The sequence below is a fragment of the Tachypleus tridentatus genome, chromosome 10, assembly GCF_004210375.1.
Source record: "Tachypleus tridentatus isolate NWPU-2018 chromosome 10, ASM421037v1, whole genome shotgun sequence".
In the NCBI taxonomy this organism is placed as follows: domain Eukaryota; kingdom Metazoa; phylum Arthropoda; class Merostomata; order Xiphosura; family Limulidae; genus Tachypleus; species Tachypleus tridentatus.
This window is the reverse complement of record NC_134834.1, coordinates 142,455,548-142,577,558: the sequence shown is the minus strand read 5'-3', so window position 1 is coordinate 142,577,558 and position 122,011 is coordinate 142,455,548. Positions and strand designations below refer to the sequence as shown.

At 33.6% G+C, this 122,011-nt stretch overlaps 4 protein-coding genes across 6 annotated transcripts; 2 read left to right on the top strand and 2 right to left on the bottom strand.

Moving 5' to 3' along the window:
• The first annotated feature begins 4,592 nt into the window (after positions 1-4,592).
• On the top strand, positions 4,593-25,606 carry LOC143228526 (uncharacterized). The gene is made up of 5 exons (XM_076459771.1): positions 4,593-4,736; positions 9,296-9,451; positions 23,832-24,015; positions 24,600-24,782; positions 25,553-25,606. Exons 1-5 carry the CDS (start codon positions 4,663-4,665, stop codon positions 25,604-25,606), a joined length of 651 nt encoding a protein of 216 aa, XP_076315886.1. The 5' UTR covers positions 4,593-4,662.
• Positions 25,607-28,631: 3,025 nt separating this feature from the next.
• On the bottom strand, positions 28,632-36,308 carry LOC143228525 (uncharacterized). The gene is made up of 2 exons (XM_076459770.1): positions 35,306-36,308; positions 28,632-28,693 (listed from the first exon to the last, which is right to left on the bottom strand). Exons 1-2 carry the CDS (start codon positions 36,306-36,308, stop codon positions 28,632-28,634), a joined length of 1,065 nt encoding a protein of 354 aa, XP_076315885.1.
• On the top strand, positions 30,641-66,573 carry LOC143230484 (uncharacterized). The gene is made up of 8 exons (XM_076464132.1): positions 30,641-30,804; positions 39,636-39,731; positions 49,935-50,397; positions 53,353-54,687; positions 56,021-56,160; positions 60,478-60,642; positions 62,923-63,029; positions 65,724-66,573. The coding sequence occupies exons 4-8, from the start codon at positions 53,385-53,387 to the stop codon at positions 65,869-65,871; spliced, it is 1,863 nt and encodes a 620-aa protein (XP_076320247.1). The 5' UTR covers positions 30,641-30,804; positions 39,636-39,731; positions 49,935-50,397; positions 53,353-53,384; the 3' UTR covers positions 65,872-66,573.
• A 4,591-nt stretch (positions 66,574-71,164) lies between these two features.
• On the bottom strand, positions 71,165-109,253 carry LOC143230483 (solute carrier family 52, riboflavin transporter, member 3-A-like). Of its 3 annotated transcripts, none has more exons than XM_076464130.1 (6): positions 108,900-109,253; positions 91,810-92,084; positions 90,230-90,709; positions 88,996-89,286; positions 76,584-76,814; positions 71,165-73,094 (listed from the first exon to the last, which is right to left on the bottom strand). In XM_076464130.1, exons 2-6 carry the CDS (start codon positions 92,038-92,040, stop codon positions 72,894-72,896), a joined length of 1,434 nt encoding a protein of 477 aa, XP_076320245.1. In that variant the 5' UTR covers positions 92,041-92,084; positions 108,900-109,253; the 3' UTR covers positions 71,165-72,893. The 3 variants fall into 3 exon arrangements, with proteins under 3 accessions (XP_076320245.1, XP_076320244.1, XP_076320246.1); XM_076464129.1 differs by lacking the exon at positions 108,900-109,253 and adding an exon at positions 96,529-97,008; XM_076464131.1 differs by lacking the exon at positions 108,900-109,253 and adding an exon at positions 96,173-96,306.
• Positions 109,254-122,011: the final 12,758 nt, after the last annotated feature.

Sequence of the window (122,011 nt, the reverse complement as noted above, 5' to 3'; positions counted from 1 at the left end):
GCGTAAGGCGTGCGACTCGTAATCCGAGGGTCGCGGGTTCGCGCTCGCGTCGCGCTAAACATGCTCGCCCTCCCAGCCGTGGGGGTGTATAATGTGACGGTCAATCCCACTATTCGTTGGTAAAAGAGTAGCCCAAGAGTTGGCGGTGGGTGGTGATGACTAGCTGCCTTCCCTGTAGTCTTACACTGCTAAATTAGGGACGGCTAGCACAGATAGCCCTCGAGTAGCTTTGTGCGAAATTCCAAAACAAACAAACAGTTATTACTTGTGACTGTTTGTAAGAGTTCTGTGAAGCTTCATTACATGTGGCTGTGGGTAAGGGTTCTGTGAAACCTCATTACACGTAACCATTTGTATGGGTTCGAAGGATATTATCTATCCATGACGTTTCGTACTAAGCCTATTCTATGTATAAATATTTTAGGGTGTATTTTTGACATATTTCTGTTCTTCTGTTCCTGTAACTTTCTATATAATGTTTTCTGTTAGTCTGTCTCTCAGTCTAACTGTTAGTTGTTCCTTTATTTTCTACTCTTCGTGTTTCTCTTCTTATTCCCCCCCCCCCCCGCTTGTACAGCGGTAAGTCTACGGATTCACAACGCTAAAATTAGGGATTCGATTCCCCCACGGTGGGCTGAGCAGATAGCCCGATGTAGTTGCTATAAGAAAACACACACACACCCTTCTTATTTATATCATTACAATTATTATTTTTCATACCTTAATGGCCCCCTTTCTCTCTATCTGTTTCTTTAAATTCTTTTTCGATCATTATGGCTGTCTTTGCTTTTATATATTTTTCACTTTTTCGTTTGTTTTCTGTCTTTCAATCTCTCCTTTTTCTTATACATTTTTTTCTGTTAATTAATCACTTCAACTTTGTCCATTTCATTATCTGTCTTTCTATATTTGTTTTCGAATGTTGTTATTTTCGTTATTCCTTTCCCCTTTTTTTTCGCTTTTTTAATCGCTCTTTCAATTTCTATATTTTTGTCCGCACTTCTCTCCGGTTTACAGAATAATCACATAAAAATTTGAATTGATTTCGATCAAAGAAGATATGCTGCGTTCCACTGAAAGTCAGTATGTGTGAGTTAGTAATTGACACGCTCGAAAGTGCGTGAAACCTTACTTTAATTAATTAACTGAACTATGCGGAAGTGCAGCTACCCTTAATGTAGAGTAGGATGTTAAATAAATCCGTAGTGTTTCAGTTAACGAACAGGTTGGTGTGCTTGCGTGGACTACAATGACTTTGTCACTACAAGTAAATGAATTGATATGAGATAAACAGACAGCGAGAGAGCATGTTCAATATTATATTTTTAACATCTGAAATACCAGCTTATATCGAGTCTTATAATGTGTCAATTAAATACATTAAGTTTTGTTAACGGTCCAGTAAACATTTGATAGTTTGGTTGGCATATGTTCGTAAGCAGTTTATAGCGAAGACAAATGTAAACTAAAACGATTCGGTATTATCTCTATGTTGGATAAAATGTGATAATTGTTTTGTTCGTAATTTTACTCACTGTGTATAGAAGTGTTAAAAATGGATTAAAGGTTTTCTGTTTACTGTAAGTCTATGTTAATCTCAACATGTGGTTTATGAGAAATATAAAATACAGGTTAAATATACTAGAAATAAACGACCTTATGACACCAAAATGATGTTTTTATTTATCTGTAAATTTAAAGTTTCGCTTTGCAGCTTCTTCAAGATTGTTCAATAAAATACAAACCGAAACTAACTTTCGTTTATTTCTAGTATTAACATATCTTTTATACACTAATATGCAACAATAGAAATTAAAAATACGTTTGTTTGCTGCTAAGCACAAAGCTACACATTATTGGACCCCGGTTTTTACCTTCATAAATCTTCAGATTTGTAGCTGAGGGGGTTAAACTAAATAAAAACCAAGAGCGTGGGTTGGAATGGGTTGAGCTATAGATTTCTGTACTAAGAAGTTGGGTTCTAAATTATGTGAAAATACAAATGTATTCTCCTTACTTTAAACTATTCGGCATGACCAGATGGTTAGGGCGCTCGTCTCGTAATAAGAGGGTCGTGGGTTCGAATCCTCGTCACACCAAACATGCTAGCCTCTTCAGCATCGGGGCATTATAATGTCACGGTCAATGTAAATATTCGTTGGTGAAAGAGTAGCCCAAGAGTTACTGGTTGGTGATGACGACTTGCTGTCTTCACTCTAGTCTTACATTAGTAACTTAGGGACGGCTAGTACAGGTAGCCCTCGTGTAGGTTTGAGGGAAACTTAAAAACAAAACAAACAAACAATACTTTAAACAATGGGCGTAACATAATAATGACAGTCAATCCCTTAACGGGAATGAAGGGAGCTGATTGTCTGCTTTCCATGTGCTTAAAAGTTCAAAATTATGGACATCGGTATGTAATCTTAGCTGCTTTGCCATAGATACAAAGTAAAAAGCTATCTTTCCGTGATGCATTGGCGCAAATATTCCGCACAAAGCCGATCGATAAAGTCACGCTGTAAAACATTAGTTGTTGGATGCACTGTAATCAGTCAACATATTGTATTTAACATTTCTAATACCTTTATAAAGTTGAATACCATATTTACCGTTTTATTTTTCAGTTTCTGGATTGTTAATTATCTTGTCCTCTGGAGGGTGACATATTCGATTACTACAAAACTTTTTCTTTACCATCTTCTACTAGAAGTACATAAACACAAATACGTTCATAACATGTTTGTGCGGTTTCATACAGTTAAAGTTTATACAAAATTACAGCTAAAATACCTTAGGAGAATGTTTACATGGGTTTAAAGCCCTATTTGTTAAATTACATGTTTAAAAAACAAAACGCTTTGTCGGATTTACTTACTCTCATCCAATCTCTAGACAAAGGTTGTTTGTTTTTGAATTTTGCGCAAAACTACACGAAGGCTATCTGCGGTCGCCGTCCTTAATTTAGCAGTGTAAGACTAGAGGAAAGGCTGCTATTCATCACCATCCACCACTAACTCTTGGGCTACTCTTTTACAAACGAATAGTGGTATTGACCGTCAGCCCCCTCGGCTGAAAGGGCGACCATGTTTGATGTGACGGAGATTCGAACCCGTGACCCTGAGATTATGAGTCAAGCGTCGTAACCACCTGGTCATATCTGGCTATCTATAGACGAAAAACATTTGAATCGTCATTTTACAAGTACGCAAGCCTTTTAAGTGATTTTATTATTATTTTGCGTTCAGTTTGGATGGAGGTTGCATAATATATACAAATGTCTGGCAAATGAAGTTGATTTTGTTTTATATATATATACACATGTATATATGTGTTTATATATGTGTGGCCTTTAAAAAAGCGTTCCTGTAGTTGTCATTAACCGACAGACTTGCTTCTGACTTGGAAACGAATGTTACTCGAAACGTTTCTTGTTTTGCTTGTTTGTAATTAAGCACAAAGCTACAAAATGGAATATCTGTGCTCTACCCACCACGTATATCGAAACCCGGATTCTAGCGTCGTAAGTCACAGAACATACCGTTTTGTCACTGACGGGAGCTCGTAACGGTGCCAGAATATTAAATTTCAACCATAGTTTTTAAAGGTGATGTATCTTATAGATATATGTATACGCTATGATATATCCTAGTAGGTTATTTCTCACCTGTGACTTCTCTAAATAGAAACATTTTCTGTTCAGACGTTCTAAAGACAATTAAGCAACTTAATAAAAAAAGAAAAGCACAGCGACCTAAAAAAAGCTACAAACGTTTAATACAACTTTAAAACAGCTTATCTCGTTCTTAAAATCTTTGTTGATTAGAATATAAAGCTAACAAACAATCTTAGCGGTAGTTTTTATTCATTGCAGAATAATCACTTCTTGAACAACGCAAGGTAAACAGTTATTATATGTTGTGTGATAATGTTGCATTGTTCATTCAAAATTAACACAAAACGTGAGTTTACAAGCTTCATTTATATAAAAAACACAGTTCTTAAGCAGGTACTTGTTGCAGTAACGCTGACTCTGGCTGGCCCGTTTAGTTATCATTTGAAGTCATTATTGGGAATGATAACTTGAGTGATATAAACTTAAATATTTTCCAAATTTCCTCTTACAGTTAAGTTGACTGATTCCAATCATTTTTAAGATTATTCTTCCAACTTAATAACTTTGTTTAAAATGAGGTGATTTTTTTTTCTGTTGGATTTTAAATATGGCTGGGAAAAAAAAAGGTTTTCTGCTAATTTGCTTCATATTTTGAGACACATAAAATTTTTTTATTATCCAGTGCTATCGAGAATTGATACGACGATTGAAAAAAATAATCAAGTCCTCCTTTATTTGACTTGATTGGCCAATTAATTATGCCTTTTTTCCAATTGAATAGACACACGTACGTACATAATTAATTAATTTCGTAACGCTAATAAATGTGTGAGGTAAAAATTCTGCTGTGTACCTAAAGCTTCATAAATAGACTCTAATCTGTAAAACGTGATCTCCACGTGTAGAAAGAACTGAGGGCGTTACCCCTTACCTAGTGAGTTTATATATATACCATAAATCTTACAGCTACATGAAGTACAGTTCTTACTTGGTGTGTCCTGTTAGAGATGTATTCCTAGTCTCTTTTCCTTGATTCTTCATTTCGCATGATGGACATTCAAACAGCGACGTACTGCCATAAACTTAAGAAAGGATTTAAAAGATCAAAATTGCTGGAAAGGTAAAGTACTCAATCAGATTTTTCTTAATAACGTAGTAGTTCATTCCTTATAGAACAATGGATCATAAGAAAGCTCATAAAGGAAGATGTGAAGTTTATTAATTTATTTGAATCAAATATTTTATGAGTAATAATTAGTATTAACTTAGAGAAAATTAAAAGTTAACTTGGCATTCAGTATGTCTAATTATATACACTTGTGTTACTTTCTATTTTATGTTTCATCATTTGGGTATCGTTAATGTTAACAGTGTTTTCGGCCATAATCTCAATAATATCGCTCCTCCCTCCCCTAGTGGTACAGCAGTATGTCTGCGGACTCACACCGCTAGAAACCGGGTTTTGATACCAGTGGTTGGCAGAGAACAGGTACCCCATTGTGCAGTTTTGTGTCAATTCCAAAGAAACCCCAACCCCCCAAAAAAAAAACAATAATATCTCTCGATATTCGGCCAGCTGAAGAGATTTAGATTAGTTCTTATTACATATACTATGTTAAAATTTTCTATAATACAATACACTTATAAAACATAAAATTTAAAAGTAATGACATTCGATACATTTAACGGTTTCGCCAATACTGCTAATCAAAATAATAATAAATGAACAAGTAATAGAGTATGCCTTACGGAGTGTCTTTACATACCTCTAATAGTACTAAATGTTTTAAAGGGAATTGAGTAACAGCAGTATGTTTTCACTTGACTGTAATACATTTTTCACAGTTTCAATGACCAAAAACATCTTTGAAAAGACATTTGCAAGTCCCAAGTAATCTTTCTTGTATTTTATGATTTAGGAACAATTTTAAATTTTATTTGATAACGTATGACCAGTTTTTAACAAAAGTACTTTACAGAATATCAGTATAAGTAACAGCATAGGATAAATTATTTGCAACAATCCCTATCATACCAAACAACCTTTCAATCGTGGGAACATTATAAATTGACGGTCAATCCCACTATTCGTTGGTAAAAGAGTAGCCCAAAAGTTGGCGGTGGGTGATAATGACTGGCCGCCTTTCCTCTAGTTTTACACTACTAAATACTTCAAATGTAATTCTTTTTTTAATATTTTAACCAATGTTTTGTCTCTGCAGTTTTCCTCAGGTTTAATGTACACAACTGTTTAATATTAGAATAGGTGTTATATTGTAACATCAAACATTTGTGTATGTTAACCCTGAGGAAGTCGCAAAGGCGAAACGTTTGTTAAAATAATGTTTTTAAATATATATCTGGAGAGTGAAAGTCGTTTTTTAAACTTTTTTTTTACCAAAAGGATTTATTCAAAGTGCTAGTCTGGCATCTTATCCAATGACCAGTTATATTTCATTCTCCAAAGCTGTAAACCATTATGTAAATGTAATTTAAAGATCAATGACGAAATAATAATAATATTAAGTTATCATAGGTTAACACATACAAGTATGTTATTGTATTAGAACAAAGATAGGAATATTCCATTGTTTGGTTTGATAAATAGTCTTTTATTTAACACTAATAACCAAAAATACTTTAGGTTTTTGGATAACATGTGACATACTGTAACAATTAATTATCCATTATTATTCAGTGAGCAAATTAGTTATCAGTTTATTTGCAATTTTATTTTCTCTTTAAAGCGTGAATTTCAGTAAAGATAATATGAGGTATACCATGCCTAATCGATTCTTTTATTCGCGACTTCCGCTGTAATAGACTAGTTTTTCTGATTTCACAGCTCAGGGCTGCTTCTATATAAAGCTTATTTTAATTATTTCCTTTGCTATTCCAAGAAGCATTAAAGAGCTGTGCGTTCAGCGAAACTACCTGCTGCATTAGAAATAAGGAACCAAATAATAAGTCAGGCCTGAATTTCACGTTTTAGTGAGGACAAAAAAAATTCTCAGTTAGAAGAATACGCTCTTTATTTGTTTCCGCTGTCACAGAATATTTCGTAATAGATTAACGTAAATTTGTTTATCATTGCTGAAATTATGAAATATTACACTGCTAGTGTACAGCCCTTCAGAAATGACAGGGCAAGTACTACCACCCCCATACCATTTCATAGCTAATTGTAATAAACAAATTGTGCGAAATCAAGCTGACCAACGAAGTAACAGAAAGCTGCTGTCGAGGGAGTTAAACGTCGGTAAGTTCTTTTGTGAGCCAATGAAAATTTAGATCATTCATGAAACGAATTCGTGGAGTGTTTGTAGAACGGTTATTGGTAAAAATCGATTATATTAACAACTTCTAATGTATACAGAAAAGCCGATGTAGCACTTAGTTTCAATGATGACTTTTAAGCCCTGTTGCTTAACACAAAAGCATAACCTAATATTGTTGTTAGTCTATATACTGAAAGTATAAAATTAAATGTATAGACAACAAACTGATTTTTTTTATTTCCTAATTTAGAGACACTGCTGATTAAAAGGTTTGTTTTAAATTTAAAAGTTGGTAATATAACAGAAAATGGCATAATTCAGAAATAATTTAAATTTAAAATGGAATCGATATTTTAACGTTCATGATAAATTTTATGCTCTAGGCTATGCGATCCCACACTACATCTTTACTCTAGTCTTATTATAATAACACTTACTACACTTATAAGGTTTTAGGGTCCTTCCTCACGGCCCCTTTACATTCCCATTACTAAAAGCATAATGGTCAGATAAATTATTGAACTATTCTATTTGGATAAATGCATTTTGTTGTTTTTTTTATATAACTTCTCCTGTTTCGAGAAATCAAGCATAACGCGATACGACATTGAGTTGTTTATAGGTTAAATTTATCAAACAAGAATATGACGTTGCATCTTACATGGCATCAATAAATCCGATGGCTCTAAAACAATGTTACCAGAAAATGGATGATAAAGTAACATACATTTAGCGTCAACACAACAACAATACTAGTTCACCATAAAAAATGACATAAATAATAATGAAATCGTCAAACCTGATTAAGATTTGATGAACGTTATAAAAATGCATAGGCCGAACGGTGGTCAGTGGATAAAGATAAAAAAAACTCCTTACAAATATTAATCAATGTGTTCATTTCTTTCTAAACTGGAAAGGCATGACTAGGTGGTTAAAACTCTCAACTTGTAATCCGAGGGTCGCGGGTTCGAATCTCCGTCACATCAAACGTGGTTGCCCTTTCAGCCATAGGGGTGTTTTAATGTTACGGTAAATCCCACTATTTGTTTGTAAAAGAGTAGCTCAAGAGTTGGCGGGGGGTGGTGATGACTAGATACCTTCCCTCTAGTCTTACACTGCTAAGTTAGGGACGGCTGGCGCAGGTAACCCACGTGTAGCTTTGCGCGAAATTGAAAACAAACCTAAACTGGAAGTATGGGGTATTGGAAAAAAAATTGTATTTAACGAGTCACATTACTTTTTGTATGAAATGTGGCTGCAAACCGCCACCTTATTTAATGCACCTTACTTGAAATTGATCAAGTGTGGATAAAGTCAGACTATTTGTGAAATATTAAAGATATGAAACAAAAGATCAATATAGGGAGTATAATACACTGGCTTCACTGTGAATATAATAAAATAAATATTCCAAAAATTAATTATTCTTATTTTCCTTCAATTTTGAGATGGGAAAAAATATATGTATTTTTAGAATTACTTAAAACAAGATAATATAGGTTAATCTATCAGGTTGTGATGAACAGTATAAGTTAAATAACCATTATATACCATTTCTATAATTGTTTAGTTTTTGAGTTGAAGTAACACAAATCTTTAAACTAGAAGAAGATTTTCAAGACAACTTCGAGACTCCAGTAACCATTAATGGGTAGGAAATTTAAGAAATGAACTTTATGCGCTTATTGTTTGTTTTTGAATTTATCTCAAAGCTACACGAGGGCTAGCTGTACTAGCCGTCCCTAATTTAGCACTGTAAGGCTAGAGAAAAGGTAGTGGTAGCTAGTCATCACCATCCACTGAGAATCTGTGGGCTTCTTTTTTACCAGTGAAAAGTGGGTTTTATCGGTACATTATAACGCCCCCACGGCTGAAAGGGCAAGCATGTTTAGTGCGACCGGGATTCCGAGTCGAGTTACTTAAACACCTAACCATGCCAGACCTTATTCGCTTATTGAAAGGAGTATATTTCATTCAGAATTATATTTTATTTTATGTTATTATTATTTTTTTTCAATTTTTTGAATGAGTTTTTGTAGTTTATACACATATATATGTCATATAAACCTTTACATATATCAAAGTACCAATAGAGCCTATGGTTATCGAAAATTATTTACGAATGATAATAAAAAATCAATTATTTTTGAATGACTAATGATAATTAAAAAATAAAGAAGCAGATTAAGTTTTTAATGTATGAAGAGACACCTGCTGCAATAGTGCGAAGGAACTTACGGTTCGTTGAACTTCGAGGTTCTATTTCTTACGTGAGGAACTTGTGTTCACTGGAGCGTTGCTATGGCTCTCGAGAAGTATTGAATTTTAGGATGCAGTTGTTTTATTTTTGTATGTATTTGTGTGATATATTTTTGATCACATTTTTTATGTGTGGTAGGTACGGACAGCGTAGTGTTGTGCGGCGGATCTTGCAAGAAGGACGAATGTCTGTTTTAGAGAAAACCAGTACGGGAGCATTAGCTTTACACTATGCCAGCTCTAAAGGGTGTTTGGAGTGCGTTAAACTTATTGTGGAGGCATGTCCAGAATTAAGGTATTGAGTTTGAATAAATCTTATATAACTTACAACTTAATAAATAAAGCACTTTTAATCAACTTTTAATTAGATATCGTGTAAAATGATCGTCATCTGACTGTTAGGATTATTAATTGGCAAGATTATTAAAAAATGTAAACTTAAGATGGGGAAATATAGATCTTCAGATATTGACAAGATTATTAAAAAATGTAAACTTAAAATGGGGAAATATAGATCTTCAGATATTGACAAGATTATTAAAAAATGTAAACTTAAAATGGGGAAATATAGATCTTCAGATATTGACAAGATTATTAAAAAATGTAAACTTAAAATGGGGAAATATAGATCTTCAGATATTGACAAGATTATTAAAAAATGTAAACTTAAAATGGGGAAACATAGATTTTCAGATATTGCGGAAGCACAATAGGTATATTAAAATGGAAAAATTGTAAAACAAACAAGTTTAAGGTTTAAGACACAGTGTTGACGTTATTTTCTCAAGCTCAAATTCCTGTTTTGACTCTCCTAAATATTACAACTTTTAGACATAGACATGGTGTATGACTCTCTATTGGGAAACAATGACAACCTTTGGATTGGCTTCATGCAGATTGGATGGCTATGTCTACTGCTCCTGATATTATTGTCATAATGTTGTCATTGATACTGATTCTACATGTATGATTTCTACGATTTATGGCGATTAACATACAACATGTTATTTATATACCCGTACAATACATATATTTATTATATTTGTATCTTATAGCTATATGGGTAGTCTATAAGTACTGGATAAGAAGGACAAGTGAACTATACTACAATGGTGCATGGACTGAATTTTGTAATTGCATGAGTTTCATACATGCATGTACATGAAATGCATATTAGCTAGTATTTGTATTTATCTGTATACATATATAAATGTAAGCTTTATACTATTTTAAGTTGTAAAACCGTACAGGTAACCATATAACGTTTTGAGTTATATAGATACATGCATCTATATTTAATGGAAATATAGTATAATTCTTATAATATAATACGATATGAATACAAATAAACATTTTAAATATTTCTTATAGTTGTTATGTTTCCTCTATCTCATTCTTTTCGCTGGCCACAGTAAGTTCAGTTATAGTTTTGCCGCAGCTGGTCATATGTCCACTTAGAGTGTTGTTTTGCAAAATCTATAGGATAACAAGTGTGAACTGATTATATTAGTACATACCTTTCCCTCCTCCCATACTGAAATAATTCGGGTCGTGAACCTTCTACGATCCTCTTTTACTGTGACGACTTTAAACTCTGGTGGGTCGTCGTTGCTGTATTCTTTATCTGAAACAAAATATTTTAAAATAAATTATACAGCTACAAAATTCCTGCCTCCGTTTCGCCTAGAATTGCAATTTTTTTAGATACTGTAAATAGAGTAACCATCCTTGAAGCTAGCTATATGGAATTTAAAAGATTTTTGTTGTGGGAGTCAGTCTAGATGTTTGTGTAACATTACCGAAATCGACTATGTAGTGGTTAAAAAAAAAAATCACACTATGATCCTGTCAGAAGCGTGGAGTTCGAAAGAGCAAAAACCATATGCTTAACAAATGATACGAAATATCAATATAGTGGTAACAGTAAGTTCATAATCGCGAGGTATATATGTCATGTCTGCTATATGAACAATAAATTAGCTCCACAGCCTGCAGACAGCTATATACGTATGAAAATAGCAGATTATGAAGCTCCATATAAACTACAGACTACATTAAAACAACTGGGTGTGAACGGTTATACAACCGTTGTTATCTGATAGATAGTCAAATAAACTTAACAGTTATCCTACGCAGAGCGCAATTATGCGTTTAGTAATATTGTCCAAGTTTTATTATAATACACACATTTACTTTTGTTATAGGTTGGCGGAACAATATTAAATATTAATAAAGATGAAAAACTGGACGATCCATATTATGAATCATTACCATGGTTCACGATGACAGTATTCAGTGAAGATTATTTTAATGATACAGTATCTGGGAAATTTATTGTGTAGAACTACTAGTGTTAATTAAATAACAAGAAATTGAAACTTAACAACGTTTACCTCTTAAAGTTGTTTAATAGCACAGATTTTGACGTAACGCCAATTTATTTCTAGAAAAAACGTATTAAACAGTTCAGTTCTGGAAAGCTAATGATGCTTAAGTATCAAACTTAATTAATTAAGCAAGAATGCAAGAAACTCTTGATGCTTAAGTGCCAAGTTTGATTAAATAACCCATCACTTGAAAAATTACTGATGCTTAAGTGCCAAGTTTGATTAAATTGCCCAACTCTTGGAAAGTTACTGATGCAAATGCCAAGTTGGATTAAATGGCCCAACTTTTGGGAGGTTACTGATGCTTAAGTGCCAAGTTTGATTAAATAACCCAACTTTAAAAATCTGTAGTTTTGAGATTACAATTATTTCAATGCACTTCAATAATAAACTTGAATGTGGTATATTTAATGTTTTCTGATTTGTAAATTATATAATCCACAAAAACATTATCTAAGATTGCAAGAGTTGAAACTTAACCCTAGTACACACACTCAAAAAAATTACGTTGCCCACACTGGGTTTTTTTTTTTTTAACCCCACCAAAAATATTAAAAAAAAATTATTTTCATATAAGCAAAGTGTAAATTTGGACAAAATATTTATTCTATACAATTTATGCATACACTCTGGGTAACTTTATGGTCATTGCAAGCCATTTTACTACATTTGATACACTTTGAAGTTTTTTTCCTTGAATCACGTGCGCATATTTGACACCATTTCCTAACGTTCTCTTCAGCAACTTTGTGTCTTTTTGGAGGGATCACTTCATTTGTATCTTCTTCAGGCAGTAATTCATCAGTAAGCAACTTCAGAAATTCACGTCTTGCTCTTTTTTGGTACTTTGATGCAAATTCTGGATGGCGCTGGCGATAGAGAAGGTAAGCATTGTATGCGGCAGCATCAAGAATGTTATAAAATAGTGCCATTGGCCACCTTCTGGTCTTTCTTTTTGTGGAAAAGAATCTAACTATTTGGTCTAGTGTATCGACTCCTCCTTTGGTGGAGTTATAGTATAATATTATTTCAGGTTTTCCTGATTCATCATCGATTGAGGGCTCGCTATGCAACGTAGATAAGAATATTCTAGAATGCTCGAGAACATTTATAGAGTGTTCTAGAATGTTCTAGAACACAAAATTTCATATCAATATATTATTTGATTGTTTACCAGAAATGTAATTGAGTTTTAAACGGGGTCAAAATGACCCCAATGTGGAAAACGTGAATTTCGACATTAGACAAGGGGTGTAATACCCCATTTGCATAAAATACATGTTAAACGTATTAGTATAGTATGTTATTAGTATAGATTAAATTAGGTACATTTTTAGGCCCGAAAGTCACACCTTTGATATTTCTATAACAACTTAAACACAAGTGGGCCCATTTTTGACCCCCACCGTGTGTATGAGGGTTAATTACAAATCCTCAAATAAATAACACGTTATTTTAGCATTCACAAAAGCAATATTTAAGAGCAAAACAGTTAAATCTCAATTAGAAATCCCCAACTGAATAACACGTTATTTTAACCGATTTTGATAAACAAACTTAACAATATTGTATCGTGCTGTTTATTATTGGTTAATAAACTAGACACTTTGTCAGTACAACAGCTTCCACGTAACGTGGAAAAAGTTATTTTTGAAAATGAAATTGGTTTTTAATTACTATTATAGAATACGTAAGTGAACTTGAAATACTGACTTGGTTCTTCTTATAATTAAATTAATTTACAGACACCGGCTGTTGTGTCCGAATTCAAACAAATTAAAAGTTGTATAAAACTATATAAATTTAGATAGTCTTTGAGTATCCTGTGCAAACAAATACAAATAAAAAGTAAAAGAGGATCCAGATTGTGTTCTTATGAAAGAGTGAAGTTTTTCATATTATGTATGAATACAGAAGGTGCACTTAATATGTGCACAGCCTGTCAATAACTAGAGAAACCCAACTACAAGTCTATCATCTTCATTACGTCATATATAAATAATCTCGACGTAAAAATACAGGCATAGCTCAGAAATAAGTACCATAAAATTCATAGCCATACTACGAATGAAAGGATCCCAGAAATCAAATCTATTTTCATGAGGTTGCGTATTTGGACAATGGGATGAGTAGAAGTCAGTTCGAAATCACCAATTCACTTCGTTGTCCATACCGAACAAGATGTCTTTTTGTAGAGCAAAGTTACATTAAACTATCTGCTATGTCCACTGCGGAGAATCAAGCTCCTCACTTTAGCATTGTAAGTTCGTAAACTTATCGTTTTCTCACCGAGGGACAATAATACGGTGACAATATTGTTATGTTTACGTCGTAAAACAACAGTTTGTATACAGCCCAGGTGCCCCAAATCACCAGACTGTGACAATATTGTTATGTTTACGTCGTAAAACAACAGTTTGTATACAGCCCAGGTGCCCCAAATCAACAGACTGTACTCTTCATGTTGTGTGGAATATGTCCTGTATCAAATGGTTGCTACAGAACAGGTTCAGGAGTGCCCCAGATCCATCAGAAGCTATCTTCAGTCATGGATTACAATAGAAGAGTGCTACTTCTCACAACAGTCATTGTTGAGTGTCGACAGTAAAAGGCATCACAAAACTCATTGTCGTTCAACAACATTACATTACATTCAGAGTGCCTTAAACTGTAACACACTCTACTAATCCTAAACAAAGTGAACGTTTAAATGTATTTTCAAGACGGCTGGTATGGACATTAAAACTTTATATTAATTAAAGTTTTAAGACCCGTATCAGCCGTCTTGAGAATACATTTAAACTTCAAGTGGGCTTCTCGTCATCACGAAAGTGAACGTTATTAATAAACAGTTACGTTTATTTAAATCAGTTTTGTTGTATTCTAAAGCATATTTTATCTTGGGATGAATTCTATGTGTCATTATATGTCTCATTATATTCGAATTATGATTTAACCTGTAGATTTTCGTAGTGTTAAAACACTTTAAACTTTGTAATACAATGAAAAACCCAAGTAACACAACAGTGTTTGAGAAGATAGTTCACAGGTGTTATAGATACCGTGGAATATGAAGTTCGTTGACGTCGTTAGCGTACTAAAGTAGCGCAGTTAGGTGAGCGTAACGAAAAGAACAAAGATCTATTCCTTTTACCGACGTGAATTACTTTTCATAAACGAGCTATTAAACTGAGGTTACAGCAAACACCTGAATAAAATCTAGGGAGCAGAAAAAGTACGTCCGAAAATCGACACGCCCTTGCATCATTTTGGTAGAACTGGAAAAGAATACATTGTAATTGTTTCAATTATTTAAGAATCTCGTGCTCGGTTGACAAATACAACTGAGAAGTACATCTACTCTATGCTTGACATCCTCGTCTTGAAAAAAGTATACTAAAGAAGAAAATAGAAATAAAGGTTAGGGTCTGAAAGCCGTGTCAAAAATGACGGGTATTTTACCACAAATTTATTCATCCAGTTAAAGATATGTATAAAATAGTTTTATGTTTGATTTCAACTTGAAATGATGTATCTTGTGGGTAATGTTCATCATGAACAGAATATTTTCTTAAAGAACACACGGCTTTTCAATAACACATGATATTAAACCTAATTCAGCAACGAATCTCAAGCAGAAGGATTTTAGTTTGAATTTCAATTAAAAGAAGAATTCGACGAGTTTCAATCAGAACAGACGTGACTGGGCATTAGTTACAACTAAGTGAAAAATGAGTTTCTGTCCTAATGCTCGACCTTTCAACCGTGGGGGCGTTATAAAGTCACGATCAATCCCATTATTCGTTGGTTAAAGAGTAGCCCAAGAGTTGGCAGTGAGTAGTGATGACTAGTTGTCTTCCCTTTAGTTTTACTTACACTGCTAAATTAGGGATGGCTAGCGCCGATAGTCTTCGTGTAGCTTTACGCGAAATTCATAAACAAAGAATCAAACCGTCATAATGAATTATAATATACATTAATTAAAACTAAGCAATAAATTTCAACTAGAGTATATTAAAGTGAAAATGAATTAAAACTAAGCGATGAGTTTGAAGGAGTATGAACTTAGAGCAAACATTATACTACAGTTTAACTCATTGAGTAAACAACATTTAGTGATTTGACTATCATTTCGAGTGTTATCTTTGTAGTTTTCAGATTTTATTGTTACTAAAGGCGCAGTAACAGCCCCCTCTGGGCCTGGCATGGCCAGGTGGTTAAGGCGCTCGACTCGTAATCTGAGGGTCGCGGGTTCGAATCCCCGTCGCACCAAACATGCTTGCCCTTTCAGCCGTGGGGGCGTTAAAATGTTACGGTCAATTTCACTATTCATTGGTAAAAGAGTAGCCCAATGGTGGTGGGTGGTAATGACTAGGTGCCTTCCCTCTAGTCTTACACTACCTGATTAGGGACAGCTAGCGCAGATAGCCCTCCAGTAGCTTTGCGCGAAACCAAACCAAACCAGCCACTTCTGATGTTTCTGGTGTTGCACTCGAACTTTGTTTTGTTTGTTTGATTTGTTTTAAATTTCACGCAAAGCTTCTGGTCAACATTTCAGTATTCGAGAGACGTTGTAGGTGTAAAGTACGCCACTACAAAAAGTTTTTTGAGACAAGCTTGAAAGCACAAAATATTTATTTTCACTTAATTAATTAATCGAAGGAAAATAATGTGTTATTTTAAGCTTTTTTTTTTGTTTATGATCTACATATTTTCTTAGTTCGATAAAGATGTTCCTAAGTGTTATAGTTGTTTTGTTTTTTCGAAAATTTATTACCGAATTTACGAATTACCATTCAGTTGTACGAGTGTCAGTTATTTAACACTTAAACAGTAACTTCAAATAAATCTCAGGACAGAAAAAAACAATAATTACTGTTCTAATTAACAACGGTATTCACATAACATTATTAGTAGAACCATGTTTTTCCTACTCTGACTGTTAAGTTTAGGTTGTGATTAGGTTTTTATTACAATAGTTCGCTTGTTTTAAGATATTGCTTCACCTTACGAAACAAAACTAAATCTGTTTTCTGTACTTTTAGTAACCTTGCGTATCTAAAGGACTGAAGATTGTGACTGATATGCTTTTAAAGACTTTTAAGCTTGTGCTTTTGTACTTAGAGAATTCGTTTCACCCCCGGTGGCTCAGCGAAAAGTCTGAGGATTTTTAGCGTTGAAAATTAATTGGGTGTTGATACCCACGGCGGGCACAGCGCAGATAACCCATTGTGAATTTTGTGTTTATTAAAAGGAAATAATACCAATACGTTGCTTTTGTTTTTGCGTAGATTATGAAGCACTAAAACCATGACGTGGAGTTTTCTCTGAAATTCAACATAACTTAACATACCTATCTAAAGTAGAGCTCCGGGAACGTTTGTATATGTTAATATAATTAATTAGCATATTTTTAGTAGCTACCTTTGTATGAATTAGCATGTTTTCAGTAATTACATTTGTGTCAGGATACGTAAACTTTCAGAAAGTACACCTGAATGAGTCAGTGTTACGAACTACACCTTATGTGAAACAAGAACCGTTCCAACACCTGCACATTATCTTGTGTGAAATACACGTAATAGTTATAGTTGAGTAAAGTCGTCAGACTTTCGCTAATTACACGTCGTGTGAAATAAGCACATTACCAACACCTACGCACTGCCTTTACTGAAATTAATACTATTAAAGTAGCTACAACTCGAGTGGAATCGTCAGACTTTCATTAATTATACGTTGTTTTGAAATAAGCACACCTTACCAACACCTACACATTGCCTTTACTGAAATTAATACTATTGAAGTAACTACACCTCGAGTGGAATCGTCAGACTTTCACTAATTGCATGTTGTGGAAAAGAAACAACATTTAAGAAACTAATTCGTGGAGAACCAACAAACTTTTATCAGGCTCGACTTTACAAATGTTAAAAGTTATCACTTTTCTTCACTGATTACATTTTTGCAGCACTGATTCAGTAGTTGCACGTCGAATCAGAACACGTTTTCGTAGCTACGTCATGTGTTTCTTTATCTTACCTGGAAAATTAACATTATATCTTGTGTGAAATTGACAACAAAAGTTTTTTGCAAAAACGGTTCGCATACTGTAACTTCTTTGATTAGTTCTTTTAAAATATGTAATTTTTGATCCAATAAAAATATATGGCATTTTGAATTACAAGAATAAGCTTTTAAACATCAAGCGGAAGTGCAAATCATAAACTTTTGCTCCCTCTATAGGAAAAAACAAAACAACAACAAAATACACTTCACATTCACTTCAATAAACATTTTTATATTGTTGTTTATTACTAAGCAGAAAGCTACATAAAGGTTTATCTGTGCTCTTCCCACCACGGATATCAAAACCCGGTTTTTAGCAGTATAAGTCCACATACATACCACTGTATCATTTTGAGGCATAACATTTTTATGACACTGCTATTTACCGTACGGTCAGTAACATCTGAGATGTGATTATTTATCAGGCATACCCTTAATTCCGATTTTGAACTTTGATAAAATTATGGACTTTTTTTTTTTTCAAAATCTTATCTGATTGTTGTGAACTATTTGAAGGAAAATGCGAACCATAAATTACTGGCTTGGTGGTTAGGACACTCAGTTCCCAATCTGTAAGTCGCGAGTTTGAATCTCATCATCGAATATTCTTGTCTTCTACTGTGTAGGCTTTATTATGTGACGGTGAAACTCGCTATTTGTTGGAATGAGAAACCCAATAGCTGAGAACAGAATGTTGAAATAAGCAACAGGACAGAAATTAAAATTAGAGACAGCTAACGCAGAGACTCCTGGAGTAACTTGCGCGAAATTTGTTACAAACGAACAAGCCAAAAATTCATAGTTTTCAATTTAGTTCTATCATTACGTGGCATCAGTGATTCTATAGCTAAATTATTTTACGTGTATAAGATATAATACACACGTGCCTTAGTGGCACAACGGAATGATTTCGGTCTCGCACCGCTAAAATCCTGGGTTACATATCCGTGGTGGGCAGAGCAGAGATAATTCTTTATGTAGTGTTGAGCATAATTCCAAATATTCAATCACACACACACACACACACACACACACATATATACAAATTCAGGTTCCACCCTTGCATATTAACAGCTTGTGAATACAAATTTTGTGTTGTAGAAAGATCTTGTGCCCCCCCCGCTAATACAGCGGTACGTCTAAGGATTTATAATGCTAAAACCAGGGGTTCGATTCTCCTCGGTGGGCTCAGCAGATAGCCTGATGTGGCTTTGCTCTAAGAAAACACACACACACACACTGTAGAAAGGTCGTCTAAGTGTGTTGGTTCACACCAAAGAAATAGGACCTGTAAATGGTTTTGTGTTACAAGGTTAGTTATTGTAAAAATGGAAGAGCAATTTTTTTAAAACGACAGTCTGTTTATTACTATTATATATAGTTTCCACTGCTTAAATCTAGTTAGTTATAATAAGACCTTCTAGACAAATAGCTTATTTTACTTTATTGATCATAGAGCGCTGTATCATAACTGAAACCATTTCTAAAATGTGAACTCTACAGGTTTCGACGTTTAACAAGTCATCTTCGAGTAAGAGTTGTTAGAAATGTTTTGTATATCTATTTTAACGTTTTGTATTTATTTATTATTTGAAGATATGGAAAATCAAAAACTGTTAATGTTATGTGTTTAGAATGGTGTAACAGATTGCTGTGAAATAAGTAAAACAGAAATAAGTAGAAATGCATTTCTAATTAGAAACAGACATGTTAACTTAAACAAAATGAATAGAAACATTTCTGTTTTAAAATTATATGTCACTGGCTGTTAGTCTTAAAACAATTTTGAAACTAAGGAATTTTCAAGTAACTGTGGACATCAAACATTTTTCAATGTAAACTTCTATCTATTTTTATATAATTTAATTTTTTTGGATTTACTGATGATTGACTAATAATGTATATTAGCTGTTTAATCTGTGACATTGTGAGATCTCTGGTTGGTTGTTTTTCTAGTGACGTAAAATGCATTTATATAACGTTTATTTTTCGGATGTAATTAGCAGTTATATACCGTTTCACAATCATACATTTGTTTCACATCACCACCAGTAAATACAAACGAGACTTATACAGTCACTGAATTTTACATTATGTCGAACACTTTAAAATATTCCTTAGTGTTTTCTACGACCTTAAGTTAATTATTTTTTACAACAAAACGTTATATAAATCAAACATACTAGTATATTACACAAAGTTTAATTGTTATGAACAACATGCCGTATTCAAAGTGTGAAACATAATGTTTTTCTTTCGTTGTTTTGGTTTTATTTTAGTTAACTAATTGAGAATTTAAAACTGACACTCTCCATAATTAGGCCTATGGGAAGAGCATTCAGAAAAAAAAAAGAGGTGAAATACTATATACTTGTTCTCATCACTACACAGTCAGTCTTAAACACTGATATATTAGTCAACAGGTGTAGACGTACCACTTTATTATTCTGAGTTTAAGCAATGTTCGAATGTCATATAAGCCAATCAGCCTGTCATGGCTAGGTGCTTAGGGCGCTCGACTCGTAATCTGAGGATTGCGGGTTCGAATCCCCGTCACACCAAACATGCTCGCCCTTCAGCCGCGGGGGCGTTATAATGTGACGTTCAATCCCACTATTCGTTGGCAAAAGAGCAGTCAAAAAGTTGCCGGTGGGTGACAATGTCTACCTACCTTTTCTATAGTCTTACATTGCTTAATTATGGACAGCTAGCGCAGATGGCCTTCGTGTAGATTTGCGCGAAATTCAAAAACAAACAAAGAAAGAAGCCAGCTCCAGCTAGAAGACAGACTAGTTTTGCTTTTTCATAAGAAAAGGAAGGTATTTTGGCAAAACGTTAACAGACTCTCTTTGTTATTTCTACTCATTGTTTTGTGATTCGAATTAAAAAAGTAATATTTATTTACTTCACAAACAGTATCACGAAATTACTGTGCATCGAATACTGCTAGTCTGAATAGTTCAATGTTGTTAGGATTCCGTATTGCCGTATTGTATATGTAAAAAATGAAACACAGCTCTGTAATTTCGTATTTTTATAGATATATGTTATAACATGAAAAACACAAGAAATCAATATGAACTTATATATAATAATTTGCAAGAGTGTACAGTATTTAAAAAAATCAATCTTTCTTGGTAAACCCATATAGGAAACGTCTCTCCAATTCAACGTAATCAATTCATAGGTAATAAGTCGAAATTCAGTTTCAAGTTGTAAATTCAAAGTTGAAATTCTTGCTAGATGTACAGTTACAAAAGTTCAGTGTTCCAATTTCATTTAGACGAAATCTTTTAGACATTTTCAAAAACGGTTTTCGATAGATCTCAAAAACCACAAGGCTTACAAAAGTTACAAAAATTAAGACAAAATCTTAACGTTACTAAATATTTAGACTCTTGAACAAAAAACTAATAATAACTGATAACAAAAACCTACAATTAATATATAGGATCAAAACTCTTTCGAGTTTGATTCAAAAATCTCTGTCTAAAATGGCCACTCAAACTAAACTAAACCAAACCAAACTTCTTAAAAACGCTTTTTTTTATCTCTTAACGGAAAGTTGAATCTTTTTACACAAAATCTCAAACGAAACCATTGCAGAGGACGTGCATGCTAAAAACCGTTAATTACGTCAGTGATCAAGCATTACACCCGCAACGTCTGACAAGTGAGGTTTTACAGAAATATTACAAAAATAAAGCACCGTAACAATATGGATTAATTTAGTCTGGGTAGTTAGATATGGGTTAATTTATCTGGGTAGTTTAATATGGATTAATTTAGTCTGAGTTATTCAATATGGATGAAGTTAGCTAGTTAGCTAGTAGATCAAACTGACCCAAAACGTCCAGCTGCTAAATAAGTGCAGAGGTACAGGAAATGTAAGATGTGGAAATTAGTTTAATGGTTTTAGTGACTGTGATGGGCATTTAATGTAATCAACCTCTAAGCACAGGGATATGTGAAGACTGTTTCTAGTCGTCTGTACATTGACACGATGTTCACTTGCGGCTAAAAACCCCTGGTTCAGTTTTGGAGAAGATAACCTTCGATTGCAGCCAGTGAATCAATTCATAACGCTTACCTTATTGAGTCTGTCTTGGTCAGAAATCTAAATAATTGTTCCGTTGGCTTGGAACCAGCTTCACGTACTTCTCATGACATTTTAACACACATATAGCTAACTCAACAGCCAACTGTGAGTGGCTAGATTTTAATTATCGAATGGTTCTCAAAATAAGTGGAATAAACAGATCTATTATTACTTTAACCACAGTTTAGGACCAATTTGAAACATCTTGTTATTTAATTAGAATTGACAACTGAAACGACCTTATGTTATACTACTATGCAAAACATAGGCTGAATTAATCATTTATAGTTTGTATCACGTAATTGATCATTGGAAGTCGGGCTTGCATTTGGTTTTTGTTTGTTTTTGAATTTCACTCAAAGTTACATGAAGGCTATCTGCGCTAGCCGTCCCTAATTTAGCAGTGCAAGACTAGATAGAAGGCAACTTTTACAACGAATATTGGGATCGATCGTCACATTATAACACCCTCACGGTGGAAAAGGCAGGCATCTTTGGTGTGACGAGGATTCGAATCCGTTACACTCAGATTACGCGTCGAGCGCTCTAACCACTTGGCCATGCCGGACTTTCCGGGCTTGCGTAAAAGTGTTTGTTTGTTTTGTTTTTGAACTTCGCACAAAGCTACTCGAGGGCTATCTGCGCTAGCCGTCCCTAATTTAGCAGTGTAAGACTAGAGGGAAGGCAGCTAGTCATCACCACCCACTCTTGGGCTACTCTTTTACCATTGAATAGTGGGATTGACCGTCACTTTATAACGCCCCCACGGCTGAAAGGGCGAGCATGTTCGGCGCGACGGGGATGCGAACCCACGACCCTAAGATTACGAGTCGCACGCCTTAACACGCTTGGCCATGCCGGGCCGCGTAAAAGTGAATTGAGATAGTGCATGATACCACAATAGGACAGTAATTTTTCAATTCTTGTTACATGTTCTGCCCGATTATTGTTTTTTGTAATATAATTAATCATTACAGACGGACTTTTGGTCAACAACTTCTCTTATTACTCCGGAAAACGTGAAAATATCATCTTGGATATAAGTGGTAGGCAGATGAGAAACTCGAAGAACAGTGTTTTTTTCAAATACTTAAACATTTACATCTTGCGTGTTAACAATATAATAATCTTTAAATTCCCCCCCCAGTGGCTCAGCGGTATGTCTGTGGACTTACAACGCTAAAAACCGGGTTTCGATACCCCTGGTGGACAGAGCACAGAGAGCCCATTGTGTAGCTTTGTGCTTATTTCAAAACAACAACAACAATTTTTAAATGTTAATTTTCTTGCTTGAGTTTCAGTAATGTTCTATATAACTGATTGTTGCCTTACGACTCAGAGCCAGAAATCGCCTATTCTTACTCTTGAAGACTTGATGCTTTCTTAAAAGTGCTAATATTTACAATCTGAACGACACCTTATGCGATACATATGCTAAACCAGTTACACCCAATACCTTCAAAGTTCTGGCCTAACCATTTCTAATTTAGAATAGCTATCCAGAAGAAGGGAAACAAGCCAGTAACATTTACCACTGAGGCAAATGACGGAATAAACTTTTACAGTTATGTCCCTCAACAGGTAAAGTGCAAGAGGTGTTCGAACCTTGGACTTTTGATTAGCAAATTAGCAATGTAACTAATAGTCACAAGTGGGTTTCTAACACTGAAAATTAAACACTAAAATTTGGCCTCTCGTTATACTTCGCTTTGCTCCAAGGTGCGTGTAGGTGACCTGAGTGATTATACCTTTCTTTGTTCCAGATCTGTTGATTTATTATTGTTGTCATGTCTATTGGCTGTATTGTGACAGAACAGTTTAGCTGAGCCAAAGTTTTAATGTTTTAGGGTTATAGGACTACATGGCTGCTCATAAAAAACTGGTGTGTACAGTATGACCAGGTTTATAAATATTGGCACGCCTTTATTTTTGAACTTTATTTTTCATTTTAGCTCCGATGAATGATGAAACGTTGGTTTAAATAGACTCACTCTTTCCTAATGTAATAATTCATTTCTCATTTCTCAATAATCGCGAAACAAAACAACAAACTTTTAAATCTATAATAAGATATGTATATTTTCTACTTTAAGTACAGTTAACTTTGAGGTTTTGTATTTTAGCGCTAACTCTCAGATGGAAAACAATGTGACTCCTGTATACTTGGCGGCACAGGAGGGACACTTGGATGTCCTCAGGTTTCTTGTACTGAAAGCTGGTGGTTCCCTCTTACTTCGAGCAAAAGATGGAATGGCTCCAATTCATGCTGCTGCCCAAATGGGGGCTCTAAAATGCGTTAGGTGGATGGTAAGAAACCTCTGAATATCACATTCCTATACAAGTTATTGGTTATAACGGAAACTTAAATTTCTAGACACATTATCGGTGGAATTGAAGAGACAACAGTCTTTTTTTTTTTGGTAAATCAGCCTTTTTTTAAAAGTCTCTCATGGCCACAGAGATTATTTAACGCTACTATTATTTTTCAATTAAAATATAATTTGTGTCGTCAGAAGTCTTCTTTTTCTCTTCAACAAACATTTATGTAAAAGGAAGTATTTCAAACAGACAAATAAAAATAGTTTGTCTTCCCCATCTCACCACTGTATATTTCACAGTAGGTTTATTTTGTTAGTTCCCCAATTTGTTGTTAAGAGTCGTTACTTCTAGAACTAAAACATATATTCATTTTGGTATATGTACTAACTTAAATAGCTTATATATTACCTGAACCAAAAATCTACTCACAGTACTAGAGTATTTTTTAAAGAAAAATAAATACTGGATAATAGTTTCTTTTCTACGTACAGTATTGGATAACGTTGAAGCTAAGTGCATGTTAAGTCAATCAGGATGACCGTTTGTTTTGTATGTGTGTGTTTACTCAACAGGTAGAGGAACAAGGAATAGACCCGAACATGCGTGATCATGACGGCGCTACTGCAACTCACTTTGCTGCCAGCAGAGGGCATTTAACTACTTTGCGATGGCTTCTAAGCCATGGCAGTATGATTTTATTGGACAAATTCGGAAAAAGCCCTGTGAACGATGCAGTCGAAAACAGTCACATGGAGGTGAGTAAAATCAAAGTCAAATATTTATATTAAGTCAGGAGTAAAAGCTCCACCTGCACTTAGAACAGTCTCACTTCCTGCAGTTATGTCAAATCAGAGGCCAACACTTACATGATAAACTGCATCTCAAAGTTTGTATTTCATGTTTTTGCATTTTTCCAAAAGTAATTGCCTGCAGTAGCATCCTTTTACATACTTTATATATAAAAAAAGAAAGCGCATCTCCTGGGTCATCTTATCACTTAACCATTTCTCAGTTCCGTATTCAAGCTCTTTCGTTAGTTAACTTTGTCAAACACAGGTTTATGCCCAACTCCACCCCTTAGCTAACTTTGTGATAAACAGTTTTACATTTATCCAAGTTCTTCTGTTAGTCAACTTCATCATATGCAGTTCTATATGTGTTCGAGGTCTTCCATTCGTTAGCTTTATCAACCAGAATTCCATCTTTATTCAAGCTCTATCATTACTTAACTTTAGAATACGTAGTTCCATATCTATCAGAATATTTCATTTCAGGGAAGTTTGTTTCTCAGTAACAGTACATTACACATTTCCAAATGAATCCAAGCCAGTCATTCCAAGACAATGTTTCTCTAGAAAACTTTTCAATACATAGTTTTGTATATCTATCCAAACCATTGTATTCTATTTCAGCTTGTTTAACGTTTCCATGTATCAGATGTGAAGCTACTTCTTTCTTTGAAAAAACGATTTTTTATGTTTTATGTCTGCTCTTTTTATCTTCCTACCTTTCTTCTCTGGCACAGGTTTTAGAAATGGGATATGCATTCTATCTTGTTGAAGCTTTAGCTACCCCTTGAAGCGAAAGAAAATATATTAAAATGATGGTCATTCAACCTATGTTATTGATACTAGTAAATCACATTCTTGGCTCAGTTATTAATCTGAAGTGAATCACAGCATTTAAAGTAATCTAAATTCTTCACAGATCTGCCTGTCGTTTGCATTTAACGTTAGTTACCGCAGATGATAACGGAAAGAAAACCCTGTATGTGGTAATTGTTTTAATGAGCAAAATGAAAATATATACATAAAGGGAAGAATATAATTTCGTACTACGAGGGCTGTTCAAAAAATACGCGGACTGACGTCATAAAACAAAATATACTTTATTTAGAAGTTACAGGTCTGGGACCCCTTCAAAGTACTCTCCTCCCCAACGCACACACTTATCCCAACGGTGTTTCCACTTGTTGAAACAGTCCTGGTACGCTTCTTTTGTAATGTCCTCCAGCTCCTTCGTCGCATTTGCCTTAATCTCGGGAATCGTCTCAAATCTTCTTCCTTTCAAGGGTCTTTCGAGTTTGGGGAACAAGAAAATATCTCAAGGAGCAAGGTCAGGTGAGTAGGGGGTGGGGAAGAACAGTGATCGAGTGTTTGGCCAAAAACTCACGAGTTCTGAGGCACAAATTTCGCAGCAACGCGGTGCATCTTTAATTTTTCGGTCAAAATCTCGTAACAAAACCCAACTGATATCCCACACTCTTCAGCAAGCTCCCTGACAGTCAGACGTCGATTTGCTTGCACCAGGGTGTTGATTTTGTCGACGTGTGGGTCGTCAGTTGACGTGGAAGGACGTCCAGGATGCTCATCATCTTCAATGGACTGTCGACCATCCTTAAAACGTTCATGCCACTTGAAACATGCCGTACGCTTCATAACAACATCACCATAAGCCGTGTTAAGCATAGCAAAAGTTTTAGTCGCAGATTTTCCAAGTTTAACACAAAATTTCACAATGAGTCGTTGCTCCTTCAGGTCATTCATTCTGAAATCCGCCAAACGAAAAAATCGCACTTCACTTAAAATCGCGTAGCTAATACACAAATGAAGATATCTACAATCGGGAAATGGCGTCGTAATCAGCTGATCTGTGCAAACCTAGCGACACCAAGCGGATTCCCCTGGAACCAACTGGAGCCGCGCAATTCAAACAGTCCGCGTATTTTTGAACAGCCCTCGTATAGTAATGGTTAAATATAGTTATTTACGTATGTCCTTTAGAATTAAATTTTAGTGTTAAAATCAACTTATAAAGGTAACATGAAAATTATATGTTATCTAGAGATTTAAATAAGTGCCCTTTTCGGGATGGTGGATGCTATATAATATATTAGATATAGACATAAAAATTAAGGAATAAATTAATTAGTTCTGAGTTTTCACCAATAAAATCTCAGAAAATGCTAAACGTATATCTTGCAAATTAGATATGGAAGTGAAAACCATACTCAATACGTTAAATATTTATAAAACGATACTTAAAACACAATCAACTATACTAACTTTTTATTCAATATTTGTGAAAGCAATTTGATAAACGTGATAAAAACTTTTCAGCAGTACAATTTCCTCCTATGTAATCCATTTAAATATACTGATGAAAAATACAAACATAAGTTTAAACAAGTTGAAATCTGTACGTAATATTATGGAAACACTGCAATGCTGTCCGTCTGTAGGAACACCATCCACTTTTGCAAAACACGCACAATATACCTTTGTAAGAGAAAATTATAAAGTATTGTCAACATGCGTAAAATGAAATATTTTGTTAAGAACTATTTACTGTTATACATAACAAAAATCATAGTTATATGGGTAGAGGAATATAATGTATTTAATTCAATGTATGCATTATATAAGCGAAAACTATAACACAGTGATCTATATCTTCCTCTGATGGTTCACTCATGAAATACATTTTTGGCCCAAACCTTTGTTAATTTTATAATAAATAAAATCGTTATTACTAAGATGGTAAACAAATACACTTAGTACTGTCAGACTGAGAAATGCATGTGATATTCAGTATCTATAATGTAATTTGTATAAAGAGATATGTTCTATGGACATCGTCAACGATTTATAAGAACCATAAACAATTTTATGTGATATCTGTAGCGAGATACATGATTCAGAATTTCACTTATCACAACGAAACCTTACCAAAACATATATCACGACAAAATATAACACCAACTTATTATAAAGAGCGTCTTTAACCTTATGTTCATTCATATTAAACACTAACTACTTGGTTCGGTTAGTCCTCATCGTATTCGAACAACTTTTGCAAGGCAATGTGTAATGTTATCAATGAGGTTATTCGAACAAATTTCACAAGGCAATGAGGCATGTTATCAATGAGGTTATTCACGTACTTCATCTTGATTTCATCTAAACTTATCACTAGAACGAACTATAACTCAGCTACAGCGGTTAGCAGGGATGTAGGGATGATGCAAATGCCATTCTTGCTATACTGTTTACAATTGTTTTTAAGGATATATATTAGTCATCCTTACAGTTACTTACGTTTTATTCAGTGTTTCAATAGGTACAGGAAAGTCGTATTTCTAAGCAAGTTCCAAATACAATGAAACTACCACTGAATTATTATTTGCCTATTTTTGGCTAGTAATTCCTGTTTCACCCTAAACTTAAAATTTATAAAGGAACACCATTTTTCTGTAATAAAGCTAACTTTAAGGGGTAATGATAACATGATTACACGAGAATTATGATTTTGTTTTAAATACTACTAATTAATAATACTTATAAAAGCGGATATTCCGTTTGAAACTATGTAACCTCAGTGAAACTGGTTGACATCATTGTTTTGGTTTTTGAGTTATCATGTAGATAAAAAGAGAAGCAGAAGAAAGAACAAGAAATTCAAACTTTTGTTCTATATCTTCAGACATTCTCAGAACTTGTCATTACAAATATGTTGTTAAAAATATTATTTAATATTGTAACATTCTGATGACCCATTGAAGAAGTATCTCATAATACCTTTTCAATGAAAAATTCGAGCTATCCCTACATAGGTAGTGCTACTGCCTGCATGATAGGTTGAGACAAGTTGAAACCTGCATGCAGTTCTATAGAAGTATAGTAACACTGTCCAACCATAAAAACACCATCTGCTTTTGTGAAACGTCTTTAACGTTTTACTTATAACACGAAACTGTAACGCTATCTGGATCGAACCCTTTAAGCATGTGTCACAACTAGTCAAGAATTACTCCAAACACTAAACATGCCATTGAAACAACTCTTGCATAAAAGTGATCGAAGATGCTTCAAGTTTTCATCAACACTCGTTTTGAGCATGATCTCGGTAACGACCGTATTCGATATCGATGTGACATGTGGAAGGTAAAGATAAGTCTCAGTGGCTTCCATAAATGATTCTGCACAGGTTGGTAGTTATGGAAATCAACTCGCAATCTTGAACGTGCTCGCCCTTTTAACCGTAAAGAGTATCATAACGTGTCGGTCAATCCCTCTATTCCTTGGTAAAAGAGTATCGTAATTTGACGGTCAATCCAACTATTGTTGGTAAAAGAGTATCATAACGTGTCGGTCAATCCAACTATTCCTTGGTAAAAGAGTATCATAATGTGACGGTCAATCCCTCTATTCCTTGGTAAAAGAGTATCCCAAGAGTCTGTGGTAGTTAGTGTTGACTAGCTGCCTTCTTTTTAGACTTTCACTGCTAAATTAAGGGCGGATAGCGCAGATGGTCTTCGTGTAGCTTTGCATGAAATTCAAAACAAACAAACAAACAATATATATTGTGGATAAAATTTATGTCTCTGTCTAGATATCTACATATATGTAAGGTTAAAGTTCATTAGTTACTTTTACATGTGAACTAAGAATGGTATGTTTCTCGATCTGAACAATGCTGGGTTTTGTATAGTATCTTGGAACACATGGTTATTACTTAACAGACCAACCACCTATTAATGTGCACTGTAAGTAATTAGTAACAAAAACGTGAAAATGATTATGTTTGAAAAACTAAGACATTAAAGAGCCCAACATATCACCAGAATAAATATGGAAACTACACGTATTATGTTTGGGTTAAAATATCAAACTACTTCATTTGTTGATAATAAAACAAACACCTTGAATAATGTGAGGCACATTTATGACAGAAAATGTGCTATAAACTATCGCACATTGATGATAATTGATGCCTGAATGTTTTTAAAGTATGCGTGTTCTTCGTTTAGCTTTGGGTGGTCTCTCAGTGGGTGGCTCAGCGGTATGTCTGCGGACTTACAACGCTAAAAACTGGGTTTCGATACCTGAAACCCAGAGCACAGATAGCCATTCTGTAGCTTTGTGCTTAATTCAAAACAACAACAACAACAGCTTTGAGTGTAAACGATTTTATTATATTTACGTCTTTCTTATAATATTTTCTGTTTATCTCCTGGCCAAGCGCGTTAAGGCGTGCGACTCGTAATCTGAGAGTCGTGGGTTCGCATCCCGGTCGCGCCAAACATGCTCGCCTTCCCAGCCGTGGGGGCGTTATAATGTACGGTCAATTCCACTATTTGTTGGTAAAAGAGTAGCCCAAGAGTTGGCGGTGGGTGGTGATGACTAGCTGCCTTTCCTCTAGTCTTACACTGCTAAATTAGGGACGGCTAGCACAGATAGCCCTCGAGTAGCTTTGTGTGAAATTCAAAAACAAACAAACAAACTGTTTATCTTCATGCTCCACCTTATCTAATCCTATCAGTTTTGAAAACCTGACAAATATTCACACTTTATAGATAATCCACTAAATTTCGGTAATTTTTATCCTATTGTAACTTATTAAATACAACAGATAGCTTTTAACACTGATAATTAAATTATATCTTAAATTATCGATTATCATAGGCATCTACATATTGATTTTATAGAGAACAACTGTGTAAGAATGAGCTTTAGTATGTTGACAAAAAACTGTGGTAATAACAGGTGTGTATTGATAACATTAATGTAGCAGCGAATTTTTGTTTGCTGACAACGACAATGTCACAAGTCACTGTGCATTAACAATAAGACCACAGTAGCAAACTGTACTAATAACGATAGTTTATTAGTAACTTTCTTATGTGCTTACATCAGTAGTACAGTTGTAAGTTTATTGCGTGGTTATAACAATAGTATAGTAATAAGTTTGTTCTGTGGTTTCAACAATGTTTCAGTGGTAAGTTTGTTCTATGATTACGACAATAGTACAGTAGTAAGTTTTTTGTGTGCTTAAAGTAGTAGTATAGTTGTAAGTTTAATGCGTGGTTATAACAATAGTATAGTAGTAAGTTTGTTCTGTTGTTACAGCAACAGTATAGCACTAAGTTTGTTCTGTGATTACAACAATATTACACTAGTGAATTTGTTCTGTGGTTACAACAATATTACAGTAGTAAGTTTGTTGTGTAGTTACAACAATAACACAGTAGTGAGTTTGTTGTGTGGTTACAACAATAGTATAATAGTACGTTTATTGTGTACTTAGAATAATATCACAGTAGTAAGTTTATTGCGTGGTTATAACAATAGTACAGTAATAAGTTTGTTCTGTGATTACAACAATATTACACTTGTGAATTTGTTCTGTGGTTACAACAATATTGCAGTAGTAAGTTTGTAGTGTAGTTACAACAATAATACAATAGTGAGTTTGTTGTGTGGCTACAACAATGGTATAGTGGTGAGTTTGTTGTGTAGTTACAATAATATTATAATAGTAAGTTTATTGTGTGCTTAGAATAATATCAAAGTAGTAAGTTTATTGCGTGGTTATAACAATAGTACAGTAATAAGTTTGTTCTGTGGTTATAACAATATTAGAGTAGTAAATTTGTTCTGTGGTTACAACATTATTACAGTGATAAGTTTGTTGTGTAGTTACAACAATAGTATAGTAGTAACTTTTTTGTGCGCTTACAGCAGTAGTATAGTAGTAAGTCTTTGTGTGGTCTCAACAAGAGAATAGCAGTAAGTTTATTGTGTGCTTGGAAGCTAATTCTTTTATTGATACCATAAATAAATGCTAGTTAAAGTAAAAGTCACTTATTCAGTTTATTTTCCGGTAAAACAGTAATAAGTTTACAGACTTATAACGCAGATAACTCAATATGGCTTTGTTCTAAAACAAGGATGTCTGACTCTGTTTGAAAAGCTTCTTTCAGTGTGAACTCATTACCCATGTTTCAGGTAGCGAAATAACATGTCTGGAAAGCTTGTAAGTTTAAACTGATTTGTGTTACTTTATTTAGATTCAGGTATGGATTATTCTCTGTTATAAGAGAAAACACAGAAACTGTAGTATTAGGCCTATTATGACTTTTAGCATTAAATTCTTCTTTTGGTTCCTTAAAGATATTCAGGAATTGGAAGAGTGTTTAATAATAATATTCCAACCATTCTATATTTCCCACATCCATTACCCATTATGTATAGGTTTAAAAAACTAACATTGAAATCATTTAGTTTGTTTAAAGTGCTAGTAGGTTAGTATGACAAACCGAAGTAGCAATGAGTTTTATTTAAGGTCGAAACCGGTTGCGACATGGAATTTTTACTTAACTAGTGTTGAAACCAGCCTCGCCAACTTGTAAGAGGAATTCATACCATTAGAATTATAACAAATGGCTTATATAAATGGTGTTTTGACTAGAACTTGTCTTTACTTTATCTACATCAGCCTGAAAATAACCGAACTGAGCGAAACGCATCTTCGCCAGTGGATATGACAAATACAGTATGGTTGGAATACCATTATCATACGCTCGTTTGATTTTTGAAAATTCGTAAAGAACTAGACATAGAATGTAGTGTTTAAAAACATTATAGGCCTAATGCTAATGCCTTATAATAATTATAAATATAAAACATGCCTCGTCGGCTTATAAAAGGTCATAAGGTTATTTTTAGGGTTAGTAGCTGAAATGATAACCGATAATTATCACACCAAGTGTAACATTTTCTTCAGAAATAATTGTGCACAGACGGTTAAAAACTTGTTAAAGGACAGGTACGAATTTAAACAATAGAACATAACATTTAGGCTTGTCGCAAAAAGAGAATTATGTAATTTTTCTAGTGTAATTTTTGATAATCGAGTTCAGATGTTAAACGTTATTTTTGTGTCGACAATAATACTTATTTTGACTGTAGTGTTCATGTTACGTATGTATCTTGGCTGAGACAGTTTAGCCAATCAAATGCTTCTTTGATTATTGCATTACCTACCTTATCTGTAAAACAATGTTTGCTATGCTCTCCTTCAGCCATGTATGTTTCGTAATGTTAACAAATATACCTATACATAGCGTTGCTACCTTATGATCCTTACGTTTAGTTTGTAACTCATTGGTCCGAGTGGATTATAAAAGGTAACGTAGTTGATCTTACACACTGTGGTGTATTTTACATACGCTGGTGATTTAAGATTATCCGGTAAGTTTTTCTATATAATATGATACATATATACACACGATGACTAAGAAAATTATTATCAAAGGTACTTGTATAACAACAAATAAGTATCTATGTTAATGTGTATATAAGCATATGGTAAACTAGTCACTTGAGATTGTTGTCTTGGATACTACTATTTAAGGCGATTTTTAAAATACAACAGATATAATATCAAACTGATAGTCATAGTTGTTTCCTGATGACCGAAAATAATATTTGTTTTTCTTCACATATACAGTACGTAAAATCGGTCTGTTTGATGACTAATTGCTAACAGTTAGTTTTACTTGTGAAGATTCTGTTTGTTTAATTTTTCCTAGGGATAGTTTTACATGTAAAGAAAATCTGTTTAATGAATGATGGATAAAAGTTAGCATTACATGTGAAGATTCTATTTAATGAATCGTTGTTAGGGGTAGTTTTACATGTAAAAAAAGATCTGTTTAGTGAATTGTTGATAAAAGTTAGAGTTATATGTATAGATTCTGTTTTATGAACCGTTGATCTATATTTATTGTTTTGTGGCTTCATATACACTATTTTTGTGTTATGGGAAAGTTGATATATTCAACTGGACGCGCTTTAGACTGAAACATATGGCAGTAATTATGAGAGTTAGGACGTTATATGGTAGAGATGTTTCACCGTATTTCTTCGGTAAAGTGTTGTGTTAGACAGAGAGCATTGAAATAAATATCCATCGACTACTATGAATGAAAACAGAAACAACTACTTGTGGGTTGTTTAAATAAGATATGCTATCCTGTTTATTTGTTGTTTCTTTCATTAATAATAATTGCTGTTAGTTACTATATCGTAATAAATTACCTTTATTTCATTATAATTTGCTGTTCATTAAAATGCTTTTAATTATAAAGATTTATTTGCATTGTTAGCCTAGAATTCGTATTTAGAATTAATCTAAATCTTCTGAGCTGACTAAACCCTATAACATATTATCTGGATCACGGCCGATAATATCGTTAATATAGAGAGTCAACGAATGAAACAGTACATTTTAATGCTCATACAAAATACGTAACAAAAATATAGTCTTTTTCTTCTTCTTCATGTGTCAAATCTGCGGCAGACATCGACGACCATGGCTTGCCAGACTTCTCTGTTGTCAATCCTCCTTATCAACTCGATGTTGCTCATTGAGTTCTTGGTGACATAGTTATTGAGGCTGTCGATATATTTAGTTCTTTGACATCCTCTGCTTTTCTTCCCTTCTATTTTTCCACATAGCATTTTTTTCTCTATCCCATTCTTCCTACAGATATGTCCTAGAAATTCCATTTGTCTCTTTCTTATAGTTTTCATGAGGGACCTTTTGTATCCTGCCAGTTCCATGACTTCCACATTTGTTTTTCTTTCAGTCCATGATATTTTTAGCATCCTTCTAAGGAACCACATTTCAGCAGCTTCTAATCTCTTCTCTGTATCTTTGTTCAGTGTCCAGCTCTCACAGCCATATAAGAGAACAGACCATACATATGATTTCAAGGTGTTAATTTTAGTGACATTTGTTATGTTCCTGTTTGTGAATATGGACTTCATTTTATAGAAAGTATCCTTGGACATTGCAATTCTTTTCTTTATTTCTGTGTCACTCTTTGCATTTGATGTTATAGTATATCCAAGATATTTGAAGCTTTCGACTTGTTTTATTCTCACGTCCTTGCCGGTTATGCTACATGTGGATGTAATTGATTGTTTTGAGATAACCATGCACTCTGTTTTCTTTGCGTTTAACTGCAAGCCTTTTTCTTCACTCTCGTCTACTGTTGTTGTGAGGAGAGTCTGTAGATTTCGTTCGGAGTCCGCAGTGAGGACTGTGTCATCAGCGTAGCGCAAGTTGTTGATATTGCATCCGCCTACTTTGACTCCCTGATGTTCACTGATGTTTCGTAGGATTATTTCGTTGTATAAGTTAAAATGATCTGGTGAAAATACACATCCCTGCCTCACCCATCTTTCAATTGGTCTATATTCACTCAATTCATTTTCAATTTTGATAGCTGCCATTTGCTGCCAGTAAAGGTTTCTAAGGATTCTTAGATCTTTAACATCGATGTTCAGGTCTGACAACATGTCGAATAGGTCATCATGTCTCACTTTGTCAAAGGCTTTAGAATAATCGATAAAACATAGATATAAATTCTTTTGTACTTCCAGTGATCTTTTCATGAGCATGTTTAGAGCGAAAATTGCATTTCTAGTGCCTTTATCGGTTATAAATCCAAACTGAGTATCAGAAATCTCTGGTCTTATCTTATTCCTCATTCTAGACATGAGCACTCTTAAAAGAACCTTGGTAAGATGACTCATTAGACTAATTATCCTGTGCTGTTCACAGTCAGTTGTTCCGGGCTTTTTCGGCAATGCAATAAAGACTGATTTTTTAAAGTCTTCCGGTATTTCACCCGTGTCATAAATAGTGTTCAGCAGTTTTGTCACTTCCTGGATTCCCACTTCTTTTAGGGCTAATAAAAGTTCAATGGGTATGTCGTCTGGACCAGCTGCTTTGCCTTTATGTATCTTCTTCATTGCATGTTCCACTTCATCAGGCATAATTGGAAGGCCTACTGTGTCTATTTCTATGTGTGGGGTTGGGCTTCCGTTGTCGTTATATATTTCCCCAGTATATTCTGACCATCTGTTAAGTATATCTTTTTTATCCATCAAGATCTCTCCATTCTTAGATTTTAAGCATCCTGTTTTTGCTGATGGAGTCTTTCCTGTCACTTCACTAATTTTCTTATGCATATATTTGCTGTCTTTTACCTTGTTATTTTCAATCTCTATACACTGGGTGTTAATCCATTCTTCCTTGGCAACATTGCATTTTTTCTTTACAAGTCTATTTATTTTTTGGTATTTTTCCTTATTATGTTTAGCTTTTCTTCTCTTCTCCATTAGATTAAGGATTTCTGGAGTAATACATTTTTTGTTTACTCTTTTTCTGGTAGTAGGAATATGTTCTTTAGCAGCTTCGTAGATGCTTTCCTTCATTTTTTGCCATTTTTCTTCAGCAGTATTCAAACTGTCACGGATATCAAATTTATTCTTCACACATACGATGTATTTCTTCTTCAGCTCTTCGTCTTCTTCTAGAAGGTTCAGTTGTAGTCTTGGTTCTTTTTTGGATTTCTTTAACTTTTTCAGTTTGACTACCATGGTTGCTACGACTGGGATGTGATCACTGCTGCATTCTGCACCTGGCATAGATTTGCATGATGTTATGGAGTTACGGTATCGTTTTTCATCAAGATAAAGTCAATTTGGTTTCTCACCCTGTCTCCAGGGCTTTTCCATGTCCAACATCTTCTTGGATGATTCTTGAACCAAGTATTCATTACAGCGATGTCATGCTCTTTGCACCAATCAACAAGTCTCTCTCCTCTTTCATTTAGCTCTCCGATTCCAAATAGTCCCACTGTTTTGTCTATTTTGTTCTTTCCAACATTTGCATTAAAGTCTCCCATAATGATCTTAATATCTTGTGATTTTAGCTGTTTCATTGCCTTTTCAATGTCTTCATAAAATCTTTCAATTTCTGTCATGACCTTGTCTGCAGTTGGAGCGTAAGTTTGAATAATGCTAATTTCAAATGGTTTTCCACTAAGTTTTAGAACAATGACTCTATCGTTGACACACCAGAAACCTTTCAGGGCCTTTGCACATTCCACATCCAATATTATGCCAACCCCTCTTTGATGGTCATCACCTCCTGAGTATAGAATCGTAAACTCATCTGATGTTATACTGCCTGCTCCTTTCCAACTCACCTCCGAAAGTTCGAGTATGTTCGTCTTCATTCTTCTCATTTCTTCTTTAATGTTCTCTAATTTACCTTTTTGCAGCATTGTTCGAACATTCCAAGTTCCAATTCTTAGTTTTTTCTGTTGCTGACAGTCGCTTGATGACGGTCTGGTGTCACCTGTTGCACATGACTTCCCCTACCGAGCGAGGAGTTTCCCGAAGTTCTGGAAACCCCATTCACGCTGTTATCTGACATATTTTTTTAGTTTGGCTTGCCATAGGTTTTTCTTTGCAAAATGGTACCTATAGTAGGTTGCAATTACTTGCTATAGGAGCAGTGTCCATACAGGACCGTTCTGCCCAGCGATTGTTCCTTAGATTGGAGTCATCTGCCTGTCCAGATTGAGTGTTGCGCCATTAATGATACTATATCAGTAAAAACAAATAAATATAGTAAACCCGTTATATTAATCAATATGTTGATTTTTTTTGGTAATGGTTAGGGTACACGTAGAATAGATCTATTTAACTAATCATTGGTAACGTTTAGGGTTACGCGTAGAATAGATCTGTTTAATTAATCATTGGTAATGTTTAGGATTATACGTAGAACAGATCTGTTTAATTGATCATTGGTAACGTTTAGGGTTACACGTAGAATAGATCTGTTTAATTAATCATTGGTAATGTTTAGGGTTACATGTAAAGTAGATGTATATGATGAAACATTGATGACAGGTTTACAAGTAAATGAAATATATTTAATGAAGAACTGGTAGCTGTTTATGGTTACAAGTAAGTTAGGTTTGTTTGATGAATCACTGGAATTGAATAGGGTTACAAGTAAATTACACGTGTTTAACCTTCTAATCCTCCGGTCGGGCAGCTGTAAAACAACGGAGTTACGATGCTAAAAATCAGAGGTTCGATTCCCCTTAGTGGACCCAGCAGTTACCCTGTACGGCACCAAACATAATTTTAAAGTTGGATGTTAGATTCAGTTTTGGAAAAAAATTAAAAGTGTCATTGGATTTTCTGTACTCACGTTATGAGAATCACCACTTAAAAGTGCTGAAGATACCAGAGGCTTCTTTCAACATTATCTATGAAGGGAACTTTTCTAATGGTAATACAATAAGTGTTGACACCGGAGTAGATATTATCTCGATTTTGTTTTGTAAGCCAGCGAGAAAGAATAATCAAAATGATTTTGAGATTAATCAGTTTAGAAAAGCAATTGGATAAAGAGGATCCAAAAATTTCATATACGTTTTAAGACATTTAATTAATTATTGTAAAAAACTATGATTATTAATATTAACATTGTTAATTTTCAGAAATCATTTTATTGTAAATTATGGAAATTTAAGTTTAATACACTATTAGTTTTCTTTTAAAAATATTTTTCAAGGAAGTTCTCATTCCAAGGAAAGAGCAATGTGACAGGATTTTTTGTAACATTTTAATTCAGGATTTTGTATTATTCGCTACAAGGAGATTTAATGTGATACCATGAGTATCGTAGTGGCATTTAATATTTTCTTGAGAATTTGGAGCACAACTGTAACATTACAAAAAAACAAAAAAACACATGAGTTGCATGAGAGTTATTGATTGGTCTGAATACTGAGTCAATAAGTTTGTTTGAAGATTCTCCGTTAATCGTTTCAGTGTTGTTCATATTTGCTTATTTGTGGTAAGCATGAGAAAATTAGCAAGTAAAATATATTTATTATGAGAAGTTATTTGTAACACTATGACTATGTCTCGTTTTAAGAAACTTCTAGAACTCAAAGTGTTTTTATTATCACTAAGTACTTTTAATTTATTCATACACTATTCCTGTTACTTGCGGCCACTTTTTTGTTATCTTCAGGCCTCTTAGGACTAAGTATCTTTATTCAAACACTCTTTATGTTATTCTCAGCCATGTTGTTTCAGGATTTCTTTGCACAGACCTTCTCTTTTGTCTTATTTTTGATATGATATTATTTACTATGAATAATTTTACAATACATATACTGCCAAACAGAGAGCTTATATTGTTAAGGAATGAGAAGTTTCGAAGAAACTATAATAATTAAAAATAGTGTATAAATAGAAAGTAAACCAAATTCAAAAACCTGAAAAATTTTGTAACATTTATAAACATACAATGATTTAGGATCAATTTTGTGATTGAAAACTATCAGGTACCTTAAAGAATAACTTTTTATTGTGTAATATAAAAACCTACTCACATACCATTTGTAAACTTGTTTTGTAACTGCGAAAGTAGAATAATAAAGTACATGTAACCTTGTTTCTGACTGCGAAATGGTTAAGAGTGAAGTATTTGTAACTTTTTTTTAACTGTAAAAGGAGACTAATGAAGTATTTGTAACATTGTTTATGACTGTGAAACGCTTAACAATGATGTACTTGTAACCTTGTTTTCAACTGTGAAAGGAGAATAATGAAGTATTTGTAACCTTGTTTTTGACTGCGAAATGGTTAATAATGAAGTATTTTAACCAAGTTGTAACTCTGAAAGGAGAATAATGAAGTATTTGTAACCCTGTTTTTGACTGTGAAACGATTAACAATGAAGTGCTTGTAATCTTGTTTTTAACTGCGAAAGAAGAATAATGAAGTATTTGTAACCTTGTTTTTGACTGCGAAAGAAGAATAATGAAGTATTTGTAACCTTGTTTTTGACCGCAAAATGGTTAATAGTGAAGTACTTGTAACTTACTTAAAACAGTCATAATTTAGAACTGCTGTTGAATAACAGTAATTATTTATTTTCAGTGTTACGCTCTTCTAAAAAAGTATGATTCAAGCTCCCAAAGATTTAATAAAACTGTAGGCTGGTGCTGTCCACAAATAGCCTCACGCCAGAGATCGGTGAGAATATTCTATCAGTTACATTAAATATAAGTTTTAGTTGCAATATTTTATTATAAAACTAACAGAAATAAAACTTGGGTAGGTAACTGAAAATCGTCTGTTTTGTTTTATATATTTTATAGCATAAACATATAAAACGTATAAGTACCAATTTCAAAAGTTATTTAGAAGGAAGTAAAAATATAGTATTAACATACATACATCCACTAGAGAGGATATATGAAAGACACAGCTACTTTACAGTAAAGGTCTGGTGTGGCCAGGTGGTTAAGCACTCGACTCATAATCTGAAGGACGAAGGTTCGAAATATTGCCACACCAAACGTGTTCTTCTTTTCAGTCGTGGGGGCGTTATAATGTGACGCTCAATCCCACTATTCGTTGGTAAAAGAGTAGCCCAAGAGTTGGCGGTGGGTGGTGATGACTATCTGCCTTCCTTCTAGTCTTACACTGCTAAATTCGACACGGTTAGCGCAGATAGCCCTCGTGTAGCTTTAGCCTCGCGCGAAATTAAAACAAACAAAGAAACTTTTAGTGTTGGAGTTTATATTTTCGCAAGTTAAATAATAAAGGAAAGTTTAAATCTTTAAAAAATAAAATACATGTATTTGAACAAAACTACAGTTACTGTTCTTATCAAAGTTTGATAGGATTTAATACAAAACTGCTGTAATGTACTAGTCATGTTTAAAGTTGGAAGTTTCCTGACTGTTGTAATGCGTTAGTTGTATTTACAGTTGTGAGTTCTCTGATTGCTGTAATAGTTATATTTAAAAATTCTAAGTTCTCTGATTGTTGTCCAGAAATAAATGTCTTTTTTGAACTGCAAAGTTTGGAAAAGTATAAACCAGTGTTGTAAAACACTTCAATCAAAGTAAGCACCATTTGCTTCAACACACTTTTGCCAACGTGTAACATGTTTATGTCCCTGCTGTAGAAAACAGAGTTTCTAAGGTCAATGAGCTACCAGAAATCTTCTTCTGCAACTGCCTGGTTTTTAAAGCGTTTATTGTTCACAAAGTTATCAAAATGCTTGAAAAAATGAAAATCTGTAGGGGAAAGGTATAGGGAATAAGGTGGATGAGGCAGAACTTCGATTTCTAATTCATTCAATTTTTGGAGCGTCATCTTTGACAGGTCTCATAGCGCCAATTTTGTTGATCTTCAGTCAGCTCATGCGGAACCCACTTGTCCAACGTTTTTGTCTTTTCTATCACACTCAAGTGGTGCAATACTTGATTTGCTTGTGCCGAGCTTTTTTGCAAGCTCACGTACTGTTGTACGAGTGTGTGTTTCAACTGGTTCCCTTAATGTGTTTTCATCTAAGGATGGCTTCCTTCCACGACCTTCGTGGTCTTCAAGACTTACTTCTTTATGTCGAAACCTGTGGAACCAACGCTGAACTGTACGTTCAGTAACAGATCCATGGCCGAATGCCTGGTTGATGTTTCATGTAGTTTTGGTAGCTTTTCGTCCAAGTTTGAAGTCGTAGAGGGAAATCAGACGAACGTTCTTCTTGTCCATGCTGCCGTGGGGGTTGCGAAACTTACTCTGAGTAGAGTTGAAACAGTAGCTAATTAAGACACCTTTTAAGCGACAAACGTTGGATTAACGATAAGTTACTCAATATTCAGCTTCTAAATGTTATCGTGAAAATTCCGATATTTATTTCTGGACAACCTAATATATTTAGGAATTCTGAATTCTCTGACTGTTGTAATTTAATAGTTGTATTAACAATTTCGTGTTCTCTGATTGTTGTAATGTGTTAGGTATGTTTGGTAATTCCAATTATATTAATGTTGTAATGTAGTAATTGTACACTCGAGTTTCGGATTCGTATGAACTTAACATCAATGTTGTCATTCATTGTCAATAATTGTAGTCATTGTAGTCAATAATTGTTTTTCACCTAATTTCTATATATTAATTAATATTGAATATTACAGTTCTTTGTTTGTTTGATGTTTTGAATTTCACGCAAAACTACACAAGGACTATCTGCGCCAGCCATCCCTAATTTAGCATTGTAAGACTAGAAGGAAGGCAGATAGTCATCAACACCCATCGACAACTCTTGAGCTACTCTTTTACCAATGAATAGTGGGGTTGACCGTCACATTGTCACTCTGTTACGGCTGAAAGGGCGAGCATGTTTGGTGCGACAGGGATTCGAACTCACAACCATCAGATTACGAGTCCAAAGCCATAACTACCTGGCTATGCCAGGCCATATTACATGTGAACTCCATTTGTGTATTGCTTGATAATTATAGTTAAAAACTAGTAGTTTTGCTCACTATAATATTCATTGTTTTTACGTTCTACTATGTAGCAAGACATTTTTAGAACTATAGACATTAAACCAGTTCAACAGGTAGCCAGACGTTCACAGAACTAAAAACATCTGAATATTCCACCAGACAGCTAGCATTTATAGATATGTATAGAGACATTTAAATATCACTCCAGGAAGCAGAGCACTCACAAGCTTTGAAAAAGTTAACTATTCCACGCAGTACGTGGTTGGACCATGTTGTTCCATATACGTTTAACTATTTCAGTAGAGCGTTTCTATATATACAGACAGTTAGCTGGAGTATCCGTTCCCTGGACGGAAGTTATGTAAATATGTGACTAATGAAAGGTTATCTTTGGACATGAAAAGTTGCATCTATTATACGTAATTGTAGAAAAACAAACAAAACGCCAAAATACCCATAAAAAATGGTTAAACACAAAATGTGTAACTGCTTATTCGCATGTATCCTTGCATGGACTCAACCACCCTTCATGCTAAATTTGGTGAAGATCTATCAACAGGGGACGAAGTAGTGGGAAAAATGTCTCTAAAAAGTGCAATACGTAAAACGTGAAACTGAAAATTTTTAAGTATCCCCTATGGATCTAATGACCTTCACACCAATGTTTGTGAAGATCCATTTACACCCTGCGAAATAGTTACATGGATATATAACAGACAGTACTATTGTATTTATATAGATTAGCTAATTTGCTGCGCGGTAGAATCAGTCGTTGATCTATATAATGATATTTAGCTATTCAACCAGATCTCTGAGTACTTTCAGACCGATTGATATTTAGCCATTCAACCATATATCTGTGCACTCGTTGACCTATAAATGTTTAGCTGTTCCATTAGACAAATCACCATTAAGAAAATATTGATTGTGTATCTTATACTCACTCCTACCTGACATCAAATACCAGTGATATCGTTGAAGGACATTGTAAATCGATTTTATCTTAATCTGACATGGGTCTTGGATTAAATAGCTTATCAGAATGCGTTCAGTATAGTTGTATCGAATTATTTATCGAATATTGTGCTTTATAAGTTACCAAGTATGTTTGTTTGTTTTGCTCGAGGATAATACGTACTAGTTTTCCTTAACTAAGAAATAATAGACAAGAGCAATACATTTTTCAAATGGAACATTCATTCCCCAAGAAACTGCCGTTTTTGCTTCAAAAGGGTTAAGAGCCTTTCCATCTAAACATTCAAAGAGATCCAATAAATCGAATTCAGTGTCTAAATTCTGACCACAAAAAGTAATTGAAATTTGCCAGTCGCTTGACTGCAGATCAGTGCCATATGTAATGGGCTGGATTTACGTTCATCACTGCAAAAATATCCTATTCCTTGATTAGGTTCGTTACAATTTGTTTACCAAAGGCAATATTTGCAGTTTGTTTATCAAAGGCATTATTTGCTTAATTCTGCTTGTGTGGAAAAACTGTCTACTCGTGAATGTAACATATTATTTTGTATTTAAGACACAATACTAGTGATTTGATTATAATTGTAGCATATGTTTTAAGCATTTAAACATTTTTCTTTTGCCTAACATCTTCACTTTTTAAACTACAATTTACCAAACTTCGGCAGCTTAGAACAAGCCTCATTACAGAATATTTATCTTACTTTAGCCAACTTTTAAACAATGTTTCAGTAAAAACATTGTATATGAAACTTTGTCTCGCCTATCCCACAATACCCCTTGAAAGACGTAAAGGAACTTAAACTGCTGTAGTGATATACCTCCTGAAAGACATAATGGAATTAAAAAATTTCCATTGAGGTTATGTCCACTGTTAATATTTGCAACAAATGCAAAAACTATTTCTTTAAAAACTCCAGATACACATTACTAAATATAACTAAAGGTTAATCAAAAGTTTCCATTAATCGTTGGTAAAAGTTTTTTTATTGCAAACTTGAGAAACTGTTTACCATAGATTTAGACATTACATTATTCTTACAAACCTAAATATTAAGAATAAATATATATTTTATTTACATTTTGTTCATTTAGGATAGAATATAACAATAAAACGATATTGGTTAATTTATTTTATTATTCTGTTACTTATATTCTTTATCACTCAGTGTTGAGAACATAGTTACATAAATAACATTTTTTTTATTTATGTAAGAACGGCTCGTTTGGGTTGAGAAAATTGTATGTTCTGTAGATATGAAATCAGCAATTGTATCATCAACTTACCTATACCAGTGAACCTAACGATAACCCAAGAAGGTCGAAACGTTGTTCGCTCCTCTACGTAAAAAAAAAAAAAAGTTCTCAAACCAAACGAATCGTTTTTACATAAATATTTTTCTCTACAAGTGGGTTTTCTCGACATCACTGATTAACATTTTTTTTACTTTTAATATATAAGAATAAAACGTAATACTTGAATAAAGGCTGTTTCGTTTTTCGTCGATACTTTCAACAGCAGAAAGTAAGAGTTTTAACTTAAGTAAAACAGCCATACCATTAGTTTATCCTGCAGTAAACTTGGATTCAAAGGGAGTCTTAGTTCTTGAAAAAAATCCAACATTCCAAAATTAAAACAAATAAACCTGCAAGAAACCTTGAAATAAATTATGTTCTTTGTTTTAGAAATTCATATTTTTAAAGTCAAAAGTGAATACAACCTGCTGTTGCAAACAGTTAAAACGCTGTGGTATAAAAAAAATTCTCCTTATTTCAAGCTATTAGTTAGTGGGCTAATGACTTATGCTAAGTTTGGGTGTTTGTTTTCAGGTTATCTGCATATAACTATACAAGAGTCATCTGCATATAACTATATAAGAATCATCTGCATATAACTATACAAGAGTCATCTGTATGTATCCGTTCCCACACTCACCGCCACATTGTGGTACTCCAATTCGATAGGATTTGACCATCACTGTGGCCCGGCGTGGCCAGGTGGTTAAGGCGATCGACTTGTAAACCGAGGGTCGCGGGTTCGAATCCCCGTCGCACCAAATATGCTAGCCCTTTCAGCCGTGGGGGCGTTATGAGTCACTGTCAATCCCACTATTCATTGGTAAAAGAGTAGCCCAAGAATTGGCGGTGGGTGGAGATGACTAGCTTCATTCCCTCTAGTCTTTCACAGCTAAATTAGGGACGGCTAGCGCAGATAGCTCTCGTTTAGGTTTGCGTGAAACTATAAACAAAGAAACAAACAAAACCATCACTGTTGTAACGCTACCACGGCCCTAAGTTGTAGAGCGCGATCTAGTGACAACAAAACATTAACCACAAACCTTAGGGTTTACAGCCGGACATGATAACAAATAGGCCACGTGTAGCTCTGTTAAGATTAAAACCAGGACAATAATAATTGATACTAAAACAAACAGAAATACGTAGACGTATTGTTTAACAATTCATTGTATTACTTTTTTTAAAAAGACACTGACTGATAAAGTAAAGTGGTAGATATTACATTTATTGACTTCAGGTTTCAGCTACTTGGATGAGCACTCAAGTTTCAACAGGTTCCATCATTAGCGATAAAGATCTTAATTTTTCAACTAGTTTTCAATAGGACTAAACTTGGTATCTCTGAACGGCTGGTGTGGGTACTAACACTTTTACTGCTAAAGAAGAGAACAGCGTTTCGACCGTCCTAGGTCATCTGAGGGTCGAAATTTTGTTCTTTGCTTTATTAGTAAAAGTGTTAATATCCATACCAGCCGTTCTGAGATAACATTTTTTATTTCAAGTGGGTTTCTCGTCATCAAGAAGGACTAAATTTTAAAGTATCCTAATTAAGCACCTCTGGCTACACTCTCGGTACAAAGTTTTGCTTATTATATTTCGATAAAATTAGTTTTCACTTGAAAAAAGTGGCAATGAACTAGTTAGATCATAAGGATAAGAACTATGAAATTTAATGATGTGAACTCGCACATATAGACCACAATATTATTATTTGGTCATGAAAACTGGTTAAAATTTCAGATTTGTTTGTTTTATATTTAAGAAAAGGAAAATACACATATTTTTATTGTTTAATAACAATGATAAGAAAATAAGGTTTCAGCATCATTTAAATTAGTATCATGGAAATCTAAATACTCAAAATATCTTTCTTCGAATGCGTAAGTTGTTTATTTTATATCAGAGTACGCCCCCCAGTGGCTCAGCAATATGTCTGCGGACTTACAACACTAAAAACTGGGTTTTGATATCTGTGGTAGGTAGAGCACAGCTAGCCCATTGTGTAGCTTTGTGCTTAATTCAAAACAACATAAAAAATACCAGGATACTAGTTTAACACACTTTTTATTTCTATAAAATCCAATATTAATAATGGTTAGAGTATTGTTTAGAAGTGTTCAAAAAACATGAACCTAAGCTTAATGTGTTGAAATTCTATCCTTTGCAGCTTTCAGTTAGGAAAAGATTTATTTTTTGTGTCAATCTGAGTGTCTTGTTTTTCTACCAAACATAAATATACTACCTATTAGATTATAATATTTGGAAAATATTCTCGAGAAATTGTAGTAGTTTTCGACGTAAAGAAAATTATCCGCGAAACACCAGTAGTTATCTTGTGAGTATAGTTGTTGAATAATAAAATCAATCTATACGTATCTTATTGCTGGTTTGCTTTTGCTTCAACAGTATATGCTTATCGTCTGCATTAGGACTGGGTGAAAACATGTAATTTACGCTGTTATTTTAATTCCTAATTACCGTCACGATAGGCCCGGCATGGCCAGGTGGATAAGACACTCGCCTCGTAATATGAAGGTCGCGGGTTCAAATCCCCATAACACCAAACATGCTCACTCTTTCAGCCGTGAGATCAATCCTATTATTCGTTGGTGAAAGAGAAGTCCAACTGTTGGCGGTGGGTGGTAATGACTAGTTGCCTTCTCTCTAGTCTTACAACGCTAAATTCAGGGGTTCTATTTCTCTCGGTGGACTCAGTAGATAGCTCGATGTAGCTTTGCTATAAGAAAAATACACAAACACCCTCTAGTCTTACACTACTAAATTAGGGACACCTTTGTAGCTTTGTGAGATCATTAAATTATCTGATCTTGTATTTCACTCTTTTGTTTGCAAGAAATATCGATTTGTATTTATCAGTTGTCATCGACTAAAAGGTGAGTTGCCATACATATACTTAACTCCTAATCACCGCCAATTTTTCACTTATAAAGTTATCTGACTTTATACGTCGTCGACTACTGAAAGGGTTTCTGCTACCATACTTATATATATGCTATGATCTGTTTCTTGACTTTCGTGTAATGTATTCGTGGAGAAATATCTGGGTATTGTCAGCTGGTATATTGTTGAGTAGGTTTTGTTCAGACGAAAAATTAATGTCAAATTATGTATATTTATTCATATATATTACAGATTTCTTTTCACCAATGGTCAAACGGAAAAAAAAATCTGTGACGTAAAGTTCTAATGTATTCTTTGATTGGTTCTATCCTTTGCTATAGACTGCAATTTCGCCCATGCAACGCTCATCAGCACATCTTGGGTCAGCAAACCAAAAATGGACATTTAAGCCTATTAGTGAAGTGTTTATAGTATTCAATGAGTTTTGAGTTGTTGTTTTTTTAATTCCCCATACGTTAACCTAAATTAATTTAGATATATATATAAATAATATTATGGTACTGTACTTAATTCATTATTTGATTTTACACTGCAGGCCAACTGTTTAATGCTGAGATATATATACATATGTAACATAAACAACAAGTAGGTATACAAACATTATTTTTCAAAGACATCTGGTAATGAAGCCAATACAACACCTCAACACAAACAACAAATAGATGTACAAACACTTTTTCTTGGAGGCACCTGGTGGCGAAGCCAATACAGTTCCTGAACACAAATAACAAATAGATTTACAAACACCTTTTCTTGGAGATACCTAGTGGTGAAGCCAATACACTCCTGAACACAAACAAGATGCATAAAAATGTAGTGATGTCATTAGTTCAGGCATTTTATCTCTGAAGATAAGAAAATTACAAAGTCTGATTTACTCTTGAACACACGCCCTAGTGTAGCCTCTGGAAATACCTTACTTAAATGTTGCACAAGTTTATTTTTTTAAACCAGAGATTTTCTACTAAGGTGTGGAAAAACGAAGTCAAAGTGTGCTTTCCAGCTTGTAGGATGTCCATTGTTTAAAAGTTTGTCAAATGTCTTCTGAATATTCATGCTGATGAAGTCTTGAGTCATTAGAGGAAACACTTGTTTGATGTTGGAAAGTCAATTATCGAAATACTTTGGATTTTATGACATGAATTAGTTTACAAGTAAACAAATTGGAAAAAATGACTGAACAAAACAGTACAAGTCTTCTGAATGTTAAAACCTGTGTTATAATATTGAGTGAAAATCTCTGAAAAAATAAAATATTATAATCACTTTAAATTTCTGCTAGTATGTTATTTATTAAGATATTTAAGAAAATAAGTAACTTTAAGTTTAAAATATACCTTAATTTGTGGAATAGGTTTCTTAACTACAGGTTTATCCAGTAAATAATCACTGAAATTGAAATATTTTTGTCTTAGAATAACTCACGAGTTCGCACATTCGGTTTCTCCCTAACAAACTTTACAGTTTATAAATTACTGGAGGTAGAAAGAAGAAAGTGGTGATGAAAGTAAACATTTTAATGTAAGATTTCTTACAACCATGAGATTAACAACGGGTCTTATTGATGTGTCAGATTCAGCAGAGATTAAAATTACGTAGTTTGGTGAATCACAAATTTACAAACAAGGTAATGGGAAAATATCTACTATTAGAAAGTACACATTTCAGTAAAAAATTAATTAATTAAGAATAGTGTAATGGCAACGAATAAGAAGATGATTAACAAATTAAGCTCTAAAGTGCCACTAAGAATAAAAGTATCTACAATATATTAAAGTAGTAAATAATGTAAAAACAATTGAAATAGTTTACACTTAAGAAATGAGTTCGTGTGTAATAGAATATTTAGTTACTGCGTAAATTTAGCGGAGAGATGAAATTAATTATTTTCTGAGAAACGTCATTTTCACCCATCTCACCTCCAACTAACTCAGTTGGAAGTCTGAAGGCTTATAACGTTAAAAACAGGGTTTCGTACCTACGTACGACACAATTAGCCCATTGTGTATCTTTGAGCTTCATAACAAACAAACAAACTGTCCAACTTTTCTACAAATTAAGAGTTTTAATGCTTTTACTTTTTAAAGATTTAAGTTTTATTTGTAAAATGATAAATAAATAAATCTATTTTTGACAAATTAATAGAAATGATTTCTGAGGTCAAGTAGCAGTATTATGAATTATTTCCAAAAGTCTTTAAAAGATGTAATACACCATCAAGTAGAAACATAAAAAATTGAAAACTTTATTTAATATATTGTTTTCACTGTACGTCCATGATATTTTGGTGTGGTGTTTCTTAACGTGTTGTTTAGTCTGATCCAGTTTTTTTTAATTAACCCGTTTACATAACTTCAAAAATTTATTTTTTATTGTATATAATGCTTTATGTTTTTGAATACAAACTTACATAATAGGTTTTTGCGCTTTGCTTGCTGTAAGTATCAAACCCTATGTTTGGCGTTATAAGCCGTCAAGCATATCACTGAAATGTGAGACGAAATATAATATCTAAACAGGCTCAATTTCGGCATAATTAAGTTCAGTGATATCTTTTTTTTTTTTCATTACATATATATTTTTTTCTGTTAAATGTAATAAATAAAGTTTTAATAAGGCTGACCTGACCTCTTTGTAAATTAAGTTATTCTAACTATAAAATAATACACATCTATATTATTTTATTATAGTTCAATCACAGTTCGTGAAATTTGGTAGTATGTTGCTTTCCCGTTAGAGTTCCCATCATTCCTTGCCATCAGAAGAAACTTTCGTTTGGTCTGACGACGGTGGCTATACTGGTCATTTTACATTCGAGGAGGCGGCACACAGAGGTTCTAACCAGCATCGACTTGCACCCAAACGAGTGAGGAATTCCTACAGACCTAAGCTTGAAGAGTTTCACTGTTGTCACTTCCGACCCACCACCACTGTTAATAACAGGTTAGAATCTGACCATCGCCACATCAGGAGATTCGACAAAGTAGGTTCACTTGGTAGCCGTGTGAAAAGATATGAACCATCTGTTACATTAAACTCCCCTTCAACTAATAACACGTCGTTTTACTTGCATCGTTCTCACATTAGTCCTGATGATCGAGCAAAGAAATTATTTGAAACTTCTAGACAGAACCACTTTCACCCAGCTACTACAGGGACATCATATCAAACATCTACCAAAAACATTTCAACAGAAACCAGTAGGTCTTTTATTGTATAAAATTCTATGACTTAAGTCTTAAGATCACCGTAAGATTTTTATACAATATTTTTTGGGACAGTTTCTCTGGTATTATAATGTAGAATTGCAATGATTAAAGAAAGGTTTCTTTACAGTTCATGTTTTGAATATATCGCAGCCATTCTTTCCTTTATTTATTCAAATTATGTTTTGTTTAATTTCTGGACTGCTTGGTTATTTTTAAAGTTGATAAAGTTTTAGATTAAATAACATAATTAAGAGATAAAAGCAAGACTACATCTAAGGAAGTTTTGGACATTGTACTCAAAAAGTTGTGTTTTAGGGTTTTTGATTTTCCACTCTTCATTCAGTTTCTCATTTCTTCTAATTTCTCCAGTCGAAAAGTAGAGTTTTTGATCTAATTTTTTAATTCCCCTTTTTACTTTTTTTTCTACTAGTGAGGTTGATAAGTGTGTGAATCACACTCAGATTTGTGTAACGGCCATTAGAAAGACAATTTCATTCAATATTCCAAGAAACATCAAAATAAATGTCATAAAAATATATTCCTGGTACAAATAAAAGCTTGCACACGTAAGTTAGCGACATTTACTTCATTCACATAAATCATTTCGTATACATTTTGTGGCTTTTTCGGTTTTGTGTATGTCCAGTCTGTACTGTACTGAAAGTGTTGTGGATAGATCATTTAATTAGATGGAAAATTGAATGGAAAAAAGCAGAAGATTGTTAATAAAATGGTATTATGAATTAAGATCACAAGTGAGGACACCTCAGGGCTCAGTGTTAGGCACTTTCCTCTTTCTGATTTATATCAGTAATATAAAGGGGTGATTTGTTAATAAATTATTTAAGTTTGCTGACGATGTTAAAGTTTTGGATGTGGCTAGTTGTGAGAAGAATACTACTGTTTCATTAAAGGATTTGGTGAGTTGGTTGAATATATATCACAGGGCTCTTAATTGTAATGGGATACCATAATTTAAATTATGAATATACTTTTGATGGAAATAACCTTAAAATGGTATGGAAGAAAATGATCTTCTAATGAGCTGTTGGTAGTGGTAAGTCAAATAATATTTTAGGTTGGATCTTCAGAAATAACGAATACAAACCTAAATACATTATAATTTTATTGCATAAGCCATTGATGAGGTTTGTTTTATTGTTTTATGTCAAATCTTTACATTAGAAAGAACACTAAATTGTTGGAAAAGATTCAGAGGTTGATAGCTGAGATGGAAGGGTCATTCATAGACAGGTTGAAATATGTGAAACTGTTTGTTTTTTTTTAAAGGATATAGAAATTTTGGTTGAGGTATTTACTATTCTTAAGGGAGTTCATAGTGTCAATGTAACATCTTTTTATGTTATTTAACGATAAGAATGGTAGAACTAGTAGACTCAAGTATAAATGTATCTAGGCTAACAGTTGGCCTGTGGAATGGGTTACCTTAGTATGTGGTGGTTGTTTTTAATGTAAGGAAGTTCAAAGAAAGACTTGATAAATAATTCAAAGATAAGGACTAGCTTTTAGGTATTTTCTGTTAAAGCTTGGTAGATGGGACGGCCTAGATGAATAATAAGTCCTTTGTTTTTAAATTATGTATTCACGCTTGTCTATATTTTTCAAAATGTTATTTCAAGGTGTCTGCTATATGGTTTTCATGTATTAGCATAATATTTAATATTTAGGTTTAAAGCTTCCCATTTTGTTGCAAAATCGTAACCAAATCAGACGTATATATTTATACTTGTGTTAGTTATGTGTTTTGTTCAATTTATTTTAGTATTTATTTTGAAATATCGAAGAAAATTGTGTTTGAAGTAGGTCGTCGTAAAAATTTTAATAGGGAATGTATAGAGTTGCACTTATTTTTGCCTGGCTAGAAAAAGCGGGCAAATTGTGTAAATTGTGCATTGTTTCTCGTCTGATTATGTAAAGTGTGCACTGTTTCTCGTCTAATTGTGTAAAATATGTACTGTTACTCGTCTGATTATATAAAGTGTGCATTGTTACTCGTCTGATTATGTAAAGTGTGCACTGTTGCTCTCTGATTATGTAAAGCGTCTACTGTTCTCAATTCTAACGAAACAGACTGCTATCTGTTTTACAAATTAACAATTACTGCAGCCACGGATATGTACCTGATAATTTTCTTCCTCGTATGTCCAAACAAGTGTAGAAGTAGTTAAAGATGGCTTGTTTAATATGGGCTCCAAAAAGTTTCAAAGATTAACACTGAGTTTTCAGATCGATATTTTAATTTCTTTTCTAAATTTTTAGTTTCTGATTTTGTATCATTAAATCCAAGGAGCTAAAAAATGTAATAAAGGAAGTGACAGCAAAAAGTATCCCGAAATAAATAAAAAGGTAAAACAACGGTAAAAAGTAGAACCAATATAACATAATTATTTTATACTTATATTTGGCTTCTCAATTTGATCTTTACATTATAGCTCAATTATAAATAATCAGTTTTTACTATGGTGTAACGTATTATGTTATATTGGAAGAACAAAGGATTAAAAACGTAGTAAACACGTAAGTTTTGATCACGTTTATGTTCGAGGAGCGTAGTTATACATTCAGAAAACTAGCGATAAAATTTTTCTGTGTCTGGTCTCTAAAAATATCTATTGGTGACGTTATTGTTAACATAGAGTCTATAAAATATCATGTATTAGCAAACATGATAAAACTATGAACATTAATCGACATAGGTCCGAAACAATATATTGTTTTTATGGCATTGTTATCATCTTATATTCCAATAATTTTAACCCACTGTGTTCTAAAATAATGTTTTATGTTTTTAATTCAATAACCTTTATCACATATTTCTCCACCCCATGCATAACATTTTTATTTATTGTAATATTGATCATTATTATGTGGCCATCATTGTAAATTTGTCAATGATTTTAACTTTTATATATTTGATCCTGACAGCTGATGCACACCAAAGAATTTCCAACAACTGCATGAAATTGTCCCGTGACCTTATTCAGGTGACAGATTGTAATAAACAGAAACGTTACGACAAACCCAAAGAAACACCTGACATCGTAAATAACAAGATCAACCGACCCATCTGCGTAATCCACACCTACGTCTTGCCAGATGTTTGCACTAGAAGTGAAGACAGGGAGACAGAACAAAAGGAAGGGAAACCAACAAGACTAGATAACTCCGAATATCCAGCAGAGCTTCACATACCAAGCGATTTGGCACGATCACTCGACTCTTCAAGACCACAAAATAATTCAAGTTTCGAATATCCGGAGCTAACTGTTGAGAGGACTAAACTTGTTGAAAATCAAGAAGTTTTAGAAGCTTTCCACAGATATATTCCAGATATTTATTGTGGAACTTGTTCTTCAATAGCACCTAATGCGAAAGTTGACCAGGTAAGAAATCCTTTTGAAGAAATCGACAAAATGAAAGCTAATGGATTGAAAAATTCTACAGCAAAGCAAATTGTTGTTGAAATTAAAAGCTACTCTGATAAGAAAAGAGAAGAAGGGATTAAAAGGTGTTCAATAGAAGACTGCCCAAAGATGCAAAAGTTGGCGTCTCCTTCGCTTACATTACCTTTGTCAGAGAAAAGTATAAGTGGCAGTTCATCAAGAAAACAATCTTGCAGTAGCAACAGTTCTTACAGTTCCGTAGAACAGTTAAAAATTGATAAAGTTATCATAAACGAGACTCGCCCAGAAAATCTCCGATCCTCCAGCTCATCACAAGGCTCTGATGGTGTTTTGTCTAGTGAAACAAAGACGCTAGAAAGTAAAACGAGTCAATGTGTAGGACAACTCAATGGCAAATACACGTCCACATCAAGCCGACCTGTTTCTGGTTTCTTTGATCCAGCTCAATTTAATTTTCCCGTTGGATTAGATTCCAACCTCAAACCTTCAGAATTTTTAAAGACAGTTAATAAAAAATCTTTATCTTCCAGCTTAATGACAAAGAGACATAGCGAACCATCGAAAGAAAATCCTACGATGATAAATAATGTGAAATCACAAACTAATAACCAGACAACAATATCAGAAGATTTTGCAAAAAACATACAAATTATTGAAAGAATCGACGTTCCTTTTAACAAGAAAAATGACATTGAAGTTTCTAATCCTTCAGGAAATCAAGAGAGTAAGACTGGAGAGAAAAAGAAGGACATCTTACAAGAAACCTTAAGTGCTACGAATAAGCCAGTCTTCAGTATTACAAAAGAACAGCTGCAGTCTGTTAATTTGAAGAAAACTGGAAAACCTTCTTCCGATGGTAAAAACATTTTAAACCTACAAATCACACAATAAGTGATTTTTCACAAGATTAACTTTCAATTGTGTTAAACCAACTGAACATTAATGTATTAAGTGAATTCATGTTATAAAAATTATCTATTAGTAAATGAATAATTGGTGGTTATAAACCAAAACAACTAAGATTAGTGAACGTTTAACAAATAAAAAAAATGTTATTACTAAAAAAAATGCCATTATGTTGCGTCACTGACTGTATTTTAGATTTATTGTTGTACCATCAAGACAGCCTTTAAAGAGGAGGACAAAGGAAAGGTTTTGATGTTGTTAAAAGGCCTAAACTCAGGCTGTCAGTGGCAAGCTTATCATGAATTTATGCTTCACAAGATGCCTTCAGTAATAGTAATTTCGATCCCAACTATTTTCATTCTCGATTTTAACATTTTAAAATGAATTTTAATACCACTTAACTGACGTTTAAGACTACTGTAAAGTCCTAACATAGATAAATGTAAACGTTCAAAAACAACATCGATAAAAAAATAACAACAACATTTATCCAAATTAACCAAACTTTTAATTTTGATTTATTACTTGCTAAAATTTCTAATCACTTTTGTCCCTCACCAGGTCTATATTTTGAACTACGTTTTTAGTCTTCAGGTAAATTCGAGACAGCTTAGTTTGCTATGTGATTATTTGCTGGATCAAGTGATATGTTTGCTTCCAGCTATATCTTGATTTTTTTCAAGTTCAGTAGCCAGCCCAACATAGTTTGTTTTTTAATTTAGCGATAATTTTTTTTCTAATACTTGTTCATTTATTTTATAAGATGGCGTACGTGGGCTACTAAAGCTTTATAAGCTGTGTATATAATAATAATATAAATAGTCAAAGATTGTTTTGCTTCATCAAATGATGATAATATTACAGTGTCTGCTAAAACTAGGTAAGCTCTAGGTTTGTTGAAGAAAGATGATGATACACGAAAACAACGAATCTCGGTTTTGGTTATTCGTCACTTTTCAACCTTGGAATGCTCTAGATAGCTTATAAGCGGCAAACACAACAGAGATAGAGCAGTTATGCTAAGTAGCTCTTCATATATAGCTCATGATGAACTGTAAATAAGAAAACCCGGATAAGGTTTTGTACCACTTTTATACGGGCATTCTAGTTATAAACGTTTTTTTTTATTCAGTATAGACAAACCTTTGATGGAAGAGTCTAACACCCTGTAAAGTTGGCTTTCACGTAATTAGGGTTACCATAATAACATTTTGTTAACAATATAATTATAATGAAAATCTATTATATAGTCCTAAATGCGGTGCACTTTTTATCTTACGTAGATAGAACTGTCCTCCTGAAGATTAATCGGTCAACACCTGTAAAGAAGAATGACATCATTGCAGAACTAAAGCAATTTCCTGCGGACATCGACGTGTTGAGAAGATCTAATGAGGAAGGAGTGAGGTTGGACATAGAAGAGGTAACCATTCAGCTACAGAAAGTACTATAGTAAACAAAAACATAGTTAACTAGAAGTATTTGTCTTTATTTGTTTGTGCCTTTCTGCTATGATAAAAAAATAGTAAGTATTTATTGCATGGAAAGTAATCAATTAAACCAGACAGTTGTGGCGTATGTATATGCATAAATATATGACGAGTCACCTGACTCAATTCAGTTTTATCTCAAAAAAATGCCCATTTGTGAGGTATATAAGATGAATATCCTTTTTATGCTCAGAAGCAAGTGTAATTACCATTTCCAAATGATATAGGCGTTCTTCTCAGATACAGTTAACACTTCTGACATGAAACTCATGTAACTGGGGTCAGCATTCAATTCTTTGAGGCCCCTAAAAACTCAAAAACTTAAAGGCTATCACACCCATTCCTCTGTAATAACACCACATGAAACAATCTGAAACGTTTTTATTTCATTTTCTCGATTCCTGGAAGGGTAACTTGTTTTAACCACTGACATACGTATACAATAGTGTGTTCTCTGTCAGTTAGTTATTAAGCACTAAAATGACATCACAAAAGAGACGCCTAATGTTGCACTTTGTACTGTCGTGACGTCAGTAAAACGTGCACATGCCATAAATCGCGAGAATAATTATGAACTTCGTAGCCTACAATATGGCATAATATATCAAAAAATAAAAATATTTGTTACTTCTAATTTTGGTTTTATTTACTCTTTAAACGCCCCCCAGGGGCTCAGCGGTATGTCTGAGGACTTACAACTCTAAAATCCGGGTTTCGATACCCGTGGTGGGCAGAGCACAGATAGCCCATTGTGTGGCTTTGTGCTTAATTCAAAACAACCAAACAACAACTCTTTAAACAAAACAGTTTTGGGACCCTGAGTAAGAACATCTATGTGCACCTAGGTTCTTTGATAGCTTCACAGTTTAAGTTCGCCAACTAATTGCGGGTGGACGTTTATAGAGGTGAAGAATGGTGTGCTACAAGTACGAACGGCATTTGATTTCTTGTTGATTGAGCGAGTAAAAAACCGATCCAGGCAAAGAGATTATCTTCTAATTTAAACAGCAAGTAAAGACTTGGGGAGTTCCAAGTACAGGAAAATAAATCAAACCAGGCAAGGAAAAAGGACGTGAACATAATAATTTAATACCGCAGTTTTTAATCTATAGTCTTCGGAACCTTGAGGGCTCCAGTTCGTTGGTATTCTAAAATGGAACGGACGGTTAATTCTATATTTTAATTAACATTTAAGACAATTACCAGATAATTAACACAAAAATAAAAAAATAACTACATTTGAATTAGATTTGTTAAAAAGCTCTCATTATTTTTCTCCAACATTAATTAATAAATTGCTGTAACTTGTATTGTGTTCTGTAGAGATACGCCTATTACAACATAATATTGTTAAAACATAAGCACATTGATATCAGTAACACTGAGTTCTATCTAGGTACTACCGGCTTTGTTCAATACTTGTTCTGTATAATACGTGGACAATCATTTGAGACCGTAGCTTGAAGAAGACTTAACAAATAGACCACTGAAGAGAAAAGGGGCACAAATTAGATTGTCATCACTGTTAAGGGTCAGATCATCTGGTAACACGCCAGGCTCCTGATTGGAAAGTCCAATCCAACATTCGAATTGTGATATTATGCTGAACACTCTGCATTTTCATTTGTGAAATATTATAATTATATAATATTATGATTTTTAACTCTGGACGAGTGAAAGAGAGTGAATTCACGATATCCACCTTCCCTAAAGAGCCCAGATGTAACCGTCATTTTGTAGCAGAAAACAAAACCATAATGTCAAAAAATATGTTTTATTTCATTTTTACTTCATACAGTATAAGTCCGCGGTAGGCAAAGTACAAATATCCCTTTGTGTAGCTTTGTGTTTAAATACGAAAGAGCAAACACTATTCATAAATTTGGATGTAGAGCCGAGTAAAAAAAATAAGAACTGCATTGTAATCACATCAGTCAACACGTCTCAAGGGTTTAAATATTATCATACCTGAACCACAGTTGGAAACACAATGGGGATAGAACACTAGAAGATAAATTTGATTAGGTAGATCTATTTGATGAGGTTTTGAAAATTGCGTTTACGTCACAGAAAATAATATTATAACTGAATACGAAGACCACACTTTTATTCTCTAAAGGTTAAAAGGTTTCGTTTGAAACTTACTCTTTTCGTAAATATTAAGTATGTAATACAGATAATATGGAACAACAGTGTTGTTGTTGTTGATGGGTTTTTGGTTTTTTCAGAATGCAAAATAAAAAATAAGTGATTTAATTTTGACTGTGCCACAGACAGCCTGACTTCATAAAATAAACCAGATATTTTTATTTTTAAGATTATTGTATAAAAAAGTGGAATAAAAAATAATGTCAAATGTTTTGCAATGAACGAAATTATCTTATTTATAAACGAGAATTGCTCAAAGCCTGTTGAGAATTGAAATACTATAAATTTAGCAGATCTAAAAGTGTGTTTAGGATAAAACTTTTTTGAACTTTACTACGTTTAAAAGTGGTTTGGTTTGTTTTGAATTTCGCGCAAAGCTACACGGGAACTATCTGCGCTAGACATCCCTAATTTAGCAGTGTTAGACTAGAGGAAAGACAGCTAGTCAACACCACCCACCGCCAACTCTTAGTCCACTCTTTTACCAACGAATAGTGAGATTGACCGTCACTTATAACGCCCCCACGGCTAAAAGGGCAAGCATGTTTTGCGTGACGGGGATTCAAACCCGCGGTCCAAATGTGTGTTAAAGATGAAACTTTCAAACAATGTGTTGCAAAAGGTGCCTTTTACTTTCAAAATGTTTGTTTGTTTTAAATTTCACGCTAACCGTCCCTAATTTGGCAGTATATTTCTTTGTTTTCTTTGTTGTTTCGCACAAAGCTACTCGAGGGCTATCTGTGCTACCCGTCCCTAATTTAGCAGTGTAAGACTAGAGAGAAGGCAGCTAGTCATCACCACCCACCGCCAACTCTTGGGCTAATCTTTTACCAACGAAAAGTGTGATTGACCGTCACATTCTAACGCACCCACGGCTGGGAGGGTGAGCATGTTTGACGCGATTCGGGCGCGAAACCGCGACCCTCAGATTACGAAGCGCACGCCTTAACGCGCTAGGCCATGCCAGGCCCTTGGCAGTATAAGACTAGAGGGAAGGGAGCTAGTCATCATCACCCACCACCAACTATTCTGCTACTCGTTAACCAACGAATAGTGGGATTGACCGTCACGCTATAATGCTTTCACGGCTAAGAGGGCGAGCATTTTGGCGTGACAGGGATTCGAACACGTGATCCTCAGATTACGATCGCTCTAACCGCCTGGACAGGCCGAGCCTGACATTCAAAGTACGTAAAGGTATTTTGAGCACGAAACTGGATGTTTATCAAATGAAATAAAACTAAATTTAATGTTATTTCTCTCTTACATACCACTGTTCTATCTAACAACAATAAAACGCTAAAATATTTGAAAAGTGTTTTAAAAAAATTGTACATAGATACACAAATTTCAGATTTGGAGAAGTAAATATTTCACTTTTTTATACAATAATCTTAAAAGTAAAAAACCTCTGTTTTATTTTATGAAGTTAGGCTGCCTGTAGCACAGTCGAAATTAACTCACTTAATTTACATTATTTAACCTTGTTAGTCTGCCGTAAAACATTCCTCTAGTCTCTCTTCCAGGGTCCGATTGGACACTACCATAAAAAAATTAATTAAAAATATTTAGCCCAAGAGTTGGCGGTGGGTGGTGATGACCAGCTGCCTTCTCTCTGGTCTTACACTGCTAAATTATGGACGGCTAGCACAGATGGCCCTCGAGTAGCTTTGTGCGAAATTAAAAAAAAACAAAACAAAACATAAAAATATTCAAATCATAATAAGTTATTATTTGGAACTAAAGAATATTAATACTCAAAATCGTTTTTGTTTTATTAATTAACAGAGAACATTGAATATTAAAAGTTGTTTCGTTTTTACCACATAAACTAAATGTAATAATTTAATAATAAACTATCCGAATACTGAAGCTACTGAGAACAACAAATGTGTAAGTGCTTTCATCTGTCGACGCCGATGTTTATAAAATATTTGGTGTCAGTGAAAACCCCGGAATACTAACGAAGTGTTAAAAGTCTTAGGCTTGGAAGCTGTCTTCGAACTAATGTGAACGTGTGCTCACGGTGTATAAATGATTATGTTAAGAAACTGATGTATTTAAACTTACAAATTTTTGTTGTTTGTTTTTTACCAACACAGAAAAGGAAAAATACGCTAGAAATTGCTGAAGATTGCCAAAGAGAGAAATTTGCAGAAACTATTCCAGAAAGAGATTCAAATACTGTTATTCCTCCATGGAAACAACAAATTATTGCTAAAAGAGTCTCTGAGAAGGCCCACAAGGTGTCAGAAGAAGAGATGCAGGTGTGCTGAATAACCCTAATCAAACCTATACGATAAAGTGAAACTTCACTCAGTTTCCAAATGACCCATCTTTGTTGTTTTTTTTTTGTATAATACTTGTTCTCTGCTTTTAGAAGTTTTTAAACTTGGAAACTTTTACTCAAATAATTAATGTACACTTGTTGTCACTAAATCACAAGTTTAGTATTGATATTTCTGTCTTGAACAATATGAAAAATTAAGCGATACCATTAAGTGCAAGTTGTAAACTATTCCTGAGCTTGTTTACTTTCCTTTATCATTACGTTATGTAAATTTCAAACGTATTTTTAATCTCAGCTGTCAAGAATAGAACAAATAATCTTGATTAATCAAGCCTACCACTTTAATAGCAGCATTTTAAGAGATACGACTCTGTTTTATCTCCATATTTCACCCTTTAAGTATTAAGTGATAAATGACACTCACTGTAATGTCATAGGTGAATAATAAGAGACCAAAAGAGATCGAGTGCCAGGTTCAAGGTGTACAATATTGGATTCAAAGGCACTGAGTATCATGTAACTTACATAAATAAAAAGAGGTCAAAGACACTGAATGCCGTGCAATCTAGGTGTGTAATAAGATATGTAATGGTCCTCAGTGCCATTTGTCTAAGTGAATGAAGAGGGGTAGCAAGATCTCAGTGGCATATAATGTAGATGAATGACGAAAGATAAAAAAATCACTAAGTGACTGACCCGGCATGGCCGAGTGGTTAAGGCGTTCGACTCATAATCTGAGGGTCGCAGATTCGAATCCCCATCGTACAAAACATGCTCGCCCTTTCAGCCGTGGGGACGTTGTAATGTGACGGTCAATCCCACTATTCGTTAGTAAAAGAGTAGGCGAAGAGTTGGTGGTGAGTGGTAATGACTAGCTGCCTTTCCTCTAGCCTTACACTGCTAAATTAGGGACGGCTAGCGCAGATAGCCCTCGTGTAGCTTTGCGTGAAATTAAAAAATAAACAAACAAACACTAAGTGCCATGGATATGAAAGTTTTAATTTCAAAATGTGAACAAAATATTATAACACGTTTTTCATTTGCTTACGATGTGATCATTGTCAAGGTTATCAAATATTTAGTAATAATAATAATAATACTAATAATGTAACTTTTAGTCACTAATTACGAGGCCTGGCATGGTCAGGTAGTTAGGTCGCTCGACTCGTAATCTGAGGGTTACGGGTTCATATCTCCGTCACACCAAACGTGCTCGCCCTTTCAGTTGTGGGGGCGTTATAAAGTGACGGTCAATCCCACTATTCGTTGGTAAAAAAGTAGCCCAAGAGTTGGCGGTGGATGGTCATGACTATGTGCCTTTCCTCTAGTCTAACACTGCTAAAGTAGGGAACGCTAGCGCAGATAGCCCTCGTGTAGCTTTGCGCGAAATTGAAAACAAACCAAACCTATCGTCAATAGTGCCATCTCTTACTTTAAAATTTCAGATATTTTTATGAAATATGAATTAGGCCCGAAAAGCTGACATAAATCACCAGCCTGTCATTTATTAATTTAAATACACCAAAAGTTATTTATATTAGCAAAAATACTTGCTGTCCGGGCATGTATAACTGCTAGTTTCTGCAGAAGGCTTATTGGATTTGAGGCCTTTTTTAAAATTTTCTGACAGTTCTATAATAGTTCTCATTTTTAACATTTAACAATATTCACCATTCATGAGAGAAAAGAATTGTATTGAAGTTTTAGTTTGAAACTTAGCTGTCATCACAACAATATATCACAGACTAGATTTTGTTGAAGTATTTCTTTCTAGACGCAGTTATCAATAAATGTCTCTTGCTTTTCTGTTGCAACACTCATGAAATTTTCACTAAAGAAATGCAAATATTTTTTAAAGTTTGTGTTTTGATTGTTTTATACTATAAACTTACCCTTTTTTGTAATTTTATAGGTTAAATGTGAAACTTTTTGTGTGTGGATATTTCAATTATTTTATTTATTGCATAGCTATAAAATTACTGCCTAGTTATACAAATATTGCCCAGTTATGACTGGTGATAATTAGTGCGGTAGTTTGTTAGCTCAGTTTTGGATATACATATAGCAAGCTCCATTGTGGTAAGATTTAAATGGGGAGTTAAAATTGTACATTTACTTTATTTTAAAGAAAATCATGTTTCTGCTTTCTTTAGAAAATTCTGTATTGCTATTTTTATAGATATAAACTAAATTAAAAGTTTATTTTGTAAAATACAAAAAACAGAAATGACATATAAAATTTAATAATTCTGAATAGAAACTTGCAGAAGATCAAAAAATGAATGCCATACCAGAATGGAAACGTCTTCTGATGCAGAAGAGTTCGAAAAGCTCAAATGCGACGTCATCTCGAAATAATAAAAGGTAAATCTAGATCAAATAGGCTTATAATCAATGATGGAATTAAACTGTAATGAGCTTGACAAAAACTAATACTTGTGTCTGGTTTAATACAATAAAAGAAAGTAAACGTAAATCAACATCTAGCTTAAGAAGTGATTTCGGTAAAATTATTTTATTTATTGTGTATACGATCTAGTTGTACAAAAGTTACTCAGCACGTAGGAAGCGAGTTAGTCCTGTGTAAGAGTTCCGGATTTCGGAGGCAATAAGGGTAGCTCGAATTAGTGTGGTACAACAAAATGTACTACGACGTTTAACAGTGCGTGCGTTATTAGAGTGACAGTGGATGAAAGGTAATAACGTGTTACTGGTCAATATTTAAAAATTAGGGACAGTGGCTGATGGCCTTAGTAGCTTGGCCATAAGTATTTAAATAATTGTTTGTACTTTTAATTTTCTTAAACAAGTTACCACTTCGAGAGATCCACATTTTACAGGACAATTATATTATAGATAGCCTAACAAGTTTACTGGAACAGTATATTAAACAAGAAAATGTTCCTAAAGAAGATTAATGTTATAAAGACAGTAACCATTTACAAAAAGAAACATTTTGAAACACCTTGTTACCGCCTGGAAATCCTTAAAAAACAACATCATTGCAATATTAGAACTAAATAGTATTTTCCCAAGAACAGAAGTTTCCAAAACTGAAAAATATAATAATTTCCCATTTCTACAAAACTACTTTATGTATAAGAAGTCTATCAATCATTGTCGCATTTATGTTCACATTCGTTTGGAAAGTAAGAAAAACACTTTTTTTTTTCGTGGAAAAAAACGCTTTTAATACTGCATCTGTTAGATAAGTCCCTCGCTGATTCAGCGGTAAGTCTACGGATTTACAACGCTAAAATTAGGGATTCGATTTCTCTCGGTGGACTCAGCAGATAGGCTGATGTGGCTTTGGTATAAGAAAACACACACACACTCTTAGATAAGTTTGATAGGCAGCGATAACTGTTTTTCGCAAGTGTCTGCCTTGTCATCGGTTGCTGTAATCAGGTGTTGCACATAGTGATGCAAAAGGCATCAACAGATTGTCTAACTATGGAAAAACAATTATATATATGTTTGAGATTAACGTAATCCATTAATGATAAGAAGAAGTATAGTGATATTTGTGTATATAATATAGTATGCATTGAAATTAGGGGCAATAGTTTTGTTTTAAATTTATAATATCTTATTTTGATATTCTATAGATAATTCGTTTTTGTTATTTGCAACTATGTAATAAAAATGCATATAAGAATAACGTTTTTGGACAACATGGGACTTATTGGTCCACTTAGGCTGTTCCATCCTCTAAATTAAATTAGAATAATTAAAAATATAAGTAAAAAAATCTTAAAACCAACTATTATTCATATACTATATTTTTCTTAATTTATATTCGAGTTTCCTAGTCCTAAAATTTTCACTGTTAATTATTAAAAAAAACAAATAAACACTGTCAGTTCCTTTTATAATATTAAATACTTGAATAATATCCCTTCTAACTCTTATTTTTTGCTAGAGAAAACAATTTAAGAGATTTTAGCTTCTCCCTATATGACATTCTCTCCACCCTAGGCACCATTCAAGTAACTCTTCTCTTAGCCCCTTCCAACAATTCAATGTCCTTCCTAGGGTATGAAGCCCAAGATTGAACACAATATTCCAAATGTGATCTAACCGGTGACCCGTGCTCTGCCATTGGTAACAACACACTACTTGAATGGCTTTAGATAGTGGTCAACTACTACACCAAGATTACTGTCCTTCATAACAAGTTAAGGTTATTTCAATTCAAATTGTATTTATAATTCCAATTATGAAAACCCACATGAATTATCTAGCATTTATTACAATTGAAACCCATATGCCATTTATTTGCCCAACTCACTAAATGATCTAAATTCTTTCATAAATTAGCAGCATCCTCTTTACAGCCAGCAACACTAAAGAACTTGATATCATCTGCAACTTTAAGTAATTTATTAATTATTCTTTAAAAACAAAACGGTACAATATTTCATTTTGACGAAGTTTCTTGGGCCACGAAAGTTAAGCTGAATCGCCACTGGAATTTTTACGACCTGTACTTCTTACTTATGTTATAACATAACCTTTAACTTGAAAAAAAATTGCTTTGTGAAGAAATATAGTAACCAACATTTTTTATTGTCTTTCAAAATCTGTAGTGCGTACTGGAGGGATTCACATATTTTGATAAAAATAATAAAAAAACAACCGTTGCATCTCAGGTAGAAATAGTTTGTATATTATGTATGTTAACCCTAAAGAAGCCACGTAGGCGAAACGTTGGTTTGAATATAAAAAAATATATTCTTTATATTTATCTAGAATGCAAAGGACGTTTTTTTATTAACTTTTAGTAGCGAAGATGTCAGAACATGCTACTACTAATGCTTTTATAATAATTGTTTATATATAAAAATAAATTAATATCACGTGTGAAATTTCAAAATTCATCTGACCACTTCCTTCAAATCCTTCAAAGGACTCCTTCATTTGCCGGGAAACTATAGTTGTCAGTATAGATGAAATCTGGTCGCAAACTAGATTTAGAGTTTCTAATTTCATTTACGTCGAGAGCAACTTGTAATGTTTATGTTAGCTAGTAAAATCACATTAATTTATCTTTTCTAGCCAACACAAGCCTCTGGTAAACGTTAGAGCAGCAAAGGATAGCGTTGATTATGGAAAACAAGCTAATTGTGTTGAAACTGAAGGAGACAGAGCACCTAATCGAAACTTTGACGATTTCAAGAAGACAAACAGGACTGGTTCTCTGTGATTCGGAAACAAAACTTGAGGAAAAAGAAGACAAACAGGACTGGTTCTCTGTGATTCGGAAACAAAACATGAGGGAAAAGAAGACAAACAGGAGTGGTTCTCTGTGATTCGGAAACAAAACATGAGGGAAAAGAAGTTGCTTGATTACCAGAAAATTAGGGACAAAGTATTCTGAAGTTAGAGGTCTACGCTAATAGAAATAGGAATATTAAATGCACACGTGAAACCTCAACATGAAGTAGTTATTTGATAATCAGTTAATTATGCAAAATATATAATAATCTATTTGTTCAACACTTACGTATGTGAGCCGTGTGTGTATCTTATATATGAATCTATGAGTTTTATCTTAGTGACTATGAGTGCTATGATGCTACAACAATATTTGTTTTATACAATAATACCTGAGACACGCGCTTTATATAAATATATATATAAACAATTAAATGATATGATTACTATGTAATGAGATTTTGATGATTAACATCCCATAATAAAGTTATTATGAAAGTGTGCTTATACAGGTTCCAAATGAGTAACTTTGTAGTACGGCGGATATTTGACGTTCTTGTGTTTTTGTCTGTTACAATAAAGTACGGCGGATAACTAGCGATCTTGTATTTGTGTGTTTGCCATAAAAAAAAAGAAGAAATGTTTGTTTGGCAATTCATTGATGAAATAAAATTTGTGATAATTTTCGAAATTATTGTTATGTGTCTTTAGCTCAGTTCTTTTAAATATTTTCTTTGTTTACTATTAAACACAAAGCTACACAATGGGTTATCTGCATTATGTCTTCCACTGGTAGCGAAACCCTCTCCTTTCAGCATCGGGATTCAGGTCTCTGTAGCGTTTGAAGGATCAAACAGAATCGAGAGTTCTTTTGTGCTGTGTTTTATACATACTGTAAAATGCTACTTAAAACTTTAAGTAAACGTGGATAGAAGATTTATTATTTAGCACTGTTTGTACTTCCTTCATCCAGCAAATGTCCACGAGTGTCATACATAGAATTTAGAGTTTCTCTTAACACATCGGTTTATTTGGTAAACACACAAACAGTTTGTTGGTAATTTCACACATTTCAAGAGTGTATTTGATATAAGAAACTCTTCAAATACACAGTTTATATTAACTCAAGTACACTACAGATGCTGGCAATGGGTTGTTTTCTTATTTTATGTAAGTAAGGTACTCATAATACTTGTTATATTGTTCAGAAATATTAGAGTGAGGTGTTTCTTGGCTATTTGTGTTAATAATGTAATATTCTTTGTTATATATGTAAAAACGGCTGGTATGGATAGAGAAAGCACTACGTAGAGGATCGAACAACGTTTCGACCTTCTTCGGTGAACCTGACGATGATCTGTATTCGCAGCGATCTCGCTTTCCTGGCGTTATTTACGCTATTGATATCTTGATATCTTTAAACAACTGATATGTATAGTTTTCCAAATAAACTTTTGTTGCGTGTCAGCCGATCTGGGAGACAGAATAGTTCTGGTAAGAGTTCGAACTATTATAACCCTCCCATTCTTGTGGTAAGCAACGTATGTTATAAGCATATCACAACTCTGTTTATCTGAATGAGCAAGACGTTTTCGAAGTACTATAGAGTAAATAAATATGACATATGTAACCTCATGAACATTGTACTTGTTTGAAAAATCCTTCCAAACTGTGATACCTTCCACATAAGATAAGATTATGTTCAGCACGTGAATCGTATCTCGTTTATTTTGTTATAGTTCAACTATGTGTATTTATGTTTAAAAAAACAGTTATTAGATTATGCCAGTGGTTCAAGTGAGGGACAATCAGATGTTTTTGGAAGCTGAGAAACAAGTGGCTGGATGATTTATTTGTGGAATTCTTGAAGTTGAAATAGGAAAGAGAGTTTAATTGGTTTCTGTATAAATCTAGATTGAGTTAAAACGTATAAGTCTTAAATAACTTTTCTAATTTTTATAATTTATAAACTAAATTTGTTTTTTGTGACTCTGTTTTCCGTCTATTCGCCCGTCCTGAAGCAAACTGGAGAAAAAAGGGGGAGTAGGATGTTCTGTGTATTAATAGGGAACTGTTAAAGTAGGTGTGCAGTTTAAACTCTACTGAAATTGTTTCGGGCACTTCTAAAAGGAGTAAGGTATTTGTTTGTTTGTTTGTTTCTGAATTTTGCGCAAAGCTACACGAGGGCTATCTGCGCTAGCCGTCTCTAATTTAGCAGTGTAAGACTAGAGGAAAGGCAGCTAGTTATCCCTACCTACCCGAAGACCATATACAACGAGCATATTTTGTGAAGAGGAACCAAAATTGAAACTTTCAAATTGCGAGTAAACGCCCTAAACACCAAGTAATGCCTTGGCCCTGTATGACTAGGTGGTTAAGGAACTGCACTCGTAATCCAAGGATGGCGGGTTCGAATTCCTGTCGCACCAAACATGTTCGCCCTTTCAGCCGTGGGGGCGTTATAATGTGACGGTCAATCTCACTATTCTTTGGTAAAAGAGTAGCCCAAAAGTTGGCGGTGGATGGTGATGTCTAGCTGCCTTCCCTTTAGCCTTACACTGCTAAATTAGGAACAGTTAGCGCAGATAGCCCTCGTGTAGCTTTGCGCGGCATTAAAAAAACGCAAACAACTGTTATCCTGATAATGCACCCTTAACTTAAAAGGCACGTAGAATATTTTGTGGTATTGTACCTATTCGAGTAAATATCGACATTTCTGAAACCAGTAGCTCTGCCTCAGAACTAAATTGCGTCCGTGTTTTTAGTTATCTCAATTGCTGATTGTATCAGACAAGTTTTGGGTATATCGAACTTTGTATGATTCTTTTAAACAATTTATAATGATACCAAACACTATATGGTTCTAACAAACAATGTATGGTTCTATCAAACAATGTATAGTGATACCAAACAATGTATGATGATGCCAAATAAGGTATGGTTATATCAAACAATAAATAGGGATACCAAACAACATGTAGTTATACCAAATAAGGTATGGTATTAACAAATGCTTCTTCGTACTCTCAGACATTTCTTTGTTGTATCAAATAATTATTAGTAAATCAGAAATTTCGTATTGGCATAATTAACTGTGATATAACAATAATTTTTTGTTTAATCAGTGAATTCTTGGTTATATCAGAAAATTAATTGTGATATCACAATAATTATTTGTTATATCTGTGAATTCTTGATTATATCAGACAATTTATTTTGAAAATCATGCAAGCTACAGATTCTTTTTGTTCCATATTCCTTTTAATTTGGTTATTTCAGATTCATAATTAGAGGAGTTACTGTAAATTAGGAGTAATGTAGAGGAAAAACATGTACAACTTAACTGATATTTATCGCAAATCTTAAGCCTACTGATCTTCAATGCTTCACTAACTTTTAGCGTTTAGCCAGTAATTTGTTGCTTTTCATACCTTGTTATATGAAATAATAAATGAAACATTTTAACCAAACAATTATCTGAATCCTTCCTCAAGAAAACAATCATAGACACAAACGTAACCCTTTCTTGTGTATCAAGTTCTTCCACAGAAGATAAAAAAATCCAACAATACTAACTAATGTTACACAAACCTTTGTTCCAGGTGCAAGATCAGAATTTTGCATAAACATGATATCGCATCGTTGAAAAGCCAAAGAGTTAAATTTAAAGCCCTCTACAAAACAAAGCACAAAGATATTACCATGTAATTGTTCTAAAACAGCCAGCATGAAGGTTAATTTAGTTGAAGAACAGTAAACGTGTTTTTACTGTGTGTCACCAGGATACCTGCCCTGTTTCCAGACTATTAGGCAGACGGTTCTCAGATGAGAACCATCCTTCCCATCAGTTGAAAACAATTTGTATGTCTTTAGCTGTGTCCTATTCCTTTATGACAACGATAAGTCTACTGGTTTACAATGCTTAAACAAACAGAGCTATGTACTACAAAGTCAGTTATGTATATATCTAGTGTAGGCCAACTAAAAACAAGTAATGACAATGAAGCCAGTACATTGGCATTTGCCAAAATTGGTCAGTGATTTGAACACAGTTGTTGATTGGTTGCCGTCATTTCATAATACTCTTATACTATTTACCTTATATGTTGTTTACGCTTACAACTGTTATTATGGTAAGGCATTTTTGTAATTTTTATTACAAATGTTTCATTTGTTGTTGTCTCCACCTTTTCAATTAACATTTCTGGAGTATGGTGCATATTAATTAAAGCTCCGAAGACAGGAACTTGGCATTGAATGACATCGAAGTTATTATCAAAGAATAGGACAACAACCTTCAATCCATACCATTAATAAACATTTTTTATAACTCTTCATGTCTGAATTATTTGCCTCTCAATGTACTTCTAAATAACCTGTAATAGTACCTAAGTCAGACTGATAAATCCTAGCTTTGAGCGTAAAAGTAAGATCGTTGGTTACGGGTATTGAACCGATGGTCCTCGGATTGCGAGACAAACGTTCTAATCACCACATCATGTTAGGCCTCGCTCCTCCTCAACCTGATTTCCCTAGTACTGATATACAATAAATAAGGTTTCATGAAACTCTTATACTTTTCTTGTTTAAGATTCTCACTGATATAGTGAAAATAGTGTTCTAATAATAATTATCATTTTTTATTTTGAGGTAGTAACACACCTGTTACATATTAACGAATCATCTTTCTCAGTTTAAGCATTTTCACACATAAGTCGTAACAGAGGTTAATAATGTTTGGTCTTATTATCCAAGAATGCTGTCAGCTAGCGTAGCTCTGATTTTCTTGTTTCCTTAACACGTCATTCTATTTATTATTTTTGTTGTTTTGTTTCCTGTGGCATCATGTACAACTATGAAATGCATCTATGGTGTAACTGTAGTTTCTACGTGGTTCATGAACTTTTAAATCACAACCTAAATCTTTTTTTCATTTTCTTTTTCTCTTGTTTCATTACTTTCGTTTCTGTTATTTTATTTAGTGATAATTGCGGCATCTTTTGTTGACAAATGATAGTTTACCTACATGAAGTTTTTTATTACATATTACTTACCTAATATTTACCTGACAACAACATAAAGGTTAAAATATACAAAAAGTAGAGACGGAATTTTAGTCAGCGTTAATTTGATAAGCTCAAAGGTTTCCCGTTGAAATTACTGGTGCTTTATGAACAATGCAACAAACGCTAAACTATTCAATTGTATATTGGCAACAGAAATAACTGCAAGTGGTTTTATACCTTCATTGTACAATTTAACTCATAAATGTTTACCTCTAATAAATAAGTAAAATCAGGTTTTATTTTTTTCAATGAGTTTTTACATTTTTATCACAAGTAGTAAAATTTTTGTAGCTCTGTTTAGGCTTAACACAGCAGTATTTCAAAGTAAAATCACATATTATTTTCTACATTGAGTTTTTTATTGGTTCTAATAAGTAGTAGGAGTTTTTTGTTGCTCTTTTTCAGGTTTACAACAACAATATCCAACTTATGAAAAACTGCGTTAGGAAGATTTGAGAAAAAGATACAGTAAAGACAAAATTAAAATTATTGGTAATAGAGGCACCTTTTCTTAACAAAACGGTTGAGTTTCATTGCTTGAAAAAAGTTAATAAACAAACAACTTACGAATTAAATAAATTCAAATTATTATTTTCAAATAAAAAATCTCCATTGCTAAATATATTTTACTCTTTCAAACTTAATTTGCATTATAAGATATTTTTGTTTGGTTTTTGTAAAGAGCAAAACTATGCATCTAGCTGCTGTGTTATGTCTAACTCGGGTATCGAAACACGCTTTTAAGCGTTGATACATCAGAACATAGTATAGAAGTTTTCTTAATTTATTGATATTATCACTGAAAAGAAATTCAGTTTTAAGTGTTCTTCAGCTCAGCTGGAGAATAATATTTTACAAAAGAGAAAAGTGTATATATACCATAACAAAACATAAATACGATTCATATTTAACTTATTCTAATCCATAAAATCAATCTCTATTTTCATTATAATTCGAAGCAACGTATCATTCGATAACATACAAAAACATGTTAATTCGTCGTTCATTTCTAAACCGTATTCTAGAGAATAGGCTGTTATATAAAAACCTTAGATATTTCAAAGAGTTTGTTGCTTTTATAAGGCAGACGACTCTACTAATATTCAAGATAATCATAAATATCCCAAAGAAAGACACTTGCGTGGGATTTTTACATGTTAACGAAATAGACAGAATAGTACAATACCAAATATAAGAGAAAAAAGACATGTTTAACGAAATAAATAAAAGCAAACGTTTAATTATCGCTATTGTGGAAGATCAGTACGTAGAATAAGTTACAACGGATTTGATGTTTTTGTTTACTATACATGGTGTACAGCATGTCCCACTTCTAATAACGGACAGTGTCTCAGTTTCTGTTAATTCACACATACAGCCCGGCATGTCTAGGTGGGTTAAGGCGTTCGATTCTTACTCCGAAGGTCGCGGGTTCGAACCACGTTACATCAAACGTGCTCGCCCTTTCAGTGGTGGGGATATTATAATGTTATGATCAATCCCACTATTCATTGGTAAAAGAGTAGCCCAAGATTTGGCGGTGGTTGGTGATGACTAGCTGCCTTTCCTCTAGTCTTACACTGGTAAATTAGGGACAGCTAGCGCAGATAGCCATGATATAGCTTTGCTCGAAATTAAAAAAAAGAAAGAAAACAAACTCACACATAGAATGTATCTCAAAAGGAGTTCCATATTCCAGTCAAATGCATTCCATAAAAAAAAAATAATTTAAAAACGTGTTTTAAAGTTCAGGCCTATTTTCTGTTATCTTAGTAATGTGTGTTTTTCAGGATAATGGTGTGTCATTGCTATGATTCTACTCCGATAACTGATGTCTAGTTACACCTCATGATAGACATGTCAGATGCAACTTAATATTTTATAAACAACATAATTGAGTGAAACGCCTGAATAATACTCTTAATAGTTGTTAGTGTGCCTGTAACTATGTACACGGTAAATAAGATTGAAAAATATCTCCATAATTAACTAGAAAAAACATTAAAATGGCGCCTAAAGATGATCCGATTTGAGTGCAAACTCCACACAAAAATAATGCCTTTTGTCCACCTTGTGCTCGCAAATTTCCCGCAATGCAGGCTTTAACATAGGACATGGTACCGACAAATAGAATCCAAATAAGAACCTGTAAAAGAAACGTTGAAAAATCTTTATCTGAGTTAATGAAAATGAACAAGAACTATGATGTTTAAAACATATAATTCGCAGAGATATTCATTAAAGTGTCATTAAAAATAAAATTATAGACAATAAGATCATATTTACAATATTATCAATATATATATCGCCCCCCTGTTTCACATTGGCAGGTGTGAAGGCTTATAAAACGAAAAATTGAGTTTCTATATTCTTGATGGAAATAACACAGATAGCCCATTATATAGCTGTCTACTTAAATATAAAACATAAACAGTTTTCGTAAGTTTAACGTGTTAAAATGATGAAAGACTGAGGAAAAATGTTATTTCAGTATTTGCATCAATCATATTGCTTGTATTTCGAAACGAATAATTCCAAATGAGAAAAGAACAGACTAGAAAAAAAAAAAAAGACGAGAGAGTCAGAGACAACTGCTTTGGCCTCTGTATGAAACGATTTTAAAATATTGTAGTTCAGGAGTTGTAGTAGCTACATGTGCATTGTGCGCCTTAAATAACATTTCATTATTGTTTTCGATAATTTCAACGTTACAAAATAACGAAATGGTAAGTCTTTTACATTCAATGACCGAATGTAACACACACACACATATATATATATATACACTACATGGCCAAAAGTATGTGAACACCCCTTCTAATTAGTGAGTTCGGCTATTTCAGCCACACCCTTTGCTAACAGGTGCATAAAATCAGGCATACAGCCATGCTATCTCTATAGACATACATTGGCAGTAAAATGGGTCGTACTGAAGAGCTAAATGACTTTCAACGTGGCATTGTCATAGGATACCACCTATTCAACGAATCAGTTCATCAAGTTTTTCTGCTCTGCCAAAGATGCCTCGGTCAACTGTAAGTGCTGTTATTGGGAATTGGAATCGTCGAGCAGCAACAACAGCTCAGCCACGAAGCGGTAGGCCACACAAGCTCACAGAACGGAACCGCCGAATGCGGAAGCGCATAGCACGTAAAAATCGGCTGTCCATGATTGCAACACTCATTACCAAGTTCCAAACTGCCTGTAGAAGCAATGTCAGCACAAGAACTGTTCGTCAAAAGCTTCATGAAATGGGTTTCCGTGGCCCAGCAGCTGCACACAAGCCTAAAATCACTATGCGCAATGCCACTCTGGCTGGAGTGGTATAAAGCACACTACCGTTGGACTCTGGAGCAGTGGAAATGCATTCTCTGGAGTGATGAATCACGCTTCACTATCTGGCAGTCTGACTGACGAATCTGATTTTGACGTATGTCGGAAGAACGCTACTTGCCTGAATGCATAGTACCAACTGTAAAATTTTATGAAGAAGGAATAATGGCCTGGGGCTATTTTTCATGATTTGGGCTAAGCTCTTTAGTTTAAGTGAAGGGAAATCTTAATGCTACAGCATACAATGACATTCTAGAGAATTGTGTGCTTTCAACTTTGTGGCAACAGTTTGGGAAAGGCTCTTTTTTGTTTTAGCATGGCTGGGGAAGGTTCTTTCTGTTTCAGCAGGACAATGCCCCCGTGCACAAAGCGAGATCCATAAAGACATGGTTTGCCGAGGTTAGTGTGAAATAACTTGTCTGGCCTGCAGAGAGCCCTGACCTTAACCCCATCGAACACTTTTGGGATGAATTGCAATGCCGACTGCGAGTCAGGCCTTCTCGTCCGACCTCAGTTGTGGTCTTGTGGCTGAATAGGAACGAATTCCCGTGGCCATGTTCCTAAATCTAGTGAAAAGCCTTTCCAGAAGAGTGGAGACTGTTGTTGCAGCAAATAGGGGACCAACTCTATATTTATGCCCATGGTTTTGGAATGAGATGTTCAACAAGCACATATGGGTGTGATGGTCGGGTTCCAAATACATTTGGTTATGTAGTGTATATACTAAAGTTAGTTTATTTGTTTTTAATTTTCAACTGTTATATTGAATAGCGTAAACTTTACATAGAAGACAGATCTTATAATCTAAGTATATGTTTTAAAGTTACATAGTGTAAACTTTGCATAAAAGATAGATCTTATGACCTACACATATGTATAACAGTGAAATAACGTAAATTTTGCATAGAAGTCAAGTCTTATACCTATTTTTATAATACTTACATAGTATAAACTTTGCATAAAAATAGATCTTATGACCTACATATATGTATAACAGTTAAATAACATAAACTTTGCATAGAAGACAAGTCTTATACGTATTTTTATAGTAGGTACATAGTGTAATCACAGCTTTAGAGTGCTAAACTCTTTTTTTTTTTTTTTGCGTCGGTGGAACGTCACAACATTTACAGTCTTGATAAATCAATCATTAGGTCACGCCCTCTATAAATAATTACTGTTAAAATGACCAAGTAAACTTCAATAATTCCACAGCTAATTAAAATACTATATAAGAGATTATTAAAAATCTTAGTTAATATTAACTACAGATAATTATGGTTCAAAAGTAGTCTTAATTATCAGAAACATACATAACTAGTACTAAAATTCAATTGTTTTGTTTTGTTTGTTGTCAAGCGTAAAGCTACCTTATATGTTGTCTACTCTGTTCACTGCGGGTAATACAGCTTCGAATTTTACTGTTATAAGTCCGTAAACTTGTCACTGATGCTTCGAAGACAAAACATTAGTTATTAATACTGAAATGCAATGATGGAAAGTAGAGAAATATAAATAATGTTCAAATACAATAGCAAAAGTCATTAACACTATAGAAATTAGTGTAAATTTAGTGGTGATTATTATTAAAACATAAATATCCAGTAACATAATTTGTTTCCTTCATTTTTTCAGAGCAAGTCTGAACCATCTTAGATCAAAATATGAATCCAAGAGTTAATGTTCTGTGTTCTGTTGTCTCAAAGTCGTAGGGCAATGAGTACATTTTCTAGAATGATGAACAGATCCATTATTTTACGAAAAGAGCCCAAGAGTTGTTACTAGCTGCTCTTTCTTTAATACATGAGTTCGAGATTAGTGGTGACTAACGTCAAATTCAGTAAAGAAATAAGCTTCTAAGTGGACAATCGATGTAAGCAAACTTTTAACGTAAAGCTACACCACTGGCTATCTGACTGGTATCTACTATGGGTACTAACTCTAAATTTTAGCGTTACAAACCCTCAACCTTATTACTAAGCTACTAGAGTAACAAGAAGTAAAGAATATTAAAATGCATAGTGATCGAGTTTAACATTTTGAAATGAAAAGAAAACTTGGATTACAACGTAGTCATAATACTATTAAAACACAAATAACTAGTGTTAAAACAGAGTAGAGAATAATGTTAAAAACAAACAAAAACAGTGTTTACTCATATTACTTTATATTTTATTTCCAATTGTTAATATTTTTGTTACTTCATGGATTACTAGTTGTCGATGCTTGCTTTACAGTTGAGTAAACGGTAGTTTACCGTATTGTTGAAAATAAAGATTAATAAAATGGTATATGCACTTACGATAAAAAAACGACCGATAGTCTCATCCACCAATGGTGGTGTAGGACTCAAGATGGCTGTCATCAGTATGTATCCCGCACAAACTGTTCCAAAGATTGTTAATATTACAATATTTGTCATGCTTCTTAGGGATTTAAACATGGCGATAAAACAGGCACTAGGGTTTGCTATGCTGGACAAGGTTACAGACAAGTGAAAGGCTGCGTTTCCATATGGTAGACATGAGAAAGACTGAAAAACATTAAAAATAAAATATATATTTTTTTAATTTTGTTCTGCTACATGTTGCTTGTTGACTACGTTACTGATACGTATGTTATGACAGTTAAATACCATAATCAGTTCTATAACCAATACACATAGATACAATACAATTTCGTAGATAACAATTTGGCGCTACATAAGTTTGTAGATAACAATTAGATAATACGATAGTTCATATATTACAATATGAGGTACTAGATATTACGCTAAAATTATATAAACGGGAGCTTTTTCGTATATTGCTATTACGTACTATACACATTGCACATACATATATTAATTAGATACCGTAAAACAATTTAAATAACATTCGTGATGACGAATTAACCTGAAGATAACGTAAGAAGGTCTAAACGTTGTTTTGTTCTTTATTTTAATTAAAGTTTTAATACCCATACCAGCTGTCTTGAGTATACATGAATAAAATTTAAGTAACAGTAATATACTATTATATTTAAGATTTTTGTCTGTTATCTTTAGTTACACAACTATTAAAAGATTTAAATAAAGTTTTTAAACACTTAATGGTTGGGTAGTAGATTTATTTGGATACAACGTTTCGTTTTTATAAACAAAACGTACCATCTACATCGTTCAAAATTAAAATAAATCCCAATTACAAGATGCAAACAATCAAACAATACTATCTGAAGTGACGCTGTCTCCGTTTAGTTTAGTTTTATGCAAATAATTTAATATACGTATAAAGGCTTTCTTGATTTCTTATTATGTTAGGTTTTACTTTTCTAATTCTAAACACGAACAGATTTTTTAATTTGGTTTTTGTCTATTCGTAATATTCTTAACATCTTTAAAATTCATCATATTATTTTTTATTCGTTTTTTGTATTGTTCCATAGCAGTATGTCTGCTAATAACTGCGTCTCCATAACTGTGGTGAGCAGATAACTCTGTGCAGCTTTGTATTTAACTTCAAACAAAATTTATGATTTTTTTTACTTGTAAATTAATTAGTGTCTTAAATCTTATTTTTCGAATTTTAATTAATGCATAGTGTCAGTGCAGTTATTATACGACCTTCTAGAGTTCTCATTTTTACTTTTTTTACCCCGTGCGGTAAGCCAGTTTAGATATTTTCCATTGTTTGTCTCCCTTTTTGAAGAAGACCTGGCATGGCCTGATGGCCTTAACTCGTACACTGGCACAAATTCCATTGCAGAACATGCTGGCCTTTTCAGTCGTGGGACGACTTGACTAGCTGTCTTCCTTCTAGTTTATCATCTCTTTAAAATTAGGGAGAGCTATCACAAATAGTCCTTGTGTGGCTTTACGTTAAATTCAACAAACAATTTTTTTGTGAATTTGCAATCTGGAAATTTCTTTTTTTTTTCTTTAAAGTTTCAAGAAACCTCATCAATTTATTCTGTTTTAGAGTTACGTAGGATATAATCAACATGTGTCTATCATAAAAAAGGTTGAAAGATAACGGATTTTATGGAATTTGTATTTCTGCTGATGGAAAATAACTTTGCTAATATTGGAAGGCCCGACATGGCCAGGTGGGTTAAGGCGTGTGACTCGTAATCTGAGGGTCGCGGGCTCGCATCCCGATCGCACCAAACATGCTTGCCCTTTCAGCCGTGGGGGCGTTATAATGTTACGGTCAAGCCCACTATTCGTTGGTAAATGAGTAGCCCAAGAGATGGCGGTGGATGGTAATTACGAGCTGCCTTCCCTCTAGTCTTACACTGCTAAATTAGAACGGCTAGCGCATATAGCCCTTGTGTAGCTTTGCGCGAAATTCAAAACAAAACAAACAAAATACTGGAAACAACATATTTTCTATTCGCAAACTTCCTTTTTATATATTTTGTTCAGTGCAATTTTAATGTCTTATACGACTACTACTTGAGTGTTGCACATTCAGCGTATATCAGATTTTGTTTGTTTATAGTTAAGCGCAAAGCTACACAACTGTCTAGCAATGCTGTTCTCACCACAGGTATCGAAATCTGGTTTCTAACATTAAAACTCCTCAAGTCTGTGATATTTGTGGCTATATATATCAAAGCTTATTATTTTGGTTTAAAGTTAAGCATAAAACTACACAATAGGCTAGCTGTAATCTGCCGAACGAGGGAATCAAAACCTGGATTATTGTATTGCAGTTAAAGCTGTAAATGTTTTTGTTGTTTTTTACATTTACTCACCCATTGTATATGTACACGACAGATTTTAATTTTTTAATTTATTTTTATGATCATCTAACCATCTACGTTGTCTTTAATTGACGCAATCAAACAATTAAAGCCTAAAGTAAATTAACGCGATGATCCTGTATTAATTCATTTACATAATTCCCACCAGATGAGACTAGTGTATCTTAAATAATATTACTTAAACTGAATTTATTAAATATTCTCCAAGAGCAAAGCTATCTATACAGGAGAAATCAGCAATCTATTCTCTGCAGGGAAACGAGCCCGTGGTTTTTTTGTAAACCCATGGGAGACTGAATGTATTTACATTTTGAATTTTGTATACCATCATATCTCTCTGTTACATAAGAAACGCTTTAAAGAATTAAATATTCCATTTCATCAATAGCTGTTTAAAAAAAAAGAACATTTTATATTTCATGACTACGAAAATATTAGATATTTTAACTGCTCTGGTGGTAAACAGCAATATAAGGTGATAAAAGAGGCACTCCAAATTCAGGTAACAGTCAGATAGAAATATCAGAATCAAAGCATTCGATTTTGCAATCATATTGTCGATAACAAATACTTATTCTCTGCTTTCAAAGATAACAGTAATATACTATAACTGTTACATATAACGATTAGCTTTCATAAAACTTAATAAGCTAAATAATTGGAAACTATTTGACAAATACGTTAAACGTATATGAAGACGAATTGATATTGCTACTTCATATATTATAAACAAACTATTAAATGGCATAGATCTGGAAAGTTTAATTCTAACGTAGCTGACCTCTAGATACTAGAACAGATATAATAATAAGATACTATAATTATTACATGACTAAACTGTTAAATACTACAGTGAATATAACAGAAAGATTCTATACTTATGACATGACTAAACTATCAAACATCACAGTGAAAATAACAGAAGGATACCATAATTAAAACATGACTAAACTATTAAACACCACAGAGAATATAACAAGAGGACACTCTAGTTACAACATGACTAAATGTTAAACATTACAATGAATATAGCATTAAAATACTGTAATTATTACATGACTAAACTATTAAACACCACAATCAATATGACAGGAGAATACTATAGTTGCGACATGACGAATCTATTAAACACCACAGTAGATATCAAAAAAGGCACTGTAATTATAACATGACTAACATGTTGAACACGAAAGTGAATATAAAAGAATAATTCTATAATTATAACATGACTAAGCTATTAAACATCACACTGAATATAACAACAAAACACTGTAATTATTACATGACTAAACGTTAAACATCACAAAGAATATAACAAAAGGATACTATAGTATAAACTACACTTATAAGACAGATGTTATAGCACTCATAAGCGTACAAGATTTATAATATTGTAAACTTCACATATAAGACACATATTACAAAACTCAGAAATGTGTAAGAGTTATACAGTGTAAACTTCACGTAATGAGACATAAGTTATAGTACTCAAAACGTCTAACAGTTATATAGTGTAAACTCCGCTTGTGAGACAGATATTATAGCCCACAGAAACGTCTAGCATTTATACAGTGCAAACTTCACATATAAGACATGTATTATAGCACTCACAAACGTCTAACAGTTATATAGTGTAAACATCACATACAAGACATATATTCTAATATTCAGAACCGTCTAACAGTTATACAGTGTAAACTTCACACATGAAACAGATGTTACAGCTCTCAAAAACCTCTAACAATTATATAGTGTAAACTTCACTTAAAATTAGATATTATAGCACTCAGAAACGTCTAACAGTTATATAGTGTAAACATCACATACAAGACATATATTCTAATATTCAGAAACGTCTAACAGTTATACAGTGTAAACTTTACACATGAAACAGATGTTATAGCTCTCAAAAACCTCTAACAATTATATAGTGTAAACTTCACTTAAAATTAGATATTATAGCACTCAGAAACGTCTGACAGCTATACAGTGTAAACTTCACTTAAAATTAGATATTATAGCACTCAGAAACGTCTGACAGTTATAGAGTGCAAACTTCACATATAAAACAGAATACTAGTACTCTAAAACGTATAGCAGTTACATGGTGTAAACTTCGCACACGAGACATATATTATGTCTGACAAACGTCTGACAGTTATACAGTATAAACTTAATATATAAGACATATATTATAGTACTCAGAAAGGTCTAACAGTTAAACAGTGTAAACGTCACGTTCGGCACAGAAATTATAGCACTCAGAATCGTCTAAAAGTAAATTAGCGTAAAATTCACATATAAAACAGATATTACAGCACTTGGAAACGTCTAACAGTTATACAGTATAAACTTTTCATTTGAAAAAGATATTATAGCACTCAGAAACGTCTAACAGCTATGTAATGCAAACTTCACATATCAGACAGATTTCAAAACACTCAGACATATCTAACAGTTATATAGTGAAAATTTCACATATAAGACAGATATTGTGGCACTCATAAACGTCTAACAGTTATATAGGGTAAACTTCACATACTAGAGAGATATTATAGCACACAGTAACGTCTATCAGTTATATAATGCAAACTTCACATATAAGACACATATTACAGCACTCACAAACGTCTAACAGTTATATGGTGTAAACTTCTCATATGAGGCAGATATTATGGCACTCAGAAAATTCTAATTGTTATACAGTGTAAACTTCACATATAAAATATATATTATAATTTTCAGAATTGTATAACAGTTATATAGTACAATCTTCATTTATAAGCCAGATGTTAGAGCACTCAGAAACGTGTATCAGTTATATAGTGTAAACGTCACATATGAGACAGCTACTACAGTACACAGAAACTTCTGACAGTTATACTGGGTAAAATTCACATATTAGAAAGATTTTAGAGCACACAGAAAGTTTGTCAGTCATATAGATTAAACATCACTTACAACTCAGATATTATAGCACTTAGAAGCGTATAACAGTAATGTGGAGTAAAATGTGCATATATTATAGCACTGAGAGACGTCTAATAGCATATAGTGTAAATATAACGTATAATACAGATATTACAGCACTCAGAAACGTCTAACTGTTATATAGTGCAAACTTGTCAGATAAGACATATATTACTGCTCTAAGAAACATCTGACAGTTATACAGTGTAAACTTCATCTATGAGACATATATTATACAATTCAGAAACGTCTAACAGTTACATAGTGTAAACGTCATATATGAGGTTGATAATATAACAATCAGAATCGTCTAACAGTTACACAGTGTAAACTTCACATATAAACAGATATGATAGCAGTCAGAAACGTCTAAGAGCTATATATTAAAAATATTACATATATAAAACAGATATTATAGCACTCAAAACCGTCTAACAGTTTTATAGTGTAAACTCCACTTATGAGACAGGTATAATAGCCCACAGAACAGATATTATAATTCTCAGAAACGTCAAACAGTTATATAGTGTTATCTTCAGATATAAAACAGATATTATAGATCTCAGAAACGTTTAACAGTTATGCAGTGTAAACTTCACTTATACTACAGATATTATAGCATTCAGAAACGTCTAACATTTATATAGTGTAAACTTCACGTATGAAACATATTATAACAATCAGAAATGTGTAACAGTTATATGGTGTAAACGTCACATATCAGAAAGATATTATAGCACTCAGAAATGTCTAACAGTTGTATAGTATTAATTTAACATATAAAACAGATATTATAGTACTCACAAACATTTAACATTTATATAGTGTAAACTTCACATATGAGGCAGATATTATAGCACTCAGAAACGTCCAACAGTTATATAGTGTTAACTTCACATATGAGAGAGATATCGTAGAAAACAGAAAGATCTACGAGTTCATAGTGTACACTTCACATATTAAACAGATATTATAGCACTCAGAAACGTCTGATTGTTATACAGTATAAAATTCACATATAAAAATGATATTATCGTACTGAGAAACGTGTAACAGTTATACAGTGTAAAGTTCAAATATAAAACACATATTATCCCAGTCACAAACGTCTAACAGGTATTCAGCGTAAACTTCACCTATGAGACGTATTGTAGCACTGAGAAACGTCTAACAGTTATGTAGTGTAAACTTCACCTATAAGACAGATATAAGACAGTATTCAGAAACATATGACAGTTATATAGTGTGAACTTCATGTATAAGAGAGATATTATAACCAACAGAAACATCTAACAGTTATATCGTGTAATCTTTACGTATAAGACATATGACCTTGATAAAAGTATTGCAACTGTATCGTTAATTATCAGTTCATCCCATAAATAATGTCCGAAAATTTAATGCTGAAACTGCATCATCACTTCTGTATTTGTTCAGACAGTTAAAAGAAACTAACCCAACTTTAGTATTTCAGATCATTAATCAAATAAACCCTTACGAAGATGGATGTTTCTGAGGAGCTCATTAGGCGTAGAATGCTTTATGAGTTTAAAAAACCCAATAGTATAGCAGAAACGACGCGAAACATTGAAGGTGTTCATGGTGCGTAGTCTCTCAGTGAAAGAAAATGTCGAAGGTGGTTTCAGTAGTTCAGATCAGGTGACTACAGCTTATGTAATGCACCACGTTGAGTTAGTCCTATTGAGTTTAATGATGACTTGATGCTGGCTGCAGTAGATGAAGATCGTGCTGTAACAGTTGAAGAACTAGCAGAGGAGCTTAATTAATTCAACCTTTTCAACAGTTCGCCATCATCTGTAACAGTTTGGAAAGGTGTCAAGTCTTGGAAAATGGGTCCCCTATGATTTGACAGAACCCAACCTGGAGCAAGAGCGGACATTTGCACTTCTCTGCACTCTCGTGAACGTTACTTAACTTTTTTGGACAGGTTAGTGACTGGAGATGAAAAATGGATATATTACAAAAATGATAAACGCCGCAAACAATGGTTCATTGCAGGTAAGATGGCTAAAGTAATCACAAAATGGACCTCCACCCTAGGAAATTCTTGTTAAGAGTTTGATGGGATACTGTTGATGTGATCCACTTTGAGCTGCTGCTACTCAATGTAATGATTATATGAGCCTTCTACTGTCAACAGTTAGAGTGCATAAATGTTACACTGAAAGAAAAGAGGCCTGCTTTGATCAATCGTAAAAGTGTTGTGTTACACCAGGATAATGCACGGCGCCATACAGCAAGGATCACATCTGCACAGATTAAAGTGTTAGACTGGGAAAAACTTCCACATTCTCCTTATTCTTCAGACCTCGCTCCACTTGATTATAATCTATTTCGAAGTTTGCAGAACTATCTTGATGAAAAAGAGCTTGGAACACATGAAGATGTCAAAACTATCCTCTCTACGTTCTTTTCCTCCAAACCCCAAAAATTTTATAGAAGTGGCATTCAGAAGCTTGTGAATCGTTGGCAGGAAGTAATTAAAAATAATGTTTTTGTTTTGGAATTTCGCACAAAGCTACTCGAGGGCTATCTGCGCTAGCCGGCCCTAATTTAGCAGTGTAAGACTAGAGGGAAGGCAGCTAGTCATCACCACCCACCGCCAGCTCTTGGGCTACTCTTTTACCAACGAATCGTGGAATTGACCGTCACATTATAACGCCACCACGGCTGGGAGGGCGAGCATGTTTAGCGCGACGCGGGCACGAACCCGCGACCCTCGGATTATGAGTCGCACGCCTTACGCGTTCGGCCATGCCAGGCCGAAAAACAAACAAAAAAAGTAACATAGATTATTGATTAAATAACATTAAAATCGTTTGAAATCATATCTATTTTTCTGACCCTGAAATCGTACATTACTTAAGGGAGGTTCTAATAATTATAATGCCGCTACGATCTTCTTTATACCAATTAGTTTGCAACATTTCTTCTTTTCGGTATTTTTGCTTTTCACAGTAATTTAGGCCATAACCCACAAGATTCGATAACCTTAGGATGTTTGGTGTAATCCAATTTATAATTTGTCTACGTAATATATTGAAAATGTAAATATCTATGTAATATGGAAATATGAATAAATAACAAAAAATATACAAATTGATATCTACTGAACATTCAGAATAACAGCTATACAGTAAGCTTTTTATAGTTTGTAGTTAAGTCACCTTACCTACCGAAGAATGACATTCAGGTTTAATTAATGGATGATATAATACCACATTCTAATTGATTATAACTTGAATCATATTACTATTTACTGGCTTAGTGTCCAGTGAAGGTTTAGTGTTTGAACATGTTCAAAAAGCATCATCAGATTGCAACATGTAGAGTTTATGGTTTTAAACATCGCCTTACCTTTAGAGTATTAAAACAATCCTGTGGCAGGAGTTTAGTTCTACAGGAAGGTAAATTTCGCTACTGGGGTGTTCAGGGATATTGATATCCCTCTTTGCACCGCTCGCAATAGAATTTTGATGTGAACATAAGGAATTTGGATTAAATTTTCGGTCTGGCTTGTTTTTGTTTTACTGTAAATTGAAGTAGTGAAGTAGTTTCAGACAAGAGCGAACGTAGGAGTCAGGTCGGATTAAGATGGCCGTAGAGGAAGCAATCAAGGCTGGTGTCGTAACGTTGTCCTAGCGTTGTTCGATGACGTGAATTATTGTTTGACTGGATTGAAGTACGGAAAGACGCAAGTCAACGAACTACACGATGTAACACAAATTTTTTTCCTTGATATTATGTGTGATTTCTTAATTGCTCATATCGTAAAAGTACAGAAAATGACCATTATTTCCTTCAAACTTTGCTTTTGTGACCGGATAATGAAATTTAGAACTTAACCTAAAAACGGGCAAATTTGCACATTTTCCTATACACAAGATCTGAATAAAACAACATATTAATCAAGATTTACATGTATTTATACTAAAGCTACACAAGAATGAACAAAAATGTTTAGAAGTGAGTAGTTTCTCGAGACTTGCGACTGTAATGTAAATCACTTCCACGTATCAGTATCCAAATATTGTCTCCCACCATGTTTTCGTTATACGCTCATTGGTAGTGACGTTCAAAGTCTAGTATATCTTGATGGAAGCGCTCGCCTTGCTCCTCTGAGTATGTTCCCATGTTCTCCTTGAATTTATCAAGATGAGAGTCAAGCATATGGACTTTCAGGGACATCCTGCAGCACATTTTGCCGTAGTTCTTCACCAGAGTCTCAACCAGTTCCGTATAATTTTCGGCCTTATGATTGCCCAAGAAGCCTCAAACTACTGTGACAGAGCTTCCCCAAGCTTTTTTCCCTTCCTACTGATCTTCTTGTGGAATTCTCTGCACTCCAGGATCTTCTCTATTTGTGGTTCAACGAAGACACCAGCTTTGACCTCTGCCTCATACAGCTTAAGAAAGAAGTCTCGAAGGTACTTGAAGGCTGCAGACTCCTTATTAAAAGCTGTGACAAATTCTTTCATAAAACTCAATTTTATGTGAAATGGTGGGAACAACACCTTCTGGAGATCCACCAGGGGCTCACACTTGACATTATATCTCCCCTCCTATTCCAAAGGCAAAGATAACAGGGAAACTTGGTAAAGCCTCCTTGGAGATCCATCAGGAATGCCACCATTTTGAAGTCTCCAATAACCTCCCAGCCATACTTCAAGGCTTCTAGCAAGGTTTTGACGCTTTTGTATTCCTCTGTGAGGTGCACCGAATGAGCCAGGGGAAGAGACAAATACTTATTGCCGTTATGGAGCAGCACAGCTTTGAGGCTTTTGGATAAACTATCAATAAAGAGGTGCCAGTCGTTCCGGTTACAGGCAATTCCAGTTGCCTCGCACAGACTGGATACATTGTGGCAGAAGCAGAGCCCAATCTGACGAGTGAAGAAGGTTGAAACATGTCGGTGATGCTTCCTCGGACTTGTGACTTGCACACTTTTATCTACAAACCTTAGTTCTTGAGTCCAGATGTCAAAAGCTCGGCATTCGACTTCGTTAGACCAAGATTTCTGATCAAGTCATTGAAATCTCTTTCGTTGGGGTAGTATGGGTTTCTCTCACCAGCTGCACCTCTAAAATTGTAATCTGGATCTTCAACATCTACCTCCTCTTCCGATTTGCTGCTCTCTTCTGAGGATGGTTGCTTTCTCTCTGGTAGAATGGGTACAGGGAGCTCAGGGCAGTGTGGCACTGGGGCGATGAATGATGAAAGTTCGGATACATGATAACAGATGCATTCTTGCCAGCCCGACGTTTAAAATGGTTTACCATGCAGAAGTAGCAATTGCTTGAGTGGTCAATGGGTTCACGCCAAATTTTTGGAATAACGAACTTTGTGGCTCTCTTTTCTTCTCTGTGCCATCCTGCAAAAGAGTAAAATAAAATTGTATTTATAACGATTAAATTTTCTTCATCCACAATTAATCTGTAAGAGGTTCATGCAAAATATTTTATATGTGATTTTTGTTCTATACTATTGGAACTAAAAAAATAAATTAAAAATATTTAAATTTTAAAAGGTCTAAAATTTGTATAACATAAAATCTTACTATTCCAGCAAGCAAAAATTGTCCGTCTTACCTTCTAGAGTTTTATTGCAGTGTACGCAGGTAAAATGAGATGCTCAGGGTTTGTCTTGATTCCTGACAGGCATGTCAAAGTATGCCTTGTAGACTTCACACATTTTAGCAGATGCTCTCACAGAGTATTTTTTCGTTCTTGTTTTGATAAATTGGCCACATACATAGCAGAATGCATCTGGAGATGCTTGCAGCTTCTTGATGCCATCTCTGATAAAATCAGATAGGTTTATGTGTTTACTTAGGCAGCTAAAACTAAACTGAAGTGATGAGTGGTGAGCCCCTGTATATATATCACTATAGAAATTTCTAGAAAATTATCCTAAGTTCTACAACATTCTAGAAAGTTCTTGAAAATTCTTGTAAGTTCGAGAAAATTCTCTATCAGTTACTCAGTACTAAATCTACCTGGAATGTTCTGGAAAATGAGTAAATTTGAAAATTTCATTACCCAGGTCACAAAAGCAAAGTCTGAAGAAAAAAGTAGGTCTTTTCCATTTACTTTAAGCATAAGCAATTGGAAAAGAACACTTTCTGCCCAAGAACAAGAAAAAGTAAAAATTTTGTTACATAGTGTTATTACTCAAACGTCCCGTAGTCAGGGCCACGGGTAGTCAGGGCCTCAGACTAGCTGGGATGATAAAGTTGTACAGTGCACTCAGTATCTTGTATTTGTTTCAAACAGGACAGTAAGTTTTGTTGTAAACTAATCCATGTTCACAGGACAAGTGCAATTATTATATTAATTAACCTCTTTTATTGTTGTTTGACATGTGCTAAAGTTGAAATGTAAAAAACATCAATAATAATGAGTAAATTGACACAGTGTGTTCATTGTTAATTTATTATGTCTTGGAGGTTATGTGTGTGTTGTATGGGGATATTGTTTTGTGTGAAGCGATTGTCACGGTGTGTAATTTAACAGTTAAGGAGTTGCGTGTCTCTCATAATAATAGTAAGCTAGTGTTGTAAGGCAATCCTTGAGTTGAGGAATGTTGCGAACTTCGTTCATGTAATTAATTGGAGTGTATATGGGTAGCCTAAGGGCCATTCCTAGAACTCTTTTCTGTTGGAGATGTGGCTATGCTTTTTTGCATGCTGCATGAGGTTTGAACGCCGTATTCAATTAGATGGCGAATGTGGGATTTGTAGATTTTAATGATAGTGTTAGGATATAACATCCACTTTGGGTAGTTTTATACATCGCATTCATGTTTTAAATATCGCATTAACTTTTGAGTATAAAATCCAGTTCATGTGTTATTAAACATTGCCTTAGCTTTAGAGTGTAAGAGTACAAAACAACAAGCTAAAAAATAAATATATAAAACATTCTTTCCAAACAAGTCCATGTTTTCAGTCGCTTAATCAATTTCATTGTTAACTTTACCTGTACTGCTGGTAGAATACCATTAGTGAGAGAAGATATAAACCCTTGCATCCAGAGAAAAACTACAAAAGCCAATTTTTGATCGTTCTTCTTCAATAAATACTCATTTGTTTCCTTTTCAACTTGTGTTTCAGTGTTATCATTTGGTTCTTGGTTCTCCTGAGTTATGGTCGAGCGATCTTTTGGATTTATACCAAGAGAAAGAACGTGATCAGGTTCTAATATCAAATTCGTGCTGTTTGCTCTTTCTTTCCCATTACTCGGGTTTCTTTGAACCTCAGGTATTGGAACCTAGCATGTAAAAATAAACAACTTTTATCTCATTAGGTTTATATAATTGTAAACGACGTCAGCTACATCCGCTATGAGGAGTTTATAAGTAACAATGTTTAAAATTTAATCAAGCTATCTACTATTTTCATAATGACTTGTAGGTCTCAAGAATTCCCGTCAAAATATCGTCTTTCCACAGACTCAGTAACTTAGTTGAAAATCTGTTGGCATTCATCGCGTTCTGGGAAGGTCATGTAGCTTATGGTCATGCGAGCGTAAGTTATGTCGAGAACAACATTAACATATATACACATATTTCCAAATAACTAATAGTTGCAAAACATCATATGAATTACAAAAAATTGTATTATCTTATACTTAAACTTTTGCTTATGGTACTGTGAGATTTATTTGCTTGTTCCAACTAGTAATGTACAAACATTAAACAACTAAACAATGTGGAATTATGAGGTTATATGCATATTTTGTCGATTATTCAGCCTGTCCAAGTGATATGTTATTACACAGAACTATCTTTCCTTACGTTTTGCATTGAAGAGAACTAGGAGGTTATGTTACACTTTAGATCGAGGTTTATCTACTGAGCTGAATTTTATTTAGACAACAGAAGAGAGGCTTATATTCAACTTTTTAAGTAATGTGTAATACTTATCGAAACGTCTTGGCTTTTAGACAATAGAGAACAGCTTACGCAGCTTTTGGTCTGTTAATGTTTGCTAACTAGTATAACTCCTTAATCTCTAAATAATGTACTCTCAGGCGTAGCATTTTAATCTGTGTATTTTTTACCCCTAATTTGAACTTAAAACTATTAAAACTAAGATAAGCAGTTTTTGTACATATTTCTCGTATTAATTTAGTATTTACAATTTACGTGGCAGTTTTTCTTTGGAAGTCTTAAGCTGTTCAGATTATTTTTATTTATGTATTTATCACTTACTTGCTCAGCTTTTACTGACGGAAGTTTGTCGAGAAGGAGGAAGGCAAACCAGCTCATGACCATCATGATGCAGAGGAAGATAAAAAATATTTCTACAGAAAATCTTGGTGGTGGGTAATACGGTTTGACTTCATAGATGGTTGTGTTTTGTTCAGTCATAAAATTAGAAACAGTATTATTACGACACTGTGGGTTTCCTCCGATTCCTTGGATGAGAGCCACCACACTCGGAAGTAAGCCACTCATGCCTTCTCCGATAAGATAGGTTGTTAAGTACTTTTGATGGAGATGAGCCATAAATGGTAGATACAGAACTGACGACGTGCAATCCACCAAGGCCAAGGAAAAAGCAAGACTCAGCATGACCGTGCTGTGCTCTTCTCCTCCAATCAATGTTGTTTTGGACCAGAACAGTGCTAGTAGTAAACACGAGATGGTCCCAATAGATAGAGTAATATGAATTGTAGGCTTTTCCAAGGTCTGTAAACGTTATAAAGTGTATAAAATATATAATGTATATATATACGCATATAATACATATAAATATATGTGGGGGTTGATAAATATTTAAAGCATGCAGCTAAGCCAGTGAACACACACGGGATGGCACAATTGAATTTACCTGGTTTGTGACTGGTTATCGACGACACATTAAAATTTACGCATTAAAACAATTTACTCACAAACATATCTTAAAAGGAAAGTTTTTTTATCGTAAGTACCAAGTGGCTATTTTTGGCTATCCAGGGATTTTATCTCCACAATTTGGACCTTTATAAGTATGAAACGTCTGTTATAAATGAATATTTTGTTCTTCCTCATTACTAAAACGCACAGATAAAATAATTGTAATTTTTTTTATCGTGAGTTCAAAAATAGGAATATATTTATTCAAGATTTTCATATACCACTTTTAGAGTTAGAAATAAACAAATAAACAATTTCCTTCGTACAGTCTATGGCGATTTTCAATGCTTATATTTCCTAAAATTGTACAAAACTGAAACTATGTGGATTTATTCTTGTGTCCAGTTTTCATGACTTGTTGTATACAATTAAATGTATCTATTTTGGTTTCAGCTTTCCCTAAAAAGACTGAAATATAAAATATTATACCACGATCTTTTATAAATAAAAATGAGGTTTTGAAAAAAAAACACACAATGTAAACAAAACATCATGGAATTACTACAATCTAAATGGTGTTATAATATCGGATACTTTTTTATAAGTTAACACGTATCCAGCCTAAATGTATAGTTTAAAAAACATTTTAAAAAGTAAAAGTGTAATATCACCAGAACGGGAATAAAACCTCGAATCTGAAGGGAAAAAAAGATTTAAAGTAGTGCGAATTTTGATATTCATAATAACCATTAATAAAATACAAGAATACGCTAGTATGCTGAAATGAAGTGCAATGAAAAAAGAAGGACAATGGAATTTGAGATAAAAAAAAGGATGTTTGATAAAAACGTCAAAGTGACTGGATGTTAGTTAGGCCTTGATGATATTGGAAATAAGTTTAAAAACAAATAAACTGGAATTAAATAAGATAGAGTGGATCAGAAAATAATTACTTTTAAAACGAAAAACTTGCGTAGCAAGCTATACGTAATGGGTCCAAGGTTTGCCACTTGTGTTATGACCACAATATATGAACCTAGAGTCCATTTTTCAGGAAGCTCAGAAACCAGTAAAGGAAGTTCCACCCAAAGTCCGTTAATCTCGATCCAAGAGCTTATTCCAAAAAGAATTACAAGTATGTCAACCAGAAGACGACGAGTTGAGAAACATTTCGTCAATGCCATTTCAGGTTTGTTTTTTTTTCACTGGTAACAGTTGAAAACAAACGCTGTAAAAAAACCACACACAACATAGAATTACATTTATGAGAAATACTTAGTTAACGTAATTTCAAGTAATTTGTTTTAACTATAACAACTGAAATTAATGAAGGTAAAACTTGTAAATACCAAAGAGAAAATAAAATACAATTTATTATTCTATTCATGTGCATGTTAAACTCATACAACTGAAAAAAATCTTCATTAAAACTTTAGAAAATCTCTAGGTACAAAAAATACCCAAATATGAAATAATTACGAAAAATTTCAAGTAATACACAAATATAGCAGTCTGAAGTAAAGAAAAACTACAATTTAATGGTCAATTTATTATTTATAAAATACCTTATTGTAGAATTTACAAAAAAAAAAAATAAGTGTGTGTGTTTTTCTTATAGCAAAGCCACATCGGGCTATCTGCTCAGCCCACCGAGGAAATCTAACCCCTGATTTTAGCATTGTAAATATACCGCTGTGGCTGCTCGTAATCCGAGGGTCGCGGGTTCGCGCCGCGTCGCGCTAAAACATGCTCACCCTCCCAGCCGTGGGGTGTATAATGTGAGTCAAACTATTCGTTGGTAACCAAGAGTTGGCGGTGGGTGGTGATGACTAGCTGATTTACAGCATTGTAGCACAATAGCCCTCGAGTCGCTTTGTGCGAAATTCCAAAAACAGAGACATACCGCTGTACTAGCGGGGATGATAAAGAAGTTGTACAGTTCACTAGTATCTTGTATTTGTTTCAAACAGGACAGTAAGTTTTGTTGTAATGCTTTTACTATTTCATTAATGTTCAAGAGTACAATATTGTTCCAATTATTATCTTTAATTAATCACAAATTAAACTTTTTTATTGTTGTTTGACATATTAGCTCCATATAAGCCCAAAATAGAGTTCATAATATGCATATCAGTGCTTTTAGCAAGTCGAGTCATGGTTGCGAATGTTCTCTCGGAATGTTCCAGAGATACTTAGAATCACCTGCTGTTAACAGAGCAGTCAGGATGTTATATGTTGTTTGTAGATCTGCAGTGTGTTTGGCTGATATACAATTCAAGCTCTTGTTGGCCCTCCGGCATGCTTAGATGTAATTGAGAAAGTAGGAACTGATGTTATAAACTGAAGGGTGGGCATTTCTTTATTATTGTGTAGCATGTACTTTTAATCGTCGAGCCGGCATGGTCAGGTGGTTAAGGCACTCGTAATTTGAGTGTTGCAGGTTCGAATCCCCATCGCACTAAAAATACTCGCCCTTTCAGCCGTGGGTGCGTTATAATTTGGCGGTCAATCTCACTATTCGCTGATAAAAGAGTAGCCCAAGAGTTGTGGGTGGTGACGAGTAGCTGCCTTTCCTCTAGTTTTACATTATGGAGGGCTAGAGCAGGTAGCCTTCGTGTAACTCAAGAAAGTTGTCGTACGTATAGTGTAGATTGAACATAAGTTTCTTGTGACTCTATACTATGGAAGAGAAACTCCACTTATCGCAGTGCTTGTCTACATTTTACGGACTCTTGGCCGCATGTGCTGACAGTTTTGATACCAAACCTCGAGGTTACCATCAAACACGGGCCCTTCGTTATTTTTCTTTTCACCAACGCAAGCAGATACAGCAGTAAGACGCTCCGTGTTATACCCCTGTTTACCGTTAAAAGAACTTTTTAATCATAGATTATACAATTACTTCTCTCGTCCCTACTAGGCTAATTAATGTAAGAAAATAGGTTTCTTTTATAACTATAGCTTAAGGAAGAGCTGGATGATAGATACTATGTCTTTTTTGTTTGTTTCTGTTACTACAATAAACTTTACTCACTTTCGTAAATCTGTAAACAGTTGCATTGGCGTTTAAGACGTAAAAACTAACACTATTATTTAGTTATACGATAGGCATAATTCTAAATTATAATAAGTATGATACTTGAACGCCGGTCTCTGAAGATAAATCTAATCACATTGATAAATGTCTTACATGGTTTTAATGTGAATTTATAAACAGATTTCATGTAAACGAATGATTTGTATTTTCTTGCACACTATGTTTTTTTGTCGTGAGATCACAGAAGGTAAGTGTATATCACGGTATTGAAAACGTCCACTTTGAAATTTATTGTTCCAAAGAGAGTGTGATGTAATATCAATAAACGTAACAAATTCTATGATATACCTTCAATACCTTTGTGAAAATTATCTAATTGTTATGAGTGTAGTCAGTGTTCCGTGTTGTTAGATATCAGACAAAATATATTAGTTTTTGTTATCATTATGTTCAAAAATTGCATGTCAGTAGCAAAATTCAGTTCTTAAGATGTGGTTATTGACTGTCATATGACTAATGAACAAAGATCAGTTAGAAAGTATAATAGAGTAGAAAGTATAGAAGAACTGTATACTAGCTGAAATGTATTATACTTATACGAAAGTTAATTTTATCTTGTCAATTCTGTGTTTATAGTTCATACATATTTCAATTTGTATTAGCCCTAACTATCTAAAAACATCGAGCTGTTAGCAGAATTTCAACATTGAATAACTTTAAAGAACATAACCTAATTGCCTCCAATGGTATTGTTATTTGTCTGCGGACTTATACTGCTAGAATCGAGTTTCGACATGATGGACAGTGCACAGATAGATTGTAAGAAAGTCGATAACGATATTTATTTAAGTGTTTCAGGTCGTACAATGAATAAGATAGATATGTGTAACAAAAGTAGTTTTAAACTACAAATAAACGACTTACAGACCGAAAAACCTTCAGACCTTCAAAATAGCACGAAAGTAAATTTCCTTCTTTCGTGATGACGAAAACCCACTTTGTTAACCTGAAGATGACCTAAGAAGGTCGAAATGTTGTTCTATACGTTATTTCAATTAAAACTTTAATACCCCTACCAGCCGTCTTGTGAATACATTTAGTTCCTCTGTGTCGTTATGTAAGGTTTTCTACTGGCTGTTACGTTGAGCGACATACAACATATTTTGGATGTAAAATATATTCTGTAATAATGAACACTAAACTCACGTATTTATAAAATGTAAAAGAATTATGATTTTCTTATAAATCATGTATTTTATTCTGAAAAGCAACAAAATTTAAATATTTTGTCAATAACTTTTGTAAATTTTGTTCTTAGAAACTTCAAAAGCAAACACATGTGACAGACCTTAAACAAAGTATCTTTTTCTAGACTGAAGTTTTGTTATTTAATGTTTTAGTTTGTGTGGTAGATGATAAATATATTGATGATAGTATATTAGGCAGTGGTGAAAGGAGGGATAATATGAGGGTTGAAAGGTCAAAAGTCCAGCATGACAGGTTACAGTAAGTTTAGTTATGGATATAAAGTGCATGATATGTATTGTATAATTTATAAGATATGAAACTTTGATCATATTATTTTGAAACACTTTGGAAAATGTCCCTTGTTTCATTTACAGTGGTTTATTCGATGTGATTAATAAAATTCTGAGAAAATTATATCCTACAAGTATTATTGTACTGGTCTGTTGGTCAGTATTTTATAAAGTAAGATGTTTTCAGGAATATTGTATTTGTTTGTTTGAAGGTTTATTAATAAGTCTTTCAGCATCCTTGCTAAATGTGTGATTTTATTTACAGTACATTGAAATATGAGTTTCGTGATTCGTGATGACGAGAAACCCACTTAAAGTAAAAACGTATCTCAAGACGGCTAGTATGGGTATTAGAACTTTTATTAAAATAAAGTACAGAACAACGGTTCGACCTTCTTAGGTCATCTTCAGCTTAACTTGCAAAAAGCTATTCTCCGTTTTTTGTAATAAAAGTTTTAATACCCATAGCAGCCGTCTTGAAATATGAATTAAGAACAATTAGCTAAATGCAAATCCGTTTCGCACAGTAATACAGGTACCTAATACCTTTCTTTGTCCACATGTACTAGGAACAAAACATCGTAGAGATAGATTAAAAAAAAATCTCAAAAAATGAAAACGAATTGTCTACCTTTTATAAACTTTTTGAAAGACAAAGTAATAAAATATTGGGGTAGGAGTGGCCAGTGCTTAATGTGTTCGAGCTGCGAATACGAGGGCTGAGGACTTAAGGACTGTTACCTGGAAAATACTGTCCGCACTTTGAGGTGGTGAGTGCGCTTTAAGAGCGACTACCAAATCTCACTATCAGGTCAAACAACGTTAATCCAAGAGATGGGATTGGGTTCTTTTCATTAGCTGAGTTTTCTCTAGTCATTCAGATAAAATTAAAGAAAATCATAATAAAATAGCTTTTTTTATATATAATTTAGAGCGAAAATTCTGAAAAAAAAAAGAAAATAAACATAAGAGGTTATTATTAAAACACGGTAAATAATTTGGATAAAATGTTCAGATACCTTACATAGATTAAACCTTACACTTTATGATAAAAAGTACTGCGTGGCTATATTATGACTTTATTTTATTCAACATACCTGTTTAGTCCTTTTCAAATAACTTTATTTTCTTCGTGCAGTCACACGATATAAATCATGCAATGAAAACGTTACTGTTCTTTAAGTATTTTAATAAATATCACTCGCCTACAGTTCAGACTTCTGTCAGCCATATCCTCTACAGTTGTTGTCCCTTTTAGTACCCACCTCTCTTTAGGAACGTAATTCTGGGAATCTTACAAGGTAATAAACTCAAGAACCACAGCGGTTTTATAACTGGTTTTCATAGCTACTCTGCTGATAACACAAAACTGTGACGTATCATATACGTTCAGAAAGAAAGACTTGACGACCGTAGATATCATGTGTGGTTTTACAGGTTTAAAGATCATTCTCAAATTCAGCGTTCCCATGTTTACAGAGAAGTAGTAAGTACGTAACAGTGAACTAGTAAAAAAAAAATGACTCAAATTGGCAGCATTAAACAGCGCGTGAGGCCAAAATGTTGAAAGTTTTGACTTTTATGATAATACACAGCCAGGAAGATCGTAGAAGAAAGTAAAACTTGGATTACACTGTGGAGTTATTTAATTTAAACAGAGCACAAAGTAATCAAATCTCAGCGCAACTACGGGTCAAACAACCAAGACTTATCTACTACTTATCATAATTCAATAAAAGCAACTCAAAGTCACTAAACGAAGTTATATTTATCAGCGCTGTTTCAACACAATATAAAGAGCTGTTTATTCAAAATTATTGTTTCTAAAGCTTAAACAGTATTAGCGCTCTGTTTTGCTTTCAATCTCACGCAAATATACTTGATGAATAGCTGCACTAACCCTCCTTAATTTAGCAATGATAGTGTAAAAGAAAGACAGCTATTTAAAATCGGCTACCGCCAACTCTTGGGCTTCTACGTAACTAACAAATAGTGGGATTAATCGTAATATTAAAAGTTTCTGTGAGTGAGATAGCGAGCATGTTCGGTTATAGGAATTTGAACCCACGATCAGCAAACTATGAATCCAGCACCTTAATTATCAGGCATTCTATTGTATAAAACATTTATTTTTAAACCCCATAAAAACAAAACACAGACTTAGTATTTACTAACAAGCATTAAGTGTAAAAATCACAAAGAAATGGTCTTGTAAATAATGGTTTTAAGTTCATAAAGATAATTACAGTGTTTACTAATATCTTACCGCATTCTGGATTGATATCATAGACATATAATATATACGTATACTGAATATGTACACATTATTGATGGATAAAAGGTTATTTAACTTATGACAATAAATTAGAACAATGTAATTTATTCAGTTGCTTAGTAGCATGAACAATCTGGTCATTCTGACTATGTAATGGTTAGTCAAATTTTAATCGATCACATCATGGATATTTTTCATTGTTTTTTGGCTGTTTCTAAACACAAAGCTAGGTATTTGGTTATCTGTGCTCTACCGCGGCTATCGAAACCTAATTTTTTGGTGTTTTAAACCTTCAGATGGATCTCTGAGCTATTGAGAACTCTAGGATGTTATATGAATGGTATATAATTTAATTTATCTTTGATCACGACCACAACCCATTAATCATAAAATCGAGGTTGAAGAAAGAAACTGTTTAATATGAAAAGATTACAGTAAATGGAACTGTTATCAAATATCGTTTCATTGCACTTTTGATATAGTAGACATGGTACGTTTGAGAACTTTAACGCACTGCAACTGCTTGTTTCGACTTTTGTACTGAGATCTTTTTTTCGACTTGAAAACCGAAACTTCCTCTCAGTTTATTTCAACAGATAGTTACAGTTCATTAACTTTCTCAAATTATCAGAATATGCGTGATACAATTTCAATAATGTCTTGCGAGTATAAAATTTTTTGGTTTTCAAAGATGTTTAAATAAAAACACAGGAAGGAATATTTCTGACAGAATAGTTTTGCTGAACAATATGCACAACTATGTATTTTCTTATTTGTAGCAGTGTAGTTTGAGAAATGTTGCGAATAATTGTTTCGACAATCGCATAGCACTTTCCAAGTGAACTTGATGTATGGAAAACATTTATTTCAGTAGCGAAAGCTATAGTTTACATAAGCAAGACGAGATGACGTGGTGCATCGTTATACTTATAATTTCAAATACTGTCACATCTTTGTCCAACTTATTGCTTATGCAATACGCAGCTGCTAGTGCCTGAAATACTGCATTAGAAGAGCATTTACTTTAAAACATGTATTTATTATTCTCAATTGTAACATAATTAAAGATGTTTCAATGCTTCATAAAGGCAATACAAATTGTCTCTTAGGTGCAGTATCAATGGTAATGAAATTGCAATCTGAGTACAGTAATAAATATTTCAATTTGTTTTAAACTAGCTACTACTTCCTCGCTTGAGTATCCAAATACTTTGATATTATGACATCACAATCCATATTTTCTTCACCCATATGACAATTGATACTGTTTCTTCCATTGAATTCACTTCTGTGCACTCAAATCTTGTAGATAACCACTTCCCTGCAAAGAATTTTTCCAGTGTCAAGACATTGCTGGCAATGTCATTTTTTGTCCGTATCGTTCATAATCCAATGGTGTTAAACATGTCTCTGTTGTTTTAGAAGCGTTTTTGCACTTTTCACTTCTATGGTCTCCACTGAGCTCGTTATCATTGCTACAGACAGTGCATTGTGATGTCCATTTTTGGGAACGGTGGTCTCTCGCTCTGCCGTTTTCATTTCCGAAGGTATCACAAAGGTATGTCATTGTATTTACACAGACAATTAAATTAATTTTTTTTTTTGAAACATGTATTTCCTAATGACTTTGTCAATCTTCATGGGCTTGAGTTTTAAGATAAAAGTCTGACATTTCATGACTAAAAATGCAGAATTACAAATTGTGATAAAGTTTTGATTAGTGCTCAGAGATAGTGCATGTTTTTACAATTTCCAGGTAGAAGTTGCGTCGCTTATAACTGACACAGTATTTTACAGCTAAAACTCACTTCTGCACCATTTTATCCATCTAGTCAAAATTGAGCTACCATAATTATCTTATCCAGAATTCTTTAAAGAATCCCCCAGACAACAGCATTTATACTAAAATGTAGTCTACATCTTTTTGGATATGGAATGGTAAAGTATGGTTGATGATATTATTTTGTGGTGTTTTCATTTTTCATGTTTCTCGTCAGTATTGAAGCTGATGAATAGGAACTATCTCAATGGTTGCTGAAGTCCCGGCTGAACATCAAAATAAACCAGTTACTAGTTAATAACTCATCAATACTTTGTAAAAGAAATTGTGATATCAGAAAGAAATCAGTAGATTAGGTCGAAATATCAACCTTGTAACAAAATACATTCTTTTCCTTGTGAAAAGGAAAATAGGGCGCTGACACGCTAGGGTAAAAGGATTCATACTGATCATAATGTGTCTTTGCACATTATACATACTTCCTGTTTTGAAGAAACTGTGTAAAAGAGCAAAAAAGGGATCATGTCATATGTCGTGAACATTTTATTAATAGAAATGAAAGTATCTTTTCTTTTAAAGGATTTAAAAGAATTCCTGTCAAGCTGAGTTTACTTTCAGTTTCATTCTTGAGCTGACAAAGAACTTTTTCCTCGTGTACAGTTACTGTTCCGTATATTTGTTCCCATACACAGTTTTCTCAACCACGTCAGATCTTTACACCCCAACATTAAGTTCACCTGTGTACAGGAAAAATTAATCAAATAGCATTTATCGACTTCAAGATCACAAGAACCGATACACAATTCAAAACAGAAATCCACAGAAAAATTACTCATACTGGACTATACGTACATTCCTTGGGACTCAGCACATGAAACAAAACAAAAATTCAACATATTAAGAAACCAAATAAACACAGCCACAAAAATATGTTCACCTGATAAAATTAACGATGAAATCAATAAAATAAAACAACACTTCATTAACATCAACAAATTTTCTCCAAAAACAGTGAAAAAAATTATACGCACACACACACCTAGACCAATAATAAATCTCAAGATACAACAAACTACAAAATCTTACACCGCTGCATACCATATATTCCCGACAACTACGAAAAAATAACCAACATTTGGAAAAAAAACATAACAAAACACAACGCTCCAGTAAACACCAAATTTATTCAAAACCAGGTACAAAACTAAAGTCTGTACTACTTAAAAACTACACGGAGAAACACAACACCGACATTATTTATAAAATACAATGCGACAATTGTCACGACTATATTGGAGAAACAAGCAAAAAAAATAGAAACCATATTCAAAGAGCACGCAAAAAGCAACACCGTCACACGTTTTTGAACACTGCAAATCAAATAAGCACAACATAACCATAGAAGGCACAAAAATACTAAATAGGGACACAAATATAGACAAACGAAAAATCAAATAATTCCTACTTATACAACAACTAGAATCAAAATTAAACCAATATAAAGGAACGCTTTTACACCGATACTAAGTAATAGATCCAGCATGGCCAGGTAGTTAAGGCACTCGACATGTAATCTGAGGGTCGCGGGTTTGAATCCCCGTCACAACAAACATGCTCGCCCTTTAAGCCGTAAAGACGTTATAACGGTTAATCCCACTATTTGTTCGCGATGAGTGGTTTTGACTAGCTACCTTCCCTCTAGTCTTACACTGCTAAATTAGGGACGGCTAGTGAAGATATCTCTCATGAGCTAAATTTAAAACAAACCAAACCAAATACTAAGTAACAGTCTAACATATAACTGCAATACCCCCTACAGTCCCGTTCCCGTTTACACTCTCGTCGACATGAGCTCAGCAACGGTCAGTTACAAACACTCTCTTTGTTAACCTGGAACTTGCCTAGAGGGTCGAAATGTAGTTCTGTACTGTTTGTTTTTAATTAAAGTGCTAATACTCATACCAGCCATCTTGAAAATACATTTTTAGTTGAAGTGAGTTTCTCTCATCACGAATTTAACATTTCGATTGTGAGGCACAGCCTTGTAAGTAAGTTTATGGTGTTATTCATTGCATATGCATCATCAATTTCTTTCTCTCTCACTGATCCACAAATACTTGTGTTACACTATTTACAGTGAATTATATCGACAAGTAACATCATTTCATTAAATGTGATGCTAATATCAACTCTTGTTGTGTTTCATCACATATTAAATGATTTACTGTTTGTTTGTTTTTGAATTTTGCACAAAGCTACCCGAGGTCTATATGTGCTAGCCGTCCCTAATTTAGCAGTGTAAGACTAGAGGGAAGACAGCTAGTCATCACCACCCACCGCCAACTCTTGGGCTACTCTTTTACCAACGAATAGTGAGATTAACCGTAAAATTATAACACCCCCACGGCTGAAAGGGCGAAATGATTTACAACATCTGTGCACACACCCTTAAGGAACACATTACAAGACCTGTATTTATAGTGATCCGTTTTTGAACTCATATTTTTTTTTCAGAGAACATGATTAAGTATCATTAAAGTAGATTTAAATACTTATCCTCTGAGATAACTGATTATTGATTCTAAAATGCATGTAGAACATTGTGTCGCTTTTGTATTATCTGCAGACCCATGGCCAATTTCTCAAGTTGTGATCCTCTTGTTTTAGCAAAATATGTACAGCTTATAGTGTTATTAGATAGTTAAATTGAATACTTATTTCTTTCCTGATTCTACTGTTGGAGGTTGGGGCAAGTAGCATCTTTATGTTTAGGTAACATAACGTTTCTTGATACTTCTAGTATCCTTTTCATTCTACTTGATCAAAAACACAGTTTGCTCTTGCAAGGCCCACTAACAGGTTTGGGACATTTTATGAGATGGAATAGAGACATACGAATGAATTATCTTTGGCAACCGACAATGAAGAGACAAGACGTATTCCAGTAAGCAAATTACACTGAATTAGAGAACTTAATTTATTTGGAGTGCTCATATTTTTCTCCAAAAACATATATACTACAACTTGTTTGTTTCATGTTATAGTTTGCTATTAGTTTGTTTTTTTTAATTCAAAGAGACATAGCACCTAAACGTTTCTTTCTGCTCATCTGGCCTACGTTTAAGTGTCCAATTCAACACGCTTAGAAACCAGTGATACTTTGTAAGGCATAAAATAAGTGTTATTAACCTAAGATATTTTGTTGCTAGTTAAAATTATTTTTGGTGTGTAAAGTAACGAAATATTCTGATTAGAGATTTTAACGTTCAGTTCTCAACTTACCTCCAGATGCAACGAGTTCGAAATGAATTATGAAATACGGGCCAATGACTCAATAGAATAATATGTCAAAAACACAACTTTAAATATCAATAAAACAGTGTGTATCAAATGAAACCACTGTGATAATACTATAAACAGACAAAAATGTGTTCTTCAAGAACTGAATACAGAGTATTAGTTTTTTTATGTTTTGCCTACTCTCGAAAGTTAAACCGATACTTTTGTCCATTGGTTACTTTTTACATGTTGTACTGTTTAAACAATTCAATGCGTAAAAAAGCTACGTAAAATAATTTAATGACAAAATACACAATGATATTCATTAATTATTATTTTTCTGTTTGTGTCTTAAGCGCAAAGCTACATAATGGATTTTCTGTCCTCTGAAAGAAGAGAACATGTCAAAAGCATAATAATCCCATAAGCTTGCTGCTGTACCATTGATGAGATAGGACGTTTTCGTAATATAATATTTTATTTTATATCACATGATATAACACTAAGTAATATATTGAAACAGTATCAACTTCTGTAAAGATAGAGCTCACAGTTTGATACAGAAACGAAGTTTGGTTTACACAATTTTTTATTTCAGAAAACACTGGTTCCGCTTAAATAACGTGTAGTAAACTCGTGAAGGTCAAGGCAAAATAAAACTGTGTTTAAAATCATCATAAGCTGAATCATTAGTTTGTCGAATATTTTCTCTAAATTCTCTTCAGAATATTTCTCATGGATGCCACCTTCTGGTGAGTTCATTGTACTTGATTACTTCATTCGAAAGTGTGAGAATGAAATCAGTGAATTAAATTTAAACGTGAAGGCTAAATCTAAATATATATCTCACGACAAACAATTGGTTTTAAATATTTTGCAACAAAGAGATGATGTTATCATGAAACCAGGAGTCGAGCGATCAGAGTTGGGCACAAGGATTTATATTTAACTAAAGTTTTGAAACAACAACAGGGCTTTCTACACTCTTCTTCAAGTCAATCTAATTTTTGACTCCAACAACCAAATAACATCCAAAATTGAGAAATGGTTTATGCTGACAAATTATCCTCTGCAGCCAAGAGTCTCATTGTAAATGAACCTAGAATTCCCATTTTATATCTTCTTCCTAAAAATCCACAAGGAAGGATATCCATTGTGTCCGCATGCAGCTCTCCTATGAACTAGTATTCTGTTACCCTGACGAAGTTTTATTGCCACTTACCATGAACTAATAAAAACACATAAAAGACACCGCTCATGTAATCACCTTAATCAAAAACACACATTTCACTATAAAGGAACACTACATTTTCATTATGGATATAAAATCATTGTACGCATCTATCCCACACAATGAGGGTTTAGTTCCTCTAACCCATTTCTTAAAACAACTACCCAACTGCAAGCCCGACATGGCCAGGTGGCTATGGCACTAGACTCGTAATTTTACGGTCAATCTCATCATTCGTTGGTAAAAGAGTAGCCCAAGAGTTGGTGGTGGGTGGTGATGACTAGCTGTCTTACACTGCTAAATTAGGAACAGCTAGCGCAGATAGTTCTCGTGTAGCTTTGGGCGAAATTCAAAACATACCAAACCCATACTGGACACTCCAACACATACACTTCTACGTTTAACCGAACTTGTATTCACACTTAGTGTTTTTACTTTTAACGGCAATTACAACAAATAGATTTATGGAGTTGCTATTGTAATTGTAATGGACCTCGCCTTTGCTTAACTCTTTGTTGCATTCATTAGAAATCTCATATCTAATCAATACAGTGGATCAGTACCCATGATGTACCATCGCTACATTGACGACATACTAGGGATTACATCCATACCAAAATCAGACTAAGAAACTTTCTACACTTTGTTTCCACTTTTCTTTAGAATTGCACACAACATTTCTCTTTCTCGACATTAACACTCCACAACGAAAAAACACACCGATTGTATTCCACTTGTGCTAAAATACTACCCACTCAATAGGAAGATTAAATATATTACACTAAACAATTACACAAAACTTCCTGAAGAGCGTAACATTAAATATCTTTTCAAGGACCCGCCCATTATTTTTACAGACATGACAAAATCCTGAGAGAAATCCTGGTGCACAGTACCTTTACATAAAAGCAAAATGATACTCTATACACTCATACAATTAAAAGAAACAACTGTGTTACCTATCCACATATAATGAGCAATACACACATACGAGAAAAAATGCAGCTTTCGACATAATAACGTCCTTTACATGTACCACTGAAGGTGTCATTTAGTACACAATTTGCAAAAAAATGCAATAGTTTATACAGTGATCGAAGACAAGAACATCTAATCTATATGAAACTGCTGGACCAAACTGCGAATATTTAACCATTAATAACCATACAGTTGAGAACTTTTCGATTCTAGGACTTATTAGTGGTTCGACAGATATTCTCAAAAGAGAACGTTGGATAGGATATCTTGAGACCTAACAACCATTTGGTTTAAAGGAACGTTTTCTTCCCTACAGATTCTCATTTTTTTCCATATTCTATTACATTCTGTTTCATGTTTTTCTGAATCGTAATATTTCTCTATAAAATATAATTTTACTGAGAAATTTCACGCTCAACGTTCAAAATGCTACGCACTTTCTTTTTTGTAAGCTGTAACCTCTGGCGAAGTGAAATATCTCGAAGGTCATCCTCTTAAACTAAAAAACTCGGCGTTTGTGTAACCTATATTTTAATCTTGATATCTTTATTACCTCTGCACTTAACTATCTATTTCTTTTTATAAAAATAGCTTTCACAATTTGAAAAAAAAATTAAATTATGTTAACACGGTTTTTATTTCAGAAAACACCAGTTTCGCTTAAATAACACGTAATAAACTAATAGCGCTGAAGATAAAATGAACATGGGTTTAAAATAGTCGTAAGTTGAAGTTATATTTTGTCGTTGTGTTTGGAATTTCGCACAAAGCTACTCGAGGGCTATCTGTGCTAGCCGTCCCTAATTTAGTAATGTAAGACTAGAGGGAAGGCAGCTAGTCATCACCACCCACCGCCAACTCTTGGGCTACTCTTTTACCAACGAATAGTGGGATTGACCGTCACATTATAACGCCCCCCACTGCTGGGAGGGCGAACATGTTTGACACGACACGGGCGCGAACCCGCGACCCTTAGATTATGAAGCGCACGCTTTAACGCGCTAGGCCATGCCAGGCCCTGTATTTTGTCGTATATCTTAACGTTTTTATTTTTCGTGAGTATAAAGTTTTTTTTTAGAGCTTAACAGAATAACAAGAACTCATAACACAGGAAGTAATATAATACCTTATATGCAGGAAGTAATATAATACCTTATATCTCCTCGTTAGATTCCTCAAAACTTTCTTTTATATAGCTGTTTTTACTAAAGGCCAGTAATGGACATGTTAGGTATGAGAGACAATTAAACGTCACAAATACTGTTTGTTTAAATACAAAGATATGCATATAGCTGTGACCATACAAATCAACAACTCGAGCAACTTACGTAAATATTAAGGATTCTGACATAGATTTCTTATAGAATAAATTACACAGTTTTATCGCTACTTTGACAATATAATAAAAATACATAATGAAAAAGCTACAAACAAGATAGACATATCTAACAGTTTTTCAAGTATTTTTATCAGTAGCTTGATCAAATCAACCCTGGTCTCAATACATATTTCTGCACTTCAAAGCTGCGTCTCCTGATATTAGTCGAAAACGCAATTTTACATACATGGCAATCTACATACGAAAGATTCTCTATGGTGTTTATATTGGACTGCAGATTTCTGAGAGCAAAATATTGACAAGGAGGAAGAAAGAGTTGTGATCATTTCCAACGAATTTGTATACAGGATGATTTCAAAAGTTTCAAAATCATAACACGTGATTTTGCACTTTGTAAAAAATAATTCATGGTCAATTAATTTCTATAATCCTGTAGTAATTCATAAGTAGGTTGCTAAATGTTCTGCACTAATTCACTCTCAGATAACCCTATACTTTGTATGTACTTTTCTAATTTCTTTCCAGTGCTAATTTTCTTTCTCATAGGCTTCTTTCAGTATTTAAATTCGTATTGAATAATTTATAAAATATTATTTCTAAATATCTTTCTTCTACTCACTTGCTTCAGGCCTTTGTGTTCATAGATTCTATTCCAGCCTATTATAAAATAGAGCACTTTGGTTACCACAACTGGAAATAGACTGTTTAAGAATAGTCCTCATACCCCAAGTTTTTCCATATTCCTTTGTTTTCCAATGTCATTAAGAAAATGAATATCTTCTATCTTCGTTCTGGAAATTCCAACTGATTTGAACACAGCATTATAATCTGAGTTTATGAATATAATATTTTATGTCGGAGAGGTCCGTTCATACCTTTCCAAAAAACGATCATTTTTCAGTAGTACTGCATTATTTAGTAATAGACATTGTCAAAATGTAGTTTTAATACATTTTGTACTATACATATATTGATGTTAACAAAGGAGTTTCTGATTTCCTAAATTCAAAGTCGTTTCAGTATAACGTTCTTAACTTTCTGTACAATTATAAATAAATTTACCTTCATTTCTATTTTCATTTCTCTTAAATCCATTTTTCCTGTGTTATTTGTTAAGGAACGTTTGTTGTAAATTACACATCTTCATTAAGATGTTTTGAGTCACATGTTTTGGTTATACACACCGTCGAGTCTCTTATATAATGTAACTTTTTTTAATATTTTTGACTCCTGTAGTACATTATCCATAGAGAACCTGGTTCATAAAATATGTTTTAGGGTTTTACAAACAAGTGGTAATGGAGTTACACCTGGTACTCCAAACAGATTACCAATAATAAGAGAAATCCTTAATAAGACTATTAAAATTCAAGCCCATCTTTCGACTTCACTCTTCTGCAGAAGTATACAAGTGACTACTTTAAAATAGCGTCTTAGCTGCTTCTTCTAGTTAACGCCATTTTTTTTATTCTTTGGTCTTTTGATCATGATCACTTGTATTTGATATCTTTAGGTTGTTATCAGAACTTTTATAGCTTGGCCTGGTAGTTAGTGCATTGACTTATAATATTCTGGTCTCGGTTTCGAATCCCCGTATACCGTTCTTTCAGTCTTGTGGATATTATAAGGTGAAGGTCAATCTTGCTATTAATTGGTAAAAGAGTAGTCCAAGAGTTGGTGGTTGGTGATGTTGACTATCACCTATCACTGCTATATTAAGGACGGATAATGAAGATAGCCCTCGAATAGCTTTACACGAAATTCAAAAATAAACAAAGTAAAAACTGTAATCCTACACAAATTTTGACTTTACTGGTATGACTGATGTAAACTACGCTTTCTTGGCATATATTATTTACAGGTCTAAATGAAGTATTAGTCAAGTCTTACTTTAATATGGCTTTATCGCTCCAACAACAAATAACTTGTGAACATTGAAAGACTTATGTATAGTCCTTTGTTGGTGTCCATATTCCACCATGTTATATATTAAATTGTCAAGACTAGCCTTTTACACTATAAGGAATCGCTAACGGTAAAGTTGAGTTGAAAAATGAACGTTATAGGTTTCAGTAAATCGAATGGTCATTAAATTTATTTAAAAGGAACTTTGAGACCTGGATAAAAAAACAAGTTCCAGTTAACTGACCAGCTTCGTTTGTCTTTCAGTTATTACATTATCTACTAGTTAAATTATCAGTATCGTATTAATTACAGAAACAAATTATCCATATTATTTTCAAAGCAATTAAATGATAACTTTTTTTTTTCTGAAAACAACTTCTACTCAACAGAAGAATTCTGTAAATTTTAAACTAATGAATTTATTCATTCTATGTATGACCTTCACAGCTATGTTTAATAATAATAGAATATTTTGAAAGTGTTTACAAACATCTAGTTATATTATCGCTGTGATAGCAATGTAAAAAGTAAATAAATTAATCTTATATCCTTAGCTTTGAAATAACATCTATTTTAAATTAACCATAACTTGTACTGGAATCACTTAGACATCAAATCACCATATAGTTTTACATGTACAACTTGTAAGAACAGAGGGTGTTAAACCCCTACCATACTTACGATACCACCTTGTTTGAAAATCTAAAATTCACGGTTCGATTCCCTTCGATGGACACAGCAGGTAGCTCTATGTCTGTGGTTGTTTTTTTTTGCTGAAGCAAACAGATAAACTAAACAGCAAAATTGAATTTTTTTTACCTATTTACTAATTTTTAAATATTCAATAATATTATCATAAATTAGTTTATGTTTTTGTCCTAGTAAAGTTACACATTACAATAACTTAATCAGATATTCACAATTGTTACTTCTCAGGATAATCAACAAGTTCACCTTAGACATTATTCTAAACTTATAAACTTGGGCAGAATATTACTTTAGCAGATTCAAATGGTCTTAAACCTAATGTTACGTTTGTCTGGACTAGATTACAATAAGCTTTCTTATCTTCAAGGCTAATAAGTAGTTTTTAGGATTACATTAGACTTTGATTTGTATCTTAGCAACTATCTACTACATTTATTTTACCTAGATAACAGTATCATCCATCGCAGAAGAATAAACTTTCACCTGCTGGTTTATCATACTTTTGTCGTACTGTCATAAATTGGACTGGGCAAACATTTATTTGCTACTTCATAGTCTCTCCAAACACTTATCGATTTGTTTTGTTTGTTAGTTTTTGAATTTTGGGCAAAGCTACACGAGGGCTACCTAATTTAGCAGTGTAAGACCAGAGGAAAGGCACTTGGTCATCACCACTATCCGCCAACTCTTAGACTACTCTTTTACCAACGAATAGTGGAATTGACCGTCACTTTATAACGCCCCCACGGCTGAAAGGACGAGCATGTTTGGTGCGACGGGGATTTGAACCTGCAACCCTAGGAATACGAGCCGAAAGCCTTAACCTACCTGGCTATGCCGGGCCATAACACTTAACGAACAACCAGATCGCGGATTAACATGATGTTTTTGTTTCTTTTTGTTACAGTAGCATACAATACTGTTGTTTCTTCAGTCCAAACCTACAACAATGAGAAATTTGCACTCACAGGAAACTGTTGGGAATCAAATACTAGATTTGAGACTTAGCACTGATCCACAGGGGAATACACAAATTCGCAGGAACGAAGTAGGTTTATTCTTATTATGACAGATATATGGAATTTGCAAAATGTAATAATTTTTTTGTTTACGTGGATGCATTTCTTCTCATAAAAGCCTAGAATCAGAACTGTATGTTAGACTGATCCAAAATATATGATATTTATATAACAGTTTGTTTGTTTGTTTTTGAATTTCGCACAAAGCTACTCGAGGGCTATCTGTGCTAGCCGTCCCTAACTTAGTAGTGTAAGACTAGAGGGAAGGCAGCTAGTCATCACCACCCACCGTTAACTCTTGGGCTACTCTTTTACCAACGAATAGTGGTATTGACCGTCACATTATAACGCCCCCACGGCTGGGAAGGCGAGCATGTTTGGCGCGACGGGGATGCGAACCCGGGGTCCCCACAGATTACGAGTCGCACGCCTTAACACGCTTGATCATGCCGGGCCTTATATAACAGTCTTGTATTTTTAAAAAATATATATAATTAAGCTATTAATCGTAAGGCGAAGTTTAATAAACAGCAGTAAAAGAATAATTTAATTGTTATACAAATCATGACCTGGATTATTGTGCAATAACTATAGTTTGTTATTACTGATGACAAGAACATTCCATGAAGAACCTTTATTACGCTGGCGACGCACGATTACAGTTAATCATGCTTATCATAAGACACTTGGGCCTATAATATACTTTAACAGTATAAGAAAAGGACCACACTATATTTTCCATATCCGTTGCCGACGACGTGTTTCGTTCAATACAGAATACAATAACTGTAGTTTTGGCCTGACACTACTTATTAATCAGTGATGACGAGAACACCCACTTGTAGAGAAAAATATATATGTAAAAACGGCTGGTTTGGGTTGAAAAAACCCAAATCAGCCGTTTTTACACATATATTTTGACACTATTTATTGAACCATTTATTACAATAAAAATTGTTATAGTTTGTACATGTCGTTCCAGCAAGCGAAGCATAGTTATGATTACTTGTAGTTGCTTGTCCACTTGTTTTTAAGTTAAACACAATGTTACACAAGAGGCTATTTGCGCTCTGCCCACCACTGTTATTGAAACCCGGTTTCTAGAGTTGTAAATTCGCAGATATAACGCTGTGCTATTGGGGGAACTTGGGCTTTTCTTTATAGAGTATTGTTAAAACTATTACATATTTAACAGTAAATTAATTCAGCCTGGCATGGTCGGGTGGTTAGCTGCGCTCGCCTCGTAATCTGAGGGTCGCGTGTTTAGACCCCGGTCATACCAAACATACTCGCCCTTTCAGCCGTGCGGGCATTATAATGTGCGGTCGTTGATAAAAGAGTAGCCCAAGAGCTGGGGGTGGGTGTTGATGATTATTGCCTTCTCTTTTGTCTTGCACTGCTAAATTAGGGACGGCTAGCGCTGATAGCCTTCGTGTGGCTTTATGTGAAATTAAACAAAATTCTTTACTCAGTCAAAATAAAGAATAATTCTTTAAGTTTTATTAGCTTTATTTAACAACGATTTGTTTTAGTTTTCAATAATGTGTATATTTCAAAGTATTTATTATTTTTTAAGTATTACCTGTCAAAGTGTCTTAAGATCAGAGGGATTGAAGAACGAAAATTATCAAAGGTAGTTTAACTACCTTTCTCTGCTCTGTTAACATTTGCACAACACTCTATGTGCACTTTGTTATATACACAGCAGAAAGAATACACTGTAACACTAGTTAAATTTGTCACAGAGAATTGTATTTTACAGTTGCGCAAAACAACCTGGTTTTCCTTAGTATAGATTTCAGGGTTGAATAAATTGTATTAAAACAATTTGTATTATAGATATCAGCGAGTTATCTAGGCACAACAGCCGTTATAAAGTCGTGATAGAACTGAGTATGTATGAAATACATTTTGACATTTGTTGGGTATTTAGTAGGTAATGCGGTAACACCAAACTCTGAACCCTTCTCAGAATAATATGTAACAGCCCTTTTCGATTCAAAATATTTATACGCTAAAGTAATAAAGACATGTTCAGAACGGGAATTTAGAGTATCCGAGAGATAAATATCTAAGGTTTTTGAAAACAAGAGAACTTAGATTAAAGTGGGAAGAAAGATCGTCCAAAAACAAACCTGTAAGTAGTATTCCAACTGTGGTAAGCCAAGAACAGGTGAGCTTCCATGTACGCAAAAGTCAAAGACAACAGCTACCAAGGAGTAACAGTCAAATGTATGCAACATACTAAAGAAGATCTCCATCTGGAAACGTGGCCAACAAAGTGAATTATCGAAGATAAGGTTCCCAATAATACCTGATATTCAATTGTCGCATACCTGAAGAAGACATAATATGAAGAGGATATTCATACTATTCTACCTGAAGTTGTCCAAGAACTTATGTTCGATCAAACACTTGGAATTAGATGACTTATGGAAACACAACAAGTAAGAGTGGTGTGCTTTGTAATCGACAGCCTATTCTCAAGATGCACAGTTTTCAGTTAGAACATGATTACGCGTGGAGAAATGAACTGTTACGATGTGGTAAGTCTTTAAATTTGTTTTAATATAATCTACTCAACCATCTGTATAGTGTTTCATGCAAGGACCGATAACTTATTTGATACATCAAAACGATAATCAAAAAGTTAAAATTAAAATATGCATACATTATGTTTTATAATAATTTTATGTTAACGTAGCTAAATTAGCAACTTGATAGCTCTGCATTATTTCTAGTTTAATTTTGAATACACTGTGTAACAAACTTTTTACTTTTTCTTGTTTCTTGGCAGAAAGTGTTATTTCCCAACTGCTCATATGAAAAGTAAGTGAAAAAGACCTATTTTTTCTCTTCAAACTTCACTTTTGTGACCTGGGTAATGAAATTTTTAAATTTACCCATTTTTCCAGAACAATCCAGGTGGATTCAGTGCTATGTAGCTGATAGAGAATTTTCTCAAACTTACAAAAATGTTCAAGAACTTTATAAAATGTTGTTGAACTTACAAGAATGTCCTAGAATGATGTAAAACTTACGAGAATTTTGACAGCCTTTTAGAATTTTCTACAACCTTCCATAGCAATATGTAAACAGGGGTTTACCACTCACCACTTCAGTTTAGTTCTAGCTGCTTAAGTGGACACATAAACCTATCTAATTTTATCAGAGATGGCATCAAAAAGCTGCAAGCATTCTCCAGACGTATTCTACAAATTATATGGCTAATTTATCAAGACAAGAAAGAAAAAGTACTATATGACAGCATCTGCTAAAATGTGTAAAGCCGACAAGGCATATTTCGGCATGTCTATCGGGAATCAAGACAAACCCTGGGCACTTCCTTTTACCTGCAAGCACTGCAAAAAAACTCTAGAAGGTAAGACGGACAATTTTTGCTTGCTTGAATGGTACGATTTTATATTATACAAATTTTAAATCTTTTAATATTCGGTGCACCTCAAAGAAGAATACAAAAGCGTCAAGACCTTGCTAGAAGCCTTGAAGTATGATAGTATGGCTGGGAGGTTATTTGAGACTTCAAAATGGTGGCATTCCTGATGGATCTCCAAAGAGGCTTTACCAAGTTTCTCTGTTATCTTTGCCTTTGGGAAAGCAAGGACATCGCAGCGCTCTACAACAGAAAGCACTGGCCACAATGGATCGAGTTCTCTGTGGGAGGCACAATGTCAAGTGTGAGTCCCTGGTGGACCTCCGGAAGGTGTTGTTCTCACCATTTCACATAAAATTGAGTTTTATGAAAGAATTTGTCACAGCTTTTAATAAGGAGTCTGCAGCCTTCAAGTACCTTCGAGACTTCTTTCCTAAGCTGTATGAGGCAAAGGTCAAAGCTGGTGTCTTCGTTGAACCACAAATAGAGAAGATCCTGGAGTGCAGAGAATTCCACAAGAAGATCAGTAGGAAGGGAAAAAAGCTTGGGGAAGCTCTGTCACAGTAGTTTGAGGCTTCTTGGGCAATCATAAGGCCGAAAATTATACGGAACTGGTTGAGACTCTGGTGAAGAACTACGGCAAAATGTGCTGCAGGATGTCCCTGAAAGTCCATATGCTTGACTCTCATCTTGATAAATTCAAGGAGAACATGGGAGCGTACTCAGAGGAGCAAGGCGAGCGCTTCCATCAAGATATACTAGACTTTGAACGTCACTACCAATGAGCGTATAACGAAAACGTGATGGGAGACTATATTTGGATACTGATACGTGGAAGTGATTTACATTACAGTCGCAAATCTCGAAAAACTACCCACTTCTAAACATTTTTGTTCATTTTTGTATAATTTTGGTATATATACATGTAAATCTTGACTCATATGTTGTTTTTTTCAGACCTTATGTAAATGAAAATGCGCAAATTTGCCCGTGTTTACATAGAAAATAGGTTAATTTCTAAATTTCATTAACCAGGTCACAAAAGCAAAGTTTGAAGGGATTAATAGCTAATTTCTCTACTTTTACAACATAAGCAATTAAGAAATAACACATATTATCCAGGAACAAAATTTGTATTACATGGTGATATTTTTATTTTTTTATACATTTAAGCAACATTAATTCTCAAAGCTCAAGTCTGCCCAGCGATTAAGTATGCCGGGCTGTGGATCTGTGGAGTCCATAGTTCGTATTTTTGATGGCCAAATCTCACTATTAGATTAGACAAAAATAACCCAGGAGTTGGCTGTTGGTCCTGTTGACTAGCTGCCTCTACTTTAGCCTGCAAGATCAATTTATGGACAGCTTTGATAGAATATCAATTCAGTTTTTCTATGCAACACCATCTAATAGTCTAAATATATAGCAGCAAATAGAACGTCTATGTTAATGTTTCCTTACACTTCTTGTTTGTATTTTAGGCCCAGCATGGTCAGGTGGGTGGTTAAGGCGCTCGACTTGCAATCCAAAGGTCGCGGGCTCGAATCCCTGTCACACCAAATATGATCGCCCATTCAGCCGTGAGGGCGTTATAACGTTACAGTCAATCCTACTATTCGTTGGTAAAAGAACAGCCCAAGAGTTGGCGGTGGGTGGTGATGACTAGCTGCCTTCTCTCTCGTCTTACACTGCTAAATTAGGGAGGATTAGCGCAGATAGGCCTCGTGTAGCTTTGCGCAAAATTGAAAAACAAAAATCAAACAAATTGAACAGCAAATGAAAAATAATCGTAGGCGGTCTTACCTATTATTGATTGCTTGAAACAGAACTACATTGAGTTATTTGCTGTATCTTTTATGAGGAATCAAACTATGGATTTAGCGTTGTCTTACTGGAGACTCATAAAAATCCAACCAAAGTGTACACATGCTACTTGAGACAGTATACGAAACAGAATGGTCAGGTATGGCCAGGTTGTTATGGTGTCCGACTAGTAGGCTGAGGGTCGCGGGTTCGAATACCTGTCACACCAAACATGCTCGCCCTTTTAGCCGTAGAGGCATTATAACGTAACGATTAATCCCACTATCTAATAGACTTTTTCACAATCTACAATTTACTTTGTTGAAATATCTTCAATTTTTTTATTTAGTTACTAATATATATATTTTTTACATATATATTTATTCTTAAGGTAACGTTAGAGGGATCTTGTAATCGTCCACTATATAGATTATATCGACCTGGGCGGCAACAACATTTAAGCGGTGGTTGTTAGTATTATAATAATATTTGTTTTAGTTTTTCTCTGTAATTATTTTAGTTAAAAATACATAAATAAATTTCCATTGTACTTTCTTTATTATGTAATTAATTACGACAACCTATGCTTGTTAAATGTTAAATTAAAAACGTTTTTTTGTATAACTATTTTAAAGTAAACTGGAGCTTCATATGCCGTAGTGTTTTATAGAGTAACGTCATTAATATTATTTCTAGCATTAGCAGCACATCTGCTACGCCCTAAAATGAATGATGTAACAATCATAAGAATTTTTATCAAGCCTATGCCTACCGTTATTTCGTTATAGTAATGCGAATGAAGTCAAATGAACATTGGGTAGAACTTTTCACAACACGGTGCAATTATATTTAATCTTTAGAATTAGAAGATTAACTTATTATTACTAAGCTCCTATTTTTATGTTAGACCATAGTCACCACAAACTATTACAGTACGAATGTTATTAATATTAAAAATATAATGAATCTCTGAATTTATTAATAATACTGGATACGAAAAAATCAGTATAAATTATAACAGTTCTAAATTAAAACTAATAATCTCATCTTACATAAGTTTACAGCTTTAATAAAATTAATGAAATTTTTATAAGAAACTAGAGAAGTATGGTATTTCTATAAAAAACGTATCAACAAATAAATTAAATTATAATCATTCATTGTTTTACTTAATTGTAAGAAATAATTAGTGTAAAAATCATATCTAGTGAATGTTGCTGTTAACTCTTATAGTTACAACTTGTGCTACATTTGTGTAGACACTGTATAAGAAATTACATGCAGAAATTTGCACTAGCCAGAGTATTCTTATCCACTGATGATATTTACCAAATGTTAACTTCAGAAACTAAGCCTAATATTTCAAGTTTTTGAGGAAGTTGTAGTTCATGTATAAGTATGTAAAATATTCAAATTTGTATTTTATTACTGAATTTTTCAGATCTTAAATTACATTTAAAGAAATAGAAATATATAAATGACTAATATTTGTATCTGTGGAGAGAATTATGAAAAAAATTTTTTCTCAAACTTTATAGGTTGTGCTCTATCTCTTAAGATGGGAATGTACGAGCCCCTAGAACATAAAAGGTGGGTTTAAATTTTTACTTTTCTGACTATTGTTTATATAACGTTAGCCTAGAAGAACCAAATGTCCACTATTTGTCAGTTATGCAAGTTTTAATGAATCTTGTCTGAAGACCTTTACTACTGAAAATTGGTTTAGAACATTAATATTTTGCTTTAAACACAATGTTTGAAAAAAGAATCAACTAAAATGTGATTGAGTCTGTGAATTACCTTACAACCAGTGCAGTGTTTAAGTGAAAACAGTAGTACCCATGAGACTTCTTAAGATCAGAATATAAGGTCTATATATCATAATTTAATTATCATAAATGCAAATATTTGTTACACTGAGAATGTTAGGGTCATAAATAGCACTCTTTGTATGAAAGTGCAACTGGAGTGTGAAAGGTTTAAAATATAAGCTTTTAAAATTTTTGAAATATTTAATTTCTGTTTTAAGTATCTGATATTGTTTGAATAACAATTTTAGCTGATTTTATAGAAATGAGAGATATTATTGGTAGACTTAATTTTTTAAATTAGGACTTTTTTGCATAATTATTTCTTATTAAACTACAGTTCGTATTGTTCGTAAGAAATAAAACAGTAGCCAAAAAAATTACTCTTGGGAAGATAAGAGATAAAATAATGAATTTAATTATAATGTGCAGGTTTTATTAATTTCAGGTTTCATTCTTTAGTTTTTGCAAATTAGAAACTAGTAGAATAAATGAAATGAAAACAACAAATAGGAAGGGTAATGGGTAACTTGAGGTTATAGTTATTCTTTGCTACAGATATAAATATGTGGGATAGTCTGTGGGTTAAACAGGCAGAAAAAAGATTGTTATGCAGGGGTAATTGGGAAAGACTACTTGACAAAGTAAGATAACTAAGATAATTAGAACTGATGAAATATTATTAATGCATGTAGAATGTAATAATGTAGAAGGCTAAATCAGAGGAGATAATTGAGAAAAACAAAAAGGCTCTAAAGGGAAAGGACACAAACTAATTTTGTCAGTATATTAACTGTGGGAATGAGATCCTGAATAAATATCTAGGGCCGAATTCTAGGCTCATGTCATTGGGTAAAAATAAGTATATAGTTATTTAGCTTTCTACGATCAGTTTGTTGAAAAGTTTTTTTTTGTTTTTTTTAATTTATGAGCTATAATTAGCATATAAAATTTAAAGACTACAAGGGACCTATTGACCCATCAAAACCATTCCATCCACAGACCAAGTGTTAAAAATCAACCTTTATCATTCCAATACTTATCAAGCCTTCTGTTAAAACCCATTAACATTACTCTATCCATTACTTCTGGAAGCGATCAGTTCCAAAAGGCCAACCATGCTAGTTAGAAAGATAAAATTTTCAAAAATTTCCCTCTTCCCATTGAGCTGATCCCATAGGACCAACCAGCTAGCCTGCTCATCCTTACATATTAATTTCAACCTCATAGGCTTTATGATGTACTCAAAATTTCATCTCCACAGTTAATACTTGGAAGTTTCCTTGACACAATTAATTTATGGCCTTTATCTTTGAATGATTTTATCTACCCCTTGTATTTATTGATTAGCTCCTTTGGCTTACTCTTCCTTATATCATTAGACCTAAGTGTAAAACAACAGCTACATTTTTGCCAGTCTCCTTCATTGTATATCTTGCTCTGTCAGTTATGTCTTCCACCTGTGCCCCAGGTTAGCATAATCTAACTTTTTTCTTTCCCTATTTACTCCACAGACCATTTTGTGTCAAGGAATCACCTATAACTGCAACCTTTTTAAATTCATAATCGTATCCTCCTCTGTTCCTTTTACTTTCCCTTCCTCTAACAGTTCCTCATCTATATGAGCCAAAGGCTGAAATTTGTTGCTCAATAAAATAGGGTCTTTACAATTAAGTTCACTATTTTTAACCCTAATACTACCATTTCTTACTTCCTGAATGTCATTATTAATCTTAGCTGATGCCTCCCTTGCATGTAAAAGCTTAAGATCCTCTTGAAATGCTGCTGTTATTTTCCACAGCTTATACTTCTCTTTATCTTCTTAACTTTAAATAGGATAGTCTCCAACTTACAAATTCTACAAATAACTTTAACATCCTCTCTACTAGCTTCCTTAAAAGTGCATAGTGGTTCGAGGTTCCCAAATAAAACCTGTTATTTATACCCATCATATCTAACAAACTCTAAATACTTAATCTCCAAACTAGTCTTTAACTATTGCATTGTTTGTGAAACTAAATTAGGCACTCGATACTATGATTAAATACCAGTACCCTTTTGGTAACACTGCTAAACAGAAGTTTGACAGTTAAATAGTTTTAACTATGTTTCATAAATGAAACAATGTATTTGTTTTGTCATACAATCTGAATTATAACTAAGCCTAATCTAACATTGTATTATACATTACACTGCTAAAATCAAAATTGAGAGCTTGAGCTTACTATTTTAGTTCCAAATTTTACAAAATCTAATTATTTTTATTTAACTCTGATTTTTAAAGATAACAGTAACAAAATCAAATATTTTAAAATTCAATATATTATAACAAGTAAATTTCTTAACATCTTTTCAAATATTGTCCCTTATACTCTGATTAGTGAAGGATATGATGTTCTTGGACTTTGTTTACATATTAGACTAGACTGAGTTGACATGATAAGATCCAATGCTAGTAGTAACCCAGTTTGACTACCTGAACTCATAGTTTATTTGTGTACATATGTTACTCTACCATCTTTGTGCAGCTAACAATCTAATTATGACAGGGGATGTTTGCTAGTTGAGTTCTAAAAGAGAGTGATAATTACTCCTTTTTTTATCTTGATTACAACAGAATTTAAGTTTTTGATAGGATTTCCATCAGAAACTATTTCTAGGACCCTATAAAGGAGGGAATAAAACATTAAAGTTGAAAGAAAAAAACTTTAAGCTAAGCTAACTTTTCATCAGAGAAATAAAAGTAGAAAAACCTACACCCCAAGTACACAGAATCCAATAGAGAAGTAAACTTCAAGTAAAGTTTGAAACATTCATGTTTTCAGATAGATTAAGTAATATTTATTGGGAAATTTGTAAGCTGTTGATGGTATATACACCTTGGTAGAACTTAAACATATTTTGTAAATATGCAAACAAGAATTTGTTTGCATGTTTATTCATGCACAAGACATTGTGAGTGTATAAAACATTACAATCATTAGAATAAAGTATGGCTGATCCTTTAACATGGTATTGCCAACTTTTACAAGATGTAAAGATTTGCCCATGTCTTCTAGTTCTACATGTTACAAGATGTGTTTCTATGTTTGAGTACATACAAAAGGGATTATTTTGTGATTATATCTCTTCATCTCAGCAACAGTTTTGTCTGTTGAAATGTGCCCTTAGGTGTGTTGTTCAAGTTGAGTTATGTTTCTATTGTATGGATGGCAGTATCACATATTAGAAATGTACACTGGTGGTCAGTCATTTATGTTTATGTATGTCTACACACATAGACTTGTTTAATTTATATATATATATCAAAAGCCATGATAGTACATAATAGGAATTGCACAAAAATATAAGAGAATGTTTAGTAAAAAGCAGCTTGAAAACTAAAGATTCAGTTCAGACAACATTTTGAAACTCTTACTATTGACTGCTAAGGCTGTACACATGCAAAAATAAGCATGCATGTTAGACTTGCAAGTGAAAGAAAATTTGCTCTAAGTGGTCCATTTGTAATTATTACACTACTATCTTTCCAGTGTACAATAAAAATGGCTTGGTATATTGCAACTAAATCTTTTGAGGAATACTAAAATGCTAAATAAGGTATAGTGAATGTTGTAGGAGTACTGAAATGTCAGTTTGTTTCTCCTATATTTTATATAAGCTAAAAAGCATCACAATTCTGTTGTAAACAATGTAAATTATGAACTGTATCAGCTAGCTACCAACTATCTTTATTATCCTACAGTCTATAAAGTTAGCTTCCATATCAATTAAGCATTTGCTCATAACTAATCACAAAGAAACCAACAAACAAGAAATAAAAAAAACGATTTGGGAGTTTAAAAAACCTGCAGTTTGTGATTGTGAAAACAGTGAGGAAACAGGGCTGGAGATATACTGTAGATATTAGTTATTTGAACTGCAAATCACCATTTCTGACTCAACAAAATATAATTTTGGCTAACAGCATGGAACCAAAATAGGCATTTGTAGTTTGCGTGAATACTGTGTGCAGTAACTCTAGTCTTCTTTCCTTTCTGTTTTTATGATCCCTATTTGAAGGTTTTTAAATTTCCAATTTTTTATTTATATTGTATTCATATAAACTTAACAGATTATGGAATCAGGTCTTGTTGTACATCTTGGAAAAGTACATATTACATATTAATTTCGTTAAAAAAATCATTGTACCAGTTTAGTTGTTATTGGATTTTTATTTATATCACATGGGTTTCATGTTCCTAATAATGATCGTTCGATGTGTATCATCTTGTGAGCCAGAGATGAGGAATGTGTTAAATGATATACTTAATATTTAGTTTTTCTTTGAGTATGTAGTGAGGCTGGACAGATACATGGCTGGTGTTGTACTGCAGGATTATGATAGACATTCTTGAACACAAAATTGTAGAGGTCACAAGTTAGCCTAAAAGAATCCCTGGTCTAAATCCTATAGAACTCTTATTGGTTATTCTGCTACTCTACTTATGTGGAAAGGTTTAATCTACCATATAACTTCATAGAAATTGCCATTGCAATATTTGAGAAATGGGATCTGATTTTGTTGTAAAATTACAAATTAACAAAATATAATAGTAACATTATTACAGGAGATATTACTCATATTATTGCACTGTATCTTAGAATTGTGTTATACTTGTGACTGTAATTTTAAAGACTTGTTTCAAAGCTCATTTTAAACAGAATTGATTATTGGTAGTTGAATCTTTGTTTAAATTCAGTGCAGTTTTATTATTTATGTGGAAACTGTTTGTTACAGATTTGAATAATAAAGTTTTCATTAGTTTAGAAAAGCAAAAAAATTTGTTCTGTTGCAATAGTTTGATACTTCACTAAAAACATTAATAATTAATTAACCAGTTTATGAAATAGTAACTTGTCACATTTATTACTAAATTAGTTTCTTGAAGAAAAAGTGATTTTCTGTGTTTATTGAAAATAAAATGATTAAAAATTGTTCAACAGGTTTTATTATTTAATGAAATCAGTACTCAATTTTAAATGAAAGATGTTTTTGACATTACTGAAACATTTAGTTTT

Coding starts and splice junctions, on each gene's coding strand:
- LOC143228526 (XM_076459771.1), top strand. CDS start 4,663: ATGATGGACATTCAAACAGCGACGTACTGCCATAAACTTAAGAAAGGA. Junction 4,737..9,295: donor AGATCAAAATTGCTGGAAAG/GTAAAGTACTCA, acceptor TATGTGTGGTAG/GTACGGACAGCGTAGTGTTG. Junction 24,016..24,599: donor TAAAATGCGTTAGGTGGATG/GTAAGAAACCTC, acceptor TTTACTCAACAG/GTAGAGGAACAAGGAATAGA.
- LOC143228525 (XM_076459770.1), bottom strand. CDS start 36,308: ATGCCAGGTGCAGAATGCAGCAGTGATCACATCCCAGTCGTAGCAACC. Junction 28,694..35,305: donor TGGATTTATAACCGATAAAG/GCACTAGAAATG, acceptor ATACTTCTATAG/AACTGCATGCAGGTTTCAAC.
- LOC143230484 (XM_076464132.1), top strand. CDS start 53,385: ATGAAATTGTCCCGTGACCTTATTCAGGTGACAGATTGTAATAAACAG. Junction 54,688..56,020: donor TGGAAAACCTTCTTCCGATG/GTAAAAACATTT, acceptor TATCTTACGTAG/ATAGAACTGTCCTCCTGAAG. Junction 63,030..65,723: donor TCATCTCGAAATAATAAAAG/GTAAATCTAGAT, acceptor TATCTTTTCTAG/CCAACACAAGCCTCTGGTAA.
- LOC143230483 (XM_076464130.1), bottom strand. CDS start 92,040: ATGGCATTGACGAAATGTTTCTCAACTCGTCGTCTTCTGGTTGACATA. Junction 90,710..91,809: donor GCAAGTTTTTCGTTTTAAAA/GTAATTATTTTC, acceptor TAACGTTTACAG/ACCTTGGAAAAGCCTACAAT. Junction 89,287..90,229: donor CGTCAGTAAAAGCTGAGCAA/GTAAGTGATAAA, acceptor TTTACATGCTAG/GTTCCAATACCTGAGGTTCA.